At 42.2% G+C, this 125,597-nt stretch overlaps 3 protein-coding genes and 1 long non-coding RNA gene across 6 annotated transcripts; 2 read left to right on the top strand and 2 right to left on the bottom strand.

Moving 5' to 3' along the window:
* Window positions 1-16,323: 16,323 nt before the first annotated feature.
* LOC100706836 (protein tyrosine phosphatase non-receptor type 14) lies at window positions 16,324-59,470 on the top strand. 2 transcript variants are annotated; one of them, XM_005454721.4, is made up of 20 exons: window positions 16,324-16,736; window positions 31,465-31,877; window positions 34,144-34,319; window positions 43,438-43,535; window positions 45,146-45,213; window positions 45,638-45,708; window positions 45,814-45,901; window positions 45,992-46,080; window positions 46,191-46,278; window positions 46,476-46,558; window positions 46,809-46,869; window positions 48,341-48,419; window positions 49,386-49,855; window positions 49,947-51,236; window positions 52,555-52,695; window positions 53,681-53,899; window positions 56,670-56,798; window positions 57,033-57,267; window positions 57,380-57,543; window positions 57,821-59,470. In XM_005454721.4, the coding sequence occupies exons 2-20, from the start codon at window positions 31,704-31,706 to the stop codon at window positions 57,947-57,949; spliced, it is 3,852 nt and encodes a 1,283-aa protein (XP_005454778.1). In that variant the 5' UTR covers window positions 16,324-16,736; window positions 31,465-31,703; the 3' UTR covers window positions 57,950-59,470. The 2 variants fall into 2 exon arrangements, with proteins under 2 accessions (XP_005454778.1, XP_019201358.1); XM_019345813.2 differs by lacking the exon at window positions 16,324-16,736 and adding an exon at window positions 31,111-31,320.
* On the bottom strand, window positions 59,220-72,420 carry LOC100693266 (N-lysine methyltransferase SMYD2). Its single transcript, XM_003449857.5, has 12 exons — window positions 71,980-72,420; window positions 70,453-70,516; window positions 68,991-69,101; window positions 68,820-68,880; window positions 66,481-66,605; window positions 66,032-66,099; window positions 64,192-64,294; window positions 63,400-63,510; window positions 62,259-62,379; window positions 61,378-61,552; window positions 60,713-60,821; window positions 59,220-60,001 (listed from the first exon to the last, which is right to left on the bottom strand). The coding sequence occupies exons 1-12, from the start codon at window positions 72,171-72,173 to the stop codon at window positions 59,921-59,923; spliced, it is 1,323 nt and encodes a 440-aa protein (XP_003449905.1). The 5' UTR covers window positions 72,174-72,420; the 3' UTR covers window positions 59,220-59,920.
* A 766-nt stretch (window positions 72,421-73,186) lies between these two features.
* On the bottom strand, window positions 73,187-122,893 carry LOC100693540 (prospero homeobox protein 1). Of its 2 annotated transcripts, XM_025899148.1 has the most exons (6): window positions 122,562-122,893; window positions 117,551-119,605; window positions 113,540-113,647; window positions 108,390-108,584; window positions 96,638-96,819; window positions 73,187-75,267 (listed from the first exon to the last, which is right to left on the bottom strand). In XM_025899148.1, the coding sequence occupies exons 2-6, from the start codon at window positions 119,537-119,539 to the stop codon at window positions 75,144-75,146; spliced, it is 2,598 nt and encodes an 865-aa protein (XP_025754933.1). In that variant the 5' UTR covers window positions 119,540-119,605; window positions 122,562-122,893; the 3' UTR covers window positions 73,187-75,143. The 2 variants fall into 2 exon arrangements, with proteins under 2 accessions (XP_025754933.1, XP_025754934.1); XM_025899149.1 differs by lacking the exons at window positions 73,187-75,267; window positions 122,562-122,893 and having other exon boundaries at window positions 91,896-96,819; window positions 117,551-119,539.
* LOC112842481 (uncharacterized) lies at window positions 122,270-122,789 on the top strand. Its single transcript, XR_003214261.1, has 2 exons — window positions 122,270-122,395; window positions 122,509-122,789. It is a non-coding gene; the product is annotated as an uncharacterized LOC112842481 (long non-coding RNA).
* Window positions 122,894-125,597: the final 2,704 nt, after the last annotated feature.

The raw sequence follows: 125,597 nt of genomic DNA, 5'->3' as shown, positions 1-125,597 counted from the left end.
TTCATTAGTGGACCCATGTCCACTCTTTAAATCCCTCAAAGGTCAGCCCTAATCACTGACATCATTACCCTCTGAGCAACAGTGAAGGGTGCCAATCGATTTGACTGATTGGATCGTTTCTCTGTGGTTCTCGTTTTGAAGGTGTGCATGTATCCCTGCGTGGAAACTTCATTATGAGGACCTGACTCACTGTTTGGACGTCACGAGTGGACCTCAAGTGCGGATGATACACACAAACAAAGAAATAAACACACGTGGTGCTTTTAAAACGGAAATATTGTGCAGCTGTAGCTCTCCTTTCATGCAGTTTTAGTTCCAGTGCCAAACACATTCTGCTGCAGGGTTAGGTGCACAAGGACAAGCCACACTGAACAGCACGAGTGGAGAACAAGCGCCTATTGTAAGAGATATTGAACACTTTCCTTTCATAAACCGGCCTATATTTTTTTTTTGTCTGAATAAAAATGATGTCTTTGCAGTGTCCTAGAAAAAAAATCTCCAGCTATTTGTTATCATTTTATCGCTGAAAGGACACAGTGAATAAAAAATGAGAAAGAAGATGCTCATATGATTAACAGAAAAGGTCTGTTATATTGAATTACAGGTGCATGTGGGTCAGGTTGCTGTGCTCAAAGTCAGAGATATGTGCCTGAATTGACCGTATTGAGGATACCTCCTCTGACTGCCATCATACAAAGCAAGAGTAGAAAAAAAAATGCACATATCGTGACCTAATTATGTCTTTGGCTATGCTTAATATAAGCATCCACAATCGCAACTTTCCATCGATAGTAATGTCTGCCCCCCTTCAACTACTCATCAATAAGCAACAGTCTTTTCTGACTACCTGCAAACATGTGAACTATTACTTTATGGTTCAGAAAAATCAGCCCAAATGACCTTAAAATGATACGTTATTGTCTTATGTTGACTACCTAAAGTAAGTTTTGCCACCTTTTCATTGGAGGTTCATCAGATATACCTGTTCACCTTCTCGTTGACACAAATATCTAACGAGTGATGCAGATACATACGTGTTATGCATTCATGTCAGACACCACCAGTCTGAACTGATACCAGGCAGGATGGATCCATGTGTTCATGTTGTTTACACCGATTTGTGACCAAAACTTTCAAATGTTGCAGCAGAAACTGAGACTCGTGACACCAGAAAACAATTTTCCTATTTTCTATTGTTTAGTTTTAGTGAGCGTGTGTGAGTTGTAGCCTTAATTTCCTGCTGCTAGCTAACAGGAGAGGAGAGGTGTGGCCATTCTCCTCTTACCTCTTGCATCATTTTCACCCAAAGAACCACAGCTCGCTGGATATTTTCTCTTTTTTGGCCATTATCTGTAAACCCTAGAGATCAGTGGCCTGCCCAGCACCAAAAACCATGCCAGATTCAAAGTCATTTAAATCGCCTTTTTTGCAGATTCTTAGTTTGCTTAGTTTGAACTTCAGAAGCTCGTCTTGATCATCTCTGCATGCATAAATGCAAAGATTTGCTGCCATGTGATTGGTTAGATATTGACTAGATATATGCATTAATAAACAGCTAATAATGTGGTCGGTGAGCACATATACTATCTAAACCCAAAATTGTGAGACTGTTTGTGAAGATATTTTAGCATCTGTTTTGAATTTAATCTTTTTTTTTTTCACAGAGAATATTTCATTCTCTTCCTGTCCCTCACTTTCTGAAAATCAGCCAAAGAGCTTCGTGTCATGTCAGGAATTCCTGGCTTTCTCTGTTGTTACATGTTAAATAGGGCTGAAGTGACTGTGTAGAAAAGTCATTCAGAGTCAGCGCTTCTTGGTCTGCTTTGTTTTTCTCATATTGCCAGTAAAGCTTTGAAGCTTCTAATGGTGCAGCTGATCCGGTGGAGTTTTCCAACTCTGGAGAAGCAAAACACCCCCAGACATGAATCTTCCCACCTCGGTGCTTCACTGTGGGTTTGATACACTGTGGTGTCATTATTTCTCCTGCTCATCTCCTTTACATACTATTTTCTGATACTCCCACTAATCTCCTAATGGATTGATCAGCAAATACCTAAATTTTCCATCCTTTACTGTGAAATACGAGGGTACACCGACACCAAAGCTGCAGTCTTCTCGTGAAAGGACCTCTGCTGATTGGAGTCTTGCTTTCTTTATTTAGAAAACTTTGTAGCTTCAGTCTCTTGGAGAACAGTGTATTGATCTTCCCTTTGGGTCCTTCTGGACGTGCTTTGACCACAGCTTATCCCGTTTTCACAAAGTGTTTTAGAGAGCCATGCACTGCCACACTTGGAAAATAGAAAATTTGATCAGTAACAAAAAGAAAAACAAAGAAATGATTACAGTAATCATATTAAAGCTTTGGCTGAATTGTGAATTAAGCGTAAAATGTAAAATGCTGATTATTTAACCACTTATACAAGATTCAATCTTCAAAATATCTTAGCCCCCTCAGATAAACCTTTAAAAGCTCTAATATTGCATTAATACGCCTAAATGTAAAATCAATATCTCTACTTTATATAAAGCATTTTTGCACAAAATATTACCTCTGTTTTTAGGTAATGATGCTTAGTTTCTATGAATATCACTGATACACATCAAAGGCTGAAAGGCTACTAGTTGCTTAGATGAATGTGTTTCCTGGCAGGCTTTAGTCACATCACAAATCCCAGTCATCACTGTCGGCAGGAAGAGAAAAAGATAAAACCCTCCAGATCACAATTCTCCTGAACTGCCTAAGGCTCGGATAATCATCAGTGATAAGGAAGTATAACTCTTTGGTTATATTTAGGGGTATGATGTTTGTAGCTTGAAGGCGAGACAGGAAGTGGCATTCTGAAGTGGGAGCTATTCTCTCCTCTCTCCGCAGTTTTAACCTGCTTAACCTCCATGTGGCCCTGCTCTGCAGGTGGTGTTTGTTCTGGACAGCGCCTGCTTGTGAATTTGAGTCATTACTGGATGCGAATGCTAAAAGAAAAAGGACATGCTTGCTAAGCCTCCTCTTCAGTGGAGAAATAAAGGTTATAACAAACAGAGATGATGCATTCCTACAGCACTTAGGAGTGTAATTCAGCTCCCCGCTGATGTTGATTGCTTCCACTATTTAATAACACTGCAACCCCAAGGCAGGTCTGTACAGGATGTGAATCACCACCAAATAATAACTCTGTCTAAACACCTGCCATTTAAGTATTATCATCTCATTAATCCGTTTTAGGTTTTAGAAGTGTTACAGATGGTGGTGGAGAAGAAACATGACTTGTTCCTTTATTAAACTGTACAGCTTCACAGTGAATGAGTGTTCATAACCAGCATATATGAGTGATGTCATGCACATTATTTAAAGTGTCCACACACTAATTCAGTATATGTGTAGTATTTCAGCTATTTTTAGGAATGTACTCTAGTCAGTCTCCCACTCATGATATGGCATCAGCAGCATCTGTCTCCTCCTGTGGCCCCCTGCTTATTGCCGTTGGGTTTCTACTGGCTAGTGGGCATTAGTTACGTGGATCTGATTCTTACCATTGAGTTGGTTTCTAAGCACCTGTCCTTTGCAATGTAGGATCATTTTATTGCAATGAGAATAGTTATTGCTTTAGTGGATTCCTAAATATAATTACAGTCATCGTGAGTACTATAAGGATATAGGTTTATTATTTTGGCAGAAAACCTGACCCTGTTTGTGAGATATGGTACTGCACAAAAGTCTTGAGCTACCCATTATTTCTTTGTATTTTTGCAAGGAAAATGGGAGGCTAGTGTGGAAGTTTAGGCTTCATTTTTGGATCAAGGCTTTCTGTGAAGACAATTCTAGCCACTTCAGTAATGATGAGGTCCAGATTCTGAGGAAGCTACTCCACAATTTACTTCTTCTTCTGTCTTCCACCTGCAGAGTTTCCTCAGTTATTTTAAGGACATGCTGCACACCATGTCATGGTCCAGTTGAGTGGCTGTGTGTTTCCTCCAGGCTCTGGTCTCTGCCCTTGGGTGGAGCCTCGTCAGCCTTTTCATTGCCTACACCTGCTACTAATCTCCGTGGCTGTATACAGGGGCGTAATTTCCAGGGGGGTTAGGGGGGTTATGAACCCCCCAATAATCAGACCCAGCCAATATAACCCAGATTTATTTATTTATTTAGACAGAGCTCTTGACTCCCCCAATGCTCAGCACAAAGTTACGCCGATGGCTGTATATAAGACGAGCGCTCTTCGCCAGATCGTCTGCTAACCTTCATTAGTCCTGGCAGCTAACTAATGTTTAGTCAAGTCTTGTATTCTTATTGTGCTGACTGTGTCGTCTCCTGTGTTATAGTAACCCTTGGATCATCAACTCATCCTTGCAGTTTTCACACTTTCCTGGATGCTGGTCTCCCGACACATTCACAGCCATAATTCACGGCAGCTCGTCTTCTCGCTTCGCCCGCTTGACTCCCTGCCTTCGTCGCTCCGGACTCACTGGATCTCTGGAGTTCCTGTACCTTTAATGGACACTCACCCTGATTTAATCCCCCCCCATCGGCGTAACTTTGTGCTGAACATTGGGGGGTGGTCAAGATCTCTGTCTAAATAAATAAAGCTGGGTAAATACCCATATGATTAAACATGCAACTATTTTGCTGGTAATACCTGAAATGAGTAAAGAAAATCAACAGCCTACTTTTGCAAGATAATTCATAATTTTATTGGGGGGGTTATACTGGTTGGATCTGATTATTGGGGGGGTCATAACCCCCTAACCCCCCTGAAAATTACGCCCCTGCAGTGCTTGTGGCTCCAATGGCACAAGCACTGCAGTGAAGATGAGTGAAAAAGCAACCAATGTCCAAAGAAACACTTTAAGGAAATTATTAGAAAACCTGGCCCGTGGGAAAGAACATCTAGAAATGAGGAGTGGCTCAAAACTTTTGCACAATCCTATAAACGAACCATTGGATATAAACAGAGAGTAGCAGGTTTACTACGTTCAGCAAAAACATCCCAGCCCCACAGAACTTAGTGTGCTGGACATGTTGGAGTGACTTCCTTATGTTTGACTGACACTTGCATCAGCAATGCTCAGTACAGAGAGGCCTCAAAGGAAACAATAATAAGAACAGCACACAGGACCTGATTAGATGAACTCCACAAGGTGGGAATGCCATATTCCTGTCTGTATTATAGTTGCCGTCACATCCCAGGCTGATGTCCATGAGCTATAGATGTCTGGATTTGTATTAATGTGCATTAATGCTTTTTTTTAGGAGTACATTTTCCATTATAGTACCTATAACAGTTATAACAGAATGATTCATTTCCGGTTATGAAGCCAGTCGGGGGGGAGGACGTTACGAAGCAGAAGCTAACTGTTCATGGAAAAGGTTGACGTTTACAAGTTTAACACAGCTGACAAAACACACTCAGCCCAAGGTAACTTCGAGCTTTCACCTGTGTCATGCAGTTTTAAATGAGTGGATTGTCAAATGTTATGGCAAATAGATTAACACACAGGGAACATTAACTTCTGCACACAAGGACACTTTATTGCCTAAAGACTTTGTGGATCTTGTGTTTGGCTGGTTTTCTGAGTTAACAGTAATTCCTGTGCTACTGCGCAGTAACCTAATCCCACAGGAGTCCTGGCAATTAGGTAATAATGTTTCCTCGTGCCCTCTCTCCTGGATATCAGTAGGTCCGTCCCTGGAGGTTTTCTCCAGTTATTTAAATCCTCGTTGACTGTCTGCAAACCTCTAACCCAGATATTGATTGTTGGCCAGCATCACTTTGAATGTGTCAGCTGTTTGAATGCATTTTGAAGGAGAATAAATCAATGCCAACGTTTGCTCTTGCAGACTTCAACCGACATTTTCAAAAAAAGGTTCACGGGGTCTCTGATGAGAAAGCTTTTCCACTGATGTTTTCCATCCTACAAAGAATCACTGATCTGCAGTGAGTCTGAGTTAAGTACAGGGATACAGAAATCCAATACAAAGGGTGCTTGAATGCCCGATTTATAAAGTGAATTGGAGGGTAAGGGGATTTAACACCTTACCTGTCTCCTTATAAGGTGTCATTTGAGTCATTATTGCATTCTTACATATTAAGTAGAGATAAGTTTCTTATGGGTTTTGTTTCTTTCATGTTGAGAAGGTATCTCTAAAAACCAGAGAATATAATTTGAATTTTGTGACAATGCTTAATGGTTAGGGATTCTAGAGGATCATCCTACCAAGTACTTATTTCATTCAAAGTAGTCTTTAGTTTCTTTACAGCAGGACTCCTTATATATTCAATTCAGCTCAATTCAGCTGTATTTATATAGTGCTAAATCACACCAAGTTGCCTCAAGGCCCTTTATATTGTAAGGTAAATACCCTACAATTATACAGAAAACAGCAAAAACCCCAGATGACCCTCTATGAGCAAGTGCTTTGGTGACAGTGGGAAGGAACCAGGGAGGGGCAGCCATCTGCTGCGACCAGTTGGGGGTCAAAAAACCAAACATAAAGGTTTTCATAGGTTTTCAAATATGAAGTACACCCTTATTGCTTCCATAGGAGCCAAGTGGTGCTAATCAAATGAACTTGATTAACTGATCATGAGTGAAGTGTGAGCATGTCTATAAACAATAACTTTACTGGTCTGAAGCATTCAGGTCTGCGTTAACACAATGCCACCATCCAAGAGGGGTCATCCCAGCAAATTTACAACAAGGTCGGAGCATGCAATGCTCTGAGAAACTGGAAAAACAAACCAAGAGCTACATGTTTAGACTCTTATTTAGTGTGTTAAATGTTAAAGCTCATGACAGTACAAATAGAAAAATACTGAACAAGTATGTTTTACTTTGAAGGGTTGCCACAGAGAAAGCTTCTCTCTAAACGAACGTGGCAGGATGGTTTAGGTTTGAAAAGATGAATCTGAACAAATGACAAAACATCTTGAAAAATGTCTTTCAGACGCATGAGATGTTTGGCCATAATGCACAGCACCACGTTAGATGAAAATCAAACACAGCTTCTCAGTACAAACATCAACTGTGAAGCACGGTGGTGGAGGGGTGACCCACCACCTTGTGGACACCTTGTGCACTAAAGTAAGGTTAAGACAAGGCGCACAGCTGTGAATCTACACCAGAATGGCTGAAAAAGAAAAGAATCAAGGTGTTACAATGACCCAGCCTGAATGAAATACTGTGGTGAGACCTTAAAAGCACTGTGCATAAACAAATGCTCGCAATCCTTAAAGGCAATATGGTTAAGAGGAGTGGGCCAAATTCCTCCACAATGACGTGAGAGACTGATATGACCAGCCAGAAAACAATTACTTCAAGTTATTTCAAATTATTGCTCTTAAAGGTTGTACAAGGGGCCTATGAGAGTCATATGAAACCTTCCTTTTTTATATAGGACTACATTATTTCTGATACCACATTAGAGATTTTCACACAGTGAGAGCAAAGCTTCTCACAGGTTCTCAGTCGGTGACATTAAAAACTATTTGATATTTTGTGTTTGATTTTGTTTAACGTGTCCTTTCTTTTGTCCTCACAGGTTCCCGTGTAGGAAGTAGAAAGCATGTGGTCACTGTAAGTTTGATTATGGACGGTGAAAGAAAAACAAAAGCCATGTCTACACAAAGGATGTGACCATATTTTTACACACTGGAGTTATTTGGAGGGTGTGATTTATATAATAAGTGAATCATAAAAAAAATGTCATGCCACCTTTTTATTAGTCAGCTAGGCGTCTTGTTTCTTTCCAAGCATCTCAGCTCAGTCATAGTGACTTATTTATTTCCCCACCAAGCAGCAGAGTAGGCTATTACATCAAATATTAAGGCCACCTATTCTAGAACCGAATAGACTGTGCCTGTAAACTTTTACAAACTAATTATAGACTTTAAGTGAAATATTTGCCACTTTTCTGACTGTCCAGAGCAATTCACGAAAGCCGAATGTCAGGCTGCGCGGCTGTGCGTCATGGCCAGGCAGACGTCACTTCAAGGTATAAAAAAGATTAAGGAGGGATGTCTCGTATGGAAAATGCGACTCGCTTTCATTCCTTCCTTGCGTCACAGGGGAAGGAAGCTGAGGTTAGAGAAAACAGACTCAAGTAAAGGAAAGTGAGAAGCCATGTTTACATGCAGCAAAAGATTAGAAAGGTCAGATATTTTCAAAAGCTACATTTTCTCTAACTACTGTCGAGATGTTTTTAAAGTTTATCCCCTTTCAAGGTGGGTCTTTTCTGGGTGGGAAACGCACATCTCTGAAAAAACAAGACAGAGCGATAGAACGTGCGTTTTCAAAAGTATTCATCTATGTGGCCATGGCCTCAGCAAGTAAATAAAATATACCTCTTGTCATGGATCAGGGCTTTAAAGGCCATACTGGCTAATACTTAAACCCACTATAGGTTAAAGAAAGTTTAACAAAACGCCTACAAGGTTCTTTATCCCAGGATGAACTTTTTTCACACCATCAAATCCCATAACATAAGCTTCAGAGAAAAACTGCTCTGGCTTTAAGCCAGGCATGAGCTTGCCTCAGGCAAAGCGATGGACCCTGGTTCATCACACAGCAGGCGAGCACAGCTCGAGAGTCGTGTAGACGTGTGCATTAGAATTTAGCTTATAAAGATATAAACATGCTGTCTGCGAGTCCCAGACCTTTAGAGAGTTTTCTTTTTATTATAGCTTAGTTGACACATTTATTACTCAGATGATTATTATGATTTGACTCATAAATGACTGCTATGCTTTTCTGGCATTCACCAATCCTTTGTCATGACTCCAGCTGTTCAGCTAATTCTTTTCACACTTGTTTTTGTGAGGGGGCTTCTTTTTTTCTGCTGGGAATTCTTTGTTCTCAAACTGTGAGTAATATGTATTTTCATTTGTAGAATTTTATGTCTCATAAAAACAGCAGATGCATAAAGTTAGGATATTTGGATTGGGTTGATGAGTGGATGTTTCTGTATACTCATAATGGAGATAAATCTCATGGTAAATATGGGAATTGTTCTTTTTCCAGGGGTCAGTGGTTGTGCAGCATACATTTTTAATGACTTTTAAAAACAAGAATTGGGTGCACAAGTTTAAACTTGTTCTGGATTTTCCTGTAACTCACACTCGGTTAAAGTTAACACAAACTTGCGGCAGAGGTAGCTCAGTATATAGAGTATTTGCCCCATCATCAGAAGGTTGGAAAGTCGGGAGTTCAATTCCATCAACCAGCTACCCTTGAGCAAGTTACTGCCTCTACACACTGCTCACTGGGCACTGGATTGGTAGCTGCCCACTGTGTCACTGAATGAATGGGTTAAATGCAGAGGACTAAGCCATTTCCTACGGGATTAATAAAGTATGCATTATTATTATTATTAAACTGTCCACAGTGAAGCGAGTTTTACATTACCATGGACTGAGAAGGTGCCAATCAAAAAGAAGCTCCTACTCCAAAATCAACATCTTCAACCTTGACTGAAATATGCAGCTGCCAACATGGACCAGCCTAATGCCTTCTGAAGAAAGGTTTTATGATCAGATGTGACACAAATGGAGTTATTTGGCCACAATCAATCAAGAAGCATGTTTGGAGGAGTAGAGGTGAGGCTTTCAAACATCAGCATCATGCTCCGGGGTCATTTTGCTGGTAGTAGATGGAATAATGATGAAGGAGATTTAGTTCCAAAATCTTCAACATCACGTCAAAACAGCAGTTCCAGCAGCACAGTGATCTCAAACACACATTAAAACTGCTTTGGATTAGGTGAAGCAGATGACATTTAGCTTCTAGATTAACCACATATTAGTGATTAATCTAATATTTGCCTCACAGGAACAAAGTCCTGAGTTCAATTCCCAGGGTATTGAACCCATTCATCAGGGTAGGGTCTTTCTGTGTGGAGCTCACATGTTCTCCCCATGTTTGTGTGGGTTCTCTCTGGGTACTCTGGCTTCCTCCCACAGTCAAAAGACATGCAGTTGGTTGGGTTAGTGGGGTTCGGTTAATTGGTGATTCTAAATTGCCCGTAAGTGTGAATGTGAGTGCGAATGGTTGTCTGTCTCTATGTGTTAGCCCTGGCAACCTATCCAGGGTGTACCCTGCCTCTCGCTCTAAGACAGCTGTGATAGGCTGTGTTTGGGTGTATGTAGTGGCAATTTTCTGACCTTTTGTCGCTTCTGCATGAAGTTTCTGACTCCTGCTTTTTTAGGAGGAAGCTAGCATGCAATTCAGTAGTAAAAAACAAAGAGGCGAATGTAAAAAAAAAAAAAAGGAGAAAAAAGTAATTTATTCCACACAATACTAAAAACTACAAAACAAATGTCTCCAGTTGGAGTCCTGGTTACCTGTTCATGTTTTTGTACATACCAGTTTTATAACATCTACCAAAACTGTACAACAACAAAACAGATCAACAAAGCGGGACGAATTTACCAAGCATAATATCTTAAATTACAACAAACACTTAAATAATCAAGATCAAACATGACACATAACACAGATTAAATTAAACATTGCGCAACATATTCAAGTGAAATATTGGCCTGAGTTCTCCACGGCTCTAATAGAGTGAAAACACACTGATGTCCAGTCCATTTATGGGCTTATCGATCCAACAAGGCAAGGGTGTTGAAAGGTCATGTAAGATTGGGTGAGTTTGAGTCAATTTACCATCAGTCACAATTATGTCTAAAACAGCCAAACTGCATGTGAAAAAACCTCAGTCTACAGGTGACCCTCAGCAGAATGAAAACTGATGTTTTTCAGCCCCTCGTGTTTCCTTTCACAATAAGATACATGTATTTATAATTTAATTCAACAAGGTGAACTTTCATATACTGCTGTGGTGTTACTGAAGCCCAGGTTGCTTTGATTGAGACCTGTCCTTATTTTAGGGTCAGGTGTTCCTCATCTTCCTGTACCTTACAGCTGCCAAGTACTTCTGGAAAAAGAAATCAACATTGCAAGCAAGCTTGTCTGCTGATGGAAGCATGAAGTCCTGAGAAATCCCCTGGTAGCTGTGTTGACTTTGGATTTGATAAAACGTGGCTTCCCAAATCATCACAAAGAGTGTGAACACACTGGACTTCTGCTTGTCTCTGCTTTTCCTTTTCTCTTTTCTTTCTGTTTTTAATTTGAAAAGAGGTTTTGGATCACAATCCATTTCTTTTTCTCCTTAGCCCAGGTAGGACGCTGGTCTAAGATCGAGACAGCTGCAGCTCCTTTCCTGAAGACACCCGTGTGTTGTGGCTCTGGATGGACTGACACTATCCTCAGTCACTCCTTGTGGAGTGCTGCCAACTTCTTGGCTGCTGCTTGTGCACTTTTTCCTTCCACATTTTTCACTACCAGTCAACTTTCCATTAATATGCTTCAATAGAGCACTTTGTGAACAGCCAGCCTATTTAGCAATGATCTTCTGTGGCTTACCCTCTTTGTGGCGACTGTTGATCATCTGGGCCACTGTCAAGTCAGCCGTCTTCCTCGTGACTGTGGTTGCAGGTACAGAACTAGGCTGGATTACTGAAATTCTTTCTTTCTTTTTTATATGTATTTTGTTTGGTTTTTTTGTGTTTTTTTTTTAGCATTTATTTGATTGTACAGTGGAGAGAATACAGGCTAGCTGGAAAAAAAACATGTGGACCAGGTGCAGCAAATTGCCTCAGAGCTAATTCAAACCCAGGCCTCTGCGTTACCCTGGTTGCATATGGGCCACCTGCTTGATCCAGTGAGCTAAACTAGTCCCCTGGGTATTAGTGGATTTCTGATTTTCATGAGCTGTGAGCCATAATTTGAAAAAAGGCTAAAAATGTTTTACTTTACGTGTAATGAATATAGGAAATACACAATTAAAATTCGATATCTTTTCAAATTAAATTATGAACCAAAATATACTTTCACAATAAAACTTTGGTTTCAAGCCTTCTCATCTCTTCCATTAAGTTGCATTTTGAGTTTATTTGAAAGAAAAATAAACTGGTAGTAATCAGAATTACACATTTCTTGACTCTTAGCATTACTGCAGAAGTGAAAATCTGATATTCTGAAGTATCTAAACCAGTTTATTATGTGGCGTTCTTTCCACATTGTACACGTGGTTCTGATTTTCTTTGATTCTGATGTCGTTCTCTGGCTCAACATTTTTCTGAACTTAAGACAGGATGCTCTCTATTGAACCCAGCAGGGAATTTAATTTTCTGCATTTAACCCACGCCTAGAACCGTAGCAGAGGGAAACCTGTGCAGTGAATTAACATGGCATGTTTTGATGGCAACCAGTGTTCCCAGAGTAAACTCCAGATCACTTCCACCAAGCCCAGGTTCAAACCCAGAACCTCCTGTCACGGTTAACAAGAACGTAGACTCAAATACTGGACTCAGACACTGGCAGCAGTTTACAGATTGTATTCATAGGTAATACTGAAACAGAAATAATTAACTCAGGTAAGGGGAGCTCAACAGGAACATGACAGGGGATTCTTTCTGCAGGAGAGGGAGACAAGAGGAGATCCTGGTAAGTTAAATGGCAAAAGTTGAATCAAATTAAATGGGTGGAACAGAATTTTAGAAACGTAACTCCACAATTGCGTTATACGTGTACAATGACAATGAAAGAGTCCTTTTCCAAACCAAGGATACCAGCCAGTGTGAAGCACGCAGTCCTTCTTGATGAGATCTTCCAGGAGAGATCTTACTGAATAAACCAGCTTCAGTTAACTAAAGGGCAAACAAGAGAATCAGATTACTGATAGCATATTCTAAACAGGACAAATGAGTTCGGCACAGGGCCTGATTACCCCCATTGGTGACAATGATTTGATAAGGAATATATGCACCAGCCAGTCCTTAAATGCTGCCTTAAATGCCCAACTGAAGCCCAGGAATCCCAAAAAGGGACAGAAAATCCAACCCACCACTAACACTGAGACTGAGACAGAAGAAAAAAGGCCTCTCCAGGGCCAGCTGGGACCATGACACTTCCCTGCTGTGGGCAACAGCACTGACCACAGAGTAGCAGATGCGCAGCATCAGGAATAAATAGGAATAGAAAAAAATCCACGAAAGACTCGACACAGGACTTGAGAGATGCACCCGACCCTTCAGTTGATCCATGTAATGTTCACAGGAGCCTCATCAGCAAATATTACAACACTTCTGTTGAATTCAGGAGTGTTTCAAACTGTAGCATGGAATGAAGCAGTGATAGTATTTTGCGCTCCCAAGGCATCTCCCGCAGGAAATCTCAGGAAGCAAAAGGCAAGGCCTTTCCCCCAAAATGCCTGAAATAGAAAATAAAGAACATATTGTTTCACTTGGAGCTCTTGAAGCTGCAGTGTCCTTTTTAAAGGCCTGTTGAAAACTCTTACACTTGAACTGTTCAGTGCTTCAATAATTTTAGACCTTTTTTTGTTGTTGTTGGAATGCATGGACGTGTTTAATGTTTCCTTCAACTTTTGAACATTGTTGTTGTTTTCAAGAATCTCTTTTATCAGCTTGTTGATCATCAGAACTCGGCTGAGATCATCGTGCTGAATTTTTCACACATGACAGAGAAACAATCCCGGCAGAGCATTTCCTGTATTTTTTAGTTTGATATTCCAAAGAACTTTGTTAGTAATTCCTCATCTACTTTAAAAACATTTCTGTGTAAGTCTTAGGGGCTTGTGATTTTTTTAAATGTTTTTTTTTCTTGGTTGTATCTATAAAGTTTGAGAAGTTGGCAGTGTGATATTTCATCTGTCGTTCCAGAAGCAAAATGCAAAATGCATCTGCTGCTAATAATTACGCCCCCATGATACCATAGTTTATCATTACTGCTCGGAAGAATAGACGTTTAATATGCCGGTAAAGCAGGAGAAGGATGGAGGATGGAATTTGGACCTCAAGGCAACAGCTTAAACTGTCAGGTTTCTCAGTAGAAATATTTCCTACATAATTCTTAAATGCAGGGCTTTTGTTACGCTGCATATTCAAAGCTGTCCGTCCCACAAAACTGCAGTTGCTGCACGCATAACGTGGTAGGCTGTTAAATGCCACAGGTGTAACACAATATTTGCACTGAAGCAATAATTCATTTCAGGTTACTGGAAGTTCCAAAGGCTGGGTTTAGGATTAAAGATGATCTGTTCTAATATATCAATCAAAATCAACACCTGTTTCAAAATTAGAATCAGTTTTATTACGACTAGTTGTCAGATGGACAAGGACAAGGTCATGTCCTTATTTTCTTAGCTTACCTTTTTCACTTATTTCAAATTTTTTGAATGATTTAACTAGTATCATCTAAGATCCTGGTTCTCTGCTCCTGCTGGCTGTCAATTGCTTTTGAGCCACAAGAGGCTGCAATTCGGTCACAAATAAGATGGCTTGTGCTACCTTTGAATTAGTGCTATTTTCTGCCCAACTAATAAGCCTTATTTTAGTTTAGAGTAAATAAAAAGAAGCCGAGAATTTTGCTTCTTTTATGTGAAAACAATATTTTGAGGTGACTCTACTGCACTTTGATTGCTCTTACTGAGTCTCAGATCCTCCCAAAGAGGAGCTCAGCTGAATACCTCTTTAATAAAGCTGTGAGGGATGTTAATAATGAATCTGCACTTTTTTAAAAAAAAAAAGTATTTTTCCTCTCCTGTGGTATAATGAAATATTCCGCAGTGGTGTGCTTGTAGGATGCAAAGACTGATCATCAGCGGTGATATTTATGGAGTATGCTTTGAAATGGTCACTCGGGCTTGTAACGGCATGAAGCTAGTGGGTGAGGCACATTAAACAAGATATATTCTTCCTTTATAATATCCTCAAAGTCACTTGCAGTTTGTTATCCAGGCAGTCATTGCTCTATACATTACTGTATAATTTTAAGTCTATCAGTCTTAGGTCAAAACAGTTGTTTATATTTAATGAAATCTGAATATAGTCGACATGCATTTGAAAAAAAAGTTCATTATCGCTCCACCATGGCTGTAACTCAAAAGATCTGACATAAATAAGTGAGGGGACTCCTTTGTTCGACATTTAGTCACCTCTGTCCCCCCTGGAAAACCATTAAACGAAGAGGACTTCTCCCAGGAGCCCGGGATTCCTCGCATTCCTCAGGTCTGATGTCAGAGTGGAGGGGGGCGGCGCTCCTGAGGGGACGGCGCTGTTGCGTTCAGGTCCTCTTTCACAGTGCGACCTCTGAGGTGTGTGCGTGTGTGTGTGCGTGTGTGTGCGTGTGTGTGTGTGTGGGGGGGGGGGGTGCAAATGAGCGGCGAAAACGGCACGTCCAGTCTCATAGCCCAGTTGTCTCGTGTTTTTTTTAATAGCTTACTCAAGCAAGAGCAGTAATAATTTCCATCCATCCATCCATTCGCTTCCGCTTATCCTTTTCAGGGTCGCGGGGGGCGCTGGAGCCTATCCCAGCTGTCATAGGGCGAGAAGCGGGGTACACCCTGGACAGGTCGCCAGTCTGTCGCAGGGCCAACATACAGGGACAGACAACCATTCACACTCACATTCACTCGCACATTCACACCTAGTGGCAATTTGGATTATCCAATTAACCTATCCCCACAAGCTGCATGTCTTTGGACTGTGGGAGGAAGCCGGAGTACCCGGAGCGAACCCACGCACGGGGAGAACATGCAAACTCCACACAGAAAGACCCCGGCCTGATGTTGGAATTGAACTCAGGATCTGTGCGGCAACAGTGCTAACCACCGTGCCACCGTGCTGCCCCAGTAATAATTTAACAATACAACCCCCCCCCCCCAAAACTTTAAAACTCCACAAGTAAGATAATCCATTTTCGATGCTTTGTATTATTGTGTTTTGTCAAAATTAGATTAGATTATTGTGTCCTATCTTATTTTAATGTAAGAAAGCCTGCCTCAGATTAGGCTGCTGGAGTCTATCCAAGCAATTGTATTCTAAACGTAAAACTGCAATTTTTCACCAACTTACTGAGACTTATTATAATTAAAGCTTTTATAAAGGTCGTGGGCAATCACTGCAATCCACTAAAACTGTATTGTCATAATTACAAGCAGGCCTGCCAAATTCCCACCTTACTGCTTCTGAGTACAGTTTAGAGAAATTCAATGGACGAGTCTTTCCTTTGATTACTTAATTTGAAAAATGTTATAAATAAATTAATTAAAAAAAGAAATACTCACATATGATTACAAAAATAACAAATACACTCAATAAAAAGAAAAACTTTAATTTGACAATTAATTAATAGGTTTTTCCTCTCGGACTCTTTGACTATTATCTCGAACTTCAGCCTCTTGGGACGTTCAACGTAAGGCTCATTTTTCCGATGCAGTCTTCAGCTTTTGAACGTAGCTGCAGCAAGCGGCTCTGTCCGCCTGTCCTGAACGCCTCCATTGGACTAGAGGGACCACTATAAACATACGAAGAGTCCCAGCGAGAGAAGACCACGTCGCTTTATCCAAGTCGGACAACTTTTTGTGACTGTTTGTGTTTCCTAGAAAAAAATAAAAGGCAACAAAACTGCGAGAAGAAGGAGGCTCAAGATTTGGTCTGCCTCTGCGACTTTTTTGGTTGTTGTTAAGGTTGAGCTCATTTTGATGTGAGAAGACGCAGATTTTTCTTGTTCATGCCGGATTTTTATATTTTTTTTTATATTTTTTAAAGTTAGTTAAATAACTTAAGGTGGATTATCTGTTTGCCGTGAGTTCCAAACCTCGACAAGCAAAGAAGAGTTTCTTCAGCTGGGAGAAGAAATCGGCATGTAGCGCAGGATCAGGGGTGAGTTCTCTTTTAACGGGGGGGAAAAAAGCGAAAATCTACCTCAGTCAAAAAGAGTTCAGCTTTGCTCTTCATGGTTTCCTGCAGATCTGGAAGTAGATCCAAACTCTTGTAAAGTCCACAGTAGGAGTGCTTAGATGTAGGTCAAGTGACTTGGCCACGTAGGGCAAAAAGGAGATCCAAACTATTTTAATGCCCCCCTTTCTCCTGCACATAAACATGCATCACCATCACAGACAGAGCCTCTAAATCCCCCTCTACATCTAATAAGATGGGAGTCTGTGCGATTCCAGAGAAAACTGGGAAGTTAGAGAACCTGTGTGTGGCTGGAAAACCGCTGAAAGATTCCCCGGAGTTAATGAGGTAATCATGAAATTACACGACTGAACTGGGCTTTGGAGACCCAATGGAGCCCTCTGTAAGATCCAGTTTGGGTTTGGGCAGTGGGCTCATGCCATGTGGAGTGCGCAACACCCGGAATTTCTGGCCCTTCCTCATTTATTTGTCATTTTTGCATGTGTACATTACATTTCCATAATCCCTGACAGAGAATGCATCTGTAAATTCACCTCGTTGAATTGTATTAAACAAGCTTGGTGGCTGAATGGTGTGTTTGAGTATGAGCAGCCTTCCTCTATAAGCTGATGATGGACTGATGTCCTCACACCCTGGCTGCAAACTGTGTGTACTTGTTTGTGTAGAAAAGAAAAATGTGTTTGAACATGCACCTTGGACAACTAGCATTACTGTAAAAGGGGAGTAAAGGCAACACAGCATAGCTGCTGGAGGCGTAGGGTGTACACACACACACACACACACACACACACACACATCTGGCTGTCTTTATAAGCTCAAAGGCATGCTGCGTAAATTACATGGTGCCCGAGCAAGTGGCTTGGGTGTACACAGCAGTTTTAAAACACTGGTGGAGATTTTTAAAGGACTAAAAGGCAGAGTAGAAACCTCCATCCATGCTTCTCTTTTGTGGAGTAGAGAGTCACAAATCTAGTTTGTCTTTCAGTGCCATTTTTGGCACTCTCTTTCCTGCTTTTTATTCAAGGAAAGTTGCTGAAATGTTAATTCCCAAAAGGGGTGTTTTGTTGAAGGTCAGCCCGGTAAGATCATAATAGGTGTTTACTGCTTAATGTGAGCCTGCGTCTAAAAGGAAAAGTGGCTATTGTTTGTGTAGCCAATGGTCATTTGAGTCTAGAGGCCATTTGATTACGGTGTGGTGCAAACATACCTGTAATTTTGGTCAAGTGCTCACACTGTACCACAGGAAGAGAGGGGGAAAAAACAGGCAGCAGCAGCAGCAGCAGCAGCAGCAGTTATTGTAGTTATTGTTATAACAGTTTAACCAAAGTGGAAGAAATGCATAGAATTCCTTCGTAGTCAGCTTGTGGTTCACTTGTTATTTTACACCATAGCTGCACTGCAGTAGAAAATGGAAGGGGTGAAGAAGGCTATGACCTCTTTTTTGTGATTAAAAGTGATTACATGTCCAAGGCATTGACTTAAATACAGATGAAACTAATCTGCAATGAAAATAGGTGCTAATCTGCTGATAGCTTCTTTGGCCATACCCAATATAAAACACTCACATGTGCAACCAAAAGTCTCACATCTAATAGTAATGACACTGTAGTGTATTTTTCATAAATCAAGTGTTTCAGTGTGTAAATAATTGTCCCCTATATCAACTTACATGCTAATACTCTACCTTTAAATATACTTTTTGTATTGGAAAAACTTAGCAGTTATTTCTTGTCCTTGCAATGCTTTTAACTTTAGTTGTATACAAAGACTGTATTTAAATGATGGATGTAAGCGCCTCTATGTCACCTACTTCACAGGTCTGTGAAGTCCTGTTTTGAAGCCTCAATGCTAGGTTTGCCTTTGACTATGTTGCCGTTTTGGTGTGAGAAGTGACCGTATTTGGATGTTTAGGTGGAGCTCTGACTTCTTAGATGGGTTGTTACGGTTCTTTTAAGCCCACACAGAAAATTATGTTGCATTGTTGTCACTTCGGCCGGTCGTGTACCTCTCGATTTCTGTAACCTGGGTTGAAGACACAAGCGTACAATCGTGTCAGCTTTTAACACCATTTTAATGATGTATCACTACAGTAGCTCCGACATACAGATATACATTGGGAGATTTTGGAGCAGTTTAGAAAAACAAGACTTTTTGGGGAAAAAAAGCTAAAGAAAACAAGACGTTTCTAATCCTGAATTTACAATAGCTGATGGATTCTGCACACTGCAGGTGTGAGGGGAGTTTATTCCACAAATGACCCACACTAAATCCTGCCTCATCTTGTTTTCTTCTATTCCAAGTAAACCTGTTCCTGAGGACCTAAGAGGCCCAGAAGCCTCATAGCCCTCAAGTAGGTCAGCAATATATTTATGCTTTATAAACCATTAGCAGAATTCTAAAATCAGTCCTTTTACACACAGGAAGCCAATGCAACGAGTTCAAAATTTATGTAATATGATCCATTTTCAGCATTTTGAAAAAGCTGCAGCTGATTAATTGATGTTTTATTAAGACCAGTAAAAACTCCATTACAGTAATCTAGCCTACTGAAAATAAATGCATGAATAAGCTTTTCAGTTTCTTTCTTTGCCACAAGACCTTTGGTGAATTAGTGAAGTGTGAATCTATTCCCACAAGGTGCCAGCAGCAACAGCAGCATTAAAGCAGAGACGCAATATAACATCAAGTGACACAGCATAAGTCAAATGTAAGCACAAAAGTAACCGAGGTAATGTTTTCCTGCAAATTATAAGTCAAAGTAGTACGTGACTGCTTAACAGTTCACTTTAACAAGAATTAAAGTAACTTAACAGTGTACCTTTTCAGGATTTTGCACAATACTGTCATTGTCAACATTTGTTTACATTTGGGTTAGGGCTGTGCGATATGACCAAAATCTCATATCCCGATATAAGAATTCTATCGTCCCGATAACGATATAAATCACAAAAATGTAACATTTTCTGTAAATTATGTGAATCTCGGGCAGCTCGACTTGCGGGAAGTGTTTCCAGCTGCGCGTCATGTAGCTGGAGTCGAGTATTTTAACGGATGCATAAAACTATACATTTTTAGACATAAGTTGTAAGGCCGCCGTTTTCTTTGTGAGTATTTATTACACGGCGTGCTGCGGGGAAAAGCCTGTTCTAACGTTTGAGTCTAAGGTTTGTTTTTTAGCACCTGGCGGCTCTTGTTTTGCTTCTCATCCGTAAATAATCTGCTCTTTCACGTGATTGAGTTTATTTTGAAAAGTCTCAACAGGATCTTGAGCTTTATTGTGAAGGGTTTATGTGGAACATAAACAAGCGGACACGCGATGGTGTTACCGTCATTGTTGCTAACCGCAAGGCATAAAAACAAGCGCTTGTCCGTCCGTAGTGTGGTTATATTAAATATAAGAGAGAGAGAGAGAAATTACGAAATTAATATAGCCACTACAGTGACCATCAAAACGATGAAAAAATATTGCCGTAAACAGTTTATTTTGCGACACCACGAAACAAACGATAGCGTAAAATGAAACGATAGACGTTTTTATATCGTCATCCGATATATATCGTTATATCGACCAGCCCTTATTTGGGTTGCACATCACTGGCTGCTAGCATCTCCTCCTTTGTAGCCTGCTTGTATTAGATGTCATGTTTTTTGCTTCATGTGGTGGAGCAAGTTTGTTGTCTTCATCTTTAGCGGGAGCAGTTTTTTTTTCACATAGTTTGTAAAGAGCTTTGTTTGAAATTTGTGAAGTAGCTCCTTTTAAGGTATCTGGGCTTGGGTCACATAAAAACGAATACAGTCTTTATCGCGAATGATATGATCATTAAAATGATCATGCCCCTAACTTTGAGCCCCAAAAAAGTGCAAATGGGCGAGCCATTAAAAAACACCCCCCATGAAGGATGAGATGCGCAATAGAGACCGAAACTGTTTCTTCTACCAGGCTGTAAACATGTTTATTTCTGCTGTAAAGTTGGACATTATAACATGTGAGCCTATGGGGATTTGCAGGCTTTTAAAGAATGCCTCAAGTGGCCACTCAAGGAACTGCACTTTTTAAAACCTCCCGTGGTGGTACTGCTAAGCTAGTTCTAAAGAAGTATTAAAGTTTTACCAATCAGCTGTGCTGGGTCGGTATCAGTAACAATACTGAACTTCTACCTAGGAGCAGATATGCTCATGAATGAACATAAATCACTTACCGGTACTTAGCAAGAAAGCAGCTATTGTTTAAAAAAAAAGTCTATAAAAAGCTAACAAAAGTGATGTTACTGTAAAGTAATAATATAACGGCTGGCTGTAGGTGCAGCGTATGACTGTGAGGAGTATCTCTTGTGCATGTGGTGAGTGTATTCAGTCATGCACGGATGCTTTTGTCAGATTTGTGCTCTCTGTGAGCGCTCTGTTCTCTCAGCCCAGCAGACAACAACAGAGTAGAGAGCGTGCTGCGACCTGTCCAAGTCTCCCACACTCCACCAGGTGTTTTTCATGCTAGGTGTCAGTCACTGCTAGCCCTGCCGCCCACACTTAACAGGTTTGACCCCCGCCACCTCTGAACAGCCCAGAATTTAAAAACATGTGATTCTTCCTGTGATGTGGGACTGTTCACAGAGGGGTTGGTGAGGAGGTTTGAGCATCAAGGGGCGAAATTTTCCATGTGATCCCACGTTTAAAATGTGACTTTTCCTTCCTTTGAGGCCGTTATGGGTCTTAGATACAGCCAGATGTCAACACGAGCAAAACCAAAGTGTTTCTGCTTTCATAGGCCTGTAAACTCAGTGCTACTGACGTCCCCGTTGGCTCCTGGGGGCTCAGCCATGAGAAAATACTGAGTGGCTTTTGGGTGATTGAGCTTGTGTGTGGAGTCGTATTTGTGTGTATGGTTGTGAGACCGTGATGTGGTTCCCAGGAGGAGATGAGAGGGGGGGTTATGGAAAATGTGAAGAGCATCGCGGTTTGGCTGCTGCAGACTCGGTGGCTGACGATTGATGGTCCTGTGTTTTTGTTGTTGTGGCTGGGAGCCGCCTGCTATCAGTTCCACTGTCCATGTTTACGCACTCCTTCCTTTCTCGCCATCCTCACCAACTGAACCAACACGATAAGAGCCTGAGAATCACCAGCGTTGTGTCTCCTATTTCCTTTCTGCTGCCTTTTTCATATCCTTGCTTATCTAAAGCCTTTGTTTTCTCATTCAGGTGCTGGGAATGACTTATATGTGAATTTTAAAGGGAACATGTATACACACAATCCAGCTCTGTGCCTCTCAGTTAAATATCCAAGTCTGCCTGCATGACATCAGTTCTCCGGTTTGCCTGCTGGAATATGAGTCGGCAGAGGAGCGTCATTGCTGGTTTGGAAAACCAGCATACGGACAGTGTAAAGCATCCGCCTTTGATCCTCCTCCTCCTCGTCATGTTTTAGTGACACTGTTTAGATTTCAGTGCCAGTGGGAAACATTGGGCATTCCCTATCTGTGACTGTCTACTGCTACTGTAACTTCTATTGTTTTCGTGCACTTTTCCTTTGATTCTATGGTATTTCCGGTCGTCACAAGCTAAATATAAGCAGTTTGGCATCTCATTTGAATTCCAGTTCCGGATAGTGATGTTATTTTGAGTTTTTTGTGATTGTGATAGTTGTTAGTGCTCACTGGCATGTCTCCTTCACTTGTTTTAAGGTAATGAGTAGCAGCTGAAGAAGTAATTTAATCTGTTTATTGAAAAGATACACCGGACAAAATTTGCTGATTGCTAAAAAATACTTTTTATAGAAATGTCTTTGCTCGGGATGATTCAAAGAATTAGCAAAACCCACACAAATGTATGTACGAATCTTTGAATCTAAGCTTGGTTTTGAAGGTTTGTCAGTGCAATGATCCTTTCAGAGCAGTTCAGTGAATTTAAAAACAGGGCCTGATGTCTCATTCGCTGATAGCAATGGGTATGTAAACAATGTAATTGGCGAGAGTCTGCTCTCACTTAGTGTAACAATTTTCTTCACCCATTTAAGTCCAGGTTGAAGCGAGATAAAGCTGCGTGTGTGTGTGTGGGAAGCTGCAGACATGGCCCCTTCGCTGTCTGCACGTCACAACTGTGCGAACGCTTTGCCCTGTGTTTGTGTCACTCTCGCCGCCGTGTCCTCAAGTGTGTTATTTGCGGGTGTGTTTGTCTCGGAGAGATGGAGCTGGAGGAGTTAAAAAAAAAAAAAGAGAGAGCTGGAAAGTGAGAAAGCAGATGCGCTTGTTGGTGGCCTGCCTCCACCATCTGTTTGCAGCTGCTAGTGTTTGTGTGAGATATACAGTATGTTTGTGTCTATGCAGGGTGAGTGAGTGGAGCCTGTGTGCGGGGAAGAAAAAGTAGATGCATATATATATTATTATTTTTCACTTTTTAATAAAGGATTTTTTAGGCGTAAAAGTGAACACACACACACACACACACACACAGATCCTCTGGGTCAGACAAAAACACACATGGGCAGAGTGTCAGATGACAAAGAGGGGCCTGATCCACAGTGCCAATGTCCCTGAGACGTGTCTGGAGAGTAATCTCTGTAGTACTGTGCTTTCTTCAAATGTTTATGACGAGGCATTAAGAAAAACACATTACTGCTCATTAGGAGAATAAAGTCAAAATTTTGAGCGAAAAGTCAAAATATTATTTTAGAATAAAGTTCAATTCCAAATCACAACAACAGTCGCCTCAAGGCGCTTTATATTGTAAGGTAGACTCTACAATAATACATACAGAGAAAAAACTCAACAATCATATGAGTCCCTATGAGGAAGAACTTTGGCGACAGTGGGAAGGAAAAACTCCCTTTTAACAGGAAGAAATCTCCAGCAGAACCAGGCTCAGGGAGGGGCGGGGCCATCTGCTGGGACCGGTTGGGGTGAGTGAAGGAAGACAGGATAAAGACATGCTGTGGAAGAGAGCCAGAGATTAATAACAAGTGTGATTCAATGCAGAGAGGTCTATTAACACATGTTTAGTGAGAAAGATGACTGAAAAGGAAATACTCAATGCATCATGGGACTCCTTCAGCAGTCTACACCTATTGCAGCATAACTATAAAGCGTGGAGATTGACGTTGCTTTACCCTCTATAAAATGCCCTGTGTAGATGACTTAGTGAAGTTTTACTAGAATCAGTTTTAGTAATAAGTAAACTACAAAGGAAATTACAATGTTGCAATTTTTTTCTTAATGTGGCCTTAATACTCGTTGATAAATATCAAAAGATGGCAAAGTTTATGTTTTAGGCCTGTACAGATTGTCCAGTCTGTACAGCAAAGGCCAGTCAGACAAATACTGCACGTGTCTCTCTACATGAACAGAATGAGTACAGTGCTTTTTCAGATTTGGACATCTGCATACATGTCTTGACATCACCACTGCAATAATGAAGTGTTAGTAATGATACGGCAACATGGGCTACTTTGGTGCATTTTTAATCCACACATGAAATGAGCAGCAGCGGTAAATGACGTTAGTCTAGTTTTAGTCAACGGGGAGCATGGGAGCTAGATGTATACAGTACTGTTTCCTGGGGGCATATCATATGCGTGTCTAACCTTACACCACAAGGAAGTTACTTCTGATTGGATCGCTTCCAAACTTGTCGCACCTTTCCACACAGCTTAATTAGATCTGATTACATCTCGTGTCTCCAGAATATTTTCATTTCATTTTTCATTCATCGTCAGCGCGTCATAGTTTTTGTCCTCGTATATTAGTTTTTATTTAGTTATCGTCTTGTTTTTGTCAGGAGGAAAAAGGTGGCACCAAGAGGATCGTGTGTGTGGCTAATAAACAGAAAAACACCTGAGGAGCAGCGCTAATATTAACTGGGGCAGCTGGATAAACAAGTGAAAATTCACCTTGTAGTAGCTGTTTAGGTTGACGTTACCACCAGAGAATGAACCGTATGTTGTGAGAACCATTATTTTTAATTGCTGACCTGAAAATTTCTTGCAGTGTTCGTGTGTTGGAACTTTATTTGTGGTTGTTTATTTGGGTACAAATCACAGATATTCCCCGAATGCCTCACAAACTGACCAAAATGCACATCAGAACAACTTCAAACTCAGTGCTGCTTATCATTAGGTCTTCAGTGATAGTGCGAAGTAGATCGGTTAAGCGCTTGTCGAGAAAAGTGAAGGGCACCTGGACACACACACACCTTCATTCACTGCTAAGATAATGCTCTGTCCAGGGTCAGCTAATACTCAGACAGACTTTGGTTGAATGTTTCCAGGAGTGTGTGTGGACTTAGAGGTGTGTTTTCCCCAAAACATTTCACTACTGAACTCAACTTTAAGTTAGTGGGCCACAAGAGGATCAGAGTCCTAAGAAGATTTTAGAAATATCAGACAAAATCTGGCAGTATTTCCAAATTCTTTTGATTTAGCTGTGCTTGGAGTAGCAGTTCGCTGGGTTACCAGATAGGACAATACAGCAAGTTCACATATAAAAATAATTTAGGTTAAGTAGGTCTTTGTTGTGACTGTTAACTGTCTGAGCGCTGAAACTATTTGTGAGTTTAGCTACTGAAAAATGCAAGTGTGTGCTTGTTTTAGCCTTCTATGAAACAGTCTATTTGTATTAATTATACAAAAAGAACAACCAGTAGCCCTATATTTCTTGATTTATGAAAACCACATGCTTTAATTAGTTGTAAAAATGCAAATTCTGAGCACAAGATACCCGATTTGCACTCCAGCTATTTGGTTTAGGTTCACAGACCAAATAGTAAAACGACTGCGCAGGAGGAAGTGTAATTACGAGCTGTGAAGCACCCATTTGTTTTGCTACAGTGCTTGTGTATAACAGGAGGGTAGCTGGGGGTGTTGGGAGGGCAGCGTTGGTATTTCAGACAGAGACAAGCAACAGAGATGAGATTGATTGAGTTACGCACGCTACACTTGCTTCCTCGCCTCTCGGCGGCCTGCATCTAATGGTCTTAGCAGTAGGTGACAAAGTGCTGTTTTGTTCCCGCTATTGTGTGGACGTGAATGGAGCAAAGCGACACAGAGGCCGGCATGAACCAGAGCAGAGGGGGAGCACGCACGTTAGCAGCTCTGCTCCTGAGAAGACGTTGTGTTTAAAATGAGTCTTTGTGATGGTAATGTAAAAGAAATGGATATCACAATTATGCCTGTTTTTAATGTTTTGTTTCTAAGTTAGCAGCTTTAACCAACACTTTTTTTTGGCCTGTAAGTCACAGCATGTTTTGATTTGGTTAATTTTTAGGTGGCCCCAGAATCTATCCCTGAGTGGGTAGAGAGGTGACTGGCAGAAAAACACTGCAGCCTGAGGCAAGCTGAGGTTTTTGCAGAAAATAAATCAGTTGAGTTGGGGACAATGCAAGTGAAGGAACATCTACTGGTTTTCTGCAGAAATTCCCCAGCTGAGGAAACCCATGTCAGCATTTCTTAAAAAAAACCCCACAAACTCAGTTTAAATCCATCTTTTGTCAGCTGCTAACCTGTAGCTGGTTTTCAAATCCCGCCCACTTTGGCAACAGTTTTTACACCTGTCAAGTTTAATGTTCCAGCTCAATACAAAGGATCTCACATGAAATTATTTGGAAATGGTCTCAGTTTTTGCATGCAGGACTTTTCTTTTGTTGGAGATTATGTATCGGAATTTCAGGAGCAGGACCACGCCTCCAAACACGCTCCTTCCGGTTGTCATCTATGTAGGTTCCCCCAGTTCTGCAAGCTGTTCATTCTCGTTTACGTGCCCCACCCTCCCTCCCTCTTTGTTCTCAATTCTTTAACTTCTTCATTTCTATTTAGTGCATGGGGATCTACCAGGCCCGGGAGCCATCGCCAGTCACCTTCGAGGCCTTCCCCAAACCGCAGCTCAATTCATGTCAAAGCATTCACTTTTACCTACTAAATCGCTGTCAAACCTACAATGAGGACGTGGGCCCAGCTAGTGAAATGAGTATTTCCTGCTGTGCCATTGTTTTGATTGTTGGCCTTACAGGATGGAGAGCAGGACAGGTATCTTAGAAGACAATTAGTTCAGAAGCTGATGAGACTCACGGCAGCTTCATGATGATGAAAACAATTTTTCATGACTTTGGTATGTGCTTAAATGTTACTGATGCAAAAGTCACCATTCTCGCCTTTAACACTGTTTAAACTGTTTATTTTCTTATTTGCCATGTGTCACTTTATAAAAGGCCAGGACTGCGTTTTTTTTCTGACACTGCGTCATGCAATCTCGCTGAAGTTGCTGAATTATTGAGCCCAAACTCAGACATCCTGAACCAGTTTAAATACTGCAAAAAGGGAAACTCCACAAACAAATTTACTTTACTCACTTAGTTAAAGTTGGTTAGTTAATGCAAGAATCTGCTTTATTTTTTCTTTCTGAGCATAATTGTGTGTGTCCAATTGTTTTGACATCCACAGAGTATGAAAAAAGAACATCCTCTCAATTCGTTTCTTTCTGTATGAATCAGAAAGAAAGCTGAAGTGTAGCACTTTTACCTAAAGGAGCATCCATTTCATTCAAGCCTTTGTCAGATAAGTTCACACAATGCTTAGTAACCCTATTAGCGGCAGGCATATCTCTGTGCATTTCAGTGCACATCAATAGCATTTCTATTGTCAGCTACCAGTAATTAAGCTTTCCAGAAAGGAATAGAAGGGAGTACTGAAACTACAAAGGTATATGTAGAACGCACTCCAGACACACACTGGTTATTCTCACAGATGTCACGTTTATTTAGGGTTTTATGCAACAACCCACAGTCTGTCAGCGCTGGTCTCAGCTTTTCCAACTCCCCTCTCTTGTCTCCCGCCTCACTAAAAAGGGGAAAAAAGACCATCATCAGTCCAAACGCCACCAGCTGTGATCTCACCTGCCTCCCCGGCACCGCCCCATTGAGCTCACTGCACCACTCCTCCCCTGCAGCTGAGCCAGGGACCACACCTCCGCCACAGTATAGAAATCCACAGATCCATCCATCCTTCCATCCTGGGTGACCATCCCTTGACCACTACTTCCACTTTTTCTGTGGAGAAACTCGAGGCGCTACTAAGCCAGCCAAGGGACAAAATCTGTGCAGACACCTCCGAGGGTGCTTTCTCAGCACCACAACAGACCGGTACAGCCTCTGCATCTCTGCTGACCCCACACAAATCTGTCTCTCAACCCGTTGCTTCCTTCTTCCTTCACCCGGGAGCAAAACCATGAGAACTTAAACTCCTTAACTTGGGGCAGCAACTCCTTGGAGTAGGTCCTCCACCCCTTTCAGACATGTCACAGTTGGCTGCAAACGGGAGATCGTTACCAACAGAATCCCATCAATACATCTTCCTCCGCCTCTTGGCTGTGCCAAGAAATTTTGTCCCTTAGTGCAACAGAATCATAGTCACAACAATTATGATAATTCTACCCAATATAAAGTTGTGAGTGCATGTTGGATAGAGTATCATAATTCTTAAACCAAGGTCGAAAAGACAACACAAATATCCATTATATTTTAATGCATTTCAGTGTTCCTGTGCTGTAACACCCATGTGTTGCATGATGTTAATATTCCACAGAGATCTTTCAGGTAACAAGTTAATCACGAGGGGATCAAATCATAATTAAGTGATCAGGCCTACAGTAAGGGAAAACCAAGATATGAAAGGAAACCCTGACCAAAAAATGGACCTGTGGTTTTCCGGAGAGCTGTTTAACCTCAGATATTGTGTAGTGACAAAAGCAGCTAGAAGCGTGACGGTAAAAAAACCAAACAAACAAAAAACCTAGGAAGCTTTTTAATTAAATACTCTCATTGCTAAATGAGGAAGACACAACTTGTGCACTGCAGCGTCAAATAAGTTGTCTTAATTCCTTGATGCACAAGCCCAAAAATGCTCGATTAAAGATGTATCTGACACCATGCTGACAGGACGTTTGTTTGCCATGGTGCTCAGTTAAAAGTATGCAAGACTAAAAGGTCAAACTTCTTCGGAGGTTCGGCTAGCTCCCGCACAATCGTTTTTATCATGATTGATGTATATGTGTGTAAAAATGTCAACCCACAGTGCGTCTTTCAAAAAACCCCTATATACTTGAGTGGTAATGTGGTTTGTGGTTTAAGCACGCACATTAAGGGGGAAAAAAAAAGCTACTTGATTCCAACTTTTTACCCCTGTGCAATATCAGTTGTGGGGGAATATAAAACAACAACAACAACAACAAACATAACAAAAGATGGGAATGGTTTCACATATATTTAGAAAGAGCTCACCACTCTCAAAAAGAAAAACAAGCCTCTTTCCTCAGTTTTCCCTCTCGTTTCGTCTGTGCCACAAAATTACAATGTGCAAATTCATAAACGTATATGGTGTTTTTGCACGCTGGAAATAAACACGACGGTCAGGAGAAAAAGTCGCTGCATTGCAGGAGCAGAACTGAAGCAGGGCATTTTTTTTTTGTTTTGTTTTTTTTCATCAAGGAGTGGGTTAGAGCCCAAACTATTGTCTGTCTTTCTGTCTGGCTTTACTCTACCACACACTCCTAACCAAGCCACTGATTACTAGTTTAGAGTTGCACCAACTGCTGTCTGGTCCTTTGGCTAACCTCTGAGGAACCTGGTGAAGGGGTGTGTGTGTGTGTTTGAGAGAGATCTTGTGTATATGTTTGCGGTGTGCCCTGTTGATGCTTGTCTATGTTTGTACACTACGCAGTGAAAGTATGCGTCTTTATTTGTGTCTTTGTGTGTTTGTCTGTGTACTTGTTGACAGTGATCTTGGAGGCCTGGGTGCTCGGGAAACACTCTTGAGTCATTTTGGGAAGGTTTTACTGTCAGCCTGTGATGTCACTTACCCTAAGCCGGAGTCAGTGAGGAGGGTCGCAGGGTCTGTGGTTAAGGGTCATGTGACGACTGGGGTCAGCGTGCACATATATCCTAAAGCGAAGCTGATTTACTCAACCGATGTAACCCAGTTAGTCACTCGTTGAGGCTTTCTCGCCCTGCGCTTATGTGTTAGTGCAAACGGCCGTTTAAAAAAAACGAAAGAAAGAAAAAAAACAACAACACACGAAGAAGATGATGCCACATTACCGTCTCAGAAGGACTCAGGAGTAAGGAATGTGTTACGGCTCCCAAAGGGGCAAGGCCATTACAAAAGATGAGCGTGAAGCAAGTGCAATTAAAATTGTAGCAAACAACCCGACTCTGTAGCTTCTTGCCCTCTTTCATTCAAGCCTGCCTCCCCTGTCTTTTTCTCCTGCTCACTCAGCCTTGTTATAAACACACACGCGCGCACACACACGCACGCACACACACTTTTCCTTCCTTGTGGTGCATACTTGTGTCAGGTGTGCTCTGTTTTTCCAGTCAGGGTAGAGAGGAATCTGGGCCAGGGTCCAAGCTGACTATCAGCAGCACATAGCCAGAGCCCAGGACAAGAAGCAACACATCCACTCCATCTTTACTCCACCTCCTTCTCCCTTGCTCCTCACCTAATCGTTGGAACATTGCTTTGTCATGTTTTTGCTCTTTTTCCCTCACATTCATGCATGTGTGTATTTATTTTTGCATAATTTTCCTTGCTGTCTTTTGTAGCGTTCAATTTCTGGTCTCTTTGGTTTGTGTGTGTTTTAAGGAGAAGTTGTTTTTTTCCCTTCTTTCAAGGTGTGGAGCTTTTTTTTTGTTAGTTTTGTAATCTAGTTCCTGTCTAACAAGGCTACAAAGTAGCCACCACCCTTAAAATGACACTGCTTTTAGCTATTTAAATTTAATCCCATTGATATTAGCGGGATTATTTGAAATTCCTTAGAGATTGCTGGCTAACAGCTCCGTTTAAAGCTTACTTTTTAAAATATGATTGAGTATGTGCGATATACAGAGTACACCCCTACAGGATGTACTCTGTTCCGCCTTTATATCTGTCATGCTCTTTTTCAAAGGACTTTCCTCATTACAGACATGAAAGCTATGAACTGATGAGCACCCCAGTTGCATTCAAAGTCATTCCCAAACACCTAGCTCAACCTTTTAAACTTCCCTGTGTGTGTTCTCTTGTTTACCTCACGAGTTCACACTTCTGTTTCTTATTAACAACAAAGATGTGGGGTTTTTTTTGTTTGGTTTTGTGTCAGTAGCTGGCAAAAAGTGTTTCTGTGGCAACATATGTGCCACCACCGCAGGCGTGTGATCTTACACACACCGCTGCACTGTGCTCCACAATGTCTGGCACTGTGCTGCTGTCGAGCAGAGAGAGCAGAGATAAAAAGGAAAGGAAGGGCCTCCCACACAGGCAGATAGAAGCTCCATTAGTTCCTCAAAGCCAGCTGCCGGGTTCAGATGGATGTCTGCGCACGGCCGTTTGATGTCTGTTCATCCATAGCCTCACATCTCTGACTCTGTCTCCCAGCTTCGCCCGACGCCGGGCCTCATGGGAGTCCAGAGAGCGCAGCTGCCCGAACTATAGGATAAAGCTGTCTGGCTGCTGCCGTACCATTCCTGTGCTGTGCTAATGCTCTAGCACCACAACTACTCCTTTTTTATCTGCTTTAGTTTCTGCTTGTTTATGGAAGGTGGGAGGGATTATTTGAAAGACTATTCACTGATTAGAAAACCATCTTCGTTCTTAGGAAAGGGAATGCATTCATAAAACTCTAAATCGTTTTTTAAGCTAGTTATGTGTTTGACTGACCCTCCTCTCTTATCTCTCTTTGCAGCACCCGTTTGTACTCCTTCTCCTCCTTGTCTTCCTCCTCCTCTCTGGACACCTTTGGGAATGGGCCAGCGCCTTGCCAGGTTGCATCTCTCCGCCCGGTGGTGTGGCTGGCGTCGTGCGAGAGTGAGGAGGGCAGCAGCCAGGTCATAGAGCCCGCCCACCCCTCTCTCTGCTTGCTTGCTCTCGAGTGACATTTGACCTCTGACTCTGCCACGACCCCGCCTTGACCTCCTGCCAGCCATGCCCTTCCGGTTGAAGCTGCGGCGCACAAGGCGCTACAATGTCCTGAGCAAGAACTACTTTGTGACGCGTATCCGCCTGCTGGACAGCAATGTGATTGAATGCACGCTGTCAGTGGAGAGTACGGGACAGGAATGTCTGGAGGCGGTGGCCCAAAGGCTGGAGCTGCGGGAGGTTAGTGTTGTGACACATGTGCACGTTAGTTTGAGATAGTATGACGTGTGATAGGTTTCTGACACATTTGTCTTATCTGAGCTTGCAAGTGTTATAAATTGTCTGCCGTTGGCAGCTACAGGATGTAATTAATGGGGAGTTGGAGTGGGCATTTGTTTTTACTCTGCGTTTGGTTGTGTGTCTGCCACGCGTCTCTCCCCACACCCTGTGCATGTCTCCCTGCCCTCTGCTGCGTCTCTCCTTCACTGTCTTTGTTTGTCTCTAATGAAGCGTGATTACGTCTGTCCTCTCTTCACTGCAGAAGAAAGACATACTGCTCGTCCTCTTGTCTCCCCTACACCGTGGGTCCCTCTCATTCCTCTTCTATTTCCCATTATTGTCAGTGCTTTTTTTCTACCAGCAGGTGGACTTCTGATGATTTCTCACTTTCCTTTCCTGTTCTTACACCTTAAAACACAAAGCAAACGAATTGTGTGTAAAAAGCATGGTTTGTCTAGGTCAAAGATCACATGACGATTGTGTGCGTGTTAGGCTCAAGGGTAATTAAATTTGATGAACATGTGTGCTCAAGAGTGTGTCTGCACCTGCTGGAGCTGCTGACAGCGCAGAAGAGCGAGGGGCGATGTAGTGTACTCACACAGAGTTGTGGTATTTGCTGGGTGTCAGCGATGTTATAAATGAGGCAATGAAGCACCCCAGCTGTAGCGGCTGTCTGCCCCTCGTGTGCACACCGTCTCAGGATTATGTGCGCGTCAGAGTGTGCGTGTTGTTTTCGTCTTCGCTGTTAAATCTGAGGTCTGAAGTGTGTGCCCGTCTGCACGCATGAATGTGTGCGCGCCGTTTCAGTTACCAGCTTTATGACTTTCTCTCTGACTTTTTACTGGCCAAATCTGTGTGCTCAACCTTTTATGAAACCTATGAGAAATGCACAAATACACAAAATAACCAAACATTAAAAACATGACATTTAAATGACATGTTCTGCCAAATGTACTGCGTGAGATAAAACGGTGGAAAAAAAGTTCACGAGATCTTTACACAGAGACAAACCCGTGCCACTAGTATGTTGTGTTTTTACAAAAGTCAATGGATTGTGAGCTGATGTGTGTGTTTTCATTATGCATGGATTTCCTGACAACATGGTGGCATCTCATGTCAACAATTTCTTATCAGAAACATCATACGTGAAGGGAGAAATAAACTGGTCTATTCTTGCTTTTTGTGTTTCACTTTCAGTTTAAATATGTTCGTTTTGTTTGGATAACAAGACTAATGACTTTCACTGGATTTAGTGAGCTAGGTAATGATATTGCAATGATTCCACTTTAATATTAATAGCGTTACGCTGCTGACGTCAAAGGTTTCGTCGGATGTTAAGGAGAAATGTGTGCTTTTAATTCAGGCGCTTAATCTCTCAATACTTTTCAGTGTATTTCTCAACTCATTTACCATTTCTCTCCTGAGAAATCCCATCTAAAGATGCACCAACTACAGGTTTCTTGACTGATTCCAATTTCTGTTTTTTTTTCTATTCGTGACCTGCAGATTTTGATTTTTGCTGATTCTTTGCTCACTGAAAAAACTGAAAAGAAAGTGAAAATAAAGCTGTAAAAATAATTGAAAATGAATTGCTGTACACCAACTTTTACCTGACATATTTTACTTTAGCAAACAAAAGCAGGTGCAACAGGTTTGTATAACAAAACATATGTCAGTTACATAATTTTCCAGGATGTTTATAACTTTATAACCAGATAACAGGATATCATCCCTTTTCTCTTTTGATCCATTGCTCATACCGAGGCTGCTAGCTTGTCTGCCACTTTGTTATCTTCTTTAAAATGTCAAAGTTTAGCTGGGTGAAGGTCATTTAAGTGTCTGATTAGGTCTGTTTTTTCGTGGTGGCCACCTTTCCACTTTACTGTCTTCACTCACAATAAGGAGCTTCCATGCTAACAACATATTACCATGTAGCTGTGAATGTGTGTGTGACTATTTACCTGCACCACTGTGCTCATGTTGTGCATGCATGGAAGGAAACCTAGTTTTAATTGGATTTTCACGTGACTGACCGGCGTCCCACCATTAAGTGCAAAGAATGCTTGAAATTGGGCGATTCCGGTTCCCTTGACTGGTCAGTTGGTATATCTCTACAGCCTCTCTCATTAGCCCTTTGCTTCCACTATTGCGAATTAATTTATTTGGTTCTTTTATACTCCTTTTGGCTTACACAACTTATTTTTGTTTCCTCACCCCCTGTATTTAGACACATTACTTTGGACTGTGGTTCCAAGGGAAGACCCAGACCCCGGAAAAACGTTGGGTGGAACTCGAGAAACCCCTCAAGAAGCAGCTGGACAAGTTTGGCAATGAGCCACTGCTCTTCTTTGGAGTCATGTTCTATGTTCCCAATGTTTCCCGGCTGGAGCAAGAAGCCACCAGGTAAAGAATCTCCAAATGGTAACTGTGAGACAGTTACGCAAGTCACTGAGAAAGCCACATGGTCAGAATGCAGATGTGCTTTAGCTTTATATAGAGAATTGCAGTAGTAACAGTGCTTTCCAAACGCTGCCATAATACTGCAAAATCTTCTTCTCATGACTCTCATCACTAATTGTCAATATTGGTTGACGTTTAGAAGTGGTTCTGGCTACAAAGAAGTCAAATGTGATCAGTCTCCTAAAGTAGATGATTACTGTCCCATAACTCGTCATTATTTAGTATGCCAGGAGCTTAAAAGCAGTCACTTTGAAAATGTGGAGAAATAAAAATGTAATTTTACATTTAAACACCAGCTGGTTTTGAAAGTCTGCTCGGCCTTCATGGAGCTTTTGACTTATTTCATGGTGCCTTTTGGAAGTTTTTTAATGAATTATTATAATAATAATGGCTTCCTGTGTAGTTAATTAGACTGACTGTCAGTTTTAGTAAATTACATTCTACTTTTTATATACTTTTTATGTTTATTAACAAGCTGCAATACAACCATAAAGTTTATAGATGGATCTAGCTATCCAGTCTTATTATTCTTAGCCGATAACTTCCACGGCCAACTGCTACCCATCCTTGTCAGTAATTATGGTCGTTAAAATTCAAGCTAATGTTGAAATTAACAAACAACTATGGTGTTGTCCATCCTTTATATACAGTCTCTTGCAAAGATTTTGGGAAAGGTTAGCCTGCGTCTATCATAAGGTAAAATATATCCATAAAAAGCAGCATAAACCCCTAGTAATTTCAGTAATATCATTTGATAGGAACACAAAAAAGTGGAGAATGTTTTGTACTTGGGGATTATGCATCTTCTACCTTCAGACAGAGCCAGTTTACTGAGCGTGTAGTACATGGTGCTGCACTGAACGGTGCACCTTTTCCTTAGATGGTGAACATTCTCTGTTTCTCGTTTTCAAATTTCACCACAGCTTGATGAGTAAATGGCAAGCGTTTGCAAACAAGTTGCCTTCTTCCATACAAAATCTACAGGCGACTGTGGCAATCCTCCAGCAACCAAAGCAAACACAAGGAGGTTTTAGGTGTAGCATCCTTGTTGGGCTGATTTCACCACTTGCCATCCGGTCGCGGGAATATAATCATTTTTACTTCTTGACCAGAGGTTGCCAGTGGTTTGCCGACCTGTCTCTAAGCCTCTGTGAATGAGGGCTTATTGGTAAGCCATCCTAACTTCTCCTGGCTTTAGCTTCATAGTTAGCATACTAATATGAAGGGGAAACTGATCAGCAGCTAATTCCCAGGAAGACAGTGAATCAGTGTTTTCCAGAAACTTCAAAGATACTTCCTTTAACATCTCTTTGATGACATAGATAATGTCATCAGCGGCAACCAGTCTTTCCTTGTGCCACTGTGTGTGTGTGTGTGTGTGTGTGTGTTTGAATGAGTGTGTGAATGAGCATGTTGGGTAACTGTGAAGAGTGCAGGCAAGGGTCAGTGTGTAGCGGATAGTCTGCCGTCTCATATTCCTTCACACACTCTCACACACACTGACGCGCCGAACTCTGCAGGTCTGCCTCACACTGAGCTGGTGAATTTGTGGCTTCTGCTTCTCTGGAAGTGGGAAAGGTTGATTGCAGGTCACAGCTTGACGTTTTCACACTAGAGTTAGTTTTAAGGTGTGTGTGTTTTTGCCAGCGTGTTAACCCTTTTATAGTAATTCTGAGAACCATGCATGCCCGCACTTAGCCTGTTTTGAAAGTGGTGAAGTAATTTATTTGTGAGCGATCTGACAGAGGAGAGTAAATTGTCTAGAGAGAGTGTGTCTGCAGGTTTATTAGACAGAAGCCAGGATCTGCTCTGGTAAAGGGATGGTATTCATGGAATCCCCTGAGGGCTTTTATGATGTGTGTGTATGTGTGTGTGTGTACACAGGGGTTATAGGGTTGAGGGGGTTATGATGGGGGCTTAGGGGCAATTTAGGAAACAATGGTCGTCTTTTTTTTTCAAGCCCCCCTTTCTCTTCCTTGCAATCCCTGTACATGGTGTCACCCTTCTACTTTTTATCGAGAGCAGATCAGTTTAGTCCTACATTTTTGCTCTTTCTCAGTGTTCCTGTGTCTCCTTCACTTTTCTCTTTTCTTTTTTTTCATCTGTTAGTCAGGAATGTTGGCACGACCGTCCAGCGTAGGAGGCGGACCACACATTCCTTGCAGCAGAAGTGCGGGGGGTAAAGGGGATGGAGAGAAGAGAGAAGGGGGGAAGGGGTGGGGGGGTCTGGTTTACAAAACATATGCACACACACACCTCAAACAATCCCCCAAGAATCCTCTCAGAAGCCAGCTGCAGCCCTGTCAGACGTTACAATACACCACATTGTGAGAGTGTACGCATACCCACGAGGCAGACTTTTCCAAAAGACCCATCCTTTTTAAAAAAATATATATATATATATCTATCGAGCTCCTCAACTCTCAAAACATCTTTATTATCCAATACGCCTTATGAAGGGTTTTACTAAATTCAAATCGCTCTGTCCTTTGAGAAATCAGCCAGTCAGCATGGGAATAAGCACAGTCGCAGCTCCCTTTTTAAAAAAATACACATCATTTATTGTCTGAAGGTCGATCGGGATCAGATCCAGGGAAGCACATCCCTGTCATTGCTTCTACACACCTGGTCTGATGAGGGTGAGGTGGGCGGGAGAATGACAAAGGCAAAGAGGAAGAACAAGTGGGGGCAGAGAAAGTAAAAGCTTGGCAGCAGAACTCAGCTCACGTTTGAGCCTTGTTATTTATGTGGTTTGAGCTGTCTGCCTGCATGTGTTTATCGCAAGACCTTATACATATTTATGTGTCCACGTGGTAAAGTCTGTTTGTTTGGGAAAACCGTGTGAGACAGAGTAGATCTGGCTTTTTAGGCGTTGGTGCTTTGAATTAGTTTTATTTCACAGAACCACTATTGAGAAAAGTTAAATTAAAGGTCAAAAAAGGTTATTATTTTAAATGCATGCTAACTCTTTCACATTCACTAAGGTAAGATGTGATGCATTTTCGGTCCATTTTAACAGCAATTTAGTAATACGAAAACAATAAAAAAGAACAAGTAGAAATGAGATGGGCAAGACATTTGTAGACTTTAGATCTTCTGAGAAGGTAATGTGAGTCGTATGATGTGGTCAGGTCTTTGATGTTCAGTATTTGGCTGATATGTAACCTGATATTGGATCTCCCGCTCTTCCCATTCGAAGAGTCATCTGTTTCTTCCTCCCTCACTTCCTTTCTCTGCAGCGGCAAAAATGAGTCAGAGCAGGGGAAGCTGGGGTCTCTGCATCCATTGCTGTATATACTTACAGATTCACCATGGAGAGTTCTCCAATATACCCTATAGTCATAATATTTAAATGTTTGGTCACTCCTACTTCAGTTTGTAAAAACACAGACTCTTTGCGCTTGTGTGAAATATGTCCATAGCTGTTATAATGTTTTTCTAGGCGTCTATCCAATTCTTGTCGGATATATATATATATTTTTTAATATCTTGGGAGCATTTCTTCAAATGTGTCCACTTTCACTTGGAATGAAGGTTGAACCCAATAGATTTTGGTTACAGCTCTCTGTGATCTCACTAAACAATTAAAATATTTCACACTTAGTCAGATACTAAATTGGTGATAATTATCTTTTATTTACTCTTGTTAAATTCCCCCTGAGCCTTCATTAATTTTTATATATTATCCTTAAATGACATGGATGTCAACAGTACAATTACTAGACAGGAGTTACAGATATACTGTACAGCTCACTTGTAAATAGAGTACTTTTACCTGTTGTCACCAAAAACACATCTTACACTCTTGCATAGAGTGAGGAGGTTAAAGCCTTCTGTTACTTGTATGTTTCTGATAGAAAGGAGAGAAAAGCTGGCTCGCAGACTGAAAATGAGGAACCTGAACGAAGAGCCGTTGAGTGGAGCAAGGTCAGCTGGCCGCAGCAGCCCCTAAGGCTAACAGCACCAATAGCCTTGAAATCCTAGCTTTGTTCAGCTAGTTATCACCAATACACACACACACACACACACACAGCTGTACTCGGCTGTGCCCCTTGCTGATTCAACACATTTCAAAGTGATATTCTCTTGCCTCCCACACAAACCGTCTGGACGCATCCCGGGGGCTGAGGGGGTGGTCACCTTATCACCAGAGGTGGTCGAGATGGAGGAGGGGCTGAAACATATGTACACACATACATTCATGCATGCAAACATGCGCATATGCTCGCAGGCCTGTTGTCCAGACTGCTTGGACATCTGGCAGCATGTCTTGAGCAGGGTTTGAACATGCGTGGGCATATAAAGGGCTCTTTGTGCCTGCGAGGCTGCCTGGACTGCCAGCAGAGCACTCTGCCACAGTGGAAGTCCCAAGAAAAGCCCTAGTAAGGAAAGCGCTACCTCATGTCCATGTATGTATATTCACCTGCTGTTACAGCATTGTGATGTCATTCTGACATACATGCCAGGTGCGTGCGACTATAAGGGTTTCTTTGTGCACAAGTATGTGCAAGCATGCAAGTCTTGAATGTCATAAAATGTTTTTCTGCTGCTAGCAATTTTATGTGATGTTTGTCTTGTTCTATGAAAACATAATGAGCTGATTTTGGGACAAATTTGCTCCCTTTTACTACAATTTCAGCAGTTGTTTATTCCCCCATTTAAAAACTGGTATCATTAAATGCAGTCGAGTGTTTTAACTCCTACATTTTATACTTGTTTGGTAACCTTGGAAGTTTCTGGATCTGATTCTAAAATCATTTTGTCGTGAGTTTTGCGTATTATTTTGTAATTTAGCTAACAGTTTTACAGCCATTCAAAGTCAGCGTCTGCAAAATAGTAACATTTGAGGACTGTTGTATTTATTTTAATATAGATGACTATTTCAAATTTGTTTAAAAACCCTTTTGTAATGGCACAACCTGGGTCATTAACATAGTTTTTTAGCACTTGCTGTCTGATGGTTTTGCTGCAGTTCATTTCAGGTTTCATTTCAAAGCAACATTTTCAGCTCTGCAGATAAAAATGCACCCGGGGCTATTAATGAGGAATTTGATTTCGTGCCATACTTGAGTCATAAGATTTAAAAGCACTGAAGCATGAAAATGAAAATCAGTAAAAAAAATACAGCTGTCAAAATATGCATGAAAAAAGGATATAAGTTAGTTAGGACTGATGAGACAAACTCATAAAGTGACTTAAAGGCAGATGTTTGTATATGAATATGTAAACTCTATAGGCAAGGAACAAGATTTTTGGAAGCCTTCTGGTTCTTCTTATCTGTTTGTAGTCTGGGTTTTAATGACCAATCATTTTTAAGCAGGTTGTAGATTAGGATGGTAGACATAAGTGGAAATGAAATCTGGAAATCACTGGCTATCCTTTGAATACACTAAAGCCTTTTATTAGCTTTTTAAAATTAATCCGCATTCTTAAAGAGTGACACGGCATCTTGGCTCGGATATGGATTGGATACACCAAAAGCCCCCCCCCTAAAAATGTACTTTTAGAAATGCACCAGTAGTTTTCTATCTTTGAAAACTGGAAAATCCAAACCCCTCCTTAAAAAGCCAAGACACATGGCCTAAAAAGCCTTTGCCACTTTGAGTGAAGAGCTTCCAGAAAATGCTGGAGATGCCTCATCTGTCCAATTGTGGTTGGTCTCAAAACACTGGAAGGATGTGCGCTTTCTAGAATAACCATACTGTAATAACCACAAGCATAAGACTGTGATTAATGAAAAGTGCTGTATGACTCGTATGGGTTTTATTTTTTGTGCAGAATCAGGTTGTAATCATAAAACGGGTCAGTCTCTACACTTCTTAGATTCTCTGTAGGCTTATTAATGAATAAACGGTTCTGAATTTTAATACATGGCAAAAAATATTATTGTGGTTATCGTCACTATTACACTCTTAAAAGATTACAAGCCATCTGATTTTAATAATTCCCTTAATCTGACTTAATCAGTTACAAAAAACTGCACTTGGTAGTTAGAAACTTATCTGTACATAAAGGGTGACTAATTTTGGCTGTTTTTTGAGGGAGGGGGTCAGTTTTTGTCAACCTGTAGAGGTTTGATTTCAAGGCCTGAAGCCAAAAATACAGGAAACCACAGCTCCATAAGATGTGGCTGCGTTTGTGGCTGTTCTGTGTAAAGTGGACTCTCCCATGAGGAACGCTCTGAGACTTTTACTGTCACGCTTCCACTTGTTCAGAGTTATTTCAACAGTTTACTGTCCGCCTCGCCACTGCTGGCTTCGCGTATGTATAAACACCATCATGTTGTTACCATTGAACCTCAGAATGAGAACCAACCTCTGTTGACCTCAGCGTTCCTCCAGACCCCATACAGCGATTGCTGGGAAAACATAGAGAGTTTTTAAAAGCAAAGTCCACAATCATTTGAAGGGTTTTGTGTCCCGCTTGGCTCCTCCCCTCTAAACCGCATCAGACTCCGCCTCTCGCTGCAGCCACTGTGGTTGGGGTTGGCTAATTAGAGGGTTGCCACGGGAACGGAATGGCAGCTTAGCCAACGGGTGTAATGACAGGGTGAGGGAGGAGGGCGGGGTCAGATTATAGGCCCAGGAGTATGCTGAGAGGAGCTCAAAAAAGAAGGGAGAAGTGGGGGAAAGAATGCCAAAGAGAATATGAATCATGAAATATGTGAGGCGATAATGGCGGGCGTGAAAATGAAACTGGGGGGTGAATAAAAAGATAGGTGGGAGCTAATGTGCAGGCGAGGAGTGAAACCAAGTTTTGCAAATGCTCGGGACAGAAAATGAACTAAAACTTCTGAGCATGAAGAAGAAGAGTGGGTGAATGACTAAGCATGTAACTTAGTGGTTTCCACATAGATGTTTGGTTACTCTGGCATGGGCTTGCATACTCTTTCTGACTGTGTGTGTGTGTGTGTGTGTGCACATCAGAAAAGGTGTCTCACAGCTTACATTGGAAAGACTCAGTCTGTGGTCGCCATGGCAGTCAACAGGAAACGGCGTGTGAGTTTTTATGCAGCTGAGCCCGGTCACCCTGACAGTTCTCTCTTTCCTCTTGTGTGGCCACTCCATTCTTCAAAAGACAAACATCCAGCTGGACCACGACTAAAAGTGGACAAAAGGAGCACAGAAACTTTAGGAGCTCGGTGTATTTCAGCCTCTCGGTTTTGGGACTTTTACCACATTTTGTGAAAGCCGCTCAACAATCTGAGCTGTGTCATCATATCAGCTTACGCTTGGCAAAGCTACCACTGCCTAAAACCACGGTGAAATGACTCCCAGTTTGCCTCACATTTGCACTGCAATTATAATGGTCCACTTTTGTCAAGCTTGTGTTGCTCCTGCTGAAGATTAAACCCCGAGTTAGTTGCGTCAGCCCCGTGTAACATGCCTTTTATAAAATCATATTGTGCAGCCCCGTTGGCATACATTTGGCATTCCACTCAAGTCAAAAATGACTCACTGCTGTTTCAAATAGAGGTGATTCACTCATTCCTCACTTCGGCAACAGGCTTACTGATATTGTTTTGAGCAGCTAATGCCGTTGCCAATACTTTCTTGACACATACTTTCAGTTGCACAGACCAGAAGCAGAGGAATACATCTCTGTGGTGTCTCAGCAGATGTTGGCCATCTTTCAGTTGCTAATGTGCAGCGCCTTGAGCACAGCTCCTCTTACTTTCTTTGGATAAATGTGTCAAACTGGAACCCATCATGTTTTCCAACTCGATTTTATATAAGTGGTGTTTGGAGACAGTGTGGCTTATATGAAAAAAAAAAAAGGTACTAACCAAAGAGTTTTTGAAAGCGAACAACAGTGCCAATGCTGCCACCCACTTAGTCAGTGTTTTGTGCAGTTTAGCTATAAAATGCATACAGATGCAGTCTGATTTTAAAAAGTTATGGTCTGTATGCTTTCTAGCAACTCTGCAAGGCTTTCAGCTAAAAGCAAGCATGCTTAGTTTTTAGCAGGTATGGCAGAAGTTTACAATCACAGTTTGCTAATTACCATAAAATAACATGGGGTCACTCCCAGTTTAGAAATCTGTGAGAAAAAGATCATAATTTTCACTTGTTCCGTGTCTTTAGTATAATTTTTCCAAATGATTTTTATGGTCTCAATTTAGTTTTTCCTAGATTCAATGCTTCCACATGGTTTTCCACAAAGTGCAGTTTATCCTCATTGGAATTAGTTTTGAAGGTATTGAGCTCAAAAGTGACCACTCTTATATTTTTTTCCAAGGGCTCCAGCTCTAGAAGTGAATTTCCCATTCATTTGCTCCACTGATATTTCAGAAAATCCTTATATTGTATTTTGCAGTAAAGTGATCGCCAATAATGTAACGTTAACTTGTGACATGTGACTATGCAGCCAAGTGCCTATGCAAGCCTCCAGTCACACAGGCCTGATTGCTAGCAGATTACTGTGGTTGCTCAAAGTTTGCATTAAAGATGTTGACTTGTCTGCAAACACTTCCCAACTACTTTTCAAGAGAAAGTGAAATAGTAAAACGTGCAGCACACAGCAGAAAGGGAGACTTTCAAATCAAAAGCTGCACATTTTGATATATGTTGGGTACAGTGCTGAAACACAGCTTTTATTTTGAAGGTTAACATCCTCTGATTTCCGGTTTGCGTTGCGCTATGATCATGTACAGACCTTTTTTCCCGACTGCGATCATTGCTCAGGTGGTTTCTCGACCTGATTTTTGCAGGTTTAAAGATTCCGATGGTAACAGCGCCTTTGATGTTGCTGTTTCAGTTTAGCTTTATGTGTCGAGTTTTTGTCAGTGATCGCATATGAAACATCTTTTTGTTAAAACAAAACTGACATTATATAGTCGTGTGGTTTCAATAGGAGTACATACCATTTTTTTTTTAGCTTGAAGTAAGTCTACTTTGGATGGTTACAACATAATGGCTCATTATTAAAATCCCTAAAGAGATAAATAAATCATAAATCAATGCACTGGACAAATTAAAAATTTTATTTAACATGGTCTGGGTTTCTTTTTATCCCTGTTGTGTTTTTTTTTTTTACCTTCCTTTCCTGTTTTTTTCTGTAGGTATCAGTATTACCTGCAGGTAAAGAAGGAGGTGTTGGATGGACGTCTACAGTGCTCTGTAGAGCAGGGGATCAGGCTCGCTGGCCTGGCAGTACAAGGTAAGACTACACGAACAAGTCTCCCAATGAGAGACAGACAGCGCAAGAGAGTGAGAGTGAGCACAAACTCACACTTTCTCAGGTCATCTTGACTTCACTACCTTATATGGCTGCATACCACAGGGAGAACCCAGTCCACTTGAGTTCCTATGGTATCAGTCCTAACACATGCACATACACACACACACCCACCCTCGCTCCATCCTTTCAGTTCCTGGGTGCTGTCTGTGTCCCAGGGGAATGTAAACAGACAGCTTGCTTATCAGCTGCTCCAAGGTTAGCTGTAGCAGCATCAGGAAGGCTCTTATCTGTCGGGAGGTGAGGATCCTGTGCTAGACCTCCTTTTGCCCGGCAAACAGCAGAACGCTTTTTAGGTACTTAGTACAAGCAATATCAGGAGGACTGTACATGTTATAGAGATTGTGCAGGTGGTATTGTTTCTGTTATGTAGATATTTGTTTTTGTTATCTTTAATAGTATTGCACAGTACACAAGTTCACATATATTTCCATCTAATAAAACAAGAAACACTCAGGGACACTTTAGGACTCAATGGATATGTCCACGGCCTGAAGAGCACATTTGCCGCAGGTAGCTTCATGTGATTTTCCCTGGGTAACCATGACAACAGCATGACAAAGCATCTACATGTATGAAATCTGCATTGCTTTGACCATTGTGGATGCAGTTGAGTTGAGATGACAGTTGAGTTAAAACAGACTTTTTTCTAATGTTAAGCATTTGCTTTTCTAATCTTGAGGGGTAATTTCACAAAGAGAGCTAGCAGAATATAATAGGTATTTGTACAAATGAAATTGCCTTAGTTTTAACTGGAAAAACTGTATTTATCCCGACGTTTTGTCCTATTGGGTTAACACCTTCGTAACATAAATTTATTTTATTTTTAAATCAGTAGTTTTTTTCTTATTAGGGAAACTGTATAGATCGAAGAGAAAGGCCAACAGGATGTATGGCCAAACCACGATGCATGTCCAATTCAGGGTCGTGGTTGTGCTGGAGCCTATCCCAACTGTCATGGGGTGCGAGGCTGGGTACGCACTAGACGGGTTGCCAGTCTCTGACAAATATTTGTGCTCAAATTTATACCGGTGGCCAATTAATAATCTCCACTTAACCAAACGTGTTTGTTTAGATGATGGGAGGAAACCAGGATACCTATTGAGAACCCACGCAAGATGGGTTGCAGGGTGAACACAGTGAGTCCATATTGGACTGTACCGATTCCTTTTTTCTACTGTACTTGACCACTCAGAGCTTACAATTGGCACACTCTGATTAATGCATCAGTTCAGTATCTTGCCCAAGGATACTGAGCCAGTGCTAGGGATCAAACCACCATCCTCCCTATTAGTAGATGACCTGTTCTCCTCCCTCTGTTGCAAGTTCCCAGCTGACCTGCGAACCCAGAACCTTTTCCCTGTGAGGTGGCGCTAACCCTTGCACCATCTTACCACCTCAACTGAATGATATCAAACACAATAACAAACTCACAGTCAGTTTATAGTGTAAAGGCTGCTCACTACAGTGTACAAATGAAATTCATTGTTTTTGTGTAAATAAATGTGAACATCTGTGTTTGTAATTTTTAGCTGACTTTGGAGACTTCACTCAATTCCTGTCTCAGGACTTCCTTAGGGAGTACGTGCTTTTCCCAGTGGTGAGTCCTCGAGCCTTTACCATTCAAATTCTAGCACTGTGTGTGTGTGTGTGTGTGTGTGTGTGTGTGTGAGAGAGAGAGAGAGAGAGGGAGAGAAAGTCTGTGTTTGTGTGTTTTTCTGTGTATGTGCTGCCTAAAGGCACACATTCCTGTGACATCTGCGTACCTCCTCCCTCTGCATACCTGACTCATAGGCAAAAAGCAAAAAGAATAAAGAAGAATTTGAGTTGGAGGATGGGATGGAATTAATATGAACTGATTACCAAATAGAAACAAAATATTAAATTATGGAGCATTATTTTATTTTTTTTAAACATTGCCAACAACATGATGTTCTGTGGGAAAGCAAGTTGCTTTCCTACAGCTTCCTTCTGCATTGCTCTTATTTGCTGCACAATGTTTTGCTGTCTTTATTTTCTCTCAGAACTGGCGTAATGGAGAAGAGGTGCTAGAAGAGTGGACCCAGAAAGTTGCTGAGGAGCACAAGAGTCACTGGTACTCTTAGCTACTTTGTATACTGTATGCACATATATGCATGTGTCACCAAGACAAAGTAAAATAGAGACAATGAGATTCTTGGTACCATTCTGTGTTTTCCAGTCGAATGCAGGCCGCTGAAGCAGAACTGCTGTACATCAAGGAGGTGGAAAAACTGGATGGCTTTGGCCAGGAGAGCTTTCCAGCTAAGGTAGATACATTACATCACCCTCAGCCTCTTAATCAGAATCTTTGATTGAGAGATTTTAAATGCATTCTTGTGTAATACTTTCTTCCACAGGACAACTATACCAATGACATATTCATCGGCGTGTCTTTCATTGGAGTGTTTGTTAAACACAGAAATGGCAGATCCATCATGCTTCACAAGTAAGTTTCTCCTTTCAAAAAAGAAAGAAAGAATTGTCATAGTTTTCTGTACTGATGAGGAACCGTTGTTCCTTTTTTTAAACATTTGTTTGCATCTGTGTGTTATAAAGGTGGAAGGACATTGGTACCATTGCACACAACAAGTCAGCCATCACAGTGGAGATAACGAGCAGAGACGACACCATCGTTTTTCACATGGTGAGTGTTGTGTCTGCAGACACAGAGGTTTATAGTGGGAGGTTAAACACGCAGGAAAAGTATGCGTCCACAAAATACCTGGAGAGTGACAAACGAACTGGGGAGAGTTGATTCTTGACTTCACAGAAATACCCCTTTTCTGTTCACCTTAAACTTTTGGTGTTATTATTTATTTTTTTCTCTGTTTGTGTCTGCAGGAGGATATGGAAATGGCCAAGTACATCGCCCGCCTTTTCACAGCCAGACACAAATTCTACAAACAGAACAAGATCTGTGCAGAGTGAGTTTCAAGGCCACACAGAGAGGCCCGCTGAAGGCCATTAAAACACTAAGATATCAATTGTCTGTCATTTATTTTTTTAATGGGTATTTCAACAACCTGTTGAAGGTTATACAAAAAAACCCACAAAAAAAACGTATGCTATAAAAGACTGTGTAGCATTCACTGACCTTATAGTACATGAATCATCGACCTGGTTGCATTTAATAAAATACTAATTTGTTCACATAATGTGTCTGTTTCTTTGTAGGCCCACTCACTCACCTGCACCAATGAGGAGGAGACCAACCTGGACTCATCGCCTGTCTCTGGTATGCTGAGAAGCATTTGTATGTTTTGAAGTGATTTGATATAGCTATTGAATATTGCCTCTGGTCAATATGAAAGAGACGAGAATGGAGGACAGAGGGAGAACACAGAAACGTCCACAATTAGCAACCTGACCCCGCTATCCCACTCAGGGAAGCTCTTAATCGTCCATAATACAAACATACAGACTAATAGTGCCTTCCACTCCAAAAATTTAACTCTTTACCCCCCTGAAAGCCTATTAGGAGTAACTCTGAGATGTATCTGTCATATTCAGGTCCAGAGCAAAATGAATGGGTTTGCATCAGAGGTTTATGAGGGTGGTCTATGCCTATGCAGCTACCCTCGAAACTGTTGCAGTGTCAAAGCCCATCAATTAAGGGTACTAGAGTTAAAGGGGAAAAAAAGAGAACACTGTGACACCGTCAGAACAAATACTCCATTATATTCATAAAAGTAGAGAAAAATGTGTACATTTCCACAATAAGTTGCCGCCAGTACTAGAAAGTATTCTACACAGTAGCAAAACCACTTAGAAACATACTATATATATGTGAAAAGGCTGTATATGAAATATCACATGAAAGAAGCATGTAATCCACAAATCCACAAAACAAAAAACAGCTTAACAGTAGTTTCTAATTGCAGCCTTCTGGGGTTTCTGTATGTAGTGCATGAATCCGATGTGAAATGATACCTCTTCTTAAAAGAGGCGGCGATCGAAAGATTGTTGCTATAAAGGGAATAATACTGGATTCGTGCACTACAAACAGAAAGCCCTAAAGGCTCAAATGAAGAACTACTGTTAAGTTGTTAGCACATGTCTGCTACCTTTGGCATGGTTTTCTATGCAGATGTTTTTCATCATGCAATTAGAGCTCTGCTTTCTGATTGTTGTTGGAATTTCACACTGATTTTTATTGTGATTGTTGTTTGTCTTAAATTGTGCTGATGGCGGTTTATTGCTGAAACACGCATCTTTTTGCCCTTTAATAAATATAAAGAAGCATTTTTTTGAGAGTTCTGGCGTTCTCCTTCTTTCCTATAAGCTCTTAATTGTGCCATGGAGCCTTGGTTTTAGCATGCGTTGGTGGTGTGGTGGGTGTTGTTGGAAAGTTAGAAAGGGTGTTGCTTGCTCTGATTTCCGGTGCGACAGCGAAGGCAGTGATTTCTGCGTCTCCCTCCCTGCTGGCCAGACAATGGTGAGGCTAAATGTGGCACAATAGATGTTCAGTCAGACCACTGGAGTGCTCAGATGACTGTCTGGAGTACCGCAAACCTTGTCCAATGACAGATCGGCAGCACTAGCTTCAATCTGGCTTGGTCACAGTCAGCCATTGTGTTTGATGTGTTAAGACAGAAAAGTAAAGTGATGATTTCATGTGTGATGTAAAGAAACTGAAATATCACTTTGAGGATCAGGAGATCTTCCAATGTCACACTTTTTAACCGTTTTACAATTTCTTCATTTAGCCACGGCCACAATCCTGTAACTTCCAGTCAGTGCATTCCCAGTTTGGAGACCATTATCAGGACACACAGAGCTCTCAAGGTAGGTGTTACTGTTTTAGAGTGGCTTTTCTCCCCCTGCTTTAACCACAGTGTGATTTAAGATTTTTGCCTCCCTGACAATAACTCAAAACAACAGTCCTCCTAATTGTGTCTTTCCCATCAGGCGTGTGACTCACAGCCCATTCGCATTTTAACAGTCTCCCAGCCAATTAGAGCCCAACGTTTGGGGTGCAGAGCGGTGACCTCATTTATGCTTCACTCTTTCATTGACGCGTTCACACGCTCAGCCTGCCTTATAATCCGAAGAGCTTCACTCATGTCAGCTTGACAATAAAAAGTGAGCGAGTGGAAAAACATTCTGGGTGTGCTACTGCGTGTGGGCGTGAGATTGGTCTCGAGTGTGACCTCAGGCATCATACTCCGATTGTGCGGACAGAGATTATGCTTGTCTTCCTTCTCCTTGTGAACATGGGATAGTTTCACACGGGAGAGCGCTCTGCTCAGCGGGAAGGAATAACATGACATATTTTTCTGTGGTGGTTGGTGCAGCTGTGAAACCAACAAAACAGCAGTGATCATTTTTGCCACCTTCGGGATGCCACAAAGGGTGTTTATTTCAGCTTGTTTATAACAGCTTAGACAGTTAAACTGCAAGACTGGAAAACCCCCAGTACCACCTTCACCATACCACTGGCAAGATTACAGGAACATTTGGCCTCCCTTCATTTTTTTTCTTTAAATTTTTTGTATGTTCCCTTTTGATTTTCTTTCTTTTAAGCTCCAACACTGTTCACTGTGCAAACCGTGTGTTCTTTTAAGTTTTTATATGAAATACTGAGGTACCAAGTATGTGAACAGTCATAGAGCTTCAAAGATCAATAAAATCTTTGTTTGATTAAGTTTAGTTTTAGTGCGCAAATTGCTTAAAGATGTTTGCAGCTCAGATTTTCTTGTGATCCTCTTTAAACACTTTTGTTTGTGCTTCCATGCTTCCTTTGCTGTGCAGACAGTATCTTCCATGATGACCCGTACTACAAGTCAGAGAGCAGCCTGGATCGCTGTACAGTGGACTTTACCTACCGAAACGGTAACGTGCCAAACGGAAGCATGTACAGCAGCCCCAGCCTGAGCTCCCTCAATCGTTCCCAGAATTTTGTCCCACCCTCGCCCATGTCCTCCAACCTCAGCATCCCTGGCAGTGAGCTCATGCGGCCTGACTACATCCCCAGCCACCGTCACAGTGCCATCATCGCACCATCCTATCGGCCCACGCCTGAGTACGATGCTGTCATGCGGCAGAAGCGGTGCATGCTCCCTGCTCACCATGACCTTCACAGCCAGTCGCTACGCAGTCTGAACATCAGCAACGCCTGTGCCTACCGGCAGCCTGAGCCTCTAGTATACAGCCAGCCAGAGATGCGAGAGAGGGGCCCTTATCATGGTGTGGCACCCAGCCCTGCTCCGTATACACCACAGGTAAGGGTTAGGATGCTCTGAGATTATTATTTAATTAAGTTTATTTAGCTTCCTAGTTCAATGCATCAGTTTGTGACTGTTCATCTTGCAGATCACATATAGTAAGCCGGTGTCCCATGGCCCTCATCAGGGAGGACCAGCCAACAGCCAGGGTCCGTGCCATTCACCCCAAGTTAATGAAAGTGGAGGCAGCAGCAGCGGTGGAGGTGGAGGAAGCTCCATCTCTCATACAGTCAGCACACCCGAGCTGGCAAATACCAAACAACAGGGGAACAACATGGGAAACTATGCAGCTACAGCCAACATGCTGAGGAACCACATGTCGCGGCCTCCTCCACCTTACCCTTCCAGCTCCTTTCGCCCGGCCACCAGCACGCCAGACCTAGCGAGCCATCGGCATCGCATTGGTGGCAGCAGTCCAGAACTGGTTACCCGCATGGTGCAGCTGTCAGTCAAAACCTTCCAGCCTGACAGCTCAGCTGTGGTGCACCAGTCCCTGCAGGAGGTCAGTGAACCATTAACTGCAGCTGCTAAGCACCGGTCCACGCTGGGCAAGAGACACAGCATGGAGGTTATAAGCAGCATGAGAGGAGCGATGGAAGGCCTTGTGATGAAAGGAATGAATGCTCCTCTTCATCGGCGGAATACTCTGAGAGAACATGTGATGCCATCTCAGCCTCAGTCCATTCCCCAGCCTCAAAACTCTCAGTCACAACCTCAGCCGCAACCTCAACCTCAGCCTCCACCTCAGCAGCCAAAAGAGTTGCCCATGAAGCCTGCCAAGAATGCACCTGAGGCAGTGACTTATCAGCACCAAAAGACTCTTTCTAATGCCACCATGCTCATACACAGCAGTGAAAGTGAAGAAGAGGAAGAGGAAGAAGAGGAGAGGCCTGAACTGGACGTTCAAATTCCAGGTCTCAACGAGGACATTAGCATCAGTGCACAACTCCAGGCTGCTCTGGCCAAACTTCCCAATAAACCCCCTCCAGAATACCCGGGCCCTCCTAGACCTGCAAGCAATGCTCAAGCTCGCACCCACACCCACAATCACAACAACACCCACCACACCAACCATAATCAAGGACCACAGGGCAACCAGGGACCAGTGGACCCAAGCCAAGGCCATGGCTGTGCCCTAAAGACTGGACAGAGCCAGGGTGTTAGTGGGCCTGGGGTTGGTGGTGGAGGTGGTGGTGGTGGGACACTGACCCGGGGGGATCAGAGTGTTGTGAATGGAGCAGTTTTAGGTCCATCCATTTCAGAACCGGACTTGACCAGTGTGAAGGAGAGGGTGAGGAAGGAGCCGGTCAAAGAGAGGCCAGTATCAGAGATGTTTTCCTTGGAAGACAGCATAGTGGAGAGGGAAATCGCTCAAAGGGTAAGATACTCACTCATTGTACATCTTCTCAGCCGTTCCCTCAAATTTTAGAACTAAAACATTTTTACATTTTAACACAATGTAACAAATTTTTTACCTAATGCAATGTAATGCATTTGTTACTTAATATTACAATATAACACATTTACTCAATAATACAATGTAACTCATTATTTTACGTAATAATACAATTTAACACATTTTTACTTAGTAATACAATGCAAGACATTTTCTGTTTAATAATACATTTTTTAAACTTAAAATTTAACATCATATGTTGCATTGTATTATTATCTATGTTTATAACATTCACAATTTTTTTTCGATTACCTTTCCATATGGAATAAAATTTTTTAGCATGAAATTATTAAATAAAATGTCAATGCCTGACACCTTTGAAGCCAATGTACTGGTATAGTTTTAAATATTACAGTCTGTTGTCTGCTCACTAGCTTCAAAGCTCCTGATTAGCAGTAATCTGGGGTTCAGCACCTGAAAGGGCAGCACTGGACTCTGAATTCCCCGAGGCAGCTAAAAGCCTTACTAAGCCTTCCGATTATTCTTTGAATTTGGTGTTTTTGTGTCGGTGGGCTTTCTGTTAATATGCAAACATCTGACCCAGCACCAGTCCAGTCATAAATAATTGCCTCCTAGAGATAAACCCGTCTGTCTGTGATTGCAGGTGTGTGTGATTTTAGCCAATAAAACTTAAAGAATGTTTTCTTCTTACTGCTGTCCAAAGCTGTTAGAGCCCTTTTATGCCAGCTGCTTTATCTTATGCATAGAGGATACCCCCTTATGACCCCCAAGCTGTTGTTTTGACTGCCCCATGGGGGATCAAGGAGGTGGAAAGGGGAAGGGCGGCGCTGTCCTGGAGGTTTAATAGCATCAGAGATTAGGAGAGGTAATCCTTTGAGGAAGGAGACGGTGCAATGTGGGTCAGTGTTTGGGAGCGAGAAAGAGAGTCAGGATGACAGAGAGTGTGTTGTAATCAAACAGAAGCTGAAGAGGTAGGTGGGAATAAACAAAGATGAAACAATTAATAACATGTAAGGACAAATGAGGATGAAGGCAACCAGATGGATAAGAACTCTTTCTTAATAGGCTTTGTGTAGTGGGCTTCCTGTTTCTCACCTTTGGACTTATTACAAGGGGATTGGTACGGGCAGTTTATGCACATGCACGTGAAATTCTCCCCACCCACTACTGCTCATGCACATCTGCGTGAACACTGTACTCGTGCAATGGCAGGTCAGTCAGTCTTGCAAACCTGCTGGTGCCTGTAAGCATGACAACAGGATTTTTCTCTCTCTTGAAGACGCTGGAGAGACAGAAGATGTCTGTGGACTCCATGAAGAGGCCGCTGATGATGGCCGCACTCAACGGGCTCTACGTCGCCCGAATGCCTGTCCCCGAGAGTCCAGGGGAGGAAGGCGCCAAGGCGGCTACTGATGAAAGGGTAGGATGTTTGCTTTTTGTACAACATATACATTATTATGGTTAAAGTTTAAGGGTTTCATGACTGTAACCTTGTATTATTCTGTATATTTTGTAACATATAGTAAAAAAGTCCTGCTAATTAACAGACAACCTTTAAAAATATGCTGCTGTGAATTCATTTTAATCCTCTGTTTTGTTGCTACTTTATTACTACATTTACTATACCCAAAACCTTTGGGATTTACTGACATGTATGTATTTGGAAACTTATCATATTAAAGATAGAAAAGGCTTTTTAATCTCTTAAAAAAGTCACAATTATTAAAACAAGTATTTAAAGAACTGATATCAAGAATAACATATCAGAGTTGATGTTCTGGATTAGGTCTCTTTACTCATTTAAACTTATTTAAATAATCATAAAAGCTTTAAAGCTCCCCAAAAAGTTTGTTTGGTCATCGTCATACCAAAACTCACAGTCTCTATTAATCGCATAATTTTAATGAATTTCACTGCCCAAATAGATCCCCAGTGTGTTTGGCTCCCTTTTGAGTGTGGAGGTGTGAATCCCAGTCTTTGTCCCAACTGTTGCTAAGCTAATGGGGGCAAACCCTAAGTGGGCTGTGGAACGTGTGGCACGGTGGTGCTTATCGCCTCTGGGCCTGCTGGTATGTTAAGAATGTGACCTGAGAGAGAGTGAGCCAGCCACAGAGAAAGAGAGACAGACAGAGATTCTGGCCTCTCAGACATGACTGGCCTAATAAACACCACTGCTGCTGCGTATTCGGCTCTTTCCTGACTATATTGATTCAGTATGAATACTTGTGAGCATCATGAGGAGACTGATGAGAATTTAAAAATGTGAGTGTGTTCCAATAACAGTGTTGGATTCGAATGCCTTTGTCGGGGTGTAATGTAAATGAATGAGTGCCTTTTTGGGGACTGAAAGAGAGACTTCTGAATAATAAACACCCTGTACTTTTTCTCTCCCTCTCTCTCTCTAGTGTAAGACCTTGGAGTTGAAGTTAGAAGAAGAGCGGGTCTTTACTGAGTATGAGCAGGTGCCCAAGAAGAGGGTAGACTGTATTCTCACAACAGCAACTCTGCCCGAAAATGCAGAGCGCAACCGTTTCCGAGATGTTGTTCCTTATGAGGAGAATCGAGTTGAGCTTGTACCCAACAAGGAGAACAACACGGGCTACATAAATGCCTCGCATATCAAGGTATACACAGCTGTGCTGATCTGTGTGTGATCAGGCTTTTGCAGTACTGTTTAAAAGTCTTGAGTTACCCTTCATTTCCTTTCCTGTAGTCTTCAGTAATATTTCTCCATGTGCCTTAATGGATATTCAAAGCTCTTTTCTGGATGCTGGCTGACTTTTGTTCCATTATGTATGTATGTAAATATATATATGTATATATATATCTATATATACCACCTTCCTGTTGAAAAATTACTCAAACGGAAACAGAAAATATGTGTCAAACTGAAACTGTGGAAGTTATCTTTGTCATATTTCATACATTCAAATATACATCTATATCTATACATATCTATATATCTGTATCTATACATATCTATATATCTGTATCTATACATATCTATATACATATTTTGTTTCTTTTTTGTATATACACACAAAAAAAGAACAAAAAAGATGAGTACTTGATCACTTCATGACTTTTGCACAGTGCTGAGTTAGACAGATTTAAAGCCTTCTGTGTCTCCCCATGAAATTCGTACATTTTGAAGAGTGATGTCCAAAGAAAAGCACAATCCAAACTTAAGAAGCTAAACTCATCAATCAAGATGCTTTATCCAAACCAAAATCAGAAGCACATGTTTTTCATTGGACAGCGATGATAAGAGATATCACCCCAACTCATGTAGCTGTGGCTTTCTTCGGGTGGCTCATATAATGTCAGCTCTGCAACTGTGACTTGATTGCTGGTTGGTTTCAATTTAAGAAGAAATACTTGAGTAATAAAAATATATCACAAGTTGTTTTACAATACTTAGGTTTATCTACATGGCTCTTAAACAGACTTGCAGTCTCAAAGTGGCTTGCAACACCCACATCATACAGCCTAAATGAAAACAGAGTATAAAGTTGATGCTTTCAGTTTTGTTCTAGTCTTTGTTGTGGTCATTGCTAAGCAGGGAATGGCTCGGAGGAAAGGATGAAAGGCAGCTATTGAAGGCTGTTTGTGCCTTTAAGCTCCCAGAGCTTGTGGAATTCCCAAAGAATGTTGTCCAAACTCCAAAACCCTCTTAAACAACCTGAGTCGCTCTCACTGGCTCTTTATTCATGTTTAGTTGCAACCAGTATGTTTATGCAAGCTTGTGCGTACGCGTGCGTCTGCATGCCATGTGTACGTTGTGCACCAAAGCAGCACTGAATCGCTGCCTACCACAGTGTAACCCTCTTACTCCCCTATCATTTAAGGTGGTTGCCGCAGAACAAAAAGACCTTGTGTATTCCCCATCCGTCTCTTAATACAGTGTTTATAGTCACGAGGTGGCCTGAGAAATCAGCTGAGACATGCCCTTTATGTAATAGTACTGAAGTTTCTGTGGTCGGAGTGAGCTAAAGATTGGATGTATTTAAGTGCTATTTGTGGTCTTGTGGTTATCAGGAAGGGGAAATGGAAGAAAACTAGAGATAAGGAGTTAATAGAGTTATAAATGAAAGAACAGCGATCCCGCTGTGGATAAAAGTAACAGGTGTTTACACTGCCCTCCAGTGGTTGTGAATGTTATAGACGTCTGTAGGTGAGCTGAACTTCTGTTAGCAGCCAGCACTATTTTTTAATTATAGTTTATATACAGTCATTGACTTTAATACATTGGTTTCAGCCTGTTCTGTTCCGCCCTGTAAGACAGACTTTAAACCTGACCTGGACTCCTTTTAGCTTGCTTTTTACTCTGAGGAATTGCATCAGTCTGCAATTTATCATTTACGATAAACTGCGTTAGCTGTTTATCAATGAGTACCGTCTTTTCGTTACTTTTACTTCCACTGCAGCTGATTATTATTGACACATCAGTCTAACATTTTCAACAGTTAAACTTTACTTATAGTCAACAATTTCAAACGCTGGCTGTACTTTTATAAATAAATAAGGTTTTCACTAGACTCTATACAGTTCTGTGATATTCTAAGTACATCCCATGATTCAGTAGCTTGTAAAATGAATGTAATGATTTTCTGTATGATTTTAATCAGTTGCTCAGATTGTTGTGGAGGAATTTAAGTCCAGTCTCTTTTTTTTTGTAATGCTGCTTCAGTTCAGTCAGGGTTGTGTGGATTCATTTATTCACAGTTCTTACCGCAGCACTTTAGTCGGTTTGAGTCTGGACTTTTGGCCATTGGAGCGCCTTCATTCTTTCCTTTTTCAGCTATTCAATTGTAGATTTGCTGCTTTGGGTTATTGTCACATTTGACCCAGTTTTGGCCAAGCTTTAGCTGCCGGACAGATGACCTCACATTGGACTAGAATACTTCTTGTCACCTCTCCTCCACCGTGCTTGACAGTGGGCAGTGGTGTTAATGCTGGAGGCGTTGCTGCATTATGGCCAAACATCTCCACTGTGGTCTCATTTGTCCAACTTTGCAAACCTAATCCATGTTTCCACCTTATTCTTTTTTTAGAGAGATGAGGGTCTCTCCTATCATTCCCTCCAAACAAGCCATACTTATTCAGTCTTTTTCTAATTGTACTGTTGTGAACTTTAACATTTAACATGCTAACTAAGGCCTTTAGAGTCTGAATATGTAAACTGCCAGTCATTTACTTTTAGCTATCTGTCAATGTTTCCATTTATGCTACTTGGAGATAATAGTTCATTACTAGATCTGCTCCTGTGTTTGTTTTCTTTCATTTGGCTTAATTTCTTGATAAACAAATAAGTGTTTGTTTGTATATTTGAGGCTGATTGCATATGGACTGCATACTGTAATATCCACTAATTGATTCTGCATGTCTTCCCAGGTCATGATCAGAGGGGAGGACTGGCACTACATTGCTACCCAGGGTCCACTAGCCAACACCTGTGCTGACTTCTGGCAGATGGTCTGGGAGCAGGGGGTCAACGTTATCGCCATGGTTACTGCCGAGGAGGTACACTGACACACACATACACACAGATGTGGATTTTTTTTTTTTTTAGTGGCCGATAGCTTCCTGTCTGTGAGAGAAATGACACTGTGGCGAGTGTGTGTCACTGTGACTTTAGGTTTATTTCTAAGGGTCAGGACTCGTTGTTGACATCTATTTTGCCTCATCTGCTTCTTTTCTTCGTTCCCATCACCCATGAATCACTTCTCATCTGGCGCTTGTCGTCCTTTCATCTAGGAGGGCGGCAGGTCCAAGAGTCACCGCTATTGGCCTAAACTGGGCTCCAAACACAACTCAGCCACTCACGGCAAGTTCAAGGTGACCACCAAATTTCGCACGGACTCGGGGTGCTACGCCACTACGGGGCTGAAGGTTAAACACCTGCTGTCTGGCCAGGAGAGGACGGTCTGGCACCTGCAATACACAGATTGGCCTGAGCAGGGCTGTCCTGAATATGTACTGGGATTTCTCTGTAAGTGCCACCGCCCCGTCCTTTATTATAAATATGCTTAATCATATATGTGTAAGAACAGAGCCAGCATAAAGACTAGACATGTCATCAATGTGACTTTTCTTTTCTGCAGCATATCTGGAGGAGATCCAGTCTGTGAGGAGACACACTAACTCTATGCTGGACACCTCAAAGAGCCTCAATCCACCTGTGGTGGTGCACTGTAGCGCCGGCGTAGGTCGTACTGGAGTGGTCATCCTAACTGAGCTCATGATCAGGTGTTTGGAGCACAATGAGGTGTGTGGATGATGCCCTTAAGGGGCTGCAAATTTAAAATTTAGTGAAGGTATAGAACATTTTTAGAGTCCCTGACTTTCTTTGACAGTCGCAGGATACATGCATCCCTTAGAAGCAGGTTTTTTTTACTTGGTAAATTAGGACATTTTACATGCAAGATATACATAATCCCGCTTTTATCTAATTTTATTCCTACATAAAGTTACACCTCAATCAAAAACATTTGACCGGCTCTCACTGTTGTCCTGTTCTTTCTTTTTTCTTCTCTCCCCTTCAGCCCGTGGAGGTTCCCACAATGCTATCAGAGCTGAGGCAGCAGAGGATGCTAATGGTACAGACCATATCCCAGTATAAGTTTGTCCACCAGGTTCTTATCCAGTTTCTCAAGAACTCCCGCCTTATTTGAACCCGAGCACCTATCGGCTGATCCGGAGTACTTAAAGTCAGCATGAGGACTGTACAACAAACACAGTATACTGGTAGCTGGAGGGAAGGAAGAACAGAGATTCGTATTTTCTGTGTGGCACTTCATCTGTATGTAAATTCTAACCCAAAACTCACCTCAAGGGAGGAACAGATCTGGTGGGCCTGTATAGAAACTGACAGCCATTTCTCCTAATCGGTGTATTTCACATTTTGTTCCTTCTCCCCCTTGATCTTGGACTTTTTGTGTGAAACATGCATATTCCTTCAGGTTTTTTCAGCTTCAGGTTTCTTAAGAAGTATCTCGAGAAATTAAACCTCAGTTTCAATTAGGAGAGATCGCACGACTGGTACATTTCTCATTTAGCCATCATTAGAAATGGCATTATGCTGCATGAACAGTAGGTGGCAGCAGTATTATTGCTATACTCTGAAAGAGTTTGCCAAACAAAAGTATTCTTAAATCACTGTTCTAAAATGATCCTTTATTCCTGTATTGATTTAATACAGCACGTATTTACTTCAAATTTGTAAGAAATGTTTTTATTTATTTCTATAAAGGCTGTGGTTACCTTTGCCATGGCAACCATGTTGATCTTTTGAACTCTTTTTAAGTTTTTGGAAAAACCCCAGCTTTCTATTAAGCTCCTTTCAAGCAGACACACACACATGCAAACAAAGTACACTTTAGTAATTCTTTATCATCTAAAGAATTGATATAAAATTTATCATTTATCATCATAAACATTTCAAAACTCTGAAATTGGTGATACAACTTTGTCCATATGCAGTAAGTGCTGTGTATAATGTGTCATTGTGCCTTATTGTAGTAATATGTAACTACAGGGAGAAGCTGATTGGCTGATACACTCTTTGTTCTGATTAGGTTTTTGGCTAAATTCATTACTTTTTAGGTTTCATTGTAGAAACAAAGAAATTCTAGTAATCGTATCCAAACCCAGCTGAAGAAAAATGTGTTGTCCTGTTTGTAAAATTGCATTCTGAATGATTTATTTCCATATTGCATTAAATATGTTTTCCTGCTTCTCTGAATTGTAATTCAAAGCCAGCCATGTCCAGCATAACTCTGTACATAATGGGCATGTGAAAAAAGATTTCTGCAAGTGTTTTTATAGTTTCCTTCCTCGACTTGGTACCCTTAAAATACCGCAACATAGTAAACTATGCATGCCTTTTTTAAAAAAAATATTTCAATGTATATATTCTCTGATAAATATAAGCTTCGTGCTCTCTTGACATTTAAGTGTTTTATTGCACTCCTGTTCTCTTTGACAGTATTTTCTCACACAGCATTCCTCTGTTTGTTAATATTTAATTTTTCCCCTCAAGTTTTCTTTTTTTTAATTTTTTTGGCAGAACTTCTAAATACATTTCAATATGTGTACATATGTTTTGTATATGCATTTTTCAGTTTTCTCTCCCCAGACATGTTTGAAGCTGTTGTACTTGCTCATTATGCAATAAAGCCTTATTTTCTTTAAAAGTGCAGCATCGAGATCACAGTGAAACATCAACATCAGATGAAGGAGTTATATGAAGCATCCGCCATCACTGGGACACATTCATTTTATTTAACAGGCCCCATATGGTGATGCAGCTCTCCTGATTGGATGACGCATTGATCCTCCTATTTGCGTACCTCCATAAACAACTCAACTCTTGGATTACAAAGTACAGCTGTAGTCTCAAGCCAAATCAAAGTTATTTACTTGATTAAAAAAAAAACACCTTCCACAAAGTCACATTTTCATGCAAATTCCATAATAAATGCTTGTTGCAAAAGTATCCTGCGTCTAACTGATAGGTAGATACAGGATAAATAACTGTGAAGACATACTCCTGAAAAACCAAGATAAATTATTTGGATAAGACAGAGTTTGGAAAGTGTATGCAGTCCATATGGATCAGTCTTGGTATTTCTCTCTTGTTCTCTTTATTTTTGTGCTATCATTTTACGCAGCTCTTCAATGTAAAAGTGATCCTTCCCATGAGCCACCTCCATTATAGCCATTGCCTGTGGATATGCAAGTAAATATATTATTAATTAACATCACACAATTGCTGTATGTATGTTATTTCAATGTGTAGGTATACTAAAGCTGAACAATTTTCTATATACCTTATTATTTAGTGTATTCAGGTAATCAGCTGACCTCATTTTTTGGGCACATAATATCTGACCAACTCAAGTAAACCCAGGTCATAACACTGCCCCCCACAGGCTTGTACTGTAGGCACTAGCCATAATGTGTGCATCACTTCATCTGCCTCTTTTCTTATCCTGATGCCTCATTACTGTGGAACAGGGTAAAGCCAGACTCATAAGACCTTTATCCATTGTTCCAGATCCAATCTTTTCTAATTAACCAATTGATAAGTGGTTTCATTAGGCCTACACAGCTATTTATTTCCTGTTTCTCTCTTCACATTGTGAATGTAGAAATGCACTTGATTTCACTATTAAACATAATTATACATTTTCGACCTGGTTGTTTAAGAAATAAGAGTTAGTTAGGGTTAGCCTAAACATTTCAATCACTTCAGGTAATTATACAGAGAGAAGCGCTTATGTGTATAAGTTTAGTTAAATCCAGCTGGTGACTTTTATTTGGCCAGGCAGTGTAATAGAAAAAATATTGCTGATACCTTATTAATAGTTGTTCACTGGTTAGTATTTATTTAGTATTTAGACAGTCTAATGTAAAACCTCAGCAGGTCATATTACCTTTTTTAGAGCGCTGGTGCATGCTGATTGCCTCTCTAGGCCCAAGTACAATCGGCCCAGTTTCAGGTAGACGGACGACACGTTAAGGGAGTAAGGTGGATAGAGATGGCTGCATTGGACCAGGTTCACATAAGCAAATGAAAGAAAAAAAAGACACATCTAAGATAACACCGATCTTTTTAGACGCAGTACAGTTAGTAAAAAAACACACAAAACCCCCCAAATTTTGCAAATTTTCAAAATTATACCAGCTTTTGGGAGATTGGAATAAAAATACTACTTGAAAAATGCTTTTAAACACGAGCTAATATCATAACGGTTGATCAAATGCAGCGATGTGAAAAAGGCTGATTTTAAAAGCTGAAATTATGTATGTATGTATGGTGGCTTATTGGGTTTAGATGAGCATAATTCATTCATATTTAGATTTTTCCGATGTAAACAAATAGAAGATTAAGGCACAAATAAACTTAGATGAACACATTACCCAGAATAAAGAAACCTGCAGGAATACAGTCTGTAATATCTGATCAGTTTTAAGTACCCAAAAAACAACAACAACCCCCACCCTCCAAAACAAAACAAATAAACAACAAAAACACAGCAACAACAAATACATTTGGAAAGAACAGCAGAGGGAGGGGACATGTTTTTATATTTAATACCTGTAAGGTTTGAGAAGCTTCTCGCCATATCTGATAGCTCCATCTAGATCTTGCATGTACATGCAAATCCCCATGGCTTGGTACATCATGTGGAGCATGTACACATTGGAGTCATCAAACACGGCTCCCATTTCCTCCAGACTCTGCTCGCACATCTCCAGCAACTCACTAGGGGGTGGCACTGAGTCAAGGCTACAAGCTCATAGTTGGCAAAGGATTCACATGGACTTCTGATGATATAGTGAGCCTTGTTAAATAATAAAGTCTGGACTGAGAAGACTGGTTGTCTTAGAACCACCAGTCTTAACTTCATTGAGCGTCTACTCATAGACTGAGTGTGTGGACTTGTCAGACCACACCCACTGTATTTTATTGTCACTCTAGTATATGATGAAGACATCTGTGGAGTTCCAAATATGTTAAAAATCCTTAAGACTCTGGGACAGAAGCATTCCACCTCAGAAGGTCACTACTCAGTACCTGTGTAAATCTCCAATCCTCATTTTGTTCCCAGTTAAACGCTTGTTAACTTTTGTGACTTCATCTTTGATATCAGGGTTTATCTTTACGGCAAACAGTCATATAAACGTGTTAAGGTACAGAAATGTGTTGTTGTTGTAGTTCCCCTCGGTCATGTTGTTGCTGCTGGTAAAAATGTGTAGTAGCTAAATAAATTATTTAAAAATGATACATGTCAAGCAGCTATTTCATCTGTAAGACAATAATTATAATATACTGACTGGAATAAAGCAGGGGAATGTGGAACTTAGGCTTGAATGCTGACAGTATTTCTTGCAGGAACTCTTCACCTCTTGGTCCTTATGAAGTTTACGATAAAATGTAGAAGGCACAAAACGATATCTATTGATAGTGAAGGATATTCTTTGTGTGTTTGAATTCCCGGAACTCTCTGATAGCTTTCCGGGCGTAGCGAACCATGTTGTTGATGACATCTGGCTCAATGGAATCCCTCTGCTTACGTACTTTTAACTTTGCCTTGTCCTATAGATGAAGACAGGAGAGAGAGCATGAGAGTCAAAACAATGCTTTCCAAATTCTTAAATTATACTCTCACTGGCCACTTTGTTAAGTACACCTCTTCACCTGCTTGTTAATGCAGATATCTTAATGATCCAAGCACAAAGCAGTAACTGAGTGCATTTAGGCATGTAGACATGGTCAAGATGCCCAGCTGAAGTTCAAACTGAGCATCAGAATGGGGAAGAAAAGGACTTCCTTTTGATCTACTGGGATTTTCCTCACACATCCATCTCTAGGGTTTATAGAGAATTGTGTGAAATGCAGCAAGGTTCTAGGTGAAAATGCCTTGTTGATGGAAAATGGAAAAATTTTGCCTGGTCTGATGAGTCTCAATTTCATTTTGATGTTTTTGTCAGAAATTAGTCTAAACAACATGAAAGTAATGGTTCAATGGTTCAGGCTTCTGGTGGTCTGATGGTGTGGGGGCTAGTTTCTTGGCACACTTCAGTCCCCTTAGTACCAAATGAGCATTGTTTCTGATCATCTCTATCCCTTCATGACCACAGTGTACCCATCTTCTGATGGCTGCTTACAGCAGGAAAATGTACAATGTCACAAAGCTCAAATAATTTCTAACTAGTTTCTTGAACATGACAATGAATTCCCTGTATTCAAATGGCCTCCACAATCATCAGATATCAATCTAACAGATCACCTTTGACATGTGGTGGGGCAGGATATTTGTATCAAGGATGTACAGTGAACAAATCTGCAGAAACTGTGTGTTGCCATCATGTCAATGTGGACCAAAATCTCTGAGGAGTTTCCAGCACCTTGTTATGGCACGAGTAACTGAGGCACTTCTGAAGGAAAAAGGAGATTTAATCCAGTACCAGCCAGGTGTATCTAATAAAGTGGCCGGTGCGAGTACATACCTTGTGGCATGTAGCATTTCCCAGTCCTTACAAGTGCACCCATCCAAATGATGCATATTATAAATTTTTGGCTTTAATCTCCATTCTACATTTTACCAGGTCTTACCTTTGACTGGCTTTTGCATTCCTGGCAGTCACAGATAAAGTAATAGGACTCTCTCAGCCTGTTATTGCGGTCATCTGTTGGGTAGAGGAGGTCTATGTAGCTGATAAGCACCTATAAGGGGATTTAACACACGCATTCAAAATAAAGCACACTCTCTGTCATTGACATTGTTTACTCTTCTTTGCTGCCACATAGCTCCTAAGACGCAGGGCAAAGGTTTTGCTAAAAATAACCCGGCTGAAATCTACTGCTGCATCCCTCCTTCAAACCAGATCTCCTGCTTCTCTTGACACACTGACCTATCATTGACATGGTGCTTTTCATTAGAGATGTTGCTGTGCTCTACCTTTCCCTTAATAATTTTTAGACTGGTGTCTCAATCATATTGTTCTTCTTCTTTTGTCTTTTTTTAGTAATGTACTTGTAACTTGTCATTCTAAGAGTTTTATGCTGACTAAACAAACAAGATGAGTTCAGTTGAAATAAACTTTATTATTATAATTGTACCTTGTCACCTTTGCCAGGCTAGCTCTTTTCCCTGTTTCTAGCTTTAATGTTAAGTGATTATAATAAAGTTGTGATTGCACAGTTTAATTTGAACATAAAAAAAGTCATTAGTTTTTTACCAACATAAAAGCTGTTCAGTCAATCTTCCATTGACAAATAACTCTGACATAACTATCATGTGCTGCCCTAGCATAGGAAGGCCAGCCAACTCCTCCACACACACTTAAAAGAAAAAAAAAGATCAAGACCCAACCCCCTCTAATAGCAGCTGTCTCTTTTCCTCACTTCATCTCCAGGTTTCATGTCCTGCACCGCCCGAACTTCAGCCGATGTCCCTTTGAACGTGACTATGACGCTGGGAAGGCAGCTGTGGTTTATCAGGGCCATGCTGTGCAGAGAGAAAGATATCAAAAGAAAGAAAGTGATTTAAACAAAAGCGAACCCTTCTTACTATGGATAAGGTGGGAAAACTGAGGCTTAGTATTAATCCTAGCATTTGCATGATCACTCACTATTTTTAAGTGGTATTACTACAACGCTAAAACTGTGCTTGCACAGAGCTCTTGCATGACACTGACATATGTTATTACCAGGGCTGCATGCTGGAAATACCTCAGCAAAGACCTGAGAAGGCAAATTCAGCCTCATTTGGCCTTTACCACCACATCCCACTGGGGGAAACAGCATCTCACATCTCTATCTCTCTATGTTACACAAACACACACACACACACATGCATTGCAAGTGCAGAAACATGTAGCATTAATCAATAATCCAGCTATTCATCAGTATCATGAACAACAACTGCAGTCAGAAGTCAGGGCAACAGACACATTTATTTAAGCCTATGCCACAAACTCCCACCATCTTTTTCAAATAGGTTACCACAAGCCCCAAACAGATTTAGCTTTCTAAAGTAAAATAAGGACAACTGCAATGTCTGTAAGCATGGAACAAACCAGAGAAGCCCATAAACCACAGGTCCTTGCAGACTGACTGGATGAAGTCACCGTACCAAAGAAGCCCCATCCTAGAATTCCCCATTCAGCAATCATTTCCAATTGACCAGCTTCTACATGTATTACATATGCGCATATTACAGTACAAGTGTTCAACATGTGATAACAATATTTAAAATCCTTTACAAAAACACAAATAACTCGCCCATCAGAACTTCATCTTTTGAGCCTTGAACTCAGCAAAGTCACTGACAACCCTGCTCAAATGAAAAGTCCTGGCGGTTTACTGATCCTCCCCTCTTCTCTCCTTCTAGCATCACATTTTTTGTTGATTTGGTTTTCCGAAGCTAATTTACATATTTTGAGGATTTAAGCTTTTATCCATTAGAGATTAGAGAGAAGACAGGTAAGATGGGAGAAAGACAATAAGAAAATGGCTTTAGGGGTGGATTCAAACCCAGGCCTCTGCATTAGCCTTATGGCATATTGGTTGCCTGCTCAATCCAGTGAGCTAAACCAGCACCACTCTTTGCTAATCCTAATTTTTAAGGCAGCTGCACTGATGAACTACTCTACAGTATAAGTAACTAGGTGAACTGACATCAACAGATCATGCACATTGCTGCCTGTGGACAGTTAGGCCCTTGGTGACTTGAACCAAACAAACTGCCTTTTAAAGCTAAATAAACAGACTGACATCCATAGAAGTCATTAGAAAACACAAAGTGCAGGAAATCAAAAAGAAAACACTGAGACAACAGTAGGCAGAGTTGTGTAAGGAAGTACTGTGGAGCATATGTGCTGCTGAAACCTTACGTGTGTTCACAAAACCTTTCATGGCGTGGGGGTTGTATTTAAGTCAATTCCTGTTTTTAAGGAAATCCCAAAATCAGTTTCACTTAACTCTCTTCTACTTCCTGTGTTTGCTTTTCCCCTCCAGTTGTCAGCACTCGCTGTTGTAACACTGTCTCTTCGGTCTTTAAAGCTCATTTCAATTCATTTCATAGTTTGATTACTTCCATATGACCCTTGAGCCAGTCTCTTGGACTTTTGCTTTTCCTTCTTACTGTCATATATTATTGTTTTATGAAGAAAAGTTATGCCCATGCCTTTGGGTCATCGATCAAAAAGTGCTCATATGCATGTGTGTGACATTTCTTTCTTACTCTGGATAGACTGCAGTACCCAAGTGGGAAAGTTCATCATCCTCTATAGTGAAACCATTGCAGGCAACCTATTGTTTAAGACAAAGAGAAGAACAGAGACGAGTTATGATGAAAATAAGACTACAACTGTGTGTGCTGGCTTGGCTTAGCTATCAACTAACTAGCTGGCGTTTGACACGTCACCCAGAAGTCAATAAAATCCAGTTTGGATCAACACACCGTTTTGATTCCTTCCTATACTGATGCAGAGGTAAGACATGTGACTGTGGAGAATGGCTGTGGGTAATTAATGGGTCCTTACCACCCTCTGCACCACTTACATAACACCCGTTTCAGCTCAGTGGCCACAAGGACAGATACAGAAAACTTTTACCACTTCATACCACAATTTATTTTTTATGTCTAAGGTCCTCACTGTATCAAAATTACATGGTATAACAAAGCATTACCTGGGAGAAGAGTGTGAGTAGTTCTTTGTGGTCCGGCACATCCAAATGTTTGGAGTAAAAGCGATGCAATCCGGCAATGTCTGCCTCGGTCATCTCTCTTTTCTCATTATCTTCGTCCTCTGTGTCTGTTACAATAAAAGAATTTGGTTTCATTTAAAATATTTTATTGTTTCACTGGTTTGTTTAACCAGGATATGGCGCTGTGCTTATTTCACCCTAAGATTTTCTTTTTTGTTTGGTTATACTTGTTGATGGGTCTAGAGAGGTCTAAAGTGTTTTGTAAGTTGAGTTTTGGATTCCTGTTATTTTCCTGTCTTATCAGTAATGTCGAGGCTCAAGCTTATTATATTTTTGAGCTCTGGTTACAGTTCAGTTTTTATTAAATATTTCTTTGAACTCTGAACTAATGTTCACCCCAGTCCTTGTACCAGACCATTTGTTTTGTTTGTTAAGCCACTAAAAACTGATCCACTTGTACTGAACTCTATTTATGTTTACATGATTTATTTGGATTTTCAAATCAAATCAAATCAATTTATTTATATAGCACTTTTCACAGGATAAAAACCACAAAGTGCTTCACAGTAATATAAAACAGAAATACATAAAATACATTAATAATCAAACATACAGCACAAATCTAATTAAAAGCCAATCTAAATAAATGAGTCTTAAGCTGCTTTTTAAAAGAATAAATACAATCAAGACAACGTAAAGATGGAGGGAGAGCATTCCACAACCTGGGGGCCACCGCTCTAAAAGATCTATCACCTCTAGTCTTAAAACGAGTTCGTGGGACTACCAACAGCCTTTGATTAGAAGATCTCAGGCTGCGAGAGGGAGTGTGGGATTCTAAAAGATCGGAAATGTAGGCAGGGGCATCACAATTCAAAGCTTTAAAAGTCAGTACCAAGATTTTAAAATGAGTTCTAAAATGTACTGGAAGCCAGTGTAATGAACGTAACACTGGTGTAATGTGCTCTCTTTTTCGTGTCTTGGTTAAAAGCCTTGCAGCAGCATTCTGGACTAACTGGAGACGGTCAAGATTCCTTTTGCTCAAACAAAGAAAAAGGCTGTTACAATAATCTAAGTGAGATGAAATAAAAGCATGAATAACCATTTCTAACTCAGATTTAGACAGCAAAGTTCGCAGTTTGGAGATGTTTCTTAGCTGAAAAAGGCAATTCCTAATCAACTGGTGAGAGTGTTGTTCTAGGGACATGGCAGAATCAAAGATCACACCAAGGTATCTGAGGCTCAAATGAACAGATGAGCCAAGAGAACCAAGATGCTGTTTGATTAGAGATATCTGGTTGTCGGGGGCAATAATTAATGTTTCTGACTTCTCAGAGTTCAACTGTAAGTAGTTGTCACCAAGCCACTGTTCAATGGAAGCTAAACAATTAATTAAAGAGGACAGTTTATGGACTTCCATCGGCTTAAAAGAGCAATAGAGCTGAATATCATCAGCATAGAAGTGATAAGACACCTCAGGGAACTGCCTAATTATAAGTCCTAGAGGTAACATGTACAAAAGAAAAAGAATAGGACCCAGAACTGAACCCTGCGGTACCCCACATGTCAGATCCTTAGAATGTGACATAACCGATTCGCAAAAACACTAAAAGATCTGTTGGAGAGGTACGACCGAAACCACCCCAGAGCAAGACCGGACACACCGACTATGTCCCGGAGCCTGTTAATCAGGATGGTATGGTCAATGGTGTCAAAGGCAGATGTCAAGTCCAACAAAACCATGACTGAGGATGCTCCGGAGTCAGCTGCCATCATAATGTCACTAGAGACTTTAAGTAATGTAATGCGGAAACCTGACTGAAATTTGTCATAAATTTCATGTTTTTCTAAAAAAGTGGTAAGTTGATCTGCAACTACTTTTTCCAGAATTTTTGATAATTTTCACATAAATGAACTAAATGCATTTTTTAATGGTTTGCACTGTACTAAGAACTATAAGTTTCTTCTTGTTAACTTGGTCAAACATCATTTGACTTGAGAGACACTTATGCAATCTGCACTGTGTGCCCAAGAGCTCCTATTTCACGTTCAAGCATTTACACTTGTTATGTAGTCTGGACACCACTTGACCCACATCTATAGGGTATATATAGATGTGGTTGGGGATGTTTCTCAGTGGATTTTTCTCTGAGATATCTTGAGGGTATCTAGGGATCTCTTAGAATGACTTTTAGAGTGTTTCTGCACAGACACTACACAGGTGGCTAGATAAGTGTGGTTCATAAAGAGCAACAACAGCCAAGTCACCATCAAGAAATCATGTATGCTTTTTCTCCTTGTGTTGTAAAGAAATAAGTACTCACGTGATTGCATCTCTCCTATGAGCAACATCTTCTCACAAATGCATCGTTCTTTCTGCATTTTCTGCAGAAAACAGACATGGTTAGCAGAAATGACCTTAAGAAACTCCAGCATGTGCTGGACAGCGCTTCAGAAAGAGATTATTGTATTTTATGTATTATTAACTGCCCAACCTTCTTTGCAAGGATTCGCGCCACCAGCCTGGATAACTCTGACGGGCACCAGTTCTCTCCAAAAGCAACCATTGCTGAACACTCCAGCTTGTGCATGGCCCAGTCTCCTTTCTAAGGAGCGCGTAAATGTAATAATAGCATACAAAAAAACAAAAAGCACCTCTTTACTTTATGGCCAAGTGAAATGTGAGTACATTCAATTCAGTCAACTATTGACAGTTTATGTCCCACTACAACAGAAGGCCTAACAGTTGGCAACCCCTAAGCGACACCACCAGCTGTAGCATTAAGCTGTAGCATGGTGGCATGCTGGCACTCTGTTAATCTAATGTTACCCTTGCCTCTTCACTCCTCCAACATGGAATGGTCCACTCAATTATCTGCTTAGTCCCCAACTTTATAAACAACACTGCATCCTACACACTCCATAAGAGAGCATGCTATGTACACATGCATATAGAACTGCATAGAACAACCAAGTTCAGCTAAGCTGTACATCTGCTGAGACTACATTACAAGACACATGAATTATATATTTATGTCATTGGACACTGGATATGAAAACTAAATTCTAATTTGATAGGTCTCAGAGAGAACTAGACCAGTACACCTGCTCTGGGATCTGTTTTCAGGCTAAAAAAAAATGAGCAAATGTTGGGAGACTTTGGCCAATAGCAGGTCTTTTGAGATATTTAAATAAAGATCATAGAAATCCTTTTAAGATGCAAGCTAAGCTCTCATGGTGCAATGAGTTAAGCTGATGACTTTCACCAAGGAGAATCGGGTTTTAATCTTACATAAAATCAAATGTTATAATTGACTTACTTTGTTTATATGTGCACATGAAGCATCTGCAAATGCCTGTGCTTGTCTGCTGGGAGGAACATTGAGAGCAGAGCTGCAAGAGTAGGGTAATTTGAAAATCTTTTTGGCTTTTATCACTTATTGTCAACTGTACCTTTAGTAGTACTGAAGCAGAAATATAGAGTTTAGCTTGAGGATGTGTCGCTACTTGTTTGTCCTCTCTACAGTTGCACATTTTTGTCATTTTACACTTCTTAGGATTTACATAAGAAGAGCCTAAAGACATTGATTAGATGTCATGTTTACCCATAAAATAATGATGAGATATATAACGTAGTAGTGAATGCAGTGCATGGAACAGTGTTTGACAAAGCAAGAGGGTTCTGGGTTCAAATCTAATGATTCAAAGAGGCCCCATGCCTGTGTAGGTTTCTTCCCACGGTCCAACTGGTAGATCTATTTTGGCTGTAAGTATGAGATGTGAGGGTTTGTGCTTGTGTTTCTCCATGTGTTGGCCTCTTTGGTGGACAGGCGACCTGTCAGCGATGTACCCTGGCTTTATGACTACTGGAATAGACTTTTTAAGCTCCAAGTTTTAATATAGACATTTTAATAAGAATTCACACAAGAGCTGTAACTTTGCAGGATGTTTTCTTACCTGACATTTCACGTTGCAGTAGAAGGCTTTCTTGCACTTCCCACATCTTGCCAAATGCTGTGTCCTATAAATTACAAAAAAAGTTGTTTTTTTTTTATTACCCTGCGGATGGCACTGAGTTGATATAAAAGAAATCAGCCTGAGACCGTACACATCTTTGCACCATTTATTTTCAAAGGGACAACGTATCCACAAGAATGCATCTGGTTATGTAACACTGGACTGTAGTAGCATAATAGTATTCAGTTGTGCATGTACAGACATTTAAATGTTTGCTCCATAACTTTGACACATGAAATAGCAGTTGCTAGTGGCTTGTTGTAACTGATAGCAATGGAGGGCTTTAAAACCTACTGTGGTATTAATAGAGCAGGCCCTCTGACAGGCCAGCTGTCTTTTTAACACACTGAATCAGTAAAGCAGCCAAAAAGTTCACCAGTATAATTCTGAGGCTCTTACCATCCGCAGTCACACCAGGTTTACATAAGCCACTTACAGGCTGGAGCAACCAGTGGGAAAACATGACGCACTAAAACTACCTATTGCAAAAGCAACTGTAACTCAGGGGTCAACTTACCACTGAACTGTGTAAAGTTGCGCAAGTCACAAAGGACGTTGTCTCTAGGATGCTGTCTCTTGCTCAATTGTTGAGTTAAAGCAAGCTTTACAGAACTGATTTTAATGGCTTTTGATGAATGTAAACAATGATCTTTCAGTATATCGAACCAATTTATGAACAGATCTGCCTCCACAGGTTCTGTTTCCAAACTGAAAGTTAATTAAAAGCCTTTCCAAACCTTTTTTCTTCTACTTTTCTACTAGAATATGGCACACATCTCTTAGATTGATATAATTAAAGCCCTGAAACTGTGTTAACATATTACCAGACTATATTTTTTCACCTAAAATTGCAAATTTGTGGCAAATTTGTGGAACAGGCTATGTATAATGTGGCGTACCTTTACTCTTGCTACTTTACAATTTTAAGTGCCAAATAAATAGTAAAAATATCTTTTTCATTCCTAAAACACTTGGCGACTGACCAACAGTCTCTACATTTTGTTAGCCAAATCTTACTAGATTGCCAAAATAAACACAAATAAACACAAAGCTAACTTGACCAAGCTACATTTTCTTCTCAATGCTCCATCCTCTAGCTCTTCTTGGCTTCTGACAGCTCAGAAGATGCACTGGCAGTCTTCCGGTTTTCTAGCTAAATGTGCCTTTATCATACACCTGCACAACAATGGCCTAACTTCCGTTTTAGGCTAGGACAAACAAATACAGAGTAATCTACAACTTCTGAGGAGATATGCACATTTATTCAAATTTCTTGCATGCAGAAACAAAAATGTCAGACAGCACAAGCACCTATATTTGTGTTTAAATATGCAGAATTTATATGATCCTGCAGGAAAAATTCACAAGTAGGGCATTAGTTACAATTCACATCGTCCTCACTACTAATAAGCACATTTCCAGTTAAAAAAATGAGGTGAGGAAAAGATGCACTGCCAAAGTGTTAACCTGGTGAAGCAGAACTCGCAGTAGCAGCCTCTCTCTTTCACTGACAGCACGTGGGAGAAGGCAGGGCAGGAAAACAGGAGCTCTCCAACTTTAAATGGTCTGGTTACCCGGAGCCCTCGTCCCTTCCCCGGGCTGTCAAACCTCTCCAGTCCTTCGATGCTGCCCGTCATTGTGCTTCCTGCCCGGGGTGTCATCTCTCAGAATGAGCCCAGAGACTTGGAAGAGAAGGGGGATGTGGCATCCCAGCTTCAAGTGTTAGGGCGTCACCATCCCAATAATAGTTCACAGTGGCATTCAGGCACAGAATGGACTCAGCAAACAAGCAGCCGATGGGTTTTAGGAGCTACACAGCAATTTTACAGCTATTAAAGTGTTAAGCCTCTTGGCAAAAGTCACTCATGCCCTCACAAGTGTAAATGTCGTCATCACTGAACTTCTTCCCCCCACCACCTTCCCCAAGTGTTTGAAAGAAAGATATGAGGAGCAACCAAAAATGAGTGCAACATCGCCCCTAGTGGACACGGAGTTAAAAAAGTAACAGTCGACGATCATCATTAGAACATTACACCCAACAGGAAATTAGTCTGATTAACGTGAAACATTGCGCATTCCTGCAGGTGTGATGTTGAGCTCTTCATCTCCTTGAAAGGTATGGATTCTCTTTGGCGTCAAGTAATGTTTTACAAATTCACCGATACATCTTCAGTGCCGTTGAGCTTTCTTTAACCCCAGCGTTGCTAAGTTGCTGGAAACATTGCTCACAGATTTTTGTCCCACGTTTCTTGTTCTGATGTTTGTGGAGGGCATCTGAGTATGCAAGGGAAATGTCGCCCACATAATTACAACACCACCATGAGTCTGAGGCGTTAATAAAAGGCAGGATACACCACATTCTTCTTTTGTCCAATTTTGGTGAACCTGTGCCAATTATAGCCTCAGTTTCCTCTTCTTAGCTGGAAGGAGTGGCATCCAGTGTAGTCTTCTACTTCTTCTACTTCTACTGCTGTAGCTCTGCCTTGTTGTGCATTCATTGATCCTCTTCTGCATACCTTGGTTGTAACGGGAGGTTATTTGAGTTGGTGTGGCCTTCCTTTCACCTCAGAGCAGTCTGGTCTCCTCTGACCTCTGACATCAACAGGACATTTTTACCGAGAGAACTGCCGCTCACTGGCTATTTGCTCTGTTTACACTAGAGATGATCTGCACCTTCTGAGACACTTCCCTGTTCTGATGCTCAGTTTGAGCTTTAATATGTCGTCTTGACCATGTCTACATTTCTAAATGAATTGAGTTACTGCTGAGTAGATATTTGTGTTGATGAGTTGTTGAAGTGAAGTGACTGGTGTGCGTAGATCAGTTATTTACCTAACTTTAAATTTATAAGTGACAATCATAACCAATTTATTTTTTGTTTTAGTTGTCAGAGTGACTTTGCTCCTTCTGAAAATAAAAGGTAAAGTAATGTTTCATTTATGTATCACCTTTCAGTATAAATAGCACAAAGACCACAGAGTCAAAAGTTCTTAAGCTCAGTGGGAGAGATGCTGCACAGCCTGCAGGCCCCAATCACATGATATCAGGGACCTGCTGGGTACGTATGAAGATAAAATTTCTCTCATGCGTACTGGTGTGTGTTCCTGCAGAACCCTAAAAGTCAAAACTAAGATCTTAATGGTCGCCCTGAAGTCAACGGGGAGCCAGTGCAGCTGAATTAGCACCAGTGTGACATGTTGATACATAGTTGACTACCTTAGAAGCCGCGCACCGATACTCTGAGCAACCTGCAGGCATTTCTGGTAGGTTTTATAAGGACAAGTGAAAATTGATTATAATAATTCAGGCCTGATAAAATGCAATGTAAAGTTCAGAGTGTGGCACAGTGATAAGTGATAAAAAAGAAGGCTTCATCAAAAGTCACCCAGGAAGTTCCTGATAGAAGATTCAGTAAATGTAGCAGGATTACCAAGAGTTTCTATTACCTAAGGCACAAATCTGTTGGGACCACAAACAAGCACTAAACAATCAAGTCTCGTTTAGTTTTGATTTATTAAAAATATTTTATTGGTCAGTGTTTATTTTCTTTTAAGTTTTTATTTTTGATTATCTAATTATTTGAGCTTAGTTTTAGTTAACTATATAATAACCACGACTGGTTGTTCAGTCACCTGTGCAGAAGGTGTTGCTTTTAAGAGTTTCTTCATTCTTTTAATTTGTGCTGTAGCTAATCATTGTATCGGAACAATAACCAGTTCTCTTATTTTCAGTTATTTCACTATTTAAGTTTTATTTCTTTGCTGTGCTGCATATCTTAATGGACTATGAAAACACAAGAAAGGTATAAGACATATGTATGGCCTGCAGTAGATCCACAGTGTTATGTTCTTTTAAAGTGCAATTCAATAAGGCCATCTGGTGGTAAAGGCCAGGAAGGTCTTGACACTTGATGCTCGCACTGTGGTACAGGTTAAATCATTGTGTTGTGTGGGTGCTGTTTTTTGAAGTTACCATAAAAATAATAAAGTTAAACATTTAGCTATATTAATATTTGATTACTTTCTGTAATAAAAGTGGCACATTATTCATCTTGGAGATCATGAATGCCCAGGTTAAGAGAGAGAGGGAGTTTTCCTTTTCTGTCTGGCATCCACATTTGTCACATTGTGCCATCATGTGGTGCTTGATTGTAAGCACAGCCTCAAGTGATTGAGAACCCATCCAGGAAGCATCACAGTCCACAAGCCACCTTAGATACAGACAGATTATCTGATGGGACAACTAGGACTCCTGTGGGGGGGGTTTTCAGGGGAGGTTGTTTTGTTTTTCCCCACCAGCGCAGACAGGCTCAGGTCAGGTACTTGATCTTGAGCAAATTGAAATATTTCATAACCAACCATGCTCACACATTACAGTACATGTGCGCGTGCCTGCTCGCTTTCTCGTACACATGCACGCACATACAAGCACAAACCACTGTGAAGATTTGCCCCTCATCTGTATCTGAAGGCTTTATCCAACCTTGCCCCAGATTCCCCCGATTTATTATAATTCCATTTTTCCAGTCTTTCAATCTAAAGATTTGTTCCTCCTCATTTTTTAATAACGTGGCAAGCAAGGGAAGCATGTCCCTGGGAGATTATGCGGTCGTCTCTGGCGTCTCGTCTTGATTACATCAGAGGAACCTGATTTGATTTGGAAGAAACCCCCTTGTTCCAGTACGCTATCTCTTTAGACCTCCCCGTTGTGCTGATTTCTTGCTCTGTCAGAGGGGATGATCTTGATGAATATGATCTAAAAGAGAGGGAGGTAGGAAGAGATTAGGTGAATGGATTATAATTTTCCAATGATGAGGAACAATAAGAAACAATAAATCCTAAGTAGATTTAGTTCTCAAGAAAACCCTGTTAGGGCAAATCAAAAGAAGAGACAGGACAGATGTATTAAATAGATACAGTAGGTCTGACCTGTTTGGCCTAAAACAAGTTCAGTTCTTTTTATCTTGCTGACAGGAACTTGATTGAGCCCACTTTGAGATATTTTACTGATGCTTTATCATAACATGTCTCCTGGTTGTCTACCTGTGTCTACTGTCCATCGATCTAATTCCTGTGAATGGGAGATCTCTTGAAAGCAGTTCTGGGATTTCAAAACAAACTTGAATAAATTCAATTTTGTGATAAAGGACTGAAGGTATTTATGACCCTGTGAAACACATTTTTGACCTCAATTTGAGTATTTATTTAAATCGTTCAGACAGCACTTGATTGATCATATAACAGACCATGCATGTCTTTGGACTGCGGGAGAATAATGGAGAAAACCCCATGCAGAAAAACACAGTCAGGGCTTAAACCACTGGCCTTCTTCCTGTGAGATAAGAGTGCTAACCACGGTACCATCCCATAAAGATGACATTTGTGACCTCCAGTGTACCTTTAATGGTGAGTTTTGGTTTGACGACCATTAGAACAGGTTCTGGGTTTTTCCAAGGGTAGCCCTAGTAAACTGTAGACTGTCACTCTCACTGACTGTCACTCTCTGACACATACCCAATCATTTTGTTCTAGAAGCAGACCCAAAATATGACACAAACTGCTGAGTTCAGAAAAGAAAAACAAGGGTTACCCCTATTTGTGTCCAAGGGGGGAAAGATTTAGAACAAGATGTTGTAGACTCAAGGCTTGTTTGGCCCAAAAGAAAGTCTTTTGTATAAATAGGTAGACTTTTAGTGCTTGGGTTAAACCCTAAAGAAAATAAAGAAAAGGTTGTTACCCAGTCTTCCCAGTTTATACAAGACTGGGCCAGTGAATTAAGAGTGTGTTTTCACGCTTTGGAGATGTGGACTAGGTAAGAATATGCAATTGTGTACAGTGTCAGTGCTGGTTTGTGTAGTTTTTTCCAACCCGATCAAACCAAAAAGCTTATAACAAATCAGTTTTACCATCTTCATAACACCAGACCTCTTTTTCTCTCTCACTTTTTCTGTTGCTGTTTTCAGGCTCTCATAAGACACTGTATTGTGGCCACACTATTAATGGAAATATGCAGTATATTGTCGCATTGTGGAGCTCATAAAACAGCACCTGCTAATACCTCTTTACTGTGAGGTCGTGGAGGAGGGTTGTGTGTGAAATCCATTGTGGTTAAAGACCTTTGCTACTTTCGGATTTGGAGAGGCAGTGACCGAGCCCTCGTCACCTCATACTCGTGACCTTGTCATCGCAAGCTGTTTCCAGGCTGCTGTGCTAACTACAGGTCAACAGCAGTGCACGGCTTGAGAGATGGACAGTGTTGTGTGTTTGCATGTAGTGGAGAGAAGTGAGGACAGAGTAATTGATAATTCCAGGCTGTGTTTTAGGAGTGGGTACATGCCAAGACCCTGTGTAATTGTCCCTATATTCCCCACAGCTGAGTTGAGGCAATTTACAGTAATTCCTCAGTCTTTCTGATGAACTCGTTGACTTGACTAAGACAGTGTCTTTCATCCTACTTTGTCCTTTGTCTTTCAGCTGGGGAGCCAAACCTTAAGCCTTAACCCCACTGTCTCCACTCCTGGATAGGGGGGGAATGCAGTCCCTGCTTGCCTACTCTGCCGTCTTAGCTCTGTGAGCTTTGTAGGCGCAGACCCTCATCTCCCACTGTTTATCCATGTGGCTCTTGCCTTACACTATAGACCCCCCATGGGCTGATTGGGGTCTACTGCCCTGTGTCACCCACCTAAGCTCTGCTTTCACTGTAGGGCTTAGCGCCTCAGCCATCGGCTGCTTTATGAGCAGACAGCTGGGCTATTCTGTCTCAGTCTTCCTCTTCTTTTACCACTTGTGACAATGAGACCATTATTGTTTTTACCTTCTGAGTCTGTCCGTCACTATGTGTGTGTGTTTATCAGTAGCATCAAAACCATGCAAGACACAGTCAGAAAACTTTAAAGCCACCTGGTTTGTTCAAAAGCAAATCCAGGTTTGGAGATGGGTGTTGCAGAGAGGTAAAAGTAGAGAGGGCAACAGACTTACGGTCTCTTCCCACATTACGCAAAACTTTTTTGTTGTAGCGTGTACAAATTTTATTTTATTTTCTCATAACTCTCACAAAGTTATCAAAGCTCAAATCCATTACAGTATGTAGGTAAGTAAATAAAGTGCTTAGTACTGTATATGCTAGTTGAACTCACAGCAGAGGCATAACCTCTGAGTTCATGGACTTTGAAGACAATGAAGATAAATATAAATAAGGTTAGATATTATGCAGATCAATTTAATCATTTTAATCTTATTTGAATTAAAACCACTTTAGGTTACAGTACAAAAAAAATCATCCTAAACAGAACCGATTTAGGAGTTTTTGAATATTCCAATTTTATTTGTTTTTAAATACAAAATGGAGCTTTAAATGATGATTTCATGTATTAAAGGAAAAAAGTTATCCAAACCTTCCCTCTCAAATAACCAAGTTCCTCACCCCGTCGCTAGTATTAATAATTTTCAGTCGGTCTTCCTGACGTCTACAACCTGTAACAAATACTGTGTTTCTTCCCCTGACATGCAACAAAAGAATTTCTCGTGTAAAGGAAATGACATCTTCAGTTTCAAGGTGGTTTTCAGTTAATGAACACGAAACTGATTTGTCGACTGGACATCCATGATATGAATATCCTGTTCCACCACTATCCAATTTCTGACCCAGCCTTCTGAATGTGGCGACAGAAATTGAGATTCATCACATCAGGCACATTTTGTCCAATCTTTTTTGTCCAGTTTTTGTGAGCCTTTGTGAATTGTAGCTTTAGTTTCCTGTTGACACTCCTGTTGGAGCTGCACCCGATGTGGTCTTCTGCTACTATTACTGTTACCCTGCTTCAGCACGAAGCTGTCCAACTATTCTCCTCTGACCTCTGGCATCAATAAGGCATAGTCACCCAGAGAACTGCCTCTCACTGGGTATTTTCTTTTTTTTTTCCTTTGCTTTTCTTTTTTAGACCATTCTCTAGAGATGGTTGTGTGGGAAAATCCCAATAGATCAGCAATTTCTGAAATACTCAGACCAGCCTGTCTGGCACCAACAACCACACCACATTCAAAGTCACTTAAACGACCTTTCTTCCTCTCTTCTTCTTCTGGATTAACCTTCAACCCAACATGTGTACCTACTTGTAGCATTTTTTTTTTCAATTTTTGTATTCTCTCATACTTCCGTAATTCAGGCTTTAAATCAAGCTTGAGTTGGTGTTTAAACTTCAGTATTTAATGTTAAACTCAAAACACTACTGTCTCGGGTTTATTGAGCCCATATGCTCTGGATGCAGTGTTCAATTTAACCTTGGCTGTACCAAGCAGCTTTTGTGTTGCTACAGAATTTCCACTGGCAATGCAAATGCAAGAAAAAAGCCCTTGAAGGGTTTTAGTAACTGGGGAGCTCCCAAGTTTGTAGGGAGTCCACAAAACTGTTTGGTTCAAAACTGTCTTCAGTTCCTCCCTATCTTCTTTCTGTCCTCCATCTTTCCCTACCCTATCCTCTTCCTCCTTCCCTCCTCCTTCTTCTCCTCACTGTCCTCTTCAGCCGTCCAGCTAAACTTAGAAGTGACAACAGTTGCAGGGTGACAGCAAGGGCTAAATAAGACCAGAACAATAGCTTCTCCCCCTCTGCGCTTCGTCTCACCCCCTCATCTTCCCCTTTAATAGACTGCCATTGTTCTCTCCCTCCACTGTTGCTCTTTCAGGGAGTTTGTTAGCTATGCTAATGAAGGTTGGGCTTGTGTGGGTTTAGCGAGTGGGGATTTGATGCTCTTTAACTGGGCACTTTTAGAAAGGAGAGGCGATCATAAGTGTGGCTGGGCAGCTATTCACCGCCAGTCAAATGTCACAGGCGTGTCGATGTGACACAGCAGAGCAAGTACATAAGAGATCTGTTACATTTCCTAAGCACTTGCTTCTAATTAATATCTGTGCACTGAAAGTGTCACAAAACTTAGCGAAAGAGGACGTATAAACAAATAAAAGGGGAGTATTATGGAAGAATATGTACCACTCATCCTCTAATGTACATTGTACTGTATTCATCACCAGTCCTTGCAGAAAAAAAAGAGTCACGTAAGACAAGATGCAGAGACTACAGTTAAGTATAGTGCAGTCAGTCATCCAATCAGTCAGTAAGTCTGTAAATAGCCTGGCCGATGGCTCCTTTGAGCTTTCCTCTAAGAGGAATTCTCTTTCTCCTTGGTGTATTAATAGTGCCTGTGCATTGTTTCCTACAGCAGCACTGCTGCAATCAAAGGAAGTTGGCCTGCCAAGTATACAGATATTTTCCTTTGTCCCTATGTTTAGCAGGCATGTAAGAGTCAGATATGTGTGTGAGAGACTCTGCCTGGATGAAGGTGCTGTGTGGCTGCAGAAGCAAGTGCATGCGTGCTGATGGGATTATGTTAGGATGTCTGTTTATTTATGTGTGTTATCATACATGTACGATGAGACATCCTGGAATGATTTGTGTTTGTCAGTTTGAGTGTATCTGTAAGTCACTCACAGACTGTGTGACCTATTATTTGAGAATTCAGGTGCATTAAATGATTGTTGGGGTATTTCTGTTTGATGGACCACATTATTACATTTTACAACATGCTGTATTGGTCCACGTTATAAACAGAAGAGATTGGGTACAGTGTGCATGGTAATTTAAAGTTTTGTTTTCACATTTCGTCTAACGTTCTTTGAGCTTTTCTGAATGGCTTTTAAGTGCTTTTTCTTGAAAACGAGATATTGGAGCCAACATTTCAATAAAGTAATTAGGTTTATTTGAATGGAAACCATTACATGCTAATGTTCTCTGTGGCCCTTTATTCATTTTAATTGAGAGTGTCCAATCGAAATATGATTGTCTGATATTTTAAATGTCACAAGATTGAAGTCAGTAGTTCAAGACCTGTGTCTTTGCAGTAAATTCATTAAGTGTTCAGACATTTTCACTTATTTTGTTAATTCAAAGGTAAATTAATAAAATTGCCACTTTTTGCCCCCCAATCTTTTCTCAAAAGTCAAACCTGTCATTTATAAAAATATTTAGACAATTTATCACAGCACCGGCAAATTTTGTCCATTTTGGCGCATCCTATTTTTCTTCCTTTTTGTTAATTATCGGGAACTTTACTGGAATTTGCTAAATCTCACTTCATGTCGGGTAAATAAATCAACTCCAAGAAACTTGCTATAAATATCTAAAGAAGATGTGGCAAAATATAGATCAGACTATTTCTAAATTCTGCAACCTCAGTAACTCTGAAATGGAAGTTTAAAACTAACTTTCTAGGCTTTTGGACAAAATAAATAACTAAAAAATAAGGACTGGTCAAAGTCTTGAGCAGTCAATCGAACATAACTTTGGAAGTCCTTTGCAAATATGGGGCAAAACCTGCTGGAAAAACCATCATCCCATTAGTGCTTCCTTGCTAAAAAGGTCTTTATGATAGAGTAGCTACAAAGAAACCTCCTTTGAGTCAAAATCTTACGACACTGCGAGTTTTCCAAATGGCATTTAACAGCTCTGAAGGCACGAGGGATGGGATTCTTTGGTCTTATTCAACAAAAAACTCAACTCGTTGAGCACAACTCCGAGCACTATGTCCACCACGTACACCATCCACTAAATACCCATGCATACCCTGTCCATACCCCTGTAGGCATTAAAATACTCGGGTTAATCATCCCCCATTGCACACACGCACATTAAATGTAAGACATGTGCGGTTATATCCTAAGTGAAGCTGGTTGGACGTCCAGTGGCCAAGTGGTGGCGTTGAGGCATCATCAGTCACTTGGAGTCTGTCAGTGACTCACCAAGGGCACAATGGAATTAGTGAGATTCTCTGCAATGTGACAGCTTGCTCTGGCTAAATGGTGTAATAATCTACCCCTCCTCTTGCAAACCTCCAGCAGCACATGCACTCGTACACACACTCATTCACGCACCCCCCCAACCCCCATTTGCCCTCCCTATACCAACTGGCACAGATAACATTGTCTTAAGCTATAAAAAAGATTTTTTCTCCTCCCTCCATTGCGGTAATTATTGAATTAATGCAGATGGAGAGAGACATCTGCATGTTAAAGTGTTGGCCTCTCTCTTATGCACAGCAGATGTTCCCCTGTCATTTACTCAAATTATGCTGCTTAGATACAGAAGAGAGAGAGGGAGGGAGCGAGAGAGAGGATGCAGGAGGGAGGGACAGAGTGACAGAAAGTTGCTCGACATTGTCTTACAGTCCTCCAAGTGTCAGCTACCGAATTCATGTTGGATCTGTCCTTCAAGTAAAACGCCTACTTCTCTCACTCAGGCAGTCCTCACAAAATATTTGCTACTTCTTTTATTATAAAGTCGTGGCACCGTAAATTGAGCAGAATATTTCACACGCACAATTTATGTGAAAGGAATTGGAGAAAAACACTTAATTTCAAACTAAAAACTATCAAATCTGAACACGTTTTGGAGTTACGTACGACTATAATAGCTATTAAAAAAAGCAGTTTCAATGCACGCTATATTGATGTCAATATTAACTTTGATAGCTTCACCCAGCAGTTGACCTCTTGACCCTTCTTGTAGGGACACTGCAGTAAAGATGAAACCGAAAGGACAAGATCCTTTTAAGATTATGAGTCGATTATTTGAAGCGATGGCGAGACATGGAAAGAGACTGTGTATTAGCGTGTGTCCATATGTGCGTATGGGTGTGTGTCCCTGATGACAGATAACCAGGGGACCTTCTCCTTGGGATTATATTCCAGGTTGGTTTGGCCTCATCTCTCTGGATTATGTTGATAAAAACATTCTTGTATTATATTTTCTGTGCTTATTTTATTAATACTCTCAGGCAGTTCCCAGAAAAAGCTCCGTCCCACGCCTGCTTTAATGTAATCTTCTTCCACTTGAGCTTTTAAAATGTTTTTGGGGGGGTTAGCTGTCTTTGTAATACCTATTCTCTCCCACTCTTGAGGTTATATTTACCCTTGCTGCATCGTTGCGCACTGTAAATGACAAAATTATTATAAATATTTGGAATCGGGAAGTCCCTGACTGGGCTAAAGCTTTAGAAAGTTTCTCCTTAAACATGAGTTATTGTAGGATATCTTATTGTTGTGTAATGATAAGGTTTAGCTGCTTTTAACAGTCCAACATTTTAGATGACACGTGTAATAGAAAAAGCAAAGCATTAAATTCTCAGTTTTGAGAATGTGAAATCACAGTTTTCAGCATTTCAGCTTGAAAAATCAAACAATTCCCAAATTATCAAAATTACTTGACAGTTTGTTTTTTATTCCAGTTCACCTTGTGTAGCTCTTCCATTCATTGGTGCACAGCATGTGACGCTTTTTTAAAAATTATTATTATTCCTACTCACAAATGTAGCTAAATAGCAAAATGCTGCCATCCAGGCTTAGAGAAGTAGGATGTTACTTTTCCCAAATGCGCTTTGGAGACGTACATCATGAAATAGGTGCAGCCTGTAAATTGTATTCACCCTCATCTTCAACTTGAGGCAGCTGCTCAGTAGCGCACAAACATAACTGAAATGCATTATAAAGGTGGTGTTTAGACATTTTAAATGCATGAGTCAGATTTCCAATTAGCAGGCAGTGCACTGAAAACAGACCTCATCGTGTGAATTTAAGCTGTTTTCTCTGTTTGTGCATTATTTCCTGCAGTTTGTGGCACTGAAAGAGGTTTTGACCATAAGTTAAAAAAAAGTCAGGAACTTGCATCATTTTCCAGTATGTTTAAAAATCATCAGATAACAGGATATCAACTCTTTTTTTTTTCACTTATTTCCATAATTTTCTTTGTAATTGCTTTGATCCATTTTTCACTTTATCAGCTTTTTTTTTGTAATATCCATGTTCGACTGGATGATGGTGATTTAAACCTAATGGACCTCATTAGGTCTTGTAGAAATGTTTTCGTGCTTTTCCCTCTGTGCCTTACTTTGGCGAACTACATACTAGCGTTAGTGTTAGTGTTGTAGCTGTGAGTGCTACAGTGTTATTTTCTTGTGCTGGTTTGCCTGCGGTGCACATCCAGTAAGTAATATGTAATCAGACCTACATGAGGCTGACTGACCGGTCATTGATCTCAGCCCAGATCAGTGTTCGGTCAGTGTTTTTTATATCAACCCTTGTCTGAATGTTGAGTGATTTTTAGCCTCAAATTTAAGAATACAATTTTTTGGGGTTTGTTTTTATATCACTGGGTTTTTGAAGGTCAATCCTAAACACATGCTTTTGGAAATTGACTTTCTTGGGGTTTGGGAAACTGCAGTGCCTCCAAAAGTTGTGTTTTGCAAGTTCTACAAGGTCACATTAGTTTTTTTTTGTGATCTACTTGCAAATACACAGTGGACTGTGCTTGCTCTCTCATGTTCTCATGGAAGTTTTACTTTATTTTCCCGAGAAGCATTCTATGAATCAGCCCATCCACACACACGTATACGCGTACTCGAAGCCCCTACCTCTTTACAAAACCCAGCAATCCAATGGAGTCCGTAAAACTTCTGTTCTCAAACCAAAAGCCTTAAAGCCAACAGATGCCTTTTCGTTATCATTGCCAGTTATCACTCTTAGCTTCCTCTGATAAGACTTTACTTTCTGACCCACATGTTAAGGAGTTCAATTTATCAGATGCACCAGAAGCGCGGATGGGGAGGTGGAGGGATGAGCGAGTCTCAAAAATACCCAGAGGCTTGAGAGATGAGACGTAATATGCCTTTTTTTTCCCTGCCAGGCTGGTGGTGTTTCTGAAGCGGCGTTAGTACAGTAAGGAGCTCAGCATCTAAAGAGGCTTTGGTACATGCGGAAAGATGGGCCATATTACAGCGAGGCTAGAAGCCTGCTTGATTAATGGGCCAGGATAATCACCTCATCAAATCACTCTCACTTATTAAATCTTGTTTAATATCGTAATGAGGGCCCTCCCGAGCTGCTTTGGCAAATTCCCCTCTCTCCCCGACTCTCCACTGCTCTTGCTTTTCCTCTTCTGCCTTTCCGTTTCAGCAGGAAGGCTGCCGGTGCCAAGTTCCCCTCTGTCCTTGTCTGTCTCTCTTCCTTTTGTTGTCTTAAACTTCCTCTTTCTCTGTCTTCACCTTTGCTCTGCTCCTTAATATACAGAAAACTGATCCTTTAATTTGCTGCTGTAGTTTTCGAGACTGCGCAGTTACAATACATCATCTTTAAAGCTGGAATTGTTGTATCCACAGCCTCAGTCTATTCACCTAATCTCCCTTATTTATGATGGATGATGTGCTAGATCGTATGATCATAAATCAAAGTATGTGTGGGTCAGGACCTGATTGAAGAGTGATGCTACTTCCCAAGGCTTTGGTACACTGGAGTTTATGGAAACACTTCAGGTGAGGTAATATCTCACCTGTCTCCTTCCGCATGATTTGTGATCTATATCTGTAGTATCATGACATTCCTGAGGTTACTTCTACTTGTGCATAATGTGTGTGAGGTTTCTGGAATGGGCTGGCATCTCCTTCACTTGACCTCCGAGCGAGACGATGTGCCTCAGAAGAAAACAACATGCCATTGTCTTATTTATGGTGTTCCATGTGTCACGGTGCAATCTTGGTTGCACAGCTGTCACTTTGCACTTCTTCCAAGGAAATAAAAATATTTCTCCTTCCCTCTTTTGCCCTCTCTCTCGTCGCTCTTGTGAATTGTATATGCCTTTCAATATTCATCCCCCTTCCACTAACTTCATCTCAAAGTTGTACTCTGGTTTGTCGTCTCAGAAGGCTGGCAGGCAACAACTGGCTCAAGGTGACCAGTTCAGGCTTGGGATAGAGGTTAGGGCTGCATCTTCTCCCTAAGTGCCTTCCATTTTTTGCCTTTATTGTTGGGGAGCAGCTGTTGTGTACCTGGACCCCATGAGTGGCGCCTATGCTGGGTATCTTGGCAGCCAAGCTCCCTAGCTTTGGATACCAGAGTGAATCAATTCTTAAAGATGACTGTCTGCGTGCCGTGTCACATGGACAGGCCCAGAGTGAAGGGCTTAGGGGGCTCTGGAGCTGGAATGCTCTTTGATGGAGGGGCTGGAGAATGAGGAGGGAGGGGAGGAAAGGAAAATATGGAAGGGTATGGTCCTATTGTTGTGCCAAGGAATGCCCTTGACGGAGATAGAGGGGTATTGTTTTAATGTCCATGAACTCTTTTGGACATGGAAACCTAAAGGTGAAGGAACTGCAATGGTGATGAACATCATAGCATCTTTGCTGATTTCATACATGCCTGGAGAAGTTCAGCTGTCAGATCCTGCTTTTGCTCTTAACTACGTGCTGAAAGTTTCTCTGGGATGTGGCATGTGCTAGCAGCTTAGACTCAAGCAGCCATGTGAACGTGTAAAGGTTGGCCAATTATTTGGGGGCTGATATTGCCCCTCTGCCATAATACCCACAGAACCAAACTCATCCTAAGCAGTGACTGACAACAGCTGACCAGGACCTTGATGATCTACCTGGCTCACAAGCCTAACCTGTCTAAAGTCTGCTCAGAAACCTGAGAAAGTGAAGATTATAAACGATGACAAAAACACATTGCCACATAATCTGACCACCCTCCCTCCCACACGCTATCTCTTTTTCGTTCTTCTTATGCTCCTTTGGAAAACAATACCATTCGGACCGCCCCCTCCCTACCTTTCTACCTTGGAAAAAGCAGGTTTATTAATAGTTCATAGCAAGGTGCTTGGGGCAAACTGCACTAGAAGGTTAAGGATGAGGTGAGTTTGCAGTCGGTGCTCAGCAGCCATAGCAGCAGCAGTAGCGGTAGCAGTTTCTTTTTTGGAGAAAGAGCCTCATGGTCATCCCGTGTCCGTATCCATTTCATGACAAATGAAATACCACAGGCCCTCGCCAGAAACAATGGCTTGTTTGGCTGGCTGGAGGCTGTGGTTGTGGAACGGTGTGTGTGTGTGTGTGTGGTGGCGGTTGGGGGTAGCGGGGATGGGTGAAGGGGGGATTGGAATAAGATTGGCTTCCAACCCTTGCAGCTGTCCCGGTTGTCACTCCTTGTCTTAAGGCTCACTCCTGGCTCAATGCTCCAGCCCATGGATCAAGGGGATGTGTGTTGGCGCATGTGTGTGTGTGTGGGTGTGTATGTGCATGCATCCCGAACCCCAAGAGATACTGCATGTCGATTCTCAGTACTGAAAAATGGCTCCAGACACAAAAGGCAAGTTGTACGGTGTTAAGACCCCTTCGGTATGGAGCAGACCCCAGGCATGAGGTCATCAGCCTTGCTTTAGCAGCCTTTGTCCTGCTGCTTGATTGACAGGAGGGGTGGCTATCAAAGACAATTGTGGGATCAGTTACAGCTATGGGTGTCGCTCAAGATACAGCAGATCTCAAGTCAAAACACTTGTGAATGTAGTTTAGAAACGTAAAACTAGAACCACGTACACTGTGTGCGAATGCACTGCGATATTCAAGCGTGATAATGGTTTCGCACCTCAGCCCTGGTGGGCTCACCTTAATGTCAATTATAAAGTCTGTGAATCTTTTAATCTGCGTTGATAACAGGTGATGAACTTTAATACGCAGCTAATATTCCATAAGCAAGCCTATGTGTGCATTACAAAGAATAAGACAAATCTTCCCCCCCACCCTCTCTCGCTCTCTCTCTCTCTCTCTCTGCCTCTCTCTCTCTCTCACCCTTATGTCTCAGAGATTAGCCTTTGCTCAAACACCTCCTGTTCATCTAAGTAATTAAAACATTAGAATTACTGGATTATAAACTGCTTTCCATTTAATCCAGCACTCGATGCTCCCATCATCTTGCCAAATGGGTCAAAAGGAAATATAATGGGGCTCTGTGATTTCTGTTTCAGGGATCTGGAAGAGGCAAAGGATGCCAATAATGGCTATTAAAAGAGATGTGTGTTTGTGTGTGTATGAGGGAGTGATGGAGAGAGAGACAGAGCGAGTGAGAGAGAGAGAGAGAGCGAGAGATCCCAGACTGGCTTTGCCCCGAGTGCCATCTGTCTTGGACCCACTAGACCCAGTTTAGCCTGGAAGAAGCCAAACCAGTTCAGCTTCTATCTCTGCCCCCAATGCACAGTTATGTACACACAAACACACTCCCTGTGAACGTATCTTCTTTAAGTGATTAAAGAGCTTCTTAATTAAGAAAAACATATAAAAGGGAGTCTTTCATCGTTATTTGAGAACTCTACCAAGGTTAGGTGTTTGTGTGTGCGTGCTTCATAAAACCTGTTAACAGGTGTTTGCCCTTGGGACACCCACCTCATCCTCAAGGCCTTGGTGGGTGTCTTCAGTGGGCTGATATGTTTTATATATAAAAATTTCTTTTTCTTTTCAACTGGCTACTTTTAGCACATGTTCTCACATGTGCACGCATTCACAAACATTCACTTTTCTTTCAGTTTTCAGGGAAGTCCCTCCCTTCTCACTTCGCCCCCTGTGACATTTCTTGGCAGCTAAAATGAAGGGGTGCTGCGGGGATTCACAGTTGCTGTCTTCTCACCTACACTGTCTATACTAATTTGGATGATCAGTATGTGCTTGGCATGTTTTCTGTGCATGCATGTCTCTGAGTTTACATCCCATATCTTTGTGCAGCCTTTTTATTTATTTATTTTTTATTCTGTGGGTATGGAAGCACGCGCGTAGTGTCCTCCGCAGCATGTTTTCTGTCGGTGGGTTGTGTGTTTTGTGCGCTCGTTCTTGATGGTTTGTGTTTGTGCTCCTCGCAACAAGAGGTCCAAGTTGACACAGTGACAGTTCCTCGCAGAGCGACAGTGGGGCCCTGCCATCCAACAACAGAGGCTTTGTCGCTTTGCTCCTCTTGGCTTGTTACGGACTTCCTTCTTTCTCTCTTTCTGTCGCTTTCTCTCCCTTTTTTATTGAGCCCATTTTCTTGTCTGAAGTCTTAATTTGGGGCGCTGGCCAGTGGGGAGAGGGAAGAGAGGGTAACCGAGGGAGGGAAGAACAGGGGGAGAGAGAGAGAGAGAGGAGAGGAAGTGCAGAGTGGTGATAGCTGCAGATGGACGGCCCTTTGTTCCTTCTTTCCCAGGCTCCTCTCTTGAGCCTCCGAGGCTCCAGTTGCGTTCAAGCCTTCCAGGGAGAGAGAGAGAGAGAAAGAGAGAGAGACTGGGAGGAAAAAGAGGCCACAATGAGCTGCCCAACTGGAATCTTCCAATTGCACAAACAAATTTGCACACATGGAGGAAAAATGAAAGCAGAAGAATTGAAGAAATAAGTTAATGAAGAATAAACAGAAGCACGCAAATAGGGACAAGATAGGACATGTTTAAAAAAAATCAGTGAGTCTAAGCTGTGCATACTAACCACTAGGTGTCCCCATCACTGGTGCCAAATGTGGGCAGCCCAGAGTTAATCCCAGATTCTGCCAGTGGCTCTGGAGCAGACTGGTGCGCTGCTCCATCGACAATAGCTGAAATCCAGTGTTAAATCACCAACACATGCAGAATGAATCCATCAATCTGTGCGCTGCGGAAATCGTTTTTCATGGTTTCAGATTAAACCCGAATCATTTTTTCTGTTTAATTATAGGTCCAATAATCAAATAAAAGTACAGATGAGCAAGAAAAGGTGATGCACAAATGCGGGCAAATGTCCATTATCTGTATAAAGACGGAATTATTCTACGATTCAGGCTTTTAGCCCGCAGTCATTTTGCAGGAGTAGGTGTCAAAATGTTTCAAAGAGTGGACAGCTCATTTGGTCATTAGTAGGAGGACTGCACAGAGAAGAAATCGAAATGAAATCCTAAGTCCTTGTGTTTCTTCATCACAAAGGTTCCCCAGTATGGGGAATTACGTCAGCTCTTGTGTGTGGTAATATTTACTAAAAGTTCTTCTATTTGTTGTTGGGTCGGCGTGCTGTAAATCCCTCGCTGCCACCGAGCTGTAAAACACACTTTTAGACTAAATGCATGATGAAAGCTTAAAGGAAGCCTTTCCAGCTTAAAACAACACTCTTAACTAAATGGAAAATGTTCTTGAACCTGAGTGTGTGTGATAACAAGTGATCACGAAGGGAGGAGGGACTTGGATAGGGACCTTGGGGACCGTGTCAACGTTTTGTGTGCCGGAGCAGGGACAAACATTGGACAAACATTGGGAAAGGCTGGCAGCCTTTGAGATAGTGGGCCGTTGATCTAAGACTGAGGAGCTAAAGTCCACTATCTCCTGTGTGATACGGCAGCCAAGGTCTTGCTGACACACAGAACAAACATGGATACCTGAAGACAATGACCTTTGAACCCTCAGCAGGGTCAGTGGAAAAAACAGGAAGCAGGGAAAGTGACTCTAGTGGCTTCCTCTCTGCAGGCCAAGAATGAATCAGGTGGAATGATTGTAAGTACACGGGTCACTGTACATAAACCATGCACGCACGCATACACACACACACAGGTGCACACACAATGTTCAAGAGTAGGAAGCACAGATGTGGTGTGTGTGCATGTGCCTGCGTGCGAGCTTGTGTGTGTGCGCGGTGGAGGAAGCGAGAGAGTGAGTCTTCAGATGTAGCGACAGATGGTATTTGATTACAGAGCAGACGGTCGGTGTTGTACAAAGATGCTGTCTCAGCCCAACCTAAGGAGCTGTAGCCTCCGGTTAAGGCGAGCGCAGGGAGGCAGGCAGAGGACGAGAGGGAAAAAAAGAACACGAGAGAGAGAGAGAGAGAGAAAAGAATAAAAGCAAGCAAGCAAGAAAGACACAAAAGAAGCAACTCCAAAAATGAGCATCAAAGCAAAAAGAGTGAAAAGCAGTCAGGCAAGAACAAAGGAAGAAAAGGAACAGCAACGGGCAGGCGTGGTGGAGAGCACAACCGAGGTCACCATAAGAAAAAAGCAAAATGATACAGAGAGAACGAACCGTGCCTTAAAAAAAAATAGTCCCACGTTCTTCGTAAGTGATTCCTAAACTCACAAGCACATATTTTTAGAAAACTGACAAATAGGGAAAATATAACGGGATGAGTCATGCATCTTCTTTTAAAATGATTTTTGATCAGCGTCTCTTTTTTGTGGCCAATCGTTATTATAATTTGAAGAAACACGCACACACGCACATGATTTATTGGTTAAAACTGCAACGATTACATGTATAATTGCCTGATGGACAAATAATGAACATTAATGGTGACACATTTTTGAATAAAAACACACACAAGGCATTGATGCGTTGCTTCTTCATTTCTTTTGGATTGTTAGCCGATTGGTAGAAACGCAACTGCTTCACAGCATTTCTCACTACTAAAAAAAGCGTGACAAAGACAATAACCACAGATTAATAATGAAAACGACGACTCCTCAGCTTCAGTTGTGAATTCACTTTCAAGAGGTTTGTCTCTTTGCTCGGTCCTCAGACTGTTTTCTAAACATTTATAATCCCCCTTTTCCCACTTTACAAAGTCTTTCATAAATCCTTTAATTATTTCCTGCAACCCGTTTTTCTAATGAGGAGAATACTTCACTGTGTGTATGCGCCCGTGCTCGATTGTTGCATTTAGCCTGATGAGGCAGCACCTGCAGTTGTCTCCGGAGCCTGTAGAGAAACTATGATGGGAGGACGGTTCTCTGCAGCCAAACTCCTAATTAATGATCACTCTGCAAGCAGGACAGCTCTGATTCACTCAAACAGGACAGAATAAATTGCACTGTCATCAATGATCCTTTGATAACCAAAAAAGCTGGGAAGCAAGGTAGGAAATTTCAAGCGAATACCATTCACCATGAAATTACAGTAAAGTACTGACAGATTACCCAGCATGAAACGGTGTACCTTAATAATCTGTAACATTTTTTTACTCTAAAAAAGATTTGACTGTTATCATACCGTTATTCTTCTTCTACTCTTCTATTATTTTTGTCTTTTTTGACAAGATACCCCATTTGTTGCAGTTTTCCTATCCCTTTTTTCATGTGGTTAAAGGAATTTGTTACATTCCAATTTTAAAAGCTACCCTGAAGCTGATTAGTCATTACAGAACTCTCAACTATGGCCATTACTAGCTGAACCCTATCGCTTTTTGGCCACAGAAACCCAATAAACTGCTTTACACACCCATCAGCTTATACAGAAACTAACTGAAATTACCACAGCACTTCTAAATTGATCATTTGATTATTTCGATTTCCATGATTCTTTTTTTTAATGCTTGCTAGCGGAACAAAATAGATTTCTGCTAGTATGTTTTTCACTGAAAGCACCAGCTTTTACAGCATTCATGTATATTTATAAGTATAGATATCTTTATAAAGTCAGATTTTTTCCCCATGCTTTAAACACAAACGCACACAACAAACCACAAACAGCTGCCACTTTTCACTCTCTTTTTCATTTTTATTTCAATTTTTTATTCATTTTGCACAAGCTTGCATATATACTGCACATACATTCAGTTCATAGAGGGTGAAGGCACGAAAGGCAATTTGACTACTGGTTGTTTTTGGGCTGGGCCAAAGCAATACAAGGGAAAAAATCTCAAGAGAAAATACAAAACTGCTTCAAACTAGTTTCAGCTTTCAAGTCCACCCTCTGCCCCGTCAAATCCAGTTTTTTTTTGTTTGTTTTAACCATCCAGTTTCACGTAGCTGCCAAGATCTCCACTCATCTTTTCGGTCAATTTAACTTTTTTTCTTTTTTGAAATTGTAAATTCGATAAAGTGTAAAATCTTTTAAGTTGGTTCTACTTATTCAAATGCAGTACAGCCTTCCCTGTTTGAAAAAACAAAATGAAACGACATCAAATAAATTAGGATAAATTAAACCAATAAATTACACAAAATCTGCAAGACAAATAGACACCGATAACAGGAAAAAAAAAAAAAGCAGCCATGTCATGAGTTTTATTTTTACAACCTGTGTAACTATTCAGACTGTATCCGAAAAACATGGCTGTTCCAGTTGGAATTACTGCACTAGAATTGAATAATAATGTCATACAAAAAGCATCAACAAAACATTATTTACATAACATATTGCTAAAGTTATACAAAGGCAGTATTTATCACTGTAAGTCCACGTCATTGATATTTACAATAAAAGAGGAGCAATGTGATAATAATAAAAAAGGAATTACTACTGAAAGCATCGAGAAACAAAAACCTCTTTCAAACAGGTCAGAAAACAGATCAGAGGAAATTATCTCAACACACACACACACACATGCGCACACACCAAACACATGTTGCCAACGCTTAATGAGAGTCATTTACATGTCAGGATGGTACTCCCAGGGGTGGGGGAGGGGCCACAGTGTTGAGAATTGTGTCACACACTGGTTCACAGGTTCTCATAATCGGTCTTTTCTCTCACGCAGACACACGCAGTCATATACAGTGCACACACACACACACACACATGCACGTGTACTGCAAAGCATACAGAAATTCCACAAAATTCCAAACTTTCATCAACTTTTAAACCCAGTGAAAAGGGGGTACAAATCGCTTTTTTTCCCCTTCAATCTGCAGTCTGTTTTTTTTCCCTTTAATCTGTCACTGTACAGTGTTCCCCATCCATGGATGGCACTAGTCTTCTGATGACAATGAGTTCCTGTCTCTTGGGTCAAATCTAGAGCTACGTTGGCGGAAATCTGCCCTTGTTTTTTTGGATGACACAAAGCGCACAGGCTGCCAACGGGCCGCGCTGTGACATCACCGTTACCCCACCGCTCGTCTGATGCATCGTTCTGTTCGGAAAATTAAAGAAATGAATGCTGGTGCAACTTCAAGGGCACTGCCGATGGGAAACCGTTTCCCGTTAAAGGCATGGCAGAGGGGGGGAAAAAACAACAACAACAAAAAAATACCCCACTCCTCTGTGGATATTTCAGAAGAGTGCTTATGAGTCCAGTTGGAGAGTGGGTGAAGTCTCTTTTTTTTCCTTTTTTAACCACTCACCCCTCTCTAGCACTCTGAGTGATAATAGAAAAAAAAAACTCTGTACAGCTATTCTTTGTTTCATCCTGACAGTATTTACAGCAGCAACAACAATATTTCATACTCTGAAAAGGTATTCCAAGTTTATTTTTCTTTTCTTTTTTTGATCTCCAGAAGACAGCCATTCAGCACAATACAAAAAAAGGTAAAGAAACCAAAAGGAAAAACTGGTCACAAAACCTGCAAAAAACCTACTACTATTGCTCCTAATCTACCAACAACTCATTCAGAATACAGATTGCAACAAAACTGTCACTAAAAATACCCTCAAGATTTCTTTTATGAAACAGTTTCTAACAGTGCCTTTCAAAGAACTTCCACTATATATTTTTTCCCATAGATTTATACTTTACAATTATAAAAAAAGGCTATATATGCATTTCAATAATGTTATCCTAAAAATTAAACGACCCCAGAAAACGAAACCTGACAAAAATATTCTCAACGGCGTTAAGGTCTTGCTAATCCTTATTTTATTTATTTATTCTTTTTTTTTTCCTTTTTTCTTTTTTGCACACAAGTTCTTCATTATCCTGAATTAATCTTTTTAGACGCAGGAACTCTTTAAGTTTAGGGTGGAGTTGCAGGAAGGGAGAGGGCGTGGAACGATAATAATCTGCGCATCAGATAAAAGTGTCCTTTCCTTTCTTTATCCTTTGTCTGTGGCGCTTTAGAGCCCTTGGCTGGTGCTTTGAGACTGAGACATGCAGGGCCTAGCCCATCCTTCAGTGAGAAATGTGCGCCGCTCGCTCTCTCAGGGCTCCGGATCTTAAGAAGAACACTGTCCGGGGAGGAGAAGGGGGACATAATGAAGGGAGTAGCTCTCTGTCTTTCTCTGCCTTCTTTTGTCAGGCCTTTTGTCTCGCTTAGACAAGTCAGCAGGTTAAGCAACCTGCCCCTTTTGATCTTTTGTGCCGCACACACAGACACACTATAAGCCAATGTCGCAAGGTGAGATCACCAGCTAGCTCGCACGCACCAAGCAAAATATCAAAGTCCACTCATTGCTTCAAACTTACCTCTTCAAAAAGGGCATCTAATACTTACTAACTGCTTCGTAAAATCTTAACAGCCTGAGAGGATGGGTGAAAGTAAAAAACAAATCAAAAACAGTACATATAGAAGTTCAGCTCAAGTGAAAAAATTTGGGATTAGAACCTCAGGTAAAAGTGAAAGGAATGCCGTTTAACAAACTGGGCACAGTGGCTTGAACAGAGACACACTTTGGGTCTTAAAAGCTGCCGGTGTGGGACGGCAGGACAGAGCAGAGGGCTTCAGGTGCATGTTGCTCCTTACTCTGCGCCTTTGTCCCTGGTCTTTGTAGTGCTGAGAGCTTCTCCGTCTACCCCCTGGGGGAGAGTCCTCACCTCTAACCTCATATTGTTGCACTGAGAGAGAAGCTAAATCACTCAGCAGCAGGTGAACATAGAGGGAAGGAGCATTGTCAGTGTGTGTGTGTGTGTGTGTGGTCGTCGCCAGGGTAAGTTCTACTTGAGGCAGAATTAATAAACGGCTGTTTATCAGCCTCAATAGATTCCTTTTATCTTCATGTCTGTTCAGGTAACAAACCGGTACTTCAGGTTTTGATATATTCAAGTATCGACTGCTATTAAAGTAACTTCATAATGCCATTTACACCATATATAAGCTAACCACATTAAGAGCCAGCAGTGTAAATATGTTAACTTCTTTCACGTGAGCTGTTTAGTACTATAAAAATTAAAAACAAAAAAAAAAAGATCAAACTCGCACTTATTATGTATGTTCACTAATTCAGAACACAGACGTAGAAAAATATTGTGTTATTAGATGAACAAGTGCTCTTTAAGGGGGAGCGGATTAGTTTTCAAAGGTGGAACAACTACAAGAAAATGTAGCTTTATTTTTTATAGAACAGCTATAATAAATCAAGAAAACACACTTTTTCCAAATACTTCTTATTTACCTCATGTTTCTTTAGCCTATGTTGGTTACTTTTAGCATCATTACTGGACCGATCCTGTGCAGGATGAGCTTGTCACTACAGGCGAATAGAGAAGCCCACTCTAATAAATTCCCTGGAATAAAATCCAAATCCAGCAAAGTTGCCCCAGCAACCAAACAGCGAAACAAACAAAACAAAACCAAAGTCCACTTCAGTGATGAACAAACTGAGGGAAGTGAGTAAGGAGAAGGAAAATGGGGAATGAGGGAGGTGGAGGAGGGGGGAAATACTTCAGAATCTAAAAATCTTTTGGAATAATATTAATAGCAATAATTTATTTCTTTCAGCAACGGCATCAAGGGACAAACAAATCTTGAAGTGCCAATCTTCAGCAAGCAGTAGTGACAAATAATAATCATAAACAACAACAATAAGAATAGTAATCAAAATAATAATGTACACCCAATAAACACAATGCCCCTATTTCCAGGGAAAACACACTTCAAAAAAAAAAAAAAAAATGGTAGAGCTCAGTAGCTATTTGAAACTGGTCCAAGTCTCACAGACCAGTACCAAAAGTCCAGTTTTAGTCCAGTCAACAACCTCACTAGGCCTTGCTTTTTGTGTGCATGTGTGCATGTGTGCATGTGCCTGCCCTGTTAGGGACATCTTCAATAGCACAGTCTATTAGGCACCCACTTCGTTTTTGGGAGGGAGGGGGTTAGAGTGGGGCAGTTCACATGGATACCCCCTGAATTGGAGGGGCCTCCGTGGGTGCCACGAGTCAAGTCTTCAGGGAACCCAGCCTATGTTCTTAGCGGTATAAATGGGAACTCGGGAACTCTTTCCACACATGGAGGGCGCCGTTAGTGTTGATCACAGAACAGGCCAAACAGAGTGTTCACACGGTCCAAGAAAATAAAAATAAAAACACCCAATAAGATCAGAGCCTCGTCAATTCAGAGTCTTAGAAAAACAAAACATATAATAACCAGCATAATATAAGAACAAGAACACAATAGCTAGGTCATTTAGGAACTGCCACAAGGGGCTTTAGATTGGGAATGCTACTCCATAACTTTCATACATCCAAAAAAAAATAAAAACAAACAAACAAGAAAAAAAAACAGGAAATCAAAAGTAAAATTGAAGAAAAGGGAAAAAAACAAATCATAATATAATTTTGAAATTCTATGAAATCAGAAAAACAAAGAAAGCGCAAAGCGATAAGCAAGGAGGAAGAGGAGGAGGAGGTGAAATTTACTCATGTAGAAGCTCTTGGAGACAGTTTGGGGACTTAAAGATCTCTGGGACCTCGCTGTCCAGTTTGCAGATGACCTTGTAGATGGCCTTCTTCCAGGACGGGTCCACGTCTTTGCCGGCCACGATGGCATTGAAGAACTCTCGCAGTGTGATTTCTGCCACCTCCAGGAAACGATCAGGGACCTTCATGAACACAGAAAGGAAGGAATGAGCAATTGTGTAAACAGATGTGAGGAGTACACAGGCAGTGAAGGAAATCCTATTTTAAGGTATTTTAAGTCTCACTGCAAAGTTTGCGTCCTTTATGTCACTGGACACAAAAGCACCGTTGTAGTGGTTTGATTTTAAGGCACTTCGTTATAATGCAAACCGAAAAGTGTTTCGACCACTGAATACTGAGGAAAATGGGAACGAAACTTAACCGACTGCCAAAACCCAAACCAACTTTCCCAAACAGCGACAGTCTTCGCCCCCCAGTTGTAGAATATGTTCATATTTTCAAAGTGGATGTAAAACCATAAATCTCCTGTCTCTTGAGTCGCTACTTCCTTAAATGCCGGTTGAGGTGTTGGCCTGAGAAAAGTCACTTCTTGCGAATTCTCAGGTTTCTCACACCTCCCACTTCCCCCCACCCTCCACCAGCAGCGTGGCGGGCGTGACATGTTTATGAGTCCCACTGTAAATCTGCGACCAAACAAGAGAGCGGAGCTGAAGAGCGACAGAGAGGTGCTGGCGAAAGAGGAAGTACTAAATGCTTTGGGAACGGGGAGACACGCTGCCTCTTTAGTGTCCCTGACAGCAGCGCTCACCGACACCATGGAGATGATTAGTCTGGCAAAGATCTGTGACACCTTCCCCCAAGCCAACACTCTGTCACACACAGACACACACGCTTATGCTGGTGTGAGCACACACACCAGCGGACACACCTCCTTGTGCCAAGGAGATGACACATCCTGTACTGTGACAGAGCTCTACATAATGCTCGCTGCACGCACGCACACACACATACACACTCACGCGCCGGCTACCCTGGTGTATTTGGCTGAGTCTCTTTCCTCGACTCAGAGCTCCAGGGCGACGCAGCCTTCAGGGGTCACCTGCTTGGATAATGCTGACTGTCTGCCTGCCCGCCTCCCTCGATGCTCACACACACAAACACATATTGTCTCACACACATACAGCAGCAGCCTGCCCAAATGCCTGACAGTGCGCACTCCACTCCTCTCCTCCAGTGTCCTGCAGATACTCATCAGGAGTGTCAGGACACAGCAAGGTTAGTGGCCACTGGAACACACACACCGATGGACAAGGACCCACACACACCGACAGGCCTCTTCAGCCACACACACATATGCACTTAAACACACATGGGACAGCTACCAACCCCCCTCGGGGTGATGAATGGAGGCTAAGATGCCTGTGTGTCTGGTTGGTGTGTGTGTGTCTGTCCACTACTCAAGTGAAAAGGTGAGTTGTGAATAAGGAGCTTGTGCACTGTGTGTCTGTGTGTGTTTGACAGAGAGAGAGAGAGGGAAAGGAAAAAAACGAAAGATAACCCAATTCCCCAAATATTGAATTCCCGTCTGGTGGGATAAAAGTGGATATAATTCGTTGTTTGGGCTGCTTGTCGTTCACGGAATACTGGCACAATGACCCCGCTCTGAGGCCAGCTACAGTAAGTGTGTGTGTGTGTGTGCCCGCGTGCACTTTTCCCGAAAGACCTCGCTAACGGGCCGGTGCCGCGTAGCGCCCTGGTGTTAGATGCAGGGAGTGCCGCATTACTAAGAATATTCCTGCATGGAATTTCTCCTGACGTTTTGACTATAAAAGGACAGCAAAATGCTGACTGCAAGGAGAAAGCAATGTCAAGGAGAAAAGGGTATTGGTATTTCAGATCCTCTTGACTGAGAGAGTGAGAACGGGAGGGAGGGAGAGATGGTGAGAGAAGGAGGGGCCGAGAAGAGTCTAAGGAGAGAGAGCGGCGCAACAGAACAAGGGAGTTATTCCTGTCCCACAAGCCTTTGTTTTGTGAGTACATGTGAGTTGTGTGTGTGTGTGTGTGTGTGTGTGTGACTGAGCTTCCTCCTGACCAGCAGTGAGCCTAAACTGTTTGCACCCCCCTCCACCTTGTCCCATTCTACCCCCCCCCCTCCCCCCCCCCCCAACCCGCCTCACTGCCCCCCTCCCTCTTCATCTTTCTCTGTCTCTCTAGGGTCAGCTGTTGGGCCTTTGTTCCAGAGGCATTGTGGGGGATTATCCAGTGTGGCCGTTCATTCGCTCGGCTGTCCGGTAAATGGGGCCAATCGCGTGGCTCACAATCCTTCATACATATTTCATAGGGCTTTTTAACAACTTCTCAGCAGAGCCCAAAATTAAAGGACAGATGTACAAAGAGAGAGGGAGGAGAGAGGGATGGATGGAAAGAGGCAGCGAAGTGGTGGCGAGGGAAGGATGTGGAGTTGCGTGTGTGTGTGTGTGTGTGTGAGGAGTGACGCCTGGAAAAGGCAAACAAGGTGACTGAGAGTGAATCTATTGCTAAGCAGGCTAAATCTGAAAACGAACCTTTTCTCTTTGACTTTTGGTCCATTTTTAAAAAGTGGAGTAAAAAAGAAAGCTTAAACGTGATGCCTTTAATGTGGACTAGCAAAACAAGGAAGGGGTAAACTTTCTTGTCTTGCTCATGTTGAATTTCGGCTGGCGAATGCGTGCGGCAGGCAGCGGCAAAGCGTTCAAAAAACAACCAATAAAGAGCTCTCATGAAAATGAATGCTCTCGCCCTGTGTAACACAATATGAAAAGCGGAAGACGGAGTGGGAAAAGGGGTGGAAAGAATCGGCAAAGATGATAAAGCTGCAATACCCTGACATTTACATTGTGCTCGGTGTTAGGGGGCCTTCTAATCAAGGAGAAAGGGAGGGTGGAAGAAAAAGGAAAGTAGGGTTGATAGCACTAAGGCGGTAAATCAGTCTTTTTCAATGGCTGCCCCCTCTCCCTCACGACACTCTCTCCCCATTCTGTCCATCTCTCTCTCACTCGTGACAGGTTGCTTTGAGACAGAAGGATAAGCTCTTTTTCAGAGAGAGGGAATCGGATTTCCTGCTTTTTGATGAGATAATAAAATATGACGGAGGACAATAGGAGCCTGTGGACGGCTTGCTGGGAGCTATTCACTCCAGCAGCAGCCCTCATCTTAAGACTGCTTAGACAAACGTTTAAAAAGGTAGCCAGAGGCCCAAGCCCTCAAAATAAAGGCTACTGTTACACACTCTGCGTGCAAGTCTGTAAGTGTGTGTGTGTGCGCGTGCACGGGCCTGTGTCTTTCGCATGTGTTTCGGTAAAGCCTGAGAAATCTCTTCTCTCTCGGTGACTCAGGGTTGGCTGTTTGTTTGACCAACGTGTTTCTCCCCTTTGCTTTTGGGAACTGTCAGGAGATGTATTGCACCTTCTATTTGCACAGTGTTAGCCAAACAAGACAAGACCCTGGAAGATAAGGCTGTATGTGTGTGTTTGTGTGTGTGTGTGTAAGTGTGAGTGAGTGTTCTAGCAAGCTTTTGCCTTGAAGGATGAAATGCAGGGACACTAACATAAGCCCTCGCTGCAAGCCAGGTTAATTCCTAACCCCAACTCAGCCTGGGAATACCAACACTTCCCATGCTTTTTTGGTCACTGTGTTTGTGTTTGTGAGACGTGGAATTTATAGATTTTGTAGCGCACTCAATGCCACAGATGGGGGGTTATCTGACTCTGATATGCAATAAGTATTTTTGTGGTACCCGTGTCTTAAGTAATCTAAAGTTTGCACACAGTAAAGGGTCTGAAAACAAGAGCTGAAACTGACATTTGAGTGAGTCAAGCCAGAGGTTTGCAAACCTCGAACATGCACTGGCCCATAAGCCTCCCGTGCCTCACATATCTGCTCCAATCAATAATCTACAAAGGCCTTGATAAGCCCTTGGTCCACACTGTCATTTTGGACAAACACAACCCATGTCCCCTCTCTTCCTACCCCTCACCACGCTTGCCCCCACAGCCTCCCCTCTTTCCCTCCGATAAGACTGTGCCACGGCTGAAGAATCCGACCAATCGGGAAAAGAAAGGGTAACGTCACAGAAGATCCGTAGTTATATTTTTTCTTCATTTTCGCAACATTGTCCAAAATACAATTTCATTCTTGACATCTCTCATTGGAGAGGTTTGCGCCAGCGTTTAGGAGACTGCTGGGACGGGAAATGGGCCTCAAAGCTGAGCAAACATCAGCCACCCTCACTCCACTGATAGCCTTGAGAACAGGGAGCCTTGAGGGTCTGTCATGCATACATGTGTGTGTATATCTTGCTGTCTGGTGTGCCTATGTGGACACGAGCATAAGCGTCACATGGACTTTTCTCAAGGTGCACCTCTGCTGATGAGTCAAGGGCATGCCAGGGTCAAAGACACTGATGAAGTCGCTCTCCTATCCCATCCACAATGGGAATTTTTCTTTCCTCTCCTCCTGCTGTCCCTTCAGTTTCTAGAAATTGTGAATTGTTTGAAGGCTACAATCGACAAAACATGGTGTGTACAAAGAATAGCTGCTAACAGCAGGGGAGCTCTGAAATCACAGTTTGTCCCGTGTCTGGAGACTTAAAAATTCATCGACTCAGCTTGCATGAGTGAGAGAAGCCAATCTGGAGGGGGGGGGGGGGGGTCACTGAGCGCTGTAACAGGGCCTCCTGAGGTCAGGAAGTCAGCTCAGCTTTGAGAGACTGAGAGCGCAGGAGGCAGAAGGGAAAGAAAGGAGCAAGGGAGTCTGGAAGATAGGAACAGGACATCTGGAGAGGAGGAGAAGAGGGGGAGGGAGGGAGAGGAAGAATAGAAGGGTAGGAGGAAGGAGGGTGTTGGGTGGGTGGGTGGGTGGGCAAACAATAAAGGATGGAGCGCAAGGAGGTGCGGCGAAGGAGGGAGGATAGAAGATGGATGGACGGATAGGAGTAGATGGAATGGAAGGGCAAGTGAAGGAGCAAGATGGCAGGAGACGAAAGAAAAATAATAAACTGCAGATTGGATTGAAGGAGGGAGCGTCTGGCATCAGTGGGGGAAGCATGAGTGTGTGTGTGTGTGTGTGTGTGTGTGTGTGTAAGATATTGGGGGGTTGCTTTGACACATCTGCAGCTCTGATGCACGCCCTGGTCATTTTGGCATGCGTCCCTTTGCCACGCTTCATTAGTCTCTCTCTCTCTCTCTCTCTCTCACACACACACACACACACACAACACACACACACACACACACACACACACACACACACACACACACACACACCAAGGGAGACCAAAATGGTCCAGAAATAATGACATAATCAGCAGCTGTGCCACAGAGCAGGCTGCCCCTCACAAGGTGACCAGGGACAGAAGGAGGAGCGAAAGAAGGAGGGAGCAGAGGGGAGAAGAAGAGAGGAAGAGGAGGATGAGGTGGGTGTGCGCTGTTGGAAAAAGCAAGCTAGCACAACAAGATGTGTGTGTGTGTGTGTGTGTGTGTGTGTGTGTCTGTGTGCGCGAGCAGGTGAAAAAGGAGCAAAGGGATCATGTAGTTCTTTAAGTGATTCCTTGCTACCCCTGTTGCCCCAGGCTCTACACGCAGCTCCGGTCATTTAATCGGAACACTGAATAAATCTGTAAATCACATATATGCACGCACACATACATGCAAACACACACACACAGCCTTCACAGTGAAGAAAAGACCTGTCAGGGTGTGTCAAACGGGGGTCCTTAATAGCCCCAAGCTATTCAGCGAGAAGCAGATGATCACACGCTCTATTCTTTTCTTTCTCCAAGTCTTGTCCGTAAGAAAAAAATTAAAAAGTCATGAGAAAAGTTTGAAGTGGCGGTTCAGTGAAGGTGTGGGCTGATATCTGAAGGTTTGTTAGAGTAAGATCCATTTTGTAGATATGCTTACTCCTGCCAGCAGATACCACCTGGGAACAGTAATCTTGAAGTCTCACTTTGAACAATTAGCACCAGAACAACAAATGTCTTCACTTCTTTTTCAGTGGTATCTTACCAGCTTGTAAGAAGTATTGAAAGTAGAGTCGAAGTGAGGAATTGACAAACAGATTATCCAAAAGATAAGTAAAGGTGTTGCTTTTTGGGGAGATGCTTATTTTTGAGCTTCATTTTACAAACAAAATTCCTTCCACCTCAATTCCACTGACATGGCAGTGTAATATCCCTAATTCTAGGATGGCAAAACTTTGGAAAACAGACCTTTCGAGCCTGTTATCATCACCAAGTTATTACATCTCACAGTCTTATTTATCTCAGCCCGAATCTACGACGGTCTATCTCTGACTCAGTTCATGTTTATTAAAACAATAAATATGATTGCACAACGCAAGACATTTCCCGCCCTCAGGTCAGCATCGTTGCCTTAACTCGAAGGCTTTTCATCATCTCTGTGAAAAGCAAAAGGCAAACATATTCATGAATATGTTCACACAAGATGAGTGGATTATTTTACGTATTGCCGCTGCGCGTGACGCATTGCTCTGCAGATTTAAATGTTCAGGAGGAGAGGTGAGATTTTAATAGGCAGGAAAGAAAACCAAAGTAGATACTGTGTAGACAAGATAGGGGAGAGAAGAGGGCGATGGGAGGTGTGTGTGCATGTGTGCTGTTGACATAAACCCACTGGCAAATTGTACTGGTTGTATTTTTGGCAGGTCTGAACCTAAATCTATACCGCCAGCTTCTCATCTCTCGTGCTCCATCTTCTACCTCCTTTTGTCTTCAATCGCTTTTCAAAGAGAACCCTAGAGCCGTTTGAGTACAAGCGCTACACCTGTGTGAAAGCGTGTGTTTTTAGGTACTTATGTATGTTTATACTTGTTTGCGTCACTGTGCATCCAATGCAGTGGCTCTGACCTTTTCACCTCAAATTCCCTGAGGTCAAACGCGGTCAATGCCACCCCATCCCACCCCCGAGCCCCACAGACACACACAAGCACACCGTATGAGGTGACGGAATAGGGGAAAAAAAGGGGGCCAGGAATGAAGGAGTGCAAGACGGGGAGGGGATAAGCAACAGCGGCGGCAGGAGGAGGAGAAAACAGACATTAGCTTCTCTTGGTGGAGAACAAATGGAGCCCCGAGAGGGACGTGAAGAGGAGGAACGAGGGAGAGCGGGGGGAAGGAGAGGTGAAGCACACAATGCTATGGGGCACGGCGGTTGGACAGACAGCATCTGCTCTCAGCTCTCTGTGGCTCTGGTAATGGATGGAGAGTTGGAGAGACACTGAGAGCACGGGAAGGAGGGAGACACTGGGAGGAGAAGTTGGGGAAATGAAGAAGAGGATGGACTAAAGAAAGTTTTGTCCCTTTTGCTTTAAGAAACAAATAAAAACACAGCAGAGAATCTCCATGGCAGGATTTTTATCAATTCATATAGAGAGATGACAGATGGACAAAAGGGGAAGAGAGAGAAAAGGAGTGAAACATCTTTGCAATAGAAAAAAGAGCAGCTGATAAGGGAGGACACATGATACCCGGGTGTGTGTATGCAGACGAGGGCTTCTCACCGCCTTTGCTGGTACCTCCCTCTCACATAGAGATCACAGGGACTTCCTCTTTAAGCGCCCAGGTGTGTGTATGTGTGTGTGCCCTCTGTGGGAGGAGTGGTCACTGACAGAGAAAACTTGGCCTAAGCTGCCTTATGGAAATCTGAGAGTTTCCCAGAGCCATCATAAAACTGCCTCTTTATGAGACCCTCAAACTCTCTCTCTCTCCCCCTGCTGTCTCTAACCCATTACCAGGTCACACACATTCCTGTCTTATGAAAGATGATGTGTGTTGTCATTGGAGGTTCAAAGACAGGCAGAGGGGCTGCAGAGTAAAAAGAAAAAGGACACTAAGTGAGAATTTTCACTTGAGTCCTCACATGAAAGCGCTGCTCGCTCAAAGTCAAGGCTTTGGGAGGCCGGGTGTGTTTCGGAAGACTTTGATGGCGATGGACAGAGCGAATGAGAAGCGGAGAAGAAAGAGAAGAAGAGAGGGGATCAGGAGGGGGGTTTGAGAAAAGAGGAAAGTAGAGCCGGGGTCTAGATAATTAACGGCAAGCTCTTTAATTACTGCTGGTGTTCATTCTGCCAGAAGGAATGTGACAATTATGCCATTAAAACTTCCTAATAGGGGGGAAAAAAAGCGAAGGGGGGTGGGGGTTGGGGGATAACGGAAGACATGCAAAAAAGAAGGATGAAAGAATGAAAGGAGGGAGGGAACAGAAGGAAGAGAGAACGACGAGAGGGAATGAGGGAGGAGGGATATGAAAGGAAAAGGGGAAACAATCGCGACAAAAGAGAAGCTGGGAGGGAGATGGGGAGCGTTTTAGGCCAGCACAGTGACAGAGCAGATTAGCATCAAACAAGAAAGGCCACAGACGTGTGTGTGTGTGTGTGTGTGTGTTAATGTGTGTTTCAGTGTGCGATCACTGAAACAGAGGACATATTCATTCCAAAGACGCCACCAAGGTGGATGGAACTTTGATGATGCAGAATCTGGCAAAGGGAAAACTCAGTGTGTGTGTTTGAGTGTGTGTGTGTGTGCGCTTGCTGAATCTGCGTAGGCTCCTGTTTCAAGTGGTGGTGCAGGCAGGTAGGGGAGGAAGAGGAGGAGGAGGTGGAGGAGAAAGGGGAGAGATCCACAGAAAAGGGCCTTGGGGGCATCCTGATACACATCCAGTACATTTCCATCTCCACATTACCTCTATGACTCACACACACACACTCACACTTACACTCATACACACACACACATAAGACGGGAAAAAAAAAAACATAACAAATGTGTCCGCACACATATGTAATACACACAAACACATCATTCCCACACAAACATCAAAAAGCAAAAAACACACAACCCACGCACTCACACTCACACACACACACACACACACACACACACACACACACACACACACACATTAATAACACCCACACATGTGCACCGAAAGCCACACACTAACACTCTTGCACGCAGAGTCTTCGTGCTCACCAAGGCGGTTGGTTTGTCAGGGGGGTTAGAATTTGCATGGCTGGGCAAATTTTCCTTGTGCTAAACTCTAATCAGCTCCTGTATCTCTCAGACACCTGCCCAGCGAAAAAAAAAAAAAAAAAAACCTTAATATGCAAAACACCTTCCCACCCTCCTCCACCGCTGCAACTCCTCGGCCAACAGAAGACTTATTCACCTGGCCTCTCTCACTCTTTTCCTCTCTGTCTGTCTTCTTGCAAATTTTTACATTTATGTATGCAAATAGGCTGTTCCCCTTAAGCCTGGTTCAACAGTAACTTCCTGGTTCCAGGAGAAGAATGATAGTCTTGTCTAAAAGGTGCCTCATCTAATTTATGTTTCAGAAACAAGGGGTTTTGTCGGGGGGGGGTAGCATGTGAACGCTGTTTGGGCAAGTACGGGATATTCACTGGATGTTGCGTGCATAGTTTTTTAGGATTTGCAAACTCTAGTCATAGAGATTACGTGAGTCACGCGAACCTATCCAAGAATGTCATTTCGTTTGTTTCGCAGTGAAGTATGGCGCCGTTTGTAGTGTGAGCTCGTACGCTGTGTGTGTTTACAGGTTCACTTAGTTACATTATTCAAATGTACTTACATTAAAGGCCAAAAAGCCAAACCTACTTGAAATTTAAACTCCATCTTCAGCCAACCTTTACTAGTTTAAGCCATTAGTAGTATTAATGTGCAGTCCACATATGAGCAACTATATAATTAATATATCATTCTGCATAGAGCATGTTTTAAAAGATCTCTGGAAGAGGTCTTTGATTTCTGACTGATAATGTCGGCCTGACTGTACACCCAGCAATTTTCTGGAGTGGGGTATTTTTTGGTAGCTCATTTCCCAAAAGGGACTTCCATTTCCTGTTAGGGGTGTCAGGTGATTGCTCACAGGGAGAGCATAATTTGATATGAAAGCTGAAGCAGTCTTATGGAAAATCTCAAATTTAAGGAAAAAAAACCCCTTTAATGATTAGAACACAATAAAGATATAAAATAAAATAAAATCCTTACCATTCTCCTGTCAGAGTAGGTAAAGGGCTGCTGTTGTTTTAGTTTAGACCTGAGTTTTACTGACTCACGCAATAATTTCTGCGCTCCTCACGAGCAGTTGGATAGAAGGACTTTCTTTCTGTTTTGCTCTGATGGCCTTTTGCCATATTAAGACCTCATATATACAAGTGCCTGCCACACTCTTTCAAAGCCTCCCTTAAGAGAGTTGAAGATGGATGTGGGGAACTGCATGTGTGTGTGTGTGTTTGGGTGCACATAGAAGAGCCCCAGTGGACAAATAATGACAGAGAGAGATAGACGGAAACACAGAGAAAGAGAGTGAGGCACTTTAAATGTGAGCGCTTGCAAAACTCCCACTGCTCGCAAGGGCACTTCGCTCCTGCACGTCATCTCTCTTTCCCCCCCATCTCTCCTTCTACCCTTCTTTCTCCCCTTTCCATTCGCCCCTCAATTCCCTTTTTCCCTCCCTCCCTTCATCGCTTTCTCCTTTGTCTCCAAGCTCTCACCCTCTATCCCCTATCTATCCATCTCCCTCTTCCCCCTTACCCCCCTCTTCCTCTTTTTCTCTCCCCTTCCCCTCACTAAAACAGTAGGACGCTTAACCTTGATAACAGTGAGATTTTTCCCCCCTCAAAGTGACACACACACACACACACACACACACACACACACACACACACACACACACACACACACACACGCTGGAGAAGTGCTTTGCCAGCATGCCAGGCCGGTCCAAGGGACGGCTGTACCCTTCGAGGTGAACAGGACACTGGGAAATGCAGCAACAACAAAACCCACGCATACACAGGCTCAGTCTCTCTATAACAAATACACAAACATGAGTGCTCACCTGCATACACACACACACACACACATACACACACACACCCAAATCCAACTCTCTTCAGGGCCATCTTAAAACAAGCTTTTAAAAGGTCTTTTGTCAGCTGACATTGAGAGAGTACGGGTGATCCTGAAACATCATACACACACAGACACACACGCACACCACCACACACACACGAAGGTAGGCAAAAGGAGAAGTGAGAGAAATGAAACACATTAAAGGTGAAGTTGCCTGCTGAGAATTTATGATTGCAATACGCTGGAAGATACACACATAAACGTCACGCCACAGTGACAGGTAAATGAATACGGGGAAGTAAAATGTTGTTTTTCAGAAACAAACCTGCAGACACACACACAGGCACCCTCCCGAGAGGAAATTAACAACGATAAATGCAAAACTGGTAAGTTGTCAGGGAGGCTTCTTCCTCATTAGATGAGAGCTTCTCACGTAGACTGGAGTGAAAAACACGGATCTTCTGATCTGGTGATTCTGAACTTTCCCTTCACACAAACCCTGAGAAAATGCACCGTCACAAACAAAAACACTCTGGGCTTTATGTGATGGCGCAAAAGCTACCTTATACTGTGCATTACAGCACAGTGTCACAGGATGTATAAGAGACTTGAATTCAGCATTGAGGACAGTTGCAGTGAGACAGTGTCAGAGAGGACACGGTGTCACAGTACCCGCCTACATCACCAGGTATCAGGTGAAATTCAGCAGTTTTTTTTTTTCTGCTCATAAGGGCGGCATGTGCACTCAGTTCCTTCTTAGGAGCATGTGCAGTTGTTACGGTGTGGCGTGCACAGAATCGCTGAAACCTGGCCGGTGTTTACCTCAAAGTCGTTGGCCTTGTTGTAGTGCATGTTGAGGGCTCGGAAGAGCTCGCAGTCTCGGCTGACGCTCATCTCCTCTGCTCCGGTGACTCCGTCATTGATGGCCTGCCGGGCAAACTTCTCCATCTGAATGTAGTAGAACTCCCGGAAGTTGCTGAACCACTTTATCAGCTGGGAGGTTATGCAGCGGTTAAACTGGAATCAGAGATGAGGGAGGGTTTAGCACGTTTTAGGAAGACTGTTTCACGTGAAATTCAATTCAAAGACATTTTGGAATATGCAAATACGCCTCGTGCAAACTTTACAAAGACAAGGCTGTCTTCTGTAGACCTAATTAAGCCGCTGGATTTGAGCATGAGGGGAGAAGAAGTGTAAGGATGACACAGTGTCTTTTCATATACGAGAGCTGAAGCGTGATCTGAGGTGGCGAGAAACCCGAGTTATGGAGTGAGGGAAGATAATAGAGATATTAAGTAAGACAGCAAGCCGTGAGGGGGGCAAGGCGAGAAAAGAGGGGGTGGAAGAGAGTGTATGTGTGTGGCTGTGGTTCATCTTCCCCGCTGGGAGCAGACCTCCCCCCTATCATAACCCTGAGAGTGGAGGGAGAGGTGGAACAGAGGGGGTGAGACCGCAAACACATAATTGACCAGAAAAACGATTAAGTCATCATCTGAAGCGCCCTGGCCCGCGGGGGGCTCAAACATGTACTTAACCCCATTCACCAATTACACTCTGATCCTCCTCCCCTTTCCGCACCTCCCGCACAGGAAGAAAGGAGAAGAAAAAGAGCAAAGAAAGAAGGAAAGGAGGGAGAAAGACAGAGATAAGCGCTGTGGCTATCTGATCTGTGCCGCTCGGCTGGATTCAATAGGGCGAGGTAAACCTATTAAGAAGCTCTGCGGGTCTCCCAGCTCTTTTTTCCGGCTGGCCTCATCAGTGAAAACACACTGTCTAAACATCCATACAACTAGATAAGGACACCAGGGGCTCAGGATAGTTGCCTAACCATAAAATGTTGCACTCAAAGTTGTAATTTAATTCCTAGAAACACACACACAGAACATTTTTGCTTCGCTCCTCAGACTCCTTGAAACTGCTTGAGCTCAAAATTTTGGAAAGCTTGTACCCCTAAACCATCGCCCACATCCTTGTTCACACACACAAAAATACACACACACACATACGCACGCACACTCACAGGCCTTCACTCCTCCCTCCCCTCTGCTCTTTCTGTGGTGCTTGAAGAATAGAAGGACAAAACGCTACTAAACGCTGAGCGGACTGCTCGCTGGGGAGGCAGAGCGGTTTTGACATGGAGATTAGACTCTGGCCATTGTTCGACAACACAGACACACAAACACACACACTCTGTAATCTGGGATGGCAGTCAAACACACGCAAGCGCACGAAAATGGGAGGAACCAAACGGGCAGAAAAGTTGGGGAATCAGAGGAGGTGAAACAGTCGCACCAAGGTGGAACAGGGCTAAAGGAGTGGGCCGTGCCTTTCTGGAATGATCAGCGGATGACATAATGGCGGAGTGGAAAAGAATAAGTCCGCTCGACATTGTTTGGCAGGGGTTTAGGAGGGTGTGTGCAGAGAGGAGGGGTGGCATGGCGGCTGTCCTAAAGTGCAGGGTGAGCATAAATGGGGTGGAGGGGAGGGTTGCAAGAGAGGAGGATGGGTGCAGGTCAGTGCTGTCGGACAATGGCGTTTCACTGGGGGTGGCGGTGCGGGGGGTAGAGGGTAGGAACGTGAGCAGTCAGCAAGCTGGGGTCGTGACATCAGAGTGTCAAACAAACAAACTACTGACACTTACAAATACCTGGGCTGCGCGGGGCTATTCTTAAACACACATAATGCAGCAGGCTGGCGAAGTGTGACGGTGCACAAACGTTGTTTCACTTAAGTTGTCAGTGTAGCGTGAAGCATTTCTCGCATCCTATTGGGTGCAAATTAACGATTGGTGTTTGTTTGGCGAATCCACGAGACCGCGTGTGTGCGTGCACGCATCTGAGCGCGTGCACGACCGAGGACTACATACTGAGATTGAAGTCGGTGAAAGAGTTGCCATCGCTCATGCAGGAGACCTTAGGTGTCACTACAGCTGAGTGACGGACACATTTCTCACTTTGGACAAAGATTACTTTATTATACGGACAGCTTGGGAGAAGATGTATTAGGGCTCGTACGACTGCAGTAGCACAGGGCATACAAAAAAAAAGATACAATATTTACTAGAGTGCAGGTAAATACACTAAATTATATTATATCCGCATTAACTGCACTCAATACACTCAGGGATTTAATTTTGGCAAGTCCCCCTACAGCTTCCAGCAGTCTTGGTTCATTAAGTTGCTGGTGGGGGGACCGACACCCCCTGATAGCAGCTAAGGACGAGTGTGTTCAGTGTAAAAGGAGGGAATCGGTTCAAAGGAGCACATCACTGCAGCTCCTTAATCAGAGCTGGCAGGGGTCAGCCAGCACAGACATGAGATGCAGTGAGGAAAACGTCTGTGTGTGCATGTGCGAGTCACACACACACACACAGCATATAAGTATATATAAAGGTGTGTGCGTGTGTGCGTGTACGTGCACTCACTTGGCTGAGAGGCAGATGAGAGAGAGACAGTGAAAGCGTGTTTCTCACACTCACACTCGAGAGCCTGTGAAAGGTCAGCGCTTAGTGTTAAGAGCACAAGATAGAAAGCGCCGCACACACGCTCACACGCATGTTGTGCTCATGCACAAACGCATACTTAAGACCACAAAAGGAAAACACTGCAGTATTCTTAATCGGAACTATATTAGTAGCCTGCCAAAAGTATTCCAGTGCTTTGACTGTCACTCACAAACTTCACACACACATCATTCATATTTATGTAGACTGTTAGATTGGTTTTAAAGTTGATTTTTTTTTTTTTTTTTGCGGTGTGGGGTTTATTCAGATGTTATTCAGATGCTGAAAGGCATGCAGATGAAAGGCCAAACTGTCTCTGTCGCCAACATTTTCTCTGATATGGTGGTCAACAATGGAGCAGAAAGCACACAGATGACCTCAGAGCGCTAAGCTACCATCCAGAACAACCGGAGAGGAGAGCAGAAAGACAGAGAAGCCTGTGCGGGCCTCCCTCTCTCTCTTTCTCGTTCTCTCGTTCTCCCGCTCTCTCTCTCGTAAGCCCCTTCACAGTCATCAGGGCTTTCCAACGTTTCCTGTTTTCGCAGGAGTGAATTGTGGGAGATAATCTCTGGCTGCCTATTGGCTGACTGCACACAAAAAGCGGCCCTGGAAAGCGGGCTTTTGTTACTGCGGTGACTCAAAATCCAGCCGCTGGCTTTTCTTTCTCCCCGGCCCCGCCGAGGCGCACATACCATGCCACACCATCAGCGAAAAAAAAGAAAGGAGAAGGAATGACATATAGAAAAGAGAAAAACCGTCCTGGCCTCCGCTGCCGCCACAGCACATGACTGGCCCAAATGCTGAGGCTTGTTGCTAAAAGCCAGAGAGAGATGGACCAGAAAAATAACAAGTGCGTGTGAGGCAGGTTGTGGTTGCTTGAAAATGAAAGCGAAATGTAGAAAAAGCAGCAAAATCACAGCTACCTATAATTCATAGACTGTAAAGCCAAAGTACAATAACTTTAGCTGACTTTATTAATTGACTGAATGCGTTTATCTAATCTTTTCATTATTCGCCAATCATTATCCGTAACAATAAGGTAGATGTCTTCAAACTAGTGAGAGGATATTCTGTCATATCAACAATGGCTTCGTGACACATCTGACAAAACATTTCAAAAAACACCTCAAAGTAAAGACAAAAAGTCAGAAAAGAAGCTTAATGAAGGGGAACAACAGCCACGGCGTCCTCCACTTGTTAGGGCAACCCACTTCCCACGTTCACAGGGTTCTTGACAGTCCAGACCTGATTAGTCAAGACCCGATTAGCCTTCGCGACTTTTTGTCTGAAGACAACCACTCGCTAAGAGGCTGCGCGGGGTGAATCTAATTAGATGGTCTCATTCCCATACATGTCTTCTAACTTACAGCTCGAGTCTATTGTCCTCCTCTGGAAACAAAAACAGACCAGTGTGTGACTCATAATCCCCTTAATTATCTTGACCTTGTTTAAGTATCTGATGAGGCCATTCATGAGGAGAGGCCACCTCCATGGGAATGATTAGTCACTGGAGCAAAGTGGCTAAAAGCCTTCAATATTAAGTGTTTGCGCTATTTAAAAAAAAGAAAAGAAAATTGAAATCAGTCTGATCCTGTAATGATGTTTTGTTTTTTTTAAAATGTGAGAATTTCCAAACATCGAAAGAAATCATGAGTTAAAGTCAAGTGAACCGCGAGTCACGGTTGGTGATGACGGCACACAAGAGCAGAGGGGAGAAAAAAGGGAACCGTTATCTTCTGATTTGAATGAGATAACCTGGATCTGTCACAGTGTTTACTCCTCTGTGTAGTCCAAAAAGAAGCACACATGCATAAAAAAACCCGATAACACAAAATGACCATGTTATCTACAACGGCCATTGTGTTACTGGTCTCTTTTTTTCGTGCAGTATTGTTTTTCGTTTTCCAAATTTTTCGTTAAACTCCCAAGTGGCGCTTGCGCTTATCCCTTCCGTCTTCCCTGACTGAACTTGTTTGCTTCGCCTCTCCCTCCATCAAACCGTCCTCCTTACACCTGCTCAGATAACCACTCCTCTGTCTCTAGGCTCCATCCTCCTCTCTGCGCTCTCCACCCTTCCATTACTCATCCCGGTCTTTATCTTTAGAATACTTATAGGCTCTCCAGCTCCCTCACGTAAACCCTTTCCACTTCCTCTTCTTTCATCTTTTGCATAAAGCCAATGCCTTAGTAAAGGAAACGACATCGTTTTAAGGGAAGACAAGTGTACATTGTTCGTGGCAACCGAAGCTGGCATATCACAATTAACAAATCAAACTTCCCCTTTTAAAGCAGGTGTGTTGGATGTAGAGAAGAAACTGCGGCAAAAGACAGAAAGTCGGAGAAGGTGTCTGCCTTTGAGATGTGAGTTTAAAACAGCAAACAAAGAGATTATTGAAGGGTGTCTGGCAAAAATGGAAAGGTTTGTAAGGTCAAAGAAAGTCTGTAGATCATGAGCATGTTTTGGACTCACCTTGACATCAGAGAAATACATCTTGAGCATGTTAGAGCTTGGGTAGCGGGTATAGAAAAACATGAGCTTGGCCTTCTTCAGATGATTTGGGGAGAGACCTTCTTGGATCTGAGAACAGCTGGTATTAAGGAAAACGACAGTAGTTTGAGGGGGGAGAACATCAAAAATAAACTTCTACATCAAGCAAACACAGACATTGCCACAAACTAGAACTTGGTAATAATTTGCAGTAATTTTGGCAAGAAATAATCATTTGGATGGTGGGTAACCAAATTTCCTTTTAGGCATGAGTGCAGGGTTACTGCAGAGGGGGGTTGAGGAGGCTGAAGACGGTGCACCAAAGCAGAACCATTTGCTTGCAATTAGCATCGTGCGTATCAGGTGTGAGAGCGTCACGGTAAATAAAACGCTGGCCAGCACTACAGCTCTTGCTTTTACATAAGGAGACTCATTTCACAGTCAAAGCGAGCAAACGCCTTTGCCTACACCCTGTGCTAACCTCCACCCCCCCTAAAAAAAAAAAAAGGAAGAAGAAAAAAGGAGACATTTGCATATCACAGACAAAGACAGCAGTTAACGCCAGTGACGGGCAAGAAGGCCTAATGGCTTGGCGACAGCACATGCCAAGCCTGAATATGACTGTCTGATGTTGGCTTCATATCAGTGACAAAACAAGGTCTAGGAGATAGTCCTGAACACCGGCACAAAAACCCTGCTCGTGCTCACAGAGACTATATTCAAATACACGTCAGATTCCCTCGTCTTCCTAATGGATCGCCTGGATTGAGCAGCAGCGAGCGGATGGAGATGGAGATGGGTTGGTGGGGGCACCTTGAGGGATAGCATGGTTCCAGCCTTCAATTACATCCCCCTCCTCCACCCCCTTGCTCCACCCCTGCCCCCCAGCTCCTCTGATGCTGCCAAACCCTTGGAGGAGCAAAAGAAGGAGGAGGAGAAGGAGAAGAGGGGCTCTGAGGCTTTGGACTCAGCCAGTGATGGGGAGAATGAAACACATCTGCGCCACCGAACGGCCCAAGCCATTTCCATGGTGAATTAACGGCCGTATAATGCAACTGATAATATCAATCTGGAGGATAAGACATTGAAAAGGGAACAGGGGGTGGGGGGGTGGGGGGGAACGTGTTAAAACCCCGGGCTGTTTCAACAAGGGTTTCATCAGCGAGGCAGGGATTTAAATCGCGCAGGAGATACAGCTCTAAGTTTTCCCGAAGACTGTTTACACTTGAGCGGACAGGATACATTGCTCGACATAATTTATGATGAACCGGGGTGACTGCGGCCGTTAAAATCAGTCAAGTGTCCAGATGTAGCTGTAACTATAGAGCGGGAAGAAGGCATCAGCTGCTCGATTGGATTGCCCTTGGCCTCGGGGTTACACGGCAAAGCCAGCAAATGCTGAACCACGCTGGGTTGGCTCCTTAAAGACCCTGTCTACTTTGTGTGATTCAGTAAGAGAGAGAGAGAGAGGGGAGAGTCAGTTGTATACGCAGCGAGGGTCTTGTGGGGGAAACCCTGGCAGACTGGTGTTACTCTGACAGGCCTGGCCAAAAGAGCAGCACTTCACTTTCCACACCACACCATCTGCTCCGAGTGGAGGGGATACAATGGGATCCTCAGACAGAATGAGCGAGAGGGAAAGGCAGAAGGAAAAGAGATCTCTGTTGCAATAAGGCAAGGTGGGATTAGTTTGAAGCCACGCTCTTACACTTAGATTAATTTGTTTTTGCTTTTTCAATTAGTATACGGGTCGCTTCATTCCCCCCCCTCTCTACGTCCTTATCGCCGAAATTAAAATTTGTTCTAAGACAAAGATGTTAAGGTCTCACCTCTCCGGTTATATCACCATACCACCTCCACTGAGCCACCAATTAAGAAGCTTCATATTTCCTAATGAGACATTTCTATTTCCAATTCACTCACAGCTTGCAAATGTAATTGTGATTGGACTTAGGGGTGGTGTGCAAGGCTATTATTTTGTCATGATGGTGCACTCACACCAGCTGGCCCACTGTTCGCCTGCCACATCTGACAAGACATCATCATTCTCACAACACTTCCCCAAAGCCCAAAGTCATGAGAGGAAAATAGCTGCTCTACTTCCTAATTCCAGGTGTAAGGACAAGAAAATTTGGAGTCGGACTGTGAACAAATGAGGAAATTGATAGCAGCCATCTGCTCCACAATACTGCCGAGACCTGGTGAACTTGAACACACCTCGCAAAATGTCTGACAAGCTGTCCCTGACTTCTGAGGCTTAGGGAAAAAAAAACACGCTAATGGAAGCTGCTATGAAAACAGATGCAAATTCAAACAAACAAATTCATACATGTCACGCTAATTAAAATAAAGAATGCGCAAAACTATATCTCGTAAATGGCAAACTTTGCTTCGAAACCTGTGGAATGAGAAATAAAATATGAAAAAATAAAAACAAGCACATGTCAAACACATGTGGACATGTTCTGTCTATTCTTTCCATTTAAGAGTACGTCTGTTAATGCCCTGAATTTATAAATGCTACAATGAAAGCCACAGCATCTGGCATATGTGGTTTGATTGTTCTCTACTTTCTCTCAGTCTCTGTATGTCTCTCTCTTTTCATCCCTCCATCGGGAGCCTGTAGAAGCAAAGGATTATGGATCTCTGGAAAGCGTTCACCCTTGGGTCAGAAGACAAGACAAGGCGAGGTAATGAAAGATAAACAGCTCGCTGCAAACACCTGTTAACGTCCGCTTCAAAGAAAAGACAGAAAGGAGGGAGGAGGGGTGTGTGGGGTGTGGGGGGTTGCAGGGAGGGAAAACAAAAAAAGAAGTATTTGGCTGCCAAGCAACAGCCGAAGGGCCCCCCGGGCTGTTGACAGATCTTTATGAAATGAAAAAAAGAGAGAAGAAACGACAATGATTGTGGGCTTTTTACAACAGCGATGGATGATAAGAGGAACACAAGAGAAAACACAAGCAATCATAAATATACATCTTTCCCGAATCCTCGGGCAAACCTTTTGTGACACGCACACACAAAAAGACACGCACACATGCATCCACGCACACAGACACACAAAAGGCTCGGCACTCAGGTGTGCACAAACAAGGGAACCAAAGTGTTAAGTGTACATATTCACTCGCTAATAATATCCACAACAGGTACAGAGCGGTAGGATTAATTAGTTAAGCACATAATGAATGTTAATGATACGAAGACAAAAAAAAAGGTAGTGTGACGCCAATCAAACTTTTATGAGGGTTAAGGGGTGTTGAATACTTAGGGACTAAGGAGGTACACAGGAAACGGAGAAGGCACTGAATGGTTAAGCTATTAGTCCCGTGTCCCCAGGGGATTCAATTTGAGCCTCCCATAGGGGATAGCCTCTTTATCCACAGGGCATGATTGGGGCACACAGGGGTTAAACTATAAGGCAGGCTATATAACACTATTGTGTGCCAAGTTCCAGGAAGCTATTCCCCTCCTTGTTCTTCCAGGCCATTTTTATAAAGAGAATTGGGGTGGTTAATGTCGTGGGGGCCTAATCTTTGCGAGTAAGCGATATGTGACAAGAAGGCTTTTAAAGCACTTAGGTTTGAAGATGGAAGAAAAAGCTGTAGGGTGCTGTGAGAAGGAAGAGGTATGAGTGTAAAAATAAATACAACAATGCAGTACAATGGAGAGGAGAACAGCAGTGGGAGGAAAAGTGATTCATCAACAATTTCTCAGTTTCTTAGGCTAGTTTCAAACATACTCAAAAAGATTTGATTTTTAACTCTTTGTGGCTCAGATGCAGTGTTTCGAACCTGTATCTGTGGGGAATTACCACCAGAAATCAGATTTTTTTCCCCTGGCTTACAGAGGCATGAGCTAGTCTGATGCCTCTGTAAGTCGGGACCACACAATGTTAAAACATTTATTTATTTGGCCTTTCAAGCGTCGAACGCAGCTGAGACCGATAACACGCGCACACTCACACGTGCACCACCCTGATTTGTTAAAGGATACGTTGCTGCCTGAGTAGGGTGAGATGTCAGCCATGTCCTGGAGATCACTGCACTCAGACTTGATGAGGGACAGGGAGAGCCCCTCGGCTGTGCTGCCAGGGTGTGCTGGTGAACAAGAGCGATGGTGGTGCCCCAGGTGATGACCTGACGACATCTTGGTCCTCAAGCCGGTGCTTTCCCTGGACAGGTCCATGGAGTCTGGTGAAGAACGGTCCTTGCCTGTGTAACTACCTGGGGGTGCGCCAAGAGGACTCTGGAAAGGATAGCCCATGAGAGGCAGTGGAAAGGGGTGTCTAAAGGATGGTGGGCTGAAGCCCATGGAGGCAGAGAGTGAGGAGGGGTGAAGGGCGGGGTGGTGGTTTCCACCGTGGGCACCCACAGCTGAGGCCTGGTGGTGGTGCTCACTGGGTGTTTTCCTCACTACTAAGGGCAGTGCCTCAGTTTGGTCATTGGTTGCGCCGGGGATCCCGGGCATGCTGGTAAAGGAGTCGAGCGGATTGGGAATGATGACATCGCCAAAGCACTGCAGCCTCTGGTTGGCGGTGTGAAAGTTGGGGTTATCTCCATTGACAGCAGTAGGAAATCTTTCAGGAGGTATGGAAAGTGTAGGAAAGGCTTGCTGAGGTGTAGGGCGTGGAGGCTTTGCAAACACCTTAACCACTGTGTCCACCACCTGGGTCATGGCAGAATTGAGTTCCTGCTTCAGCGTTTCTGCCAGCTGTTTGCCTTCAGCATGCATCGAGGAACCCGGACCTCCGTGTCCTTTGTTCCTGCTAAGCCCTTCTCTTCTTGGCTTCTCTCCGTCAGCCAGCAGGGCTTGCTCCTGAAGCAATGCCCTCGCCCTGTCTATGAAATGGCCCGGATCCAGGTCAGACATCTCATTGTCTGAGCGCAAGTCATCTCCACCCCGATCGTCACCTCCGTTATCAGACCTGGCTGGGCTGTCCTCTGACATGTTTCCTATGTCATTGTGGAGGTCGTTGTGTTCTGAGTCATCAGTTGAGTCGTATATCTGAAAGAACTTCTCCTGCAGCTGCCGTAGTTGCTTCTGCATGTCCTCCAGCTGCAGTTTGAGCTGCCGTCGCTCTTCCTGCTTCTGTTCCTTTCTCTGGCACACCAGCTGGGTGAAGCTCTGCTGTTGCTGCTGTGGCAAACGCTGTTTACGCTTGTTCTCTCGGCTGCTGCTGCACACCTCGCCTCCCCGTGGGCTGCTGGGGGCCTGCTGTTGAGACTGAGGAGGTGGGCAGTCCAGCTCCATGTCCCGTTCTCCATCCATATCATGGTCACGCTCATGACGGGTAGCAGCAGGTACTACCACGCTGGGGGAATGGCTCATGCCACGGATAATGTTCTCTACGCGAGCTCTCTTGGCACGCAGGTGTTCATCATTGAGACGTTCTATGTCAAAGGTGGCCAGGCCAGGAGGACGGCCAAATGGTGACAAACACTCTTGTGGGGTGCTGTCGTGGGAGGAGTTACTGCAGGCATCCTCTTGGGGAGCATCAGAACTTGCATTAGAGAGCCCTGATCCAGGGAAGCCAGAGTCCCCTCTATCACCCCTGTCCCCTCTTTCTCCCCTCTCGGGCCCTCCTCCATTTTTGGCGATGTTATTCTTGAGAAGCTGAGAGATAATGGTGGTGCCAGGGAAGGGCATCATGGTGTCCTCGTATGAGTTGGCCCTCTTCAGTAGCTTTCGGAGTACATTGGACTTGGACTCACTGTCACTAGCTGACACAACGCCAGGCCCACCATGTGGCTGCACAACGGAGCACTCCATGGAGTCGGTGTCTGATCCGTGGTGAGAGTGGGAGCTCAAAGAGTTCATGGCACTAAAAATGGCTGCTTTGGCGCGGGCAATGTTATCAGTGGTGGCTGCGGTGACTGCTGCTGTGGAGGAGGATGTGCTGCCCACGGTCCGCTTAACACCAATGTCCACACGTCTTCGCTTGGTCTGTCTGTTCAGGAGGGAGTCGCTGTCATGGTCCGGCATCACGGGCTGCTGCTATTGGGCCATATCCCACACACCCAGTCCTCTAGGATCAAAGCCTCTGAGTACCTGGAGGGGGGAAAAATCACAGCTGCATGACTCACCAAAGTGAAAAATATTTTCAGAATCTAACTCCCTCACTTCGGCCTGTCCTTAAGCAAGAACCAAAGCTGTACCAAAAAAAAAAGAAAGAAAAAAGCTTAAACATTTTTTCATATACTGAAAAAGTCAGAATCCGTTAACCTCTAGAGAATTGGAGTAGCCGATTCGATGGGTCTAAACTAAAGATATTTCTCTCAAGGCAGCAGGGAGTACCTCGTCTTAGTTTCTGCAAGTGATGAACGTTAAACATTCATGATTACATTTAGGTAGTAAGGACACAGGGCTAAAGGGAGACGGGGTCAGAATTAGGCCTTGGTTCGACATTCCAGGGCAAAGTCCTACATTTTATCCTGTCCCATGTTACATGCTGCGCGACACTGAACCAATTCCCACGGAACACAAAGCTGCATAAAATTATGATAATTACTTAAGTACTTGTCCTCATTTCCATGATTGTGCACTGAGAGCCAACGTAGGAGCTCACAAAATCAAATAAAAAGAAACAGGGTTAAGATCATCAAAAAACAAAAAACAAAAAAGCATGCAGGAGGAGGCAGTACACATTCTACGTATCACTGCACACACTTTACTGAAGCCTAAAACGCTGTCGGTCAATTCAACAAGAAATTTCAAAATATTTAAAACCACGTTTAGTCTTTGCGCAATTGTAAAAGTGCTGCATTCACATTAATCAATATGGCCATCATATCGTACTCAATGGGAAAAGTGACACAAAAAAGAAACACAAAATAGGCCTATTGATTTTGGTGCCAGCGTGAGCTCACTTCTGTGTTTTTTGTTTGTCTTTTCATCTGGCAAGGGCAGTTAATTCTGCTCAAATGAATAGGTCACGCGGGTCAACTCTGGCAAGGAGCAACTTAAAGCGCTCTTACAAAAAACCCTAATGCCCTTCTGAAAGCAAAACGTTTTGTCAGTACAGGGCTGCATCAATAATGCTATGTAAGCAGCGGTGGCAGTGCCTCAGTCAGAGCCATATCAGATGCAGCCTGTCTCAAATGTTATTGTCAGAAACAATTTAATGTTTCTGAAAAAATTTTTTACATATTTTGAGATGAGTAATTTGTGAATTGTTTCAGTGTTTTCTTAGGATAAAAGTGTAGGTGGGCATTGTTTTTTAAATTTTTAAACAAGACAGTTTTTGTCAGGACTCACAATGGCTCAGTCAGAAAATGATAAAATCTAATGAATTTAAGGTAACTTAAATTTTTATAGTGTGCAAACATAAAAAATATTGATTTGGCTCACATGGAAATGCAGCTGCAGTTATGTCACATGGCAGATTCAGATCTATGTTTATAATTTAACATTTAAAGGCATTCATTTCGAAGGCTCTCTTTGAAGTGCAAGTGAAAGCAAACAGCAGGAGAAATTTCTCTCTTTTGGTTCAGGAATACTTTTTCCTCAGCTCTGACTAAAAGAAATGTATCATCTTTACATGGTCAGTGCATGTGAAAAGACTTTTTAAAAGACTTCTGTCTTGCCACTAAGGCTCACACTTTCACACTGCACACACACACAAACACACACACACAACATTGCTGTTGGCTTTGTTGCAAACTGTGCAGTGTGGTGCACATGTTGCACATGGTATTTGATGTAATTTAGGGAAGAAAAATGACATTTTGTAGCAGATAAAACTGTGAAAGTACAGTTTACTGGATGCACACTGGGTTAAACTGTGACACCAGTATTCTAAAATAAAACATTTGATAAATGCCTTTGGCTCAGGTCGTGATAGCCATATCCAGGCATACAGACAAGACCTGATACATCCACACGAGTAAAAAAAAGAAAGAAAGAAAGAAGAAGAAACGCACTTCACTGCCTCAGGAAACTTGCTTGAAATAGTCACCAGCACCTGTCTTTGCCGAACACGCACCTGTCCCCTATTGCCCATGCGCACTCTCACACTCTCTCGTTCTCTCTCTTAAAGAAAAAAACTTGCAACAATTTTAAGCATCTGTCATACTCACATACAGAAATTCACTCAAACTTTAAGGATACACCTTAATTAAAAACTCATAAACAATACACGCATAAACGGACCATTTAACTCTCTCGGAAAAAAGGGAAAATGCAAAAAGTTTTTTTTTTTTTTTTTTAAGGAGCAAAGTTCAAGTTTTAAACTCAATTAAAAATAATTCTTTAAGGTTTGAACTAAAAGTCCGGCAACATTTCTTCAAGTGAGACTGAAATCTGTTGGTTTGGATATCTGTTTAGTTGCCAGCGAACAGACTTGGATATCAAAAGAGTTGCGCACACAATCGCAACACTGCGCTTTATCACATCTGTCCTAGAGAGCTACCGCACAAGATAGAAACCCCATTTACCAACCGGGAGGGCTGACTACCTCGGTAGTTTACTGTGCAAGACTTTTTGTTTGACTTATCAATTAAAAATACCGTAATGAGTCGAAATAAGACTTAGCCAATGGGACAAAGACAATATGAGGTCATAGCAAATTCACAGTTTACAATAAGCGCGGAGGAGAGCCAAACACATGAAGCCTAAAAAAAAACCAAAAAACAAAAAAAACAAAAAAACAACCAAAAACAGCCCGTGTTGGAAATCACGATTCCTTTCGCATAAAAACTCGCTCCCCAAACTTACTTTTTTAAAGTTGGAAATCAACTTGATCTCTGTGCTTTGATGAGGAAGGCTGGGCTACCGCTCGCAAATCATCCTCGAGACAAACACGGGCTGCTCGCACAACTCTCGCCACAGATCAAGATGAGGGTACGAAACAGAGCAAATAATGTCGTATCGAAATGATTAGCAGTTGATTACCATAATAAATTTCCCCGTTAACGATGTTTGATTTGTTTATTTTTTCCGCCCACCGTGCGCAGGCGAGGCAGAACGAGAACAAGAGAGGGAGGTATCCGAGGACAAGGTTACTTACCCTTTTGATGAAGAGGGGGACAACCTGAACTCCTGCGGGGGAAAAAAATGAGAATACGCGCAGGGCACCGAGGATTGCTGTATGCTGGAATATAACAGTTTCTCAGAGAATGAAGAGCTGGAATAAAGTCGGCGACGCGAGCGAAAGGAACAAAATAGGGGAAAAAATATAGAAGATGAAAAGAGCTCTTGCGCGTCGGTCTCTCCCTCTATCCTGTGCTGTGTGAAAGAGTGAGAGACATAGAGAGTATGCTAGAGAGAGAGAGGGAGAGAGAGCGCGAGACCGCGTGTATGTGTGTCTCCGAGGCGCACTGGATGCAGAGGACTGGATGCTGGAGCGCTCCTCCGCCACTAAGATCCACTTTAAGACGCGGCTGAAGGAAACAGGAAGACGTGCGCGTCATGAGCGGCGTGATGTAACTGTCGCAACCTACCAATAAGAAGCGTCCGTCGGGTCCGGAGAACAACTCGCTGAACTTGACCAGAGAATGGGACTTGAGCATGCTACCAAAGAGAGAGAGAGAGGAGGAGAGAGAGAAAAAAAGGAAATAGCAGTCTTACTAATGTTTCTTCACAAATCACCGACGACGCGAGTAAGAATTGTTACACACTTTGACATCACACTTCTTAAGCAGCGGAGAAAATCACAACACACAGACACACACATACACATGGCTATCTTATTTCTTTTAATGGTTATTCTTTTAAAAAGAAAGTTTCTGTAATAAACGGTGTAAGTGCTGCGTAGTCCCAGGAAATGTGGAATAAAGTGTCAGTAGCTTCAGCCAAGAATTTGGATAAGAATGCTTTTGAAATAATAAATGTTGGGAATATGAATCAAATAATTTGATTCATTTGGAAACGGATTAAAAAATATATTAAAGTTATTGTTAACAGTAAATGTTGTACCGTTTTTACGCAAATGTCTCCAGACATCTTTCAGCCTTCGTTTTATTTGTTTGCAATAAATTTCAAATTAAAGGTCTCTTTTGGAATCCAGTTTTTTTAACGCTTGTGTGTTTTCAAGTTTCGATCATACTCGATTAGGCATTCTTTCAAACCCAGCCATCTTTAATGATTATAATATAATAATATTAACTGTGTAATTTGATCCTTGTATGTCAAAGGAAACGATGCAGGGCGTATTTTTTAGATCAGTCATGGGTATATACCGCATATACTTTTTTGTTTTATTTGTATTTTTCCGGCAAAAACACTGCCACACGTTTAGACCGTGCATTCTCGTGGGGGACAAACAAGTTGGGGGTCACTTGAGTATTGGGGGATAAAAATGGCATGTAGAGATATTTTACGCACGCGGGTTTCTCATTGGTTGCACCCAAGTCTGATTAATGGACGAGCAAAGCAGCACATCACGCTTACAGCTCTGCTTTTGAATTCAGATTATCCAGAGAAGCCACTGTCTGAAGAAAACTAAACACCACTTTTGTAAAAAGCTCAATTAAGAGCCGAATATCGTCAGGAAGCTTCTGTCAGCGTGCTGTCACTAAAATATTCCCGTTCAAAACCTAAAGATGAATTCTAACCTGGTGGTAAAACGAAGAAGAATAAAGAAAAAGAATTTACCTGTATGTTTGCAAACCAAATGATTTTCAACATATTAATAGTTTTTCCACCCACCTGTAACACAACCCTGCACACAGTGACACCTGATCCTTTCCACGAGGCTTCTGATTTATGAAATGATGACGGCTGCTCGCTCTCAGTCCTCCTGCTTTCTTACAAACTGGATGCTTCATCATCACACAGCCGCTTTTGCGCGCGGCTAAACAAATGTTTTAACCTTCGACATTTACAACAGGTGACATTCACAATTTTTTCTTAATATTACGAACATTTTACTGGAGCTGGATTTAATGTTTAGGATGGAGAGAATTATTTTATTCGATTGTTTTTGAGGGTACATGGCACATTCACCTATACTGCTGAGCTTACGTTCCAGGTTGGCAAATAATAGTTTTCAGAAGAAAATTATTATTATCATTAATATTATTATTATAGTAACGTAAAAACTTTGATTTTCATTTTTTCTTTCTTTGTCAAATTATATTTAACAAATGTTATAAAACGGTTTAAAAAAGTTCTTGCACAATTGCTCATGAAATCAGCTATTTTTATTCCAAGCTTCTCGCTTCGGATCCATTTTGTTGCACGTTTTTCTTTTTTCTTTTTTCTTTTTCCTTCTTTCTTTTTTCTTTTTCTTTCTTTTTTTTATCCTACTGAACAAACAGGATCCTAAAGTACTTAACGAGAAATCTTATTTTCCATATGCCCCTCTGTCAGGCGCCAAAAAGGAAAAGGCGAGTCTCTTTTCCATGTCGCAAGCAAGTGTTTTTTAGGACGAACGAATTGCAACGAAGTCAGCAAAGTTTGGTGTCTGGAGTGGCTTTTCCAAAGCAGGTGTCCCGGCCCCCCTCCTGCTCCCTAACTGGCCTGTGGCTGATTTGGCCTCGGCTCCCCTGGGTGCCGTCGGTGCGCACACAGGCTGGAAAACAGGCCGGGACATTAAAGAAAGCGTGTTTGGAAAAGGAAGACTCGGATGAGGTGTAGAGGAAACGTGTGGTTTAACACTGGCTGCTCTTATCGCGGCCCATTCCAGGTGGATCAACCCGTGGATTTGTTTCAAACTCCCTCTCCCTCCCCCCCACCACCTCTTTTGGATCGAGTGCGACACACCTCGATGCCCAAGACTGATAATACGCTCTGACATTGCGCACTGATGGCCGAATTTACTGACATATTTATTAGAGCTGTGCCCAAATGCAGAAGGAGGGAGGCTGCAAAAACAATATTTCTCCCAGAGGTGTTATAAAGCCACATTTTTATCTCGTGCTGAGTGGTAATAAGTGCACGCACTCGGCGCATGGTATGTCGAAGTGGAGAGGAGCCAGTGGATTTTTCCTTAGTATGAATTTAGATCAATGTCGCCATTATTATTATTATTATTTTTATTATTATTATTATTGTTATTATTGTTATTATTATGATTATTATTATTATTATTGTTATTTAGCCT

The sequence above is a fragment of the Oreochromis niloticus genome, linkage group LG15 (assembly GCF_001858045.2).
Source record: "Oreochromis niloticus isolate F11D_XX linkage group LG15, O_niloticus_UMD_NMBU, whole genome shotgun sequence".
In the NCBI taxonomy this organism is placed as follows: Eukaryota; Metazoa; Chordata; class Actinopteri; order Cichliformes; family Cichlidae; genus Oreochromis; species Oreochromis niloticus.
The sequence above is the reverse complement of the archived record's forward strand: the minus strand, read 5'-3'. Positions and strand labels throughout refer to the sequence as shown.

Coding starts and splice junctions, on each gene's coding strand:
- LOC100706836 (XM_005454721.4), top strand. CDS start 31,704: ATGCCCTTCCGGTTGAAGCTGCGGCGCACAAGGCGCTACAATGTCCTG. Junction 34,320..43,437: donor CTGGAGCAAGAAGCCACCAG/GTAAAGAATCTC, acceptor TTTTTTCTGTAG/GTATCAGTATTACCTGCAGG. Junction 46,870..48,340: donor GGACTCATCGCCTGTCTCTG/GTATGCTGAGAA, acceptor TTCTTCATTTAG/CCACGGCCACAATCCTGTAA.
- LOC100693266 (XM_003449857.5), bottom strand. CDS start 72,173: ATGACACCCCGGGCAGGAAGCACAATGACGGGCAGCATCGAAGGACTG. Junction 66,606..68,819: donor CATAGGAGAGATGCAATCAC/GTGAGTACTTAT, acceptor TTATTGTAACAG/ACACAGAGGACGAAGATAAT. Junction 61,553..62,258: donor GGAATTCAAACACACAAAGA/ATATCCTTCACT, acceptor ACTCAGTGCCAC/CCCCTAGTGAGTTGCTGGAG.
- LOC100693540 (XM_025899148.1), bottom strand. CDS start 119,539: ATGCCGGACCATGACAGCGACTCCCTCCTGAACAGACAGACCAAGCGA. Junction 108,585..113,539: donor TGTATTTCTCTGATGTCAAG/GTGAGTCCAAAA, acceptor CTCTGATTCCAG/TTTAACCGCTGCATAACCTC. Junction 75,268..96,637: donor CTCCAAGAGCTTCTACATGA/GTAAATTTCACC, acceptor CCTCTCTTTTAG/ATCATATTCATCAAGATCAT.